Source organism: Danio aesculapii, chromosome 14 (assembly GCF_903798145.1).
Source record: "Danio aesculapii chromosome 14, fDanAes4.1, whole genome shotgun sequence".
In the NCBI taxonomy this organism is placed as follows: domain Eukaryota; kingdom Metazoa; phylum Chordata; class Actinopteri; order Cypriniformes; family Danionidae; genus Danio; species Danio aesculapii.
This window is the reverse complement of record NC_079448.1, coordinates 8542661-8686839: the sequence shown is the minus strand read 5'-3', so window position 1 is coordinate 8686839 and position 144179 is coordinate 8542661. Positions and strand designations below refer to the sequence as shown.

General features: G+C 35.8%; 8 protein-coding genes across 12 annotated transcripts in view; 3 read left to right on the top strand and 5 right to left on the bottom strand.

The window, feature by feature from the left end:
- Positions 1-44525: 44525 nt before the first annotated feature.
- Positions 44526-47604, bottom strand: hbegfa (heparin-binding EGF-like growth factor a). Of its 2 annotated transcripts, none has more exons than XM_056472073.1 (6): positions 47390-47604; positions 46611-46823; positions 46322-46526; positions 46050-46205; positions 45787-45887; positions 44526-45702 (listed from the first exon to the last, which is right to left on the bottom strand). In XM_056472073.1, the coding sequence occupies exons 1-5, from the start codon at positions 47430-47432 to the stop codon at positions 45815-45817; spliced, it is 690 nt and encodes a 229-aa protein (XP_056328048.1). In that variant the 5' UTR covers positions 47433-47604; the 3' UTR covers positions 44526-45702; positions 45787-45814. The 2 variants fall into 2 exon arrangements, with proteins under 2 accessions (XP_056328048.1, XP_056328047.1); XM_056472072.1 differs by having other exon boundaries at positions 45796-45887.
- Positions 47605-51558: 3954 nt separating this feature from the next.
- rufy1 (RUN and FYVE domain containing 1) lies at positions 51559-75506 on the top strand. Its single transcript, XM_056472954.1, has 17 exons — positions 51559-51837; positions 53819-53992; positions 56095-56215; positions 56538-56639; positions 57924-58047; positions 58127-58188; positions 58653-58788; positions 60826-60927; positions 61333-61449; positions 63536-63703; positions 65004-65101; positions 67695-67814; positions 67903-68032; positions 69347-69441; positions 69520-69568; positions 72265-72342; positions 72428-75506. The coding sequence occupies exons 1-17, from the start codon at positions 51561-51563 to the stop codon at positions 72566-72568; spliced, it is 2094 nt and encodes a 697-aa protein (XP_056328929.1). The 5' UTR covers positions 51559-51560; the 3' UTR covers positions 72569-75506.
- On the bottom strand, positions 75471-97251 carry hnrnph1 (heterogeneous nuclear ribonucleoprotein H1). Of its 3 annotated transcripts, none has more exons than XM_056472956.1 (11): positions 97070-97251; positions 96592-96689; positions 96350-96505; positions 92107-92250; positions 90206-90344; positions 88850-89028; positions 84913-85016; positions 84681-84816; positions 82959-83042; positions 82776-82874; positions 75471-76041 (listed from the first exon to the last, which is right to left on the bottom strand). In XM_056472956.1, the coding sequence occupies exons 2-11, from the start codon at positions 96674-96676 to the stop codon at positions 75959-75961; spliced, it is 1209 nt and encodes a 402-aa protein (XP_056328931.1). In that variant the 5' UTR covers positions 96677-96689; positions 97070-97251; the 3' UTR covers positions 75471-75958. The 3 variants fall into 3 exon arrangements, with proteins under 3 accessions (XP_056328931.1, XP_056328930.1, XP_056328933.1); XM_056472955.1 differs by having other exon boundaries at positions 75953-76041; positions 82644-82874; XM_056472958.1 differs by having other exon boundaries at positions 75953-76041; positions 82644-82874; positions 82965-83042.
- Positions 97252-100812: 3561 nt separating this feature from the next.
- eif4ebp3l (eukaryotic translation initiation factor 4E binding protein 3, like) lies at positions 100813-113557 on the top strand. Its single transcript, XM_056472791.1, has 3 exons — positions 100813-101187; positions 110548-110721; positions 112979-113557. The coding sequence occupies exons 1-3, from the start codon at positions 101055-101057 to the stop codon at positions 113008-113010; spliced, it is 339 nt and encodes a 112-aa protein (XP_056328766.1). The 5' UTR covers positions 100813-101054; the 3' UTR covers positions 113011-113557.
- A 3797-nt stretch (positions 113558-117354) lies between these two features.
- Positions 117355-121108, bottom strand: hnrnpaba (heterogeneous nuclear ribonucleoprotein A/Ba). 2 transcript variants are annotated; one of them, XM_056472639.1, is made up of 9 exons: positions 121003-121107; positions 120526-120766; positions 120023-120191; positions 119786-119944; positions 119525-119680; positions 119282-119378; positions 118544-118711; positions 118356-118441; positions 117355-118089 (listed from the first exon to the last, which is right to left on the bottom strand). In XM_056472639.1, the coding sequence occupies exons 2-8, from the start codon at positions 120735-120737 to the stop codon at positions 118371-118373; spliced, it is 1032 nt and encodes a 343-aa protein (XP_056328614.1). In that variant the 5' UTR covers positions 120738-120766; positions 121003-121107; the 3' UTR covers positions 117355-118089; positions 118356-118370. The 2 variants fall into 2 exon arrangements, with proteins under 2 accessions (XP_056328614.1, XP_056328615.1); XM_056472640.1 differs by lacking the exon at positions 118356-118441 and having other exon boundaries at positions 121003-121108.
- A 572-nt stretch (positions 121109-121680) lies between these two features.
- nme5 (NME/NM23 family member 5) lies at positions 121681-129019 on the bottom strand. Its single transcript, XM_056472642.1, has 5 exons — positions 127829-129019; positions 127158-127363; positions 124659-124759; positions 124454-124572; positions 121681-121855 (listed from the first exon to the last, which is right to left on the bottom strand). The coding sequence occupies exons 1-5, from the start codon at positions 127970-127972 to the stop codon at positions 121772-121774; spliced, it is 654 nt and encodes a 217-aa protein (XP_056328617.1). The 5' UTR covers positions 127973-129019; the 3' UTR covers positions 121681-121771.
- Positions 129020-129085: 66 nt separating this feature from the next.
- rack1 (receptor for activated C kinase 1) lies at positions 129086-136610 on the bottom strand. Its single transcript, XM_056472641.1, has 8 exons — positions 136395-136610; positions 135839-136010; positions 133071-133218; positions 132130-132225; positions 131808-131918; positions 130857-130997; positions 129401-129511; positions 129086-129192 (listed from the first exon to the last, which is right to left on the bottom strand). Exons 1-8 carry the CDS (start codon positions 136501-136503, stop codon positions 129127-129129), a joined length of 954 nt encoding a protein of 317 aa, XP_056328616.1. The 5' UTR covers positions 136504-136610; the 3' UTR covers positions 129086-129126.
- A 5565-nt stretch (positions 136611-142175) lies between these two features.
- Positions 142176-144179, top strand: part of clk4a (CDC-like kinase 4a) — a 10902-nt gene continuing 8898 nt past the window's right edge. Inside the window, exons 1-2 of the mRNA XM_056471947.1 lie at positions 142176-142305; positions 142722-142879. Of these exons, the coding sequence (XP_056327922.1) occupies positions 142722-142879 (158 nt within the window). The 5' untranslated portion in view covers positions 142176-142305. The remainder of the gene's footprint in view (positions 142306-142721; positions 142880-144179) is intronic.

Here is a 144179-nt window from a genome sequence, read left to right as displayed (position 1 = left end):
CATAAAGTCTGGAGCGGGAGAGTATAGTCTAGTTGTTCTGGGAACTAAGAACAACACGGCGAAACAAAAGCATCTGTTTTCATATCTGTCATTATTACGTCACAATAAAACAAAGGGAAACCTCTTTTATGGGACAAACCTGATGATGACGACAAGTTTATCAGACAGATGTTGGAACAGCTGGATGACATGAGGGGTTCTCACAAAGTCATGTTTGAGTGTATTTCATGTCAGAATCAAAAGGAAGTGTGCATTTGGTGATACAAAAAATAGGATATTTATTAAAATATAAATATTAATTAATATTAGCAATTTATTAACAACAGTGATACGGTAATATATTATTCAAATGATATATTCATTTAAAAAATGACTGATAATTCATTCATTCATTCATTTACTTTTCGGCTTAATCTGGGGTCGCCACAGCGGAATGAACCACCAACTTATCCACCATATGTTTTACGCAGCGGATGCCCTTCCAGCCGCAACCCATCACTGGGAAACATCCATTCATCCATCCACACACTCAGTCACACACATACACTACAGACAATTTAGCTTACCCAATTCACCTATAGACCAACTGACCCAGCCGAGGCTTAAACCAGCGACCTTCTTGCTGTGAGGCGATTGTGCTACCCACTGTGCCACCATGTCGCTAGGATAATTAAAATAATTATATTAATGATAATTATTAATCTATATACATCACTGTATATGTATATATATATATATATATATATATATATATATATATATATATATATATATATATATATAGTGGGTAGGGAAAGTATTCATACCCCTTTCTTGAATGGCTCAGCCAGAGCTCTGACTTAAACCCAATTAAGCATCTCTGGAGAGACCTAAAAATGACTATTCACCAATGTTTACCATTCAACCTGACAGAACTGGAGAGGATCAGCAAGGAGGAATGGAAGAGGGTCCCCAAAAGTTTGAAAAACTTGCATCTTTCCCAGAAAGATTCATGGCTGTATCCGATCAAAAGGGCGCTTTACTAAAATACTGAGCAAATACTTTGGACCATGTGATTTTCAGTTTTTCTTTTCAATAAATCTGCAAAAATGTCAACAGTTCTGTGTTTTTTTTCTGTCAATATGGGGTGCTGTGTGTACATTAATGAAGAAAAAAATGAACTTAAATGATTTTAGCAAATGGCTGCAATTTAAAAAAAGAGTGAAAAATTTAAGGGGTCTAAATACGTTCCGTATTAATACAACAGTTCTGTCTGGTTCTTGAAGCTGATTGGTTGATAGCCGTGTGATATTCTGCCAGCAAGAGCACTCGTACCGCCTCTTCACCCTTCACCCTTGTGTATTACTCAGCCCATATACAGCAACAAGCAGAGGACACTCTACAGTTTGACAAGTATTGCTGCTGTTGGACAACATAATGTATTTTTGAGGCTTTTTTAGTAGAGAATGTAGTTGTTTAGATTGCAACTATGCAGTTTATTTATAAGGATAGTGCCTATTTTAAAATATTTATTATTTCAGAGAGAATGCATCGGCGGCCATTAGTCTGTCAGACTGAGCAAAGACGGTTGACATCCATCCATAAGATGGCGACGGAGACCACATAATAAGCCCTTAGAGGAGAATAAATACAGCATAATTTTAAACTACAGCTGATCAAATCATTATTAAACAAGTAAGTGATATTCTATGTCGATCTCTCTCTTTTGTATGTTGTAGTGCTGTATTTATACCATATAATTGTAGTGTATTGAGTGTGAGATGGGATTCGCATATCAGGAATGTTTGTTGTGTTGGCAGAAAGAAAGAAGAAATGTCCGCATGTGTTTAGCGTTTTTCCTTATCGCAAACACAACAGTATTCTGGTACACTGTAAAACCCAGTAAGTTAAGTTAACTCAAACCATTTGAGGAAACCGTTTGCTGCAAACTGTTTGAATTTTGAAACCAAATGGTACTGTAAACTTATATATATATTGAATCATATACACTTATACACTTTGAGTTCATATCACCAAACATTTAAACTATTAGTAACTTTAACATTTTATCTTCAGTTATTAAATCTGTTTGAGTTTAGTTAACGTAAATGAATAGAGTCCAAACAACTATATAGCTACTCAAACGGTGTGAGGAAACCAATTGCCGCAAATTGTTTAGGTTAGCTGAACTCAAATGAATAAAGTTAGTCAACTTAAATCGTTTGCAGCAATCGGTTTCCTCAAATTTGAGTAGCTATACACTGTAAAACCCAACAGTGAACTTCATGATGAACATCAAATGAAATGACTGTAGGTCACTCAAAATTGACTGAAAGTTAATTCTACTCATTTGAAAAGAGTTTTGAACTCAGTGTTGAAGGTAATGAGTTAATTAAATAGCTCATTCAACTTAAATGTAGTAAGTTCACAGTACTCATGTAGATTAGTTTTTTAACTCAAATAGTTTGTAGCAATCGGTTTCCTCAAACGGTTTGAGTTGCATTAACTTATTGGGTTTTAAAGTACTCAGTTGGTTTGAGGTCTCTTCATTTATTGGGTTTTACTGTGCTCAAATTGCTTCGTTTACTCAAATGGATTAAGTTCACAGTACTCATTAGGATTAGTTTTTGAACTTACATGGTTTGTTGCAATTGGTTTCCTCAAATAGATTGAGGTATCTTAACTTTTTGGGTTTTACAGTGTAGTGATTGCACTGCTTTTGTAGGGGGTTATTTATTGTGATATCACGATTGCAACAGAGAAACTGTAGACTCTAATGCTGTAGAGAGATATCTCTGTAGACTGCCGTTCAGCCTTATAATCTTAAAATGTCAGCAAAATATCACCTGTTTTGTCATCACTTTAGACATTACACTAGAGAATCTTTTAAATACTAGCTCTAAAGTGACGTTGGTAAATTAGTAACGGTTTCTGCTGTTCTGACATGAGCTGCAGATGTGAATGAATGGCAGAAGAAAGTAGTTCCTCATACAAAGGGATTTTTAAACTCTCCGTGTTTGATTTTCTTTTTTATATACACAATTTCGTCATCGAACTGTTGTATAAGCGCAATATCACACTCGTAGCAGTTTGATACAGCTGTATATCATCACTGATGGGACACTAAGGCACGAGGCCTCGCACGCCTCCCACCAGTGCCAATATAAATCGCACTGCTACTCATGTGATATTGCTCATATATATAATTTTTATATAAATACTTAATATAATAATTATACTCATGATCTATCAAGTGTCACTAATAGTAATAATAATAATAATTATTATTATTATTATTATTATTAAATAATTGGTATATTATATAATGTAATATTCATTCATCCATTAATTTTCTTTTCGGCTTAGTCCCTTTATTATTCTGGTGTCCCCATGGTGGAATGAACCGCCAACTTATCCAGCATATGTTTTACGCAGCGGATGCCCTTCCCGTAGTGTATGTGTATTTCCCAGTGTTGGGTTACGTAAAACATGTGCTGGATAAGTTGGCGGTTCATTCCGTTGTGGCGACCCCTGATTAATAAAGGGACGAAGCTGAAAAGAAAATGAAAGAATAATAATTATGCACTTAATCAAAGCTACATTTTATAGTAACATTTTTATAGCACAATTTTATATATTAATAATAATAATAACAGCAACAACAAAGTATTGTATATATTATAATTATTATTATTAATATATATTATTATTATTATTATCTCTATTGCTATAAACAGGGATCGTTGTGCTTATTTTTAAAGAATTTTATTTTAAAATAAGCATTTTTTTTTTTTTTTTTGGACAGGTGTTGTAAGATTCACCCCTGCAGATGGACACACAAACACTCCCAGACTTCCTCATGAAAGATTAACTACCCACATGAAAGCTCACACTGACTCTCAGCTTCACCTTTGTACACAGATCCTCTCAGTCATTAACAAACCCTCCAGAACGACCTTCATTCTTCAAGCGTTGTAAATATTTGCCGCCTAGTTAAAGAAGAGGCTCTGGATTATATGACGATTGGGTAAAGAACAATTCGCTCCCTCATGACAAGTTTCCGGTGGGGCCTCCGTCAACAAAGGAAGTGTGATAAGCGTGTTGTGGGCGTTCAGGGTGTTCCTGGGCTTCTTTTACTGAACGCCGCTCATGCAAAATCCCTCCATTGACGCGACTCGCATTGAAAGTCACAGCATTACTCACAGCTCGGTTTGTGTAGTAATAATAGCTCACAGCGTCTGATAGAGATCTGATACAGAACGTAGCCTTTGGCAAGAGAAACGCTGCTGTTTTAGCTTGTAAGTTGCATTCCTGAACACTTTTCAGGTAGGGCCTGCAGGTAATGCGTCATTTCAGAAACAGCTGCTCGCACATGATATTTTACTGTGGTTCAAATACTATGGTAAAAGTCAAGCCTGTGTTTCTTTAAAGTACAAATTAAATCAAAACTAGCCATATTGATTTTGTTAGCTGACATTGCTAGTTTTGTGGTGAACAATTCATCTGCGCATGTCGTTAAGAAAATAATGAATAAAATTGTTTGCCTTTGTGATCCAAAATTGAAACGAGGAACTACTTTCTTCCACCATTCATTCACATCTGCAGCTGACAGTCAGAACAGCAGAAACCGTTGCTACTTCACAAACCTCACTTTAGAGCTAGTATTTGAATGATTCACTAGCGTAATGTCTAAAGTGATGACAAAACAGATGATTTTGCTCACATTTTAAGATTATAAGGCTGAACAGCATGAAATGCTATCAGTCTACAGAGATTTCCTCTCTCTGTTGCAATCAGGAGATCACAATAATTATCCCCGAAAAAGCCAAAGCAAAGCAAACACTACCAGACTACTATGGTATGAATACAGCAGTACAGCATAAAAAAGAGAGAGATCGACTCAGAATGTCACTTACCTGATTTATAATGATTTGTTCAGCTGTAGTTTGAAAGTTACGCTGACAAAATGCTATTTTTTGTCTCTGTCGCCATCTTGTGACAGACCGCCAACCATCACTTTTTTAGGTCTGCTCAGACAGGCTAATGGCGGCTACTGAATCCAATGCTCCGACATTATAAATATTTTAAAGTAGGCCCTGTCCTTATAAATAATCTGCACAGTTGCAATCTAAACAACTACATTCTCTACTAAAAAAGCCTCAAAAGTACATGATGTTGTTCAACAGCAGCAATATTTGTCAAACTGTAGAGTGTCCTCTGCTTGTTGCTGTATGTGGGCGGAGTAATACACAAGAGTGAAGGGTTAAAAGGTACCGAGTGCTGTTATTTGCAAAATATTGCACTGCTATCAACCAATCAGATTCAAGAACCATAAATCTGAAGATGCACTTGTTTATTTTCAGTTAAATTCTCAGATTACGTCTGTCTGAGGTATTGGGCGTGGCTAACATACCTAAACTGAAATGGTGAGGAGGAAGAGACTGATAGGTGGTAATGACTCTCTCGAAAGCCTTTTCCAGATCTTTCTGAACGAAATGCTTACTTTACTACATTCAATCAGCTCGTAGTAGAAAATAAGCCACGCCCACTGTTTTCTCACTAATTATACAGTTTCTATAGGAACGACGTCACAATACGAAAGAAAAAAAAAATGACAGAGCTTCCGGTTCATGCAGACTTTAAGACTATAATCTCTTCCCATTTCTGATGCTCTCAAATGTGAATAGAAAGAGTATAGGTTGTTTTCACATGATGTCATTGATGACTCGCGAGATGTAGGGCAGGAAGTGATTTTTCTACATAGGAACTGCTATCAGAACCTCAAAATGTTTCTGTTTTATATCGTTTATAATTGTTTAAATCAGCCAAAATGAGAAATGCCAAACAGCTTTTATAGAAGTTTTTGCTCATGAAGCCATGTGTCCATATATCCATGTGTACAAACTTTTCTTTGAACACAATAGATCGTTTGACAGCACCAATAATGATTATATACAGATTATATATATATAAATATGTTAATGTGTTACAGTATATAGAAATAAGATATACACACGAGCACACTTATACAAAATCCAGGAGAATATAAATAACGTAACCAGCCATGTAATCTCTGCAATGAAATCTCCATCTTGTTTTACAATAATCCAAGTCTTTACTGGCGTTTCGGCAGAATAAACAACCGTAACGTGAACATCTGTTTGCGCAGCAGCCGTGAATGTTTGTTGATGGTAACTTTATTGACTGAAAACAAAAGAAATGCACCCATTGCGACAAAACGGTTATTATTGTGGAGCACTTTCCAACTTCTATAATAATAATAATAAAAATAATAATGATGATGATGTAGACTATGTGTCCAGGCTTTTGTATGCTTTCATCTGTTATTTGGTGATGTCTGGAAGATATCCGCATGGGGAAAAACTATAGTAATTTTTTTTGAACCACATAGTAAAGTGTATGATATGCACAACTCTTTGTTTATGAATGCTACAGAATAAATACTGTAAAGATAGTAGTGTAAACTGTGGTGTATTATGATGGTGTATCGTTATAGAAACTAAAACCTATTAAATAATATGTTCATACTACAGTTGTGTAGTACCACAGCAACAATATAATTACTACGACAGTTTAATTCAAGTAATTATTTATAGTTTGCTTCCTAACACTATTTTCATTTATCGTGGCTTATACAGTATGTACCGCCTCGATAACAGGCAAAAATATTTTAGTTCAGTAGAAACCTCAGCCCTCATCACATTCTAAGGATCATGCCCAACATATGTGGTTATTTTCTGTTCATATCTCCTTTAAAATATAGTTTAATCACAAAAATACTGACTTTCCACTATGTCCCATTCAGTTTTTTGCTTCCTGCCCTCCATCTGAATTTCACAAGTCACCAGAACCACATAGAAAACAACCTATAGAATAAAAACAACCTATATTTCTGGTCCTTAAATCTGATTGGTTGAGTCACATCCAAAGCTGTTGTAAATACTCTATAAACACTCTACTCTATCTGTTACTGTTGCTTGGCAGACATCAGTGGTAAAGAAACATTTTATTTTGTGAAACCATGCTATTTTTAAAAATAATAATTTTATAAAAGCAATAAGCCCAGTGAAGCGGGAGTTCACAGTAAATTTACAACAGCTAAGATGTGTTGTTAGGTACGAACACATTTCATATTTTTTTCATTTGTTAATGGTTAATTAATGGTTAATTTACAGTATAAATGAAGCCGTTTCACAAAAAAAAAAACATAACAAAAAAAAAAAGAAGGGGGTTTTAGTCACAATGTGGCAACACAACTTCCAAGTTGTGATACTTTGATGATGAAATACACAGTTTCAATTTACCATGATCTTTTATGTTAAGCTGCTTTGACACAATCTACATTGTAAAAGCGCTATACAAATAAAGGTGAATTGAATTGAATAAATTCACTGTAAACCACAGCATCACAGTCTTAATCTAAATCAACTGACAGTGATAATAATAATAATAATATTTCCTAACATTTATATAACGCTTTTCTGGACACTCAAATGGCTTTACACATTTTTGGGGGGGATCTCCTCATACACCACCTGTGTGCAGCATCCAACTGGATGACACAACGACAGCCATTTTGCGCGGTGTCAGTGTTAGCCTGACAAGACAGTTGCAGACACAATTACTCTTGTGTTTAGAGACAGGCTTTGACCTTTTTAATATGGTTGCAATATGGCAAACTTAGTTTTCAAAGAGCTCACTTTACCCAATCTCATATTAATCTGGAGTACCAATAGAGTAGTACTGCATCCATCTTTTAATTTATTCATTCATTTTCTTTTCGGCTTAGTCCCTTTATTAATCTGAGGTCGCCACAGCAGAATGAACCGCCAACTTATCCAGCACATGTTTTATGCAGCGGATGCCCTTCCGGCTGCAACCCATCACTGGGAAACATCCATACACACTCATTCACACTACTCACTACTCAGACAATTTTATTTTACCCAATTCACCTACAGCGCATGTCTTTGAACTTGTGGGGGAAACCGAAGCACCCGGAGGAAACCAACGTGAACATGGGGAGATCATGCACACTAGACACAGAAATGCCAACTAACCCAGCCGAGCTCGAACCAGCTACCTTCTTGCTGTGAGGCGATCATGCTACCCACTGCCCCACCGTGCAGCCCTGCATCCATCTTTTCTTTTCGTTTGATTAATTTTAAGACAAAGTTTCGGCTTTGAGATTAAGAAAAAAAAACAAGCACCTGGTGGAATCAACATTATGGGCTTACTCTGAAAACGTAGCCCTATACACGTTTTTGGAGATCTCAAATTATGTAGCCAGAGGAACACATGAGTGCATTTTATCTTCAAAACGAATGCTACGGGGTGGTATGACGCCATTTCTTTTCGTGCTTACCAGCTGGCTGCTTACCTCCATGTGGACGGCTCTTCCTAATGGAATCTTGGGTTTAACATTGAGATGTCGATATACAGATCTTTACTGTATTCACCTTATTCTCCGCGTACGAGCGGGCGCAGCCATTTAAATCATTTTGGCTCGAGACTTCCGGTCTCATTCACTTCCATTCATTTTTAAACGTTAAAAACAGCTCGTTTTGCTGCTTGGTGTTGCAAACTGATATTTTCTTATTATATTATTCTACTTTGTCTGTATTGTCATGCAAATACTTGTTTGTAGAGTAAGTAGTTTAACCGTTTTCTGCCGTTTATTATTCCTAGTCATTTCTCCCATAGGCAGCTGAATCTGAAGTTCTAAAACAATCGCAAAAACGAGCGCACTTCCGCATTGAAGAATAAGGTCAATACCAGAGCGTTGCTAGACATAAAGCTCTACTGGGGCACCCCCCTCCTCAAAAAATAAATAAATAAATATAAAATAAATAAATAAATTAATTTTTAATAAATATTTATTATAAATCAAAGTATTCTTGTTATTATACAATTATTATTCTAAATAATCTTCAATGTAACTGGAAAACAATGTTTAGACACAACTGGAGTGATGCTAAGATCATTTAAGAAATCTTTTGCATAAATATTCATTTTATTTGACTGAAATTCTATAGACAATTCAATAAAATACAAAAAGAAAATGTTTTATAGAATTATCTGTTGTCTTAGACTTGACACATGGCAGAGAATTAGGTTTATTAAGTCTTTACCTCCCTGACTCCTCATCCCGACTTTTAGCTTCATACTAAAAAATCTATCAGGAGGCATGCTTAGTAAGATCACCGTCATATTGTGTAAACTTTAGTTTTGTCGACTTGCAAAACAAAAAAGGCTGTTACGCCGGTTTTACAACGCATGAGCGGCGCGTGACAAGAAAGTAGCCTGCTTTTTTAGCGCGCATGTTAACTACCGGGACTAGCACTGGCAGAAGAGTAGTGCGTGCGAGAGGCGCGCAGGTTCTCTGCGCACATGCGGTGCTGCATCAGTTTGCTTCTTGATTAAACACATTGCTTTCACCAACGTTGGTTCGGTTGCACATAGAGAATAACGTCTTTATTTTGGAACTACCTAATAAATACACTTGCATATGAAGTAAATCATGTCTCAATGCATTTACTGGGGCACTGGAGATTTTTACTGGGGCACGTGCCCCAGTAAATTGGATCTAGCGACACCCCTGGTCAATACTGTGTCTTTATGAAAGTATATATCTTTATATATACATCCCCAAGATTATCCCATTTTTAGTAGATTTTTAGACTCATAGACTCTGTGTTGTTTTTACTGTGAGTGATTACACTTTGACTGTTCCAAGATGGCGGGTATGTTAACATGTCTTTTATGTGTATATGTGTTGCAGATATTCATACTTGATGAAACAGAGCTTTTTTTCAAGGTTTTGGTTTTGCTTTCAAATAGTATTTCTAAACTAACTAGCTAAATCAATGATTTAATGACTCTTGTTTTGTTTTTGAAATTATCAATTGCACAACAGAGCCGTTGAATCACTCATAAAGCAGTAACTTATCACACAATTCAAAATTAAGTCAGTGATCATTAATTCATTGATTCCTTTTCCTTTGGCTTAGTCCCTTTATTCTTCAGGGGTCGCCACAGCGGAATGAACCACCAATTATTCCAGCATACTGTATGTTTTACACAGCAGATGCCCTTCCAGCTGCAACCCATCACTGGAAGACACCAATACACACTCATTCACCTATAGCGCATTGGACTGTGGGGGAAACCGGAGCACCTGGAGGAAACCCACGCGAACACAGAGAGAACATGCAAACTCTACACAGAAATGACAACTGGCCCAGCTGGGACTCGAACCACTGTGCCACCGTGTCACCCAAGTCACTGCTCTAAAGAGTAAAAATCGTAAGTGCCAAGAATAGCTCGAATAGCTTTAAATGCTCTTACACTGTTCATCAATTCTCCTTTTTTTTCTAAAGTTATATATAGAAATCCAGAAGTGGAAGAACCCTGCCTCTAAAGAAAACAGCCCAAAATAGATCTCTAGAATAGGAGAAGAAAGATAGCACAAGCTGCTGCTGAATGGAAATAAGAAACAATTGCTCTCGTTCCTAAAAAAAAAAGCTGATTTAATGTGAAGGCTGAACTCTGTCAGGGCTACTTGTCGACAGTGTTCGCAGAATGGTGAAAGGAGATGTCAACATTGTGTATTTTTCTTTCTGAGTTAAATGTGTAATGTTAGTACGTTTAGAATAGTGTAGTTTATTATAACAGTTCTTTTTATCCTCTCTATTCCAAACTTGTTTCAGTTCCTTTTATATTGTATGTTGAACAAAAAAAAGATGTCTGCTGTTTGTTCAAATTACATGTTCAAAATGAGCTGAAACAACACAATTCCTGATGTTTTTTGAGACAACTTAACTGTTTTATCTTTCACTTAAATTTGTAAAAACTAATAAGTTAACTTAATTCCTTCATGTTGACCCAACACAAATCTATTGTGTGGAACCCAGCATTTTTTTATAGTGAAGATGTTTTAGAGAATGCTGGATACCAGTAGTCATAAAAGGGATAATTCACCCAAAAATTAATATTCTGTTGTCATGTACTCACCTTTCACTTGTTCCAAACCTGTCTGAGTTTCTTTCCACTAAGAGAAAAGATATTTAAAGAATGCTTGAAACTCTAACTATTGACTTTCATAGTATCTGTTTTTTCTACTTTGGAAGTCAATGGTTACAGGTTTTTAGCTTTCTTCAAAATATATAATTTTGTGTTTAATGGAAGAAAGAAACTCATAAAGGTTTATAACCACTCAAGGATGTACAAGGTGTAAATTGTGAGAAAATGTGCACCTTTTGATTAAACTATCCCTTTAAATTGGATTTTTATTTATTTTTTTGATGTCTATGAAAGTCGATGGTTACAAATTCTTAAAATTATCTTCACTTGTGTACAATCACAACTTTTTTTTTGACACAAAAAAATCTTATAGAATTTTGGAACCGCTTGAGGATGGAAAAAACAACCGCTGAAAAATCGAGCAGTGCAAATAATTAAATGAAATGAGTTCCTTTGACTTAAATTTTTAAATAACAGTTCATTTAACTAAATATAAACAAGTTACGTGAACTGAAACTGAATGAGTTAACCTAACCTTGCAGATTTCTAGCTCAATAAATGTAAATAAATATTTAATAAAAGTGGATAAATAAATAAAAACATGTTATGTTGAGATTTACAGAGGTTTCTGTAAAAATACAATTATAAAACTTTATTAAATCAGATTACAGATCCAGTTAAGTTAACAAAACTTAAATGGCCAAAGTAAATTTCACTAAATATGAGTAAGGAATATATATATATATATATATATATATATATATTTTTTTTTTTTTTTTTTTTTTTTTTTTTTTTTTTGATTTTTTTTTTTTTTTTTTTTTTTTTAGTCGTTGGTTATTTTGATACATCAGCATACAAATACAGTCTCGGTCATACAGTGGAAGTAAAAAATAATAAAGGGGGAAACATACAAACAGGTTAACATGGTAATACAGTCAAGCTAGGAGCAAAAAATATATACCATAGAATAGAAAATGAGTTTGCACCATTCAGTTAAGTAAACTTAACAAATAGATTTTTACAGTGCATCTGCACAGAAATGTTCTGCACAAACGATTAAAATCATGCTGATATGATCTGTAATCCTGTCAGAGATATTGCTGGAGGTGTGGCACCAACCCCCACGGCTAAACCAAACCGTCATTGAGGGATGAGCAAATCAAATTGTACGAATGAGATCGTAAAAATTCAAAATTAGCCACTAAATCAAAAAGTTACAAATTACCGCGAGATTGTGTTGGCATTTCAGGATAATAGTATGTAGTGATTTTTGTTATTTCATCACAACTGACTATAGGCGGATTAAGTTTAGGTGTTATACAGTTGAAGTCAGAATTATTAACCCCCCTGTTTATTTTTTCCCCCAATTTCTGTTTAACGGAGAGAAGAATTGTTTAACACATTTCTAAACATAATAGTTTTAATAACTCATCTCTAATAGCTGATTTATTTTATCTTTGCCATGATGACAGTAAATAATATTTTACCAGATATTTTTCAAGACACTTCTACACAGCTTAAAGTGACATTTAAATGCTTAACTAGGTTTATTAGGTTAACTAGGCAGGTTAGGGTAATTAGGCAAGTTATTGTATAATGATGGTTTGTTCTGTAGACTATCGAAAAAAAAATTAGCTTAAAGGGGCTAATAATATTGACCTTAAAATGGTTTTTAAAACATTAAAAACTGCTTTTATTCTAGCTGAAATAAAACAAATAAGAAAAAATATTATTAGACATACTGTGAAGATTACCTTGCTCTGTTAAACATCATTTAAGAAATATTTAAAAAAGAAAAAAAAAATTAAAGGGGGGCTAATAATTCTGACTTCAACTGTATGTGTAAATATTAATATTAGGCCTATTATAATATTACATCATATATATTTAAACAGAAACATAATATAATTTTTCCATGCTTAATTTAGGAATTTTAAAGGAAATTTTGAGTTATTAAAGTTATTACAGTTCATTATACATCTGTATTTCCAATGCTATCCACGGCAATTTGTACGTTTTTTTATCTCATTTGTACAATTTAGTATGATTTGCTCATTCCACAATGACAGTTAAGTTTAGGGGTGGGGTTTGATGCCACGCCTTCTTTTAAAAAGTGGTCATTTTCATAAGACTGAACTTATGAATTTGTACTAATTAAGTTAAAATAGGTTTGTTTCCTAATGAGATTAGGCTGGTAATTCTGAACACTATATTTTTTACTTGTGACAAATGTCCAATTTAAAGTTTAACAGTCAGTACACAAAAATACACTATTGTTTAAAAACTTATATTAAAAGATTAATGGTTCTCAGGAGCGGAAATGCACATATGCCACTTTACAAAAGTTGACGGAAGAACGTGCGCAGCTAAACTCTAAATAATCATATTTAATTTCAATATCGACTTAATTGAGCCACTTTAAATATGTCATAATCATCCCCATAATCATTCATAAATAAATAAAAATTGATTCTAGTGTACATATTTTTCACTTTTAAGGTTACTTAAACCTTCAGACCCATTGTTTTTAAGTCACTTGTACTCACTAAAGTTGCATTTATATGATGATAAATACTGTAAAACCAGTAATTATGTAGAGAAAATACTGCAAGTCCAAATAACTATTTTCTGTTTTGATTATTTTAGAATATAATTTGTTTCTGTGACGCAATGCTGATTTTTTTTAGCATCATTATTACCGACTGTAGTGTCACATGATTCTTCAGAAATCACTTGATACTCAGTAATTATATATGTATAATCTCTTTGTGAAAAAAACCCTAAATGTTACAGCAGAATGCATTAGTTTACCCATCAAAATTAAGTATTACAATATCAATTAAGGGCATGGAACCACCTTGTGTTCTTGTAAGCAACCAGTTGGCATGAGAACCAGAATAAAACAAAAACCTCCTCTTAGTTTCTGTCACCATCCCATAATATCAGTCCAGCCTCTGGAAGGAATGCAGTGGAATGACCGTAGCGTTAGCAGGGAACACACTCATCGCTTTAATCGCCACTGGGTTTCTTTATGAGCCGAGACTCAACATGAACCTCAGCAGATGTGTGATTTCTGCCCACAGATCCACCTGCGCACTGTTTAATCACCAGCTATAATGACTAGCTATAAAAGTCTGCCTTTGTTTTCTCTTCCGTCTTCTCGTTCCTGTTTTCAGTACAGCGTTATTAGTAGGGGAATATTGGTTTCACGGCAAGCTCCTCCTGTAGCAGGTGGTCTGAAAACTACTAATGTTTCACAGTCTAAAAGTCAACTGACCCTACTGTACTTATTTCATTAAAGGCACAACATGTAATATGTTTTCAATCAAATATCCACCAGAATAGTTTTATATATTTTGCTGATTTATGTATTTACATTATCCCAAATGCTTCAAAGAATGTCTAAATGATAGGCTTAAACTTAGTGTCCTGTGGAGTGTTAGGTGTAATTATTCATTAATTAATTTATCATCGACTTTTAATTAATTTATCAACTGCAACCCAGTTGAACCCAGTACTGGGAAACACCCAAACGCAAATCATTCACACACACACATACACACTCATACACTATGGCCAATTTAGCTTACCCAATTCAACTATAGCACATGTCTTTGGACAGTGGGGGAAACCGGAGCACTCCACACAGAAATGCCATCTGGTCTAGCTGGGACTCGAACCAACGACCTTCTTGCTGTTAGGTGACAGGTGCTAACCACTGAGCCCTTGAGGATGTAATTAGCAACAAACTGTGCATTCAAATCTCCCTCCAATTTGTTAGCAACACCCATATTCCAATGATTTAATTGCTTCTCAAAGGACCAAATTATACACTGTTCTATATTTTTTCACATTTCAGAAACATTTCAATCGGATGTACACCACAAGTAAAGATTATTTATAAGCTTATTTCGAGTGGATCACATGCTTATGATTGCTTGCGGCCGGTCCCACATTATTCAATTCATGATTCACCAATCAGACGATTCCTAAGCCACTATAAATACCCTAAGTTCCATATAACAGCCATCTTCATGTTGAAGAATCCCCCCTTCCACCCCTACTCCACCTCCTTTCCTAGATGGGTGGCACGGTGGCCCAGTGGTTAGCACTGTTGCCTCACAGCAAGGCAGTCACTGGTTCTAGTCCTTACCAAGCCAGCCAACGTTTCTGTGCAGAGTTTACACATTCTCCCCGTGCTCACGTGGGTTTCCCCCGGGTTCCCCAGTTTCCTCCCACCGTCCAAAAACATGCAACTTATGTTAATTGACTAATCCAAATCAGCACCATAGACATGCTCCTAGTAAGTAGTTATCTCTTAAGAGCAATTACTATCTGTTTATTAGCTACTACAGCAGGGGAGTTCTCGAGATCTACCTGAACTCAAACTCCCCTCTCGCCTTGCAAACAGGAGGGAGCCCCGGGCTCAAGGATCTTACGAGCTCACGGCTCTCTCCCGGGACAGCTTGCCAAACAAGCTTTATAATCAATCATCAGCTAAGTGTGAACTCTTGAAGAGGGGGACTAAGTACAAACTTAAATTCCGTTTCAAGTTTTCATTTCATTCTCCAGTGTCCTATCGATTAAAGGTGACAAAGCCCTAAAAATACTACTTAGAACAGTAAATAAACAGAAAACACCTGTGAATCACAAAGTAAAGAAGCTGTTAATTAACAGATATTTTGCTCCCACATATAAGGTGGCCTTAACTACTATGTACTTGCATTAAAATATAAGTACAATGTACTTGCTGTCTTCATAATGTATTGTGTGGGATTTAGGTTTAGGGACAGCATTGGTGGTGTGTATAAGTTTAAGGGTGGGTTAAGGTGTATTGTAATTACAAATGTGATTAAAGAAACGAATTACAGATATAATTACATGCAGCTATTTAATCAATCATACGTACAATGCAATAATATGTATTTACAAAATAAGTACATTAAACAAATAATTAAAATCAGTGTTAGTACATATTAGTTAAGGCCACCTGATATAAAATGCGCTCTCAGAAATAAAGGTACAAAATCTATCACTGAAGGTGATACCTTTTCAAAAGATCATTGTTTTTTACCTAACAGTACTTAAAGGTACATACTAATACCTAAAAAGTACAAATCTGTACCTCAAAGTAACTTAAAGGTATAAAAGTGAACCTTAAAGTGTATCCTAAAGGTACTAATGTGCAGATGTAGCACAAAAGTGGCAAATTTTGTACATTATTTCTGAGAGTGTGGGACTGATATTTTTAACAGTCCAGTAATGGAGTCAGTATTACAACTGTAATTGTTTCTAGTTTTTGCAAAGCCTTATACTGCAGCTTAATTGCTTATAGTCATGATTCAGATTTGTAGTTCAGCGATTTCATCAACTGACTCACAGCAGAACGCAGATCATCAGCTGAACATTTGCCTTAATTGCATATATTGTGGTAAGTGTTTGATCTGAGTCCATTGATGAAGGGCCAGATGTGTAGAAACCTCCATCATCTCATTGTCCCCGGGGCCCATTCATCTGCTCTTCAGCCCCAAAAAACACAACAGGGGAGAGAAAGGTTTCAGATGGAGACACAAAGGCTGGGTGCTCTGACTCACGCTTAGACATTCGGGGCATACGGCTGAGTAATCAACCCTCACCGCATACATTTTTAACGGTTTAACAGGTCTAAGTGACTCTTTGCAATAAAGCAATTTTTTCAGATTTCTATCCAGTCAGCTTTTGAAAGAGTTTAGAAGTGCGGAGCACACAGAAATGACTTTTACGTGTTATGAGCCATGCCTGGAAGAAGCGCCAAAACTCTGCTCCAAGAGAGTCGATGACTCTGGGATCTGGGTTTGTGGTCTAATTCTGGCTTCCGCTTATTGCAAAGGTCAAAAGTTGATCGTTCTGGGACTTGAGGAAACGTGTTGCTGATTCGAGAAGTTTAAGGATTGTAAATTGTAATTTAAAAACAATAAAACTGATAAAGCAAATGATCCCATGTGAAAAAATATGCTGTACACTGTAAATAATGCCAGGTTTCACACAATTCGTTGTTGTTCCTTGATGTTGTTCCAATACAAGTCCATTAAGCTAACTAAACTCTTTTACATATTTAAAGTATTAGAGAATCTACTAAAAGTAGATTGAACATAAAACAATTAAGTTGTCCTGCCAAAAATTAAGAAATATGTTGTTTCAACTAATTTTGCGTAAGTAATTTGAACAAGCAGCAAAAGTCATTTTATTTGAGTGTAGTAATTTACAGAAAGTACTAGTTTTTAAACCAAACTATAATGGAGTGTATTTTACTCTAAATGTTATAGTATTTACAATTCTTTGTCAGTGAATGCTATGAATGAATGCTCCAATGAATTCTGTAGATTGCCTATTATGTAGCCAGAAGTTCGTATGGTTGCATTTCGTCTTTAAAATGAATGCTATGAGGCGGTATGATGATGTTCCTTACCAGTTGACTTCTTACCTCCGTATGGATGGCTTATCTGCTGTTAACAGTTTGCCCAGTAGCTCACCATATACGTCGGCAGACTTGAGACGCAGAGAGTAGTTGACTATGACGACAGGGTTGCTTTTGAAAACACTATAGGTTGGGTTTAGGGAAAGAGGAGGGTGGGTCAGTCGGTCAGTCAGTCAGTCAGTCAGTCGACAGCGGCCTCTAGTGGATTTACGCAAGAAGAGAAGGCGGGAATGGCACTTGCGTGAGAAATTAGAGATCTCAAAAAACGTACACAGCAGCCTCTGGTGGATTTGCGAAAACAAAAAAAAAAACGTAGCTCCTGGGACGTATTTGGCGCTCTTCAGAAATGTATATAGGGGTACGTTTTCAGAATGAGTCTGGGTTGGATAAACTGTAATAAAATAATGTAGTTTACTGGGGTTTTTTTGGTGCTTGTACAAACTACTTATTTAAATTGAGCTGAATCAATACAATTATTGAATTTTTGTCGAACAACTTAATTGTTTTAGGTTTAATTCGCTTATATTTGTAAAACAATTAAGTTAACTTAATCGATTTGTATTGGGCCAACATGAAGGAATTGTTTGGAACCCAGCATTTTTTACAGTGTACTGTGTAATAAATTGTCATGTGGTGTATTGAAGTTTAATATACCCTATAGGCGAATAAAAAACTGCAGTAGGTCTATATATAATACACCTTGTAGTTGCACTGGCAGTTCATTCCGCTGTGGCGACCTTTGAAATAGAGACTAAGCCGAAAATGAATGAATGAATGCAGTTGCGCTAATCTATAGTATTGGGTAAAAGTTGTTGTTGTGTTACCATAGTAACTATACAATTACAACAACAGATTAATTCAAGCAGTTCGATATAGTATGTCTGCATCCAAAATCGCATTGGCCTACTTTCATAGGTTGTTTTTACATGACGTCATTGATGACCTGCGAAATTCAGATGGAGGGCAGGAAGTGATTACTCTACATAGGAATTGCTATCAAACATCAAAATGTTTCTGTTTTATGTTGTTTATAATTGTTTAAATCAGCCAAAATGAGAAATGCCAAACAGCTTTTATAGCCTTCCAAAAAATTTTGCTCATTAAGGGGGGAAAGTTCAAGAAACTGGCTGAAAAACGGCATGTAATAAACATTTATTCAATACATCCATGTGTATCAGCTTTTTTTGAATGCGATAATTAGTTTGACAGCACCAATAAAGATTATATACAGGTCTAGCTATGTGTATAATATGTTAATGTGTTATATAAAAATAAGATATAAACGCAACCACACTTCAACCACACTTCAACACAAAATCCAGCAGAATATAAATAACGTACCCTGCCATGTAATCGCTGCAACGAAATCTCCGTCTTGTTTTGCAATCCAAGTCTTTACTGGCATTTCGGCAGAACTACTGTAACATTAACGTCTGTTCGCACAGCAGCAGTGAATGTTTGTTAATTCATTGACAAAACAAAAAAAGAAATGCAACTCTTACAACAAAACTAGACGGTTATTATTGTGGAGCACTTACAATTTATAATAAACATGTTTTTGAAGCACATAGTAAAGTGTGCAATGTGTACAACTCTTTGTTAATGAATGCTACAGAATACTGTAGTAGGCTATAGTATACTGATAAACTGTAATAAATACTGTAACATTAGTGTAAACTGTGGTACATTGTGATGGTTTATAATTATAAAAATGGAAGCCTATTGAATGATTTGTTTATTACTATAGTTTTGTCGTTCCACAGCGAATACAATATAATTACTACAACAGTTTAACTCAAGTAAATATCTGTAGTATGCTTCCAAACACTATAGTATTTACTATAGTATTTTTTCATGTAACATAATATCTTTTACAGTATCTACCGCCTCGATGGCAGGCAAATTAGAATTCAGTTGAAAACTCGGCCCTCTTCATGATATCATGCCCAACGTATGTGGTCATTCTCTACTTATTTCTCTGAAATATGATATAAATCACAAAAATACGGACTTTCCTCTTTGACTTTCATTCAGTTTTTACCTTCTGCCCTCCATCTGAATTCCGCACATCACTTAGAACCACATGATTGCAAACAATCTACAGTACACTAAAAACAGTATGTGAGCCAAGTAGTACTTCCAAATTCATAGAATTAGTAAAATAGTATGTGAGAAGTACCCGGACGACCTACTACTTCTGGTGAGATTCTGAAGTGTACATCCGATGGATGCTATACTATCCCATGATGCACCACAAGATAATTCATGAATGGGAGTGAAGGGAAGCAACTGACGATTGTTGCTAGATTGGATATGGTTGCGGCCAAAGTTAGCGAGAATAATTCATATTATTTATTAAATTTCCCATTTATTGTATTTTATTAACGTCTACCCTCACCCCAACCCTAAACCCAACCGTCACAGCAAAATAAAAACAGTAGTTGTACCGAGTATTATTTAATGCTATCTATTAAATTACCCAATAAATTGTATTTTTTAACGGCTACCCCCAACCCAACCCTAAACCCAACTGTCACAGTACTGTAAAAATATTAATTTTTGTTATACAGTGTCTTAAAAAAATGCTGATATATTAATGTGCATATCGCACTTTCAGCCGGCCGCATATCTGATCTAGACTTTACCGCAACCAACCGGACGCAGGTAGGTTATGTGATCATGACAAAATGGCCGATGTAGTACATAGTATGTGGTTCCATTCATACTGCTCACATTCATGCTGTATAGAACAGGGGTGCCCAAATATTTTCCTATAAAGGGCCAAAAACCAAACACGTTTGAGGGGTGTGGACCGAATATATACCAAATCGTATTACAATAAATTCACCTAATTTATTCGGTAATAAAAAAAAAACTAGAATATGTTGCTTTAAATTCTATTAACTATTTAGACTATTAAATTAATTATTAAATTACTATTAAATTACTATTAACTATTAAATCCTATTAACTAACGCAGTATCATTTTTAATATTTTATAATGAACTCATTCATCATTCATATTAATTTTCAGCTTAGTCCTTTTATTAATCTGGGGTCGCCACAGCGGAATGAACCGCCAACTTATCCAACATATGTTTTACGCAGCGGATGGCCTTCCAGCTGCAACCCATGGCTAGGAAACATCCATACACTCTCATTCACGCACATACACTACGGACGATTTAGCATACCCAATTCACCTATACCACATGTTTTTGGACTGTGGAGGAAACCCACGCCAACATAGGGAGAACATGCAAACTCCACACCAAGCCGGGGCTCGAACCAGCGACCTTCTTGCTGTGAGGCGATTATGCTACCCACTGCGCCACTGTGCTGCCCTATTATGAACTTATTACAGTAAAAAGACAGACAATTCCATTCATAACACAATGAAATTCAATGCTGAACACACTAGATGAGCTGCTTGCAGATGACTTGTGCATTGTCCTCTATCTATCTCCTCTTAAATGTCTTCATTTACAACATTTAATTGAGTCATTTGATTTCAGTTGGCTTTTTTTTGTAGCTCGGCAATAAAGCAAAGAAACAAAAGGTTATGTTAAATTTGAAATGACGATCTCTGTCAAAGACATTCACCCCAACCACATCCCTATCACTCTCCCTTTCTTTACAGATGGGACTGGGCCAAATCAAAGGTTACCATGGGCCTACTTTGGGCATCTCTGGTATAGAACTTACCTTTCAAACAGTCTCTTTAAACAGTCTATGTTTCAAAAACACTAGTATTTACTAAAATGTACTATTCTGAATAAATGACGAATGTTATTACCTCATTTAAAATGGTTCTTGAGATTTTTTGGGGGACATCTTAATTGTTTTATCTTCAAGTTAAGTTCATCGATTTGTGTTGGGACAACATGAAGCAATTGTGTGGAACCCAGCATTATTTATAGTGTATTTTCATTTACGTAGGATGCATTGGCATAAAAAGCACAAAACTTTTAAATGAAACAGGATTGGGTGCAGATGATGTGCATATTATTCGGATTCTAGAGAATTGGATCACGTACAACTCCTCATAAAGAATGTTGATGATTCTTTCCATCTCTGTGTCTGTCTTTGTTGTAAAGCAGAGCTTGTGCATGAGAGCTGTGATCTCACCATGTGAAAAATCCCCTCCTAGCATTCCTTTAGCCCTGACAACAACTCCCACTTCTCTGCTGCTCGCTGTTCAGAAACCAACAACATGTAACTGAAAGCGTGAGACTCTGAAGCTCGGTTCTTGTAGCACCTGATTCAGTATTGTTACAAATGGGTGTAATCATGACTGTTGTCTATTTTAAATGTAGGGTTTAAAAGCTAACACTATGTTTCCATCCACCTATTTTTGGAATATTGCATTAAAACTGTTTAATACTGTGTTACAGCTTGTGTGATCAGGATTTTAGTTTGGTGTGTAAACAATTGTTCTTGTTGTTTTATGTATATTTGTTTTATTTAATTTTTCATTCATTCGTTCATTTTCTTTTGGCTTATAGTCCCTTATTTATCAGGGGTCATCACAGCGGAATGAACCGCCAACTATTCTGGCTTATGTTTTACGCAGCGAATGCCCTACCAGCTGCAACCAATCACAGGAAAACACCCATACACTCTCATTCTCACACACACACACTCATACACTACAGCCAATTTTGTTTCATCCAATTCACCCATAGCAGATGTCTTTGGACTGTGGGGGAAACCGGAGCACCCGGAGGAAACCCACGCCAACACAGGGAGAACATGCAAACTCCACACAGAAATGCCAACTGGCCCAGCCAGAACTTAAACCAGCGACCTTCCTGCTGTTAGGCGACAGTTCTTACCACTAGTAGTTAAGAATGAGTTAATGATAACGTGCCCCTCCAAGTAAAGTCATGACATAAAGATACATTAACAGGTCACGATTTCTTGTTGGTTACATTTAGCTTAAACTAAAGTGTTTATTCATTCATTCAGTCCCTTTATTAATCTGGGGTCGCCACCGCGGAATGAACCGCCAACTTATACATGTTTTACGCAACGGATCCCCTTCCAGCTGCAACCCATCTCTGGGAAACATCTACACACACTCATTCACACACATATACTACAGACAATTTAGCCTACCCAATTCACCTGTACCTCATGTCTAGGGCTAGATGGAATCTGCGGACGTTTTTTGCTATTTCTGTGGAGAATTTTGGTTAAAATCTGCGGATTTCTGAGGAATTATTTTGGGAGTGTCATAACTAAAACCTTAATATGTGAAATATGTGAACTTTTATTTAATGTTTATAATGCAAATCCAATTAGATTAACTTTTTTTGGTAAACAAAGCAAGTCTCTCAAATAATATATCTACTAAAAGACAGAAAATATTACTGTACAAATTGCATTGTACATAAATCAGATGAACATTTTCATATTAGTCAATAATATTCCTGTAATTAATAAAAAACTAAATCACTATAGATTTACACACATTTACTTAAAGAAATAAACAGAATTAATGATGGGCTAAAAATCTGCGGAAAATTGGCGGAATTCAGTTTGGGCCTACTCATATCTTTGGACTGTGGGGGAAACCGGAGCACCCGGAGAAAACCCACGCAAACGCGGGGAGAACATGCAAACTCCACACAAATGCCAACTGACCCAGTCAAGGCTCGAACCAGCGACCTTCTTCCTGTGAGGCAACAGCACTACCTACTGCGCCACCGCGTCGCCTAAAGAGTTTATTAATACATTAATAACAAATATGTACTAACAAGTAGTTAAGGTGGCCACTATTCACACATAAACTCATGTTAAAGTTAGTTCTTGATTAGCGCATGCCTTAACTCATCATTAGTTCATAACAAAGTGACATGTAATTTAAAGTACATCATTATTCATGTGCTGTTATTTTAAAGGCCTAATCCCAATTCTACCCCTTAGTCCTACCCCTCGTTTTGTGCGTTCACGTGAAGGGGTAGGGGTGTCCCAATTCTCTTTAGCTTGAAGGCGTAGGGCTAAGAGGAAGGGCCAAATACCCCTCGAAAGAGAGATTTTTCAGGACCACACTCGAAACGAAGGGGTATGAAAATTTCCCAGAATACACCAGCTACAACGGAAGTAAAGAGATCCACAAATTAGTATTTTTTCTCATTAATACGAATTTTTACGACAAACAAGCACATTCATAACCGCATTCATAACTGCGTTCGTGTTTTACCGTCATGTTTAAAAAAAAAAACGTTAAAATAAAAATCGTTATATTTCGCTATCTATAATCTATAATAATAATGCCTGTATAGCAGTCCCACATCATTATGACACTCGATGACACTCGAATACCCTGTCAGAAAAGTCTAGTGGCTGGGAATGAGCTTTTTACAGTGTCTGCTATAATGTTAATGTTGTTTTTGGTGTGTTTACATTGATAAATATGGCTACGGTGTAAATGCACAGTACAGTACTATCTTATTGCCACATTAGATCGTCATGATCACATAATATATGCCTTCAATGATTTCCTGAAGATAAATACCAAAAAATAACATGACTGGAATAACTAAATATGATATGTGGTGATATATGATGATGAGTGAAGGTGATGTAGTGCTGTCCCATTTCTTAGGGGTAAATTTTGATGCCCTTCCCCTTCACACTCAGTTTGAAGGGCCATGGGGAAGGGGAAGGGATGGGGTTACAAAAATAGAATTGGGATTGGGCCAAAGTGTTACCTGTAATTCGTTTGGTCATTGTGAGATTCCTTAGCCAAAGTCTGTCATTAAAGTGATTTAATATCATTACCTGATGAGTCTTGAGCATCCCAAAGACTTGAAAAAAGCTTGAATCTTGGCGCGTATATTGTGTTTCATCTTTGTCTTCATGGTGAAAGTCATATTTCATATAAAAAAGGCCTACATTGGCTTCCTCTAATGCAGAAAATTCCACTTTTCTTTTTGATATGTACTGCCAGTTTATCAGGAAGTGTTGATTTTGTTTTGTTTGACGATGCTTTATTCTCAAATGTTTTATGCAGCGTTCCAGTTTTGCACATACATTTAAGTCCCATCTTTAAATGGAACCAAATAATGATTTGCCTGTAGTAAATGCAATGCTACTTCACATAATGTGTAAAAGCTGTTTTACTTGCTCTATCTATAGCATGTGGGCCAAACATGGCCTGGGTTTGGCAGAGGTGGCACCGTCTTATAGGTGGCACTCAAGCCTTGGGTTAGATATCAAATGAAGCATTTAGCCCAGATGTTAAAAATTTATATGTGGGCCACTAAGATTGGCCTATCTTGACCCACTTTTCTTTACTTGACAGTAAAGAAAAAAAATGGAACCAAATAATGATTTGTATGTAGTAAATGCAATGCTACTTAATACATAATGTGTAAAAGCTGTTTTATTTGCTCTATCCAGAGTTGAAACGCTGATCGAGTGAATACATGAGAAGTGAGACGTTCATTCATGTTTATTTTATACTATAACTGGAAGAAAAGGGGAAACATTACATTTACATTACATTTATGATTACATTTACTCACATTCCACTTCCCTTTTTATGCAATACCTTGATCTGACAGTTTTAAAAACATCATTTATTATTTGGATTTCCTGATGTATTGACTGAATTCGAGAAATACATATAGACATATTGTATTTTAAACTAATCCAAAAATATAAAACATCTAAGCTTTTTATTGTCATTTGGGAGACTGACAGATCATAGAAGAACTTATTGAGCGAAAGTGACTGCAAACATTTACACTGATACAACAGATTCCTGTCTTTAAACTTGATCCTGTATCTTATATATTGTATATTCACGTATATTCTTGTATATTCATCAATAGTCAATTAAAAATTATTATGATTTCCATATAAACATTAAACAGTAATATTTTCTCAATGCTGATACTAGTACACTTCTTTTTTTCTCAATATCATATGGTGTCTCATATGACACTAAAGACTGAATTGAAAGCCTCAATATGTTTCAAGCTAAATAAAAAAAAATGGTAATATTGTAATTTTTTTTTTCACAGTATTGAGGCAAAAATATTGTGGCTAAAAGTGTACACTGCAAGTTAAGAAAACGCATGCAAAAAACACAAAAAAATTGAGAAAAGTCTTTATCAATGTGACAACTCCCACAACACATGCAAATACAGAAACGACGTGTAGTGCAAGCTCTGTGATTGGTCGGCTTGGTAGCAGAGACGAGTGTGGGTGGGGCCGAGAGCCGCTAGCTCAAGTGTTTACAAGTGTCGAGTCCCGTGAAGGAGCGCCAGATGGAAAGTTTTATTTGGTGTTTACCTTATGATTAAAATGGTTGCACATCCGCTAGTTCCCCCTCTAAATGAGTGAGTTTTAGCTACTTATACCTTAAGGTGGCATTCAGAAAAAACAAAACACCCGCAAAGAAACTCGAGACAGAGGAATATAAAAAACTAATATTGCAGAGCAACACGAACATTGCGCAGAAGTATAAATGCACGACATGCATGCGCATGCGCCATGGGTCACAGCGATCACATGATGCAGACTCATTAAATGATTTTAGTGTTTGTCATTAAAAATGACATTTACATCAAAATCTTATCAGTGTAACTTTCTTAATAAATTACTATTTAATTGTTCAATTAAAGTTTGTATACATGACAGATGTATACATCAAAATTCTATATTTTCATTACAGCTCGTTAAATGTTAAATTAATATCACGAGTCTGACCAAGAAGAAGAAAATATCTGAGGAATTTATCAACCAGCAAAGCACAAACAAAACAGCATTCCTTCCGGTGCACTCGGTGCTCCAATTTACACACTATGTATGTTTAAATGGACACCAATATTCTAATTGTAATATTATTAAGACAATAGCTTGATTTAGAGTCAAGCATGTAAACAGTGATTATGACTAAAGTCATAATCAAACTATTAATGTGAAATACAGACATGTAACCAACTTACTCTTACTTCTTTTAGCTACATTTTGCAACTGGAAGCACACTCGGCATTTGACGACAAACAAATGAGAATGGTTTCAAGCAAGGGCACATTTTTTGTGAGCAGGAAACGATGACTATGCTGAGAATTCTGGAAGAAATGATATTATGAAGTACCATGACTTTGCAGTGAGTTTTTGCAGGGGCATGAATAAAAAGGCAGTGAATTAAATGTCAGAGGTGCTCTGTTGCTGGAGAATTTGTATCCTGTCATCGTCTGTTTGCACACTTAGGGCTCTGTTTTAACAATCTAGGTACAAAGTCTAAAGCTCATGGTGCAAAAACATTAACTTTAATCGACTTTTGCTATTTTAAGGACGGAAAAATACGCTCTGCGCCGTGACGCATGGTCTAACAGGGTTGTGTTTATTCTCTTAATGAGTTCTGGGTGTATTTTGAGAATAAACCAATCAGAGTCTCATATCACATTCTCTTTAAGGCTTACATGGCGGACTTTGTAAGTGTAAAAACTAGTGAGAAAACAGTTAAACATCATCTGCAGCGCGAGGATAAAGAATGAGCCTCCTTCAATCGGTTACTTTTACTTACACTTTCTCTTTTTCGTTGATAAGGAAACGGTGTTGTATGTACAGACATCCATTAGCCTATATATTTAATTTAGTTTATTAAGTGCAAAGATTTTATTCAAAACTTCATTTTTAAATTTAGTTCCAGCAAACAAATAAATGAACAATAATAACGAAGTGTGCAAAAAAATATCCAAACACACATGCTGTGCCCCATATGGTCTAAAACCATATGGTCTATGGTGGACAAATCTAAGCTTGTTTTTAAAACAAATATAAATGTGCATATAATTAATACTACTAATAATAATAATAACATTATATAAAAGTAAATTGTCATGAATAAACTGAAAAAATCTGGAAGAAGGCGTGGAGGCAGTGGTTTTTAAATTTATGTAGAAAATAATAATTTTTGTAATATTTTATTGCTTTAATTTTTTTTCATTTGTGAAGATATTTGCGTATTGTGTAAGTGAGGCGCACAACTGACGCAATTTGCACTGGACTTTAAACCTGCTTTCAGCTGGTCTATTGCATAGTTTATTTTAGTGCCGCAAAATATCAATGCGCTAACAAAATCTAGACCGGAACACCCACGAGTCCACAAAGTGGTGCAAATGAATTTACTATTTAAACAACGTGGCAGAAAACGTGAAAATTAAGGTTGTGCTGGTCTGAAAACGTCAGGGCAAATCGGGGCAAACACATCTTGCGCCTTATTGCGTCGCGTGTATGATAGGGCCCATAGTGTGAGAAATTAACTATAGATAAACTTTTAAGCAAAAATTTTAAACAAAATGCTTAAAATCACATATGGTGCCATGACGAACACAAACTGTTGTTGTATGAAACTCCAGAGGAAACTAGCATTGAATGGTGACGTAATGCGTTAATCGAACTATGTACTATAACATGTAAAACAGGAGTATTCAAAAAGCAGCTTATGTAAACACCTTAATCATATTATAGTCTCATTCAGATTTAGGCAAACAATTAGATTATTGATGTCCATGTAAACGTAGTCACTCCTTTAAGTGGACTATATTAGTGGACCGGGATAGTGAATTTTGGGTGGTTTCACACACAGCCCTAGTTAAGAGTCTGAAATCAGCCTGCTCTGCAGAAGCCTGGATTGTGACAGAGTCATTCTGGCAGAAAGGCATGCACGCTTTGGACTAATCCTGCCCAACCGCATTTGCCGGAAATGGAAGGCTATGAGGGGGTGGAGGCTCTTGTTTGAATAAGTGAGTCAAGTGCAAGACATCCCTCCCTTCTGACCGAATTCTGCAATGTGGTAAAAAAAAAAAGCCATAAACCCTGGACGCCATCAGACGTTTATTGATAGCTTCCACTGAAAAAGCAATTGAATTTGTTTGTGCAGGAGCTATGATGGCGCTATGAGTTCCCTCTCTGCTCCACTCCTCTCAGAGTTCTCAAATCCTCTCCTCACATCTGACATACAATCCTGCCCTGGACCCTCCAGGGGATCTAAATAGATGGGTGAGAATTTAATAACGTGATAAAGATACACAAGTGTCCGTCCAGCAGCATGAGGTCACGCCGAAAGAATGCGATGGCAGCTCATGTGGGCCATCATGAGAGGAGATGAACTGAACTATCTGCTCTCCAGGAGAGAGACAGATGGCGCATCAGAGAGTTCATGTTTATGTACAGTTATACTCCGAGACAGTGGAAGTGTGGCCACTGTAAACATTTAAAGCCTATCTGTAATCTCTAACCATGTATCCTTTACGTCATTATGCTGTGGATTTTATGATTGTAGAATCTGCATAGAAACACCCTAACCTAGCCCTAACCCTAATCCATAAATACCCTACGTTGTAATCAATTCATCTTTAGTTCTAGTGCTTTTTACATATAAACACCCTAACCCTAACCTAGCCCTAACCCCTACCCTAACCTAACCCTAAATACACTACACTGTAATCAATAAAACTTTATTTCTAGTGCTTAGAAATAGAAATTTTACATAGAAATGCCCTAACGTCCCAGGTAGCAAAGACTTCTGGGCCAGATTTGGCATAAAGCTGGCATTTCAGGCAATCGTCCGGCACTGGCACCGAGCATGTGGGCCAAACATGGCCTGGGTTTGGCAGAGGGGGCACCGTCTTATAGGTGGCACTTAAGACTTGGGTTAGATATCAAATGAAGCATTTGGCCCAGATGTTAAAAATTTATATGTGGGCCACGTAAGTCTGGCCTATCTTGACCCACTTTTCTTTACTTGACAGTAAAGAAAAAAATCTACCAATCAGGTCGCTTCGAGAAAAAGTGGCCATAAAGTGAACTACTTCATGGGTTTATCAGATTCATGGCAGTCGTGACACACCAAAAAATCTGGCCCAGTTCAGGCCCATTTATTGGTTATTAACTTGGCTGAAACTTAGCCCAATTATGGTCCATGTTTGGCCCTTTTATAAAAGCCAGACTTGGTTCATCTATGTACCGTAATTCACTGTGGCATGTGGGGCAAGCAAAAGCTGATTGTGTGGGCCAGATCTGGGCCAGTGAAATTTTGCTATGTGGGATTAACCTATCCCTAATCCTAACCCCTAAACACAATACACTGTAATCAATTCATCTTTAGTTCTAGTGCTTTTTGAATAGAAACACCCTAACCTTAACCTAGCCCTAACCTAACTCTAAACCCTAAATACACTACACTGTAATCAATTAATATTTATTTCTAGTGTTTTTACATAGAAACACCCTAACCCTAATCTAGCCCTAACCCTTACCCTAACCCTAACCCTTAAATACATTACACTGTAATCAGTTCATCTTTATTTCTAGTGCTTTTCACATAGAAATGCCCTAACATCCCAGGTAGCAAAGAATTTTGGCCCAGATTTGGCATAAAGCTGGCATATCGGGCATTCGTCCGGTATTGGCATACAGCATGTGGGTCAAACATGGCCTGGGTTTGGCAGAGGTGGCACCGTCTTTTAGGTTGCACGCAAGACTTTTGCTAGATATCAAATGAAGCATTTGGCCCAGATGTAAAAAAAAATTATATGTGGGCCACGTAAGTTTGGCCTATCTTGACCCACTTTTCTTTAATTGACAGTAAAGAAAAAATTCTACCAATCAGGTCGCTTCGAGAAAAAGTGGCCACAAAGCGAACTACTTCATGGGTTTATCAGATTCATGGCAGTCGTGACACACCAAAAAATCTGGCCCAGTTCAGGCCCATTTATGGGTTATTAATTGGCTGAAACTTGGCCCAGATATGGTCCATGTTTGGCCCTTGTATAGAAGCCAAACTTGGTTCATCTTTGTACCGTAATTCACTGCAGCATGTGGGGCAAGCAAAAGCTGATTGTATGGGCCAGATCTGGGCCAGAGAAATTTTGCTATGTGGGATTAACCTAGCCCTAATCCTAACCCCTAAATACAATACACTGTATCAATTCATCTCTGGTTCTAGTGCTTTTTACATAGAAACACCCTAACCTTAATCTAGCCCTAGCCCTAACCTAACCCTAAACACTAAATACACTACAATGTAATCAATTAATATTTATTTCTAGTGTTTTTACATAGAAACACCCTAACCCTAATCTAGCCCTAACCCTTACCCTAACCCTAACCCTTAAATACATTACACTGTAATCAGTTCATCTTTATTTCTAGTGCTTTTCACATAGAAATGCCCTAACATCCCAGCTAGCAAAGAATTTTGGCCCAGATTTGGCATAAAGCTGGCATATCGGGCATTCGTCCGGTATTGGCATACAGCATGTGGGTCAAACATGGCCTGGGTTTGGCAGAGGTGGCACCGTCTTTTAGGTTGCACGCAAGACTTTTGCTAGATATCAAATGAAGCATTTGGCCCAGATGTAAAAAAAATTATATGTGGGCCACGTAAGTTTGGCCTATCTTGACCCACTTTTCTTTAATTGACAGTATAGAAAAAATTCTACCAATCAGGTCGCTTCGAGAAAAAGTGGCCATAAAGTGAACTACTTCATGGGTTTATCAGATTCATGGCAGTCGTGACACACCAAAAAATCTGGCCCAGTTCAGGCCCATTTATTGGTTATTAACTTGGCTGAAACTTAGCCCAATTATGGTCCATGTTTGGCCCTTTTATAAAAGCCAGACTTGGTTCATCTATGTACCGTAATTCACTGTGGCATGTGGGGCAAGCAAAAGCTGATTGTGTGGGCCAGATCTGGGCCAGTGAAATTTTGCTATGTGGGATTAACCTATCCCTAATCCTAACCCCTAAACACAATACACTGTAATCAATTCATCTTTAGTTCTAGTGCTTTTTGAATAGAAACACCCTAACCTTAACCTAGCCCTAACCTAACTCTAAACCCTAAATACACTACACTGTAATCAATTAATATTTATTTCTAGTGTTTTTACATAGAAACACCCTAACCCTAATCTAGCCCTAACCCTTACCCTAACCCTAACCCTTAAATACATTACACTGTAATCAGTTCATCTTTATTTCTAGTGCTTTTCACATAGAAATGCCCTAACATCCCAGGTAGCAAAGAATTTTGGCCCAGATTTGGCATAAAGCTGGCATATCGGGCATTCGTCCGGTATTGGCATACAGCATGTGGGTCAAACATGGCCTGGGTTTGGCAGAGGTGGCACCGTCTTTTAGGTTGCACGCAAGACTTTTGCTAGATATCAAATGAAGCATTTGGCCCAGATGTAAAAAAAAATTATATGTGGGCCACGTAAGTTTGGCCTATCTTGACCCACTTTTCTTTAATTGACAGTAAAGAAAAAATTCTACCAATCAGGTCGCTTCGAGAAAAAGTGGCCACAAAGCGAACTACTTCATGGGTTTATCAGATTCATGGCAGTCGTGACACACCAAAAAATCTGGCCCAGTTCAGGCCCATTTATGGGTTATTAACTTGGCTGAAACTTGGCCCAGATATGGTCCATGTTTGGCCCTTGTATAGAAGCCAAACTTGGTTCATCTTTGTACCGTAATTCACTGCAGCATGTGGGGCAAGCAAAAGCTGATTGTATGGGCCAGATCTGGGCCAGAGAAATTTTGCTATGTGGGATTAACCTAGCCCTAATCCTAACCCCTAAATACAATACACTGTATCAATTCATCTCTGGTTCTAGTGCTTTTTACATAGAAACACCCTAACCTTAATCTAGCCCTAGCCCTAACCTAACCCTAAACACTAAATACACTACAATGTAATCAATTAATATTTATTTCTAGTGTTTTTACATAGAAACACCCTAACCCTAATCTAGCCCTAACCCTTACCCTAACCCTAACCCTTAAATACATTACACTGTAATCAGTTCATCTTTATTTCTAGTGCTTTTCACATAGAAATGCCCTAACATCCCAGCTAGCAAAGAATTTTGGCCCAGATTTGGCATAAAGCTGGCATATCGGGCATTCGTCCGGTATTGGCATACAGCATGTGGGTCAAACATGGCCTGGGTTTGGCAGAGGTGGCACCGTCTTTTAGGTTGCACGCAAGACTTTTGCTAGATATCAAATGAAGCATTTGGCCCAGATGTAAAAAAAATTATATGTGGGCCACGTAAGTTTGGCCTATCTTGACCCACTTTTCTTTAATTGACAGTATAGAAAAAATTCTACCAATCAGGTCGCTTCGAGAAAAAGTGGCCACAAAGCGAACTACTTCATGGGTTTATCAGATTCATGGCAGTCGTGACACACCAAAAAATCTGGCCCAGTTCAGGCCCATTTATGGGTTATTAACTTGGCTGAAACTTGGCCCAGATATGGTCCATGTTTGGCCCTTGTATAGAAGCCAAACTTGGTTCATCTTTGTACCATAATTCACTGCAGCATGTGGGGCAAGCAAAAGCTGATTGTATGGGCCAGATCTGGGCCAGAGAAATTTTGCTATGTGGGATTAACCTAGCCCTAATCCTAACCCCTAAATACAATACACTGTATCAATTCATCTCTGGTTCTAGTGCTTTTTACATAGAAACACCCTAACCTTAATCTAGCCCTAGCCCTAACCTAACCCTAAACACTAAATACACTACAATGTAATCAATTAATATTTATTTCTAGTGTTTTTACATAGAAACACCCTAACCCTAATCTAGCCCTAACCCTTACCCTAACCCTAACCCTTAAATACATTACACTGTAATCAGTTCATCTTTATTTCTAGTGCTTTTCACATAGAAATGCCCTAACATCCCAGCTAGCAAAGAATTTTGGCCCAGATTTGGCATAAAGCTGGCATATCGGGCATTCGTCCGGTATTGGCATACAGCATGTGGGTCAAACATGGCCTGGGTTTGGCAGAGGTGGCACCGTCTTATGGGTGGCACTTAAGACTTGTGCTAGATATCAAATGAAGCATTTGGCCCAGATGTAAAAAAATTATATGTGGGCCACGTAAGTTTGGCCTATCTTGACCCACTTTTCTTTACTTGACAGTAAAGAAAAAATTCTACCAATCAGGTCGCTTCGAGAAAAAGTGTAGCCAAATAGCAAAATGCTTCATGGGTTTATCAAATTCATTGCAGTTGTGACACACCGAAAAATCTGGCCCAGTTCAGGCCTATTTATGGGTTATTAACTTGGCTGAGACTTGGCCCAGATATGGTCCATGTTTGGCCCTTGTATAGAAGCCAGACTTGGTTCATCTTTGTACCGTAATTCACTGCGGCATGTGGGCCAAGCAAAAGCTGATTGTGTGGGCCAGATCTGGGCCAGAGAAATTTTGCCATGTGGGATTAACCTAGCCCTAATCCTAACCCCTAAATATAATACACTGTAATCAATTCATCTTTAGTTCTAGTGCTTTTTACCATTTGGATTGTGTTAAATCAGCTTAACATAGATAAAGAAATAAGAGAATAAAAAGCCATAACAACATTTCAGATTGTGGAACATTCCAGCAAATCAGGCAGGTGGGAGATTAGTGTAGAATATACTTCTAGGTATAGTCAATCTGATTGGGTTCAATGTATGTACAAATGTCACTGTTGAAGTTCAGTTCAGTTTAATTCAGTTCTGTTTAATACAAATGTCACTGATGAAGAGCAGCTCAAAGCCAGCGGCGACAGGGGCAAGGAACCAAAACTCCACCAACTGACGGAAATGAAGAAAAAACCTTGGGAGAAACCAGGCTCAGCCAGAGCAACCAGTTCTCCTCTGGCCAAATGTCTAGAGAAAGGTTAATGTTTGTTGAAGAGAAGGTGCAGGTCCAAATAGGTCATCGGGCCTGATGATAAAATCAGATTACTCAAAACATTTGAGTAAAGTAACTCATTTTTTAGGTTAGTAGAACTTTTTATTTTTTGTACTACAAGAACAGGTTTGTGATGAGTGATGCAGCACACTCTTTCATTAATATTCAGTAGTTTGCAAAAGCTTGAATTAATACACTATCAAAAACATTATTGGGTAAATTTAGTTTACCCAATTCTTCTATAGTGCATGTCTTAGGACTATGGGGGACACCGAAGCACCTGGAGGGAAATCTATGTGAACACGGGGAGAACACGTAAACTTAAAGAAATGCCAACTGGATCAGCTGGGACTCGAATCAGTGACCTTGCTGTGCTAACCACTGAGCCACCATGCCACCCATTATATGAATAATACTCTGTATAATTATTGTTTTTACATTACCTTGATGGTTGGGTTTCGGGTTGGGGTATGGGTAGACATTAATAAAAACAATTAATGGGTATTTTAATATATTATATAAATAATTCTCATTAACTTCCATCAGCAGCTGTATCCCTTCAAGCAACAACCATCCTACACCTAGCAACATGCTAAAACCACTCTGAACACCTTTGCAGCTGCATAGTAAATCCCTTGGCAACTACCCTCGGCTCTCTAACATTTTGGCTTTAGTTGATTGTCTTTAAAAACATAGGAAAATTTCTTGCCAAAATTGTGTGAATGTTCAGACAGGCTTTCTAGATTCCCCTGGAGCTGTAAATAGTGAAGGAGTTTTTGCTCCGTGCTCTATCAGGCACCTTCAGTGTTGAATCACAATGGCTCTGTCAACACCTCATCCATCACAGCTCATATTTCACTGGTGGAGTGACAGAGTGTCCGAGTTTAAAGCAGCTGGTCTTCGACGCTGCCAGAGATAGTCATTAATACGCCACACACACGCGCACACACACACTCTGCTAAACACAGGTGAGTGAGCGAAATCAAACTCCTTGGTCAAGCTTGGTCACGCTACACTTTGAGTACACTAAATTTCTGTGAACACTGCCGCAGCTGTAATATGACATCACACATCATATCAAACATTCATTTCCTTTTCGGCTTAGTCCATTTATTAATCTGGGGTCACCACAGCAGAATGAACTGCCAATTATCCAGCAAATGTTTTACGCAGCGGATGCTCTTCCAGCTTCCATGACTTTGGATTTGTGGGGGAAACCAGAGCACCCGAAGCAAACAAACACGGGGAAAACATGCAAACTCCACACAGAAATGCTAACTGACCAAACCGATGCTCAAACCAGCGACCTTCTTGCTGTGAGGCGATAGTACCCACTGCACCACCATGCCACTCATAAATTAAACATTTAAAAAATAAAAATAAGTAATAATCTACTCTACCCTCGCACAACATTGCAGTTGTGCCGTTTTCAGTGTGCAGTTATTTAGTTAAAGGGTATCTATCATGCAAAATCAATTTTTGGAAGCTGTTCGGACATAAATGTGTGTAGGTATAATGTGTCCACAGTCATCTCTTTTGTGTTAACTATGATCCAAATCCCCAAATTTTAAAACCCACTGCACCGTGATGTAGCAGTGTGGTTTTCCTGCTCACCAGTATTGATTGACAGGCACATATTAGCAAAGTCCACTAAAGGAGGTCGAGCCTTCTCATATATGGCTCCTAAACTCTGGAATATCCTTCCTGATAATGTCCAAGGCTCAGACACACTCTCTCAGTTCAAAACATGATCAGAGACCTATCTTTTAAGTAAGGCATACACACAACTGTATGCATCACATAACTTTAGGAAGTGTAAGTGTGTTCCATGCTGGTGAGTAGGCTTGACAAACCACCTGTAGGACTTACTCTTCCTGTATTAATGCACCAGGCACTTATAGAAATACTTCTATGTTCTATATATTTGTTTTTTATGTTTGTTTATATAACTCCTATTTTCATTTGACATTTAATACCTCTGGCGATGCAGTGGCGCAGTAGGTAGTGCTGTCGCCTCACAGCAAGAAGGTCGCTTGTTTGAGCCTCGGCTGGGTCAGTTGGCGTTTCTGTGGAGTTTGCATGTTCTTCCCACGCTCATGTGGGTTTCCTCCGGGTGCTCCGGTTTCCCCCACAGTCCAAAGGCATGCAGTATTGGGTAGGCTAAATTGTATGTAGTGTATGTGTATGAATGAGTGTGTATGGATGTTTCCCAGAGATGGGTTGCAGCTGGAAGGGCATCCGCTGCGTAAAACATATGCTGGATAAGTTGGCGGTTCATTCCACTGTGGCGACCCCTGATTAATAAAGGGACCAATATATATTATATATATTATATTTGTATAATAACTTTAACTAATTAACTAGTTACTAAAAGCTTTTAACAGTTAAAGTTATTAGTAACTAATAAAGTTATGGTAGCTAATGAGCTTAATGCTTCCGAATTTGATTGTAATGCAATAATGTGCATCTTTTGAAAAGGTTATAAATAAAACTTGTTTCAGAGTTGCAGCAATGTTTTGTCAGCTTGTCATCCTCTTAGAAAATGGTTGATGGTTGCCTGCATCCATTTGGCTAGTTCAGGTTGGTAGGCTTTTATGGCCATTTTCATTGTCTAAAGGTACCAAAAAGCAAACCGTACTGCACCACTTTTTGGTACCCTTTCGAAAGAGTACCTTGCACAATAAAAAGGTACCAAATTCTGAGTGAGATGCGCAGCTGAACACTGTTGGTTCACAGAGAAGTGTCACTAGCGCAAACACAAGCCAGGAGAATGAAAACAACGGAAGCACCATTTTTAAATACACAGCCGAGACATTACACCGTAATAATATATACCTATAATTACGAGCCATGGTCGTTGTCTTGATGTACAGCCACAAAGCCAAGAAGAACAAAATCTGCCGTGTCCTGTTGTTGTTTACGAGGCTGTCTATCACTTTCACTTTCTCCAGAGAGCTCGGGTGTGCTTATCGTGCGTCTATATTTGAAATAACTAACTTTTTGAGCTGATGATAACAACATGTGTGTGATTATTGAAGTGCTTCTGACATCCGACCCTCTCAGAAAAGGACGAACGCGAGAGTGACGTGCGAAAAAGCAAAGGAGAAGCCAGAAAAAACAGCAGCAAATGATTCTTTCAGCAACCTAGACCATGAACAAACTTCTATGTTTCACTATTATCATCACCTTTTGGACTATTATGAACTCGGAATGACGGAATTACTTTCCAACAAGAGGTTACATGTGCTGGTGAAGATTAAAATACAGATGAGATATTTGGCAGTGGAAACAAAAGCCTGATAAAGGTGACCCATACTGTATCGTACTGTACCACTCAGTGGAAACAAACACCTCTACATACACCCACCCCAGGGCCATGGTAAAATTAACAAGCATTGACCAGTCCGCAGTGACAAAAAGGTGACACAACCAGGGCTTGACATTAACACCCGTCAATCACCAAATGCGGGTAGATTTCAGCTCTGGCGGGTTAGACAGTCACCTCCACTAGCCAAATTGGCTGTTTGAAAAAAATTTTAGGTTGTAGTTTTCTTAAAAGCAGGGTTCGACAATAACAACGGCCAATATGCATGCAAATGCAATCTTGGAATCGAGAAGCAGCACGACTGACAAAACTAATAGTGTTCGCGCGAGCAAAAGAAAGCAGGTGAATGCTGAATGAGAGGATGATCACTTGCGCTAACAGCTGATGTGATGTGCGCGACTGTGTAAAAAGCGTGCGCGCCCTGTTTCCTTGCGTGAAGCAACCGCCCCAGAAACGCAACTGGTGGGATCAGTTCTCCTTCAAATAAACTAGACAAAAAGTGATGCTCATGCACCCACAGTCTTGCTGCTTTCAAGAGCTCCAGATTTGTCTTTTTGTAAGCAACAACAGTTGCTTTTGCTTTGACCATTCCTTGAACAGATTATTAACGGGTCTAGCGTTAACAGTGTGGGTGTGATCATCCTTTCGTTATCACAAATTGTAAGTTTTTCACCTGCTTTTTTTTTGCTTACAGTTATTTTTTTGATGCTTTAATTAACATTTTTTACAATGACATTCCTTTAATTGGAGATTAACTCCCCATTTATGTGTAGTTAACTGGTGATCTGGAACCTTTAGCCAGGACCAATTACTCTGCATATTTTAGAAACATGATAAAAAAAATTAAAGGTCAATTTATTTATTTAATAATTTTTTTTTAAAGAAATTTTTTGGTAAAATAAATAATATAGTGTGCAGCTATATTTTGCTTGTTTTGACATATAAATTTTGGGGCTAAGAAATAATTATTTATTTATGTTTGGAGAGATAAATATGGTAAATCCTTCATTTTGAGGATTTTAACTTCTGAATAGTCTTGTGAAATAAAAACTAATTGTAAAACGACACTATGAAACCATGACCCATTTGCTCATGCAGAGTAAGCAAGCTCATACACAACACACACAAAAAGTGAAATGAATAAGGAGGCATGTGGACATAACCCAAAATCTAAATCAAGTCATTTTAGCTTGTCAAAGTCAAACTTATGCATATTAAATATATTTTCCCAACAACTAAATTGTGGCTAGTGAAAATGCCGAGTGGCTAGCAATGTTGAAAAACTGCTAGCCACAGTGGCTGGTGATCAAAAATGTTAATGTCAAGCCCTGTACACAACTATAAACGAAGATGCTTCAATCACATAACAGGAGTACTTGTTTGTATGTACCTTACTGAAAAAAAAACTCTTTTTCTATGCAGACTAAACCAAGACTATCTAGACTGAGCTGACATTTTGGAAATGGCTCCAATTGTAACATTTGTTGGCTCAGCTTGCCTTCCTGTCTCCTGTATTTGCATACGCATGAAAGAAGGCCAATCAAGCCAAAATGGTCATGTAAATAAGACACAACCCCGTCACATTCAAGTGGCCTAATGAGATTTCCAACTGTCACTTCCATTGTGCGGTGGAAATGAGCCATTGTTACAGCAGGAAGCACCTTGCTCAAGTTTTGAGAAAAGGCAAGTTTTTACCGGCACGCAATTTATGTTACTCAACAGAGTCTTCTTGCACAAGCCATGGAATTGTCTCAAAAGCAGATCAGCTACAAGAAATGTCATCACAGCCTTCCTGAATTACCAACTGTAAAGCTCATCATCTTTACCAGGGTGTGACCCAAAGCCCATATGTACAGTATTCCAACCAGATGTGGTGGAGTTAGATTGGACACAGCATGAGAGTGATGTCATCCCTAAATAGGAGGCTGTCGGCCACCCAGCGTGTGACGATGAGCTACCCGTATCCCCTGCCAGGTCGCTCGGATGATCACGCCATATCCAGTTACCCAAAGCTGAGGGAACTTGTGCAAGTATAAAACAATAAACTGTTTGGTAGTATCAGTAACAAATAGTGATGAAGTTTGGACTCGGTAGACAGATCTTTTGGTGCCAATTTTATGAATGATGTCACCTCAACGGGAGCTTTACAAACAAACAGCATGAGTCATTCCTTAAAGCAGACATGGATCACGCTCAGCTTGTCGATGGGGAGGTGGCCTGCCACATTTGTGTTTAAAAGTGTTGGTTTGAAGCAGCGAGGGTCAAAGGTTAGAAAACCAACAAAAGATCTGAAGCCCACTTCAAACATTCAGAAGGAAATGAGCATGCGGTGTGGTTTCCACTCAAGAGTCTTTAATGTCTATGATGGATCCAGTTTTTATACGTTAGGAGGGGGAATTATAATTGTTAAATTATAGTTTTGATGTTGATGGTTGCCAAGTTTGTGGTTTTCCAGTGGGATTGAACTACTTTTAACCACTTGCCATGAGTTGTTTTTAATTTAGCAGGTTAAAGGTTTGACATATCACATCATTAATATTAATATGTTGAAATATTATACTCCATTACAGTTATAGCTATCCAATCAACCAAAGTTTGCCTGAAATTACTGCTTGGAACTGTACAGCACACAACAGACACCACAGGAAGTTGCTGAGACTTTTATTTTAGTATGTTGATGTACTTCCAACTGGAACTGAATATTGAGTAGGGGCGGGGCTTTCTTTTTGCGCATCAATAGGCTCGTTTGAGGTGCGGCAGGCGGCTGCAGCAAGAGGAGGGCTCAAAAAATACATCAGAAGTCGGACACTTCCAGAATCTCACTGTTTTGCCACCTGGAAACGTCACCAGTGGCGGAGATCACGTTCTGTTATTTTATCGCGGACGAATGACCTCATGAAAAAATACTATGCTAACTCATAGTACTTTTTTTTTTTTAAGAATTATTTTTTGGCCATTTTGCCTTTATTAGATAGGAAGCGAAGTTGGAGAGAGAGGGGGGTGGGGGGGGACGTCCTCGAGCCGGGATTCGAACTCGTGACACGCTACTGCACCATATATCGACGCGGTAACCACTAGGCTATTGCGCCGACAACTTATAGTAAATTTTATAGTGTTTTTGAACATCTTTTTTTCAGTATTGGGTTATGTTTATAGTTGTTGTGATACCATAGCAACTATAGAATTTATATAGGCTATTTTTATAACATGGTTCAAAAACACTATAGTATTGCTATAAATTACTATAGTATTTTTAATGTGGGAGTGGGTGCAATTAAAATATCACTGTTTTTACAAAAAGATGGTCACAATCACAGAAGATGAACAGTTAATTATTGAAAAGGGTGTATTTAAAATATAAATCTGTATTCAACAGTGGAAATGTTAAAAGAATTACAAAATAAACAGCTTATACAGCAAGTAGCTACATAGCAAGATGCTTTTGAGTGTCAGGTCATGACAATTGTTTGTTTGTTTGTTTGTTTGTTTGCTTGCTTGTTTGTTTTGCTAGGAATGTCCCTAGAATTTGGCATTTTATTGAACACGTGGTCCATTTCTATAGTAATTTTTCAACTTTCTATAGAGGGCATTAGAAGGTATAAAGGGAAATACAACTGAAGCTAAAATTATTAGCCCTCTTGTTAAGTTTTAAAAAATGGTATTGCATCAAATATGTAAAAGTGTTGTTTAACAGATTTAGTTTTTCACAGTTTAATAAACTAATTTAACTACTTTCTAGTCGTTGCCATGATGACAATATTATATTATATATTTTACATAATATTTTACCATTTCTTTTTGCAAGATTCTAGTATTCAGCCTAAAGTGCAATTTAAAGAGTTAACTATAGGTTAAACATGTTAAAGAAAAATGAGGCAAGCCATTGGACAACAGTGGTTTGTTCTGCAGACATAAAAAATTCTTAAGGGGGGCTAATTATATTGACATGCTTATTTGGCCTTAAACTGCATTTACTCCAGCCAGACTAAAAAAAATAGCCTAAGATTTGTCCAGAATAAAAAATGTTGCGGTGATCACCGGTGATCGATTCCCTCATAGCAAACTAACGGTATAGGAGGGGTGTGGTTAAGAATATTGTGGCTGAAACCGCAAACCGTCATCAGAAGAGAAGGGCCGCAACTCTAAACGCGAAACAAGTAGTCAGACTTTAATTAATTATTTAATTAAATTAAATTTAAATTTAATTATTTAATTAAATTAAATTAATATTTTACCAAAACAATTTTTTTTTTTCTTCTTCGTTGGATTAACTTGCAATAATTAATTGTTTACCTAAAGAATAACAATGCGTTTTGATTTCACATGGATTTTTAATGAACAGCTTCAAACTGAAACTGAATATTGAGTAGGGGGCGGGTCTTTCTTTTTGCGCATCATTCCCTCATAGCACACCAACAGTAAGAGGGGCGTGGTTAAGAATATTGTGGCTAAAGCGTCAAACTGACATCAACAGAGAAGGACAGTAACTCTAAACGCAGAAGCAAATGGTCAGACTTTAAAGATTGAAGATTACTAAAACAAACTTTTTTTCTTCTTCAGTGGATTAACTTGCAATATTTAATTGTTTATCTAAAGAATAACAGCGTGTGCGAGCAAAATAAACGTACATTTTGATTTCACATGCATTTTTAATTATTTCTTGATGCTGTAGGCGTGGCGGGTTGCCAAGTCTGTGGTTTTTCCAGTGGGGTCGAAATACTTTTAACCACTTCCTGTGGGTTGTTTTTAATTTAGAGGGTTAAATGTTTTACATATGACATCATTAATATTAATGTGTTCAAATGTAATACTCTATTATATTTATAGCTATTCAAGCAAAGATATACAGTATATACAAAAAAAAACAATGTTTGTCCGAAATAACCAGAGGAAGTTGCTGAGACTTTTATTTTGTTATGTTGATGCACTTCAACTGAAACTGAATATTGAGTAGGAGGCGGGGCTTTCTTTTTGCGCATCATTCCCACATAGCAAACTAATGGTAAATAGGGGCATGGTTAATATTGTGGCTAATATCGTCAAACTGACATCAATAAAGGAGCACCAGTATAAAACGCTGAAGCAAATGATCAGACTTTGATTAAAGATTACCAAAACAAACATTTTTTTCTTTTTCGGTGGATTAATAATAATTAATTGTTTATCAATTAATTATTAAAGAATAACAATGTGTTTAAGCAAAATAAATGTACTTTTTGATTTCACATGAATTTTTAATGAATTCGCCAAGGTGTGGCGGGTTGCCAAGTTTTCCAGTGAAATTTAATTACTTTTACCCACTTTCCGTGGGTTGTCTTTATTTAGCGGGTTAAAGGTTTGATATATCACATTAATATTAATATGTTGAAATATTATACTCTATTATATTTATAGCAGCTCAATCAAAGATATAAAAAAACAACGTTTGCCCGAAATAAGGAAGTTGCTGAGACATATCACTTTATTAATATTAATAAGGTTAAACTTAAATATTATATTCTACCAAATTTATATTTAATAAATAATTGAAAGAAAAAATTGTAGGTACAGCGCTGCAAAAAAGGCGGGATTAAAAAAAGGATTAGACATTTTAATAAGCGAGCGATTCTTCCATATTTTACATTTCTCATGCAGTCACGTGATGTGATTTCGCAGGTCAGAATTCAGCAAGCTTGAACTTTCCATTGCAGCGATCTGCTAAGTCTAGATTATATACGCGGCCGGCTGGAAGTGCGATATAGCCATCAATATAGCAGCATTTCTTATGACACTGTATAACAATAATTAATATTTTTACAGTACTTTGATGGTTAGGTTTAGGTTTGGGGAGGGGGTAGGCCTTTAAAAAAACGCACAATTTATTGGGTTTTTACGTTACTGGGACGGTTGGGTTTAGGGTTGGGATGGGGTAGACGTTAAAAAATACAATTAATTGGGTAATTTAATAGATAGCATGAATAATACTTGGTACAACTACTGTTTTTATGTTACTGTGACAGTTGGGTTTAGGGTTGGGATGGGGGTAGACATTAAAAAATACAATTTATTGGGTTATTTAATAGATAGCATGAATAATGCTTGGTACAACTACTGTTTTCACGTTACTGTGACGGTTGGGTTTAGGGTTGGGGTGGGGGTAGAAGTTAATAAAATACAATAAATGGGATATTTAATAAATAATATAAATAATTCTCGTTAACTTCCAGCCGCAACCGTATCAGATCTAGCAACAATGCTGCTAACTTGTCGCAAGAGCCTGCATTTCCGGTCAGCCACATTCTCGTGCGTATGAATGGAAGTCTATGGGACGAAAAATGCAGCATGACCGCAGCTTAAGTTTGCATCTAATCATTAGGTTTTTAGACATTCAGACAATCACACTATGAGACACCATGCCAGCTGTGCTGTTGATTTACTTTTAAGACAGAATCTTTATAATTACTAATAAACATTTATTTCTAAAGAAGAAACCATTTATAATGCATACAGTGATGTAAAATATGCATCTTACAAACGGATGGTGGCATATTTACAGTCTTGATGTTATCAGGCTAGTTTATTGAGATGAAGTTGGCTTTATATTCGCACATTCGTTCATTGACAACTTGTGACACTGTCCCTATATCGTTTGCCATGGTTCTTTATATATTCAGTCAGAAATCACATGTAAATATGACTTCAAAACAACATTAGCACTATTTATTTGACTGAACAATGTTATACGTTGATTGTCATTGGCTGCTAATATGATTTCCCTATTTAAAATGGAAAAATTTGCACACACACAAAAAAAAATCTTAAATTATATTAAGAAAAAAGTTAGAATATGTGAATATAAAACCAATTTTACCCCAATTTCTAGTTTTTCTGTAAAATCCTGCCAACTTTGGTGTGGCCAACACACAAGCACACCAACTTTCAGTAAAGGAAGTGCAATTTCATGATGATGCAAGTAAGTTATGCAGGCAATGCAAAGGTGAGACATTGCATGCAGTGGGTGTGTGTGTGAAAGTGTGTTTATTGTCAATGAAAACGGCTCACAATGCAGATCACATGTTCAGGACACAGGTGGGCATGTCACATGAGAGAAATCTGTGGAATTGAAAGCAGGAGGCAGACTAGTCTAGACCAGTGCTTTTGCTCTTACATCAAAACATTACAGTATTTGTCACTAGTCCAGCTTTCAAAAATATCCCCAAAATGGGAAACCGGTCCCAACTGCTCTCATGAGGAAATGAGTCATTGTATCACACTGCAGTCTTCCTCCTTGTGAATTCACAGCGCAGACATGAAAATACAAGAAGGTGGGGGTTTTATTATAAAAAGAAGTTTTATTATCTTTTTTGGGAGAATAAAAAATACTCCATTCATAAAATGAGAGAAACAATTGATATCTTATGGAGCAGAATGCTTGCTTAAAATAATTCACATTTCATAAATTGAATATCTGCTAACATTTTACTGGCCAAAGACTTTCAATTTCATAAAAAAGAAAGCTTGAAATATGACTTTGTGACATTTGCAGCAACAGTACAAATAATAACTTACGTTCTCTTCAAAACTGCATATTCTATATTACTAGATACACAATTTCGATTTTCAGTCTACCACGGTTCAGTACTCACTGATTCGACACCAATTACTATTGCTTGTTTTAATAAATAAAATATTACACAGAAATACAACAACACAGACTTTCAAAAACGTTGCCAGTGCATTAGGGCAGGACGAAGTTGGTCTAAATCCAAATAAATATTAATATATATACATAAATAAATAACTTAAAGCATAGCCAGCAACGTTTGAATACACAGTGCACAAGACAAACGAACAAATGCTTATTTTTAAGAATACTTAATTCAGACAAGGCTTCATCAATACTAAAAAACTCAGTCACCTCTACAACTCAAATCTACATTCCCAACCCTGAAGAGTTCCTTCTCATTGTGTATCGAACAGCTCGGCGTCCAGTTCGGGGCAGGTTTTGAGCTCTCCTGCGAACTTCTTTTTTTATTTTTTAGCGAGTCTTTCATGAGTCAGGCCCTTTGCCGAGGCGTCTTGACTCCTGCCAATCAAACACGGTGACCCTTCAGCTTGCTGTGCCTGCTGCTCCTCACAACATTCAACTTCGCCACTTCATTTTTTTTTTTTTGAGGTAGAATTTCCACACGGTCGCCCTGAAATAAAACAAGGACGCAGATGTCAGCAGGGCCGAGCCAAAAAAAAATAAATTCTTTATACAGTTTATACAAATGGATGACCTCACTGACCGTTCTTCTCCAGTCTGGTTTAGTGGTGTGGAGCGGCTCCCAGTTTAATCTTCTCCTCATTTTCCACATTATATGCACCTTGCTTGTGAAACCTAAACGTTAGATAGGTTGACGTTAGAATGGAGCGCTTATAAATTGACAAACTCAAAATTGTGTTGATTCAGCTCATTTAACATAAGTAGTTTTAAAAAAAAAAAGCATAAAAAATATATATTTTTTGCTTGTGACATCTAAAAAGTGGCTTAAAAACAAACCTGAGTGCCAGGAGGAGGCCAATGATGGTCAGACATAATGAAGAGAGAACCACAGCTACCACAGCGAGGGCTGTAGTGCGGTCATACCCTCCGTCAATCGTCTTCACAGGCAGAGAGAAGTCGTGACATCGCTCTCCTGAGTAGCCCTGGTCACATCTGAGGAAAAAAATGGAAAGTATTTCAGTAAAATACATTTGGAATTTATAATCTGACATTTATATCATGTAAACATTTATAATCAAACACAAATGGGAGAAATGGAAAGTGCTTACATGCATGAGGGCCCCTTTAAATCCCTAAAGTACTGGCAGGTTCCGTGGATGCAAAAGTCCTTGTACTTTTTTAGGCAGGGGTTTCTTTTCTTGCCTTTTCCCTTTCCTTTTCCTTTCTTCCTCCCGAGCCCCTTCCTCTTTGAGCCTTCAAGTTTCTCCGCGTTCAAAACCGCACTTGGGTCTTTGGGTTGACTTGAAAATGCAACTGTTTAGGTGGAGAAAAAGTAATTATTCATACTGAAATCAGTACAACAGCATATAGAAAGGAAATCAAACATCAATTATTTACCTATCGGCAACCCATAATCCCCAGAGAACTCATCTTCCTCGTCTTCTTCAACATCATCATCATAGTAATACTCTTCTTCCTCCTCGTATTCTACAAGCTTGTTGTCCACGGTAGATCTTTTCTCATTCAGCGCCTCCAATAAATCAATCACAGCTGTCTGTGCAGGCCTCTCGCTCTCAAATACATGCGGTATAGATGCACCTCTCACAGCCACTGAATAGAAAACACAGTAAACAAATATTAAACATCATTATTCTGATTTATTAGCGTGTTTTATGCAGTGAAAACCATGCAGATGTGTGATAAATGTGTTAAAATATTCATACTTCATTCATTCAGAAATCACTTTGCTAGAATGAATATGTAAATACAGTGGCTGACACACAAATAAGCAGGTTTTAAAACTAATAATAGATTGTATGCATCACCTAACACCCAAAGAGGGTGCTGAGGGGCTTCATTTACAAAAATCTTGCATGCACAGACACTGAGCTAACGAATGAACGCATGAGACCGAAATAAATACACCCCAGAATATTCTTAAAACAGAATGACTGAATGACATTGTTGACCCATTAATAGATTCACCGGAAAATCCGGTTTTTAAAGGTGGCAAAGTCTGTTAAGGTACAACACAGATCTTGATATGAACTTTCACATAATCTAACAGTAAACACAAAAGCTATTTTGATAATAGCAGTACATTTTATCATTACATAACAGGCACAGAAACTCCAAGCTCCGAGTCACTGTGTCTGATATAAGCAAACGTTACTCACCGATGGTAAAGACAAAAAGACGCAAAACTGTTAAAAAGTTCATGTTTTTTCTTCAAGGCAAAAACAACGATAGGTTCAGCTTGAAAAATAAAATTAATCCTTCCGAGACTCTTAATTCCTTTGGAAGTTACAGTAGGTTGTTAGTTTGTGTCTCCGAGTGTGTCTGCTACTGTGAACTTCTCTTGTGCGTCAAGGTTAAACACTCTGCCGTCCTCTCAGTGACTGCACTTAAAAACTGAACATGGCCACGCCCATTTTCTGTTTTTTTGGTTTACACCTTTTATCCTGCAGTCCAACCATTGTACTGCCCTAAAATATGCATCTACCTGTGATCATTTGACCTACATTGAAAACTTTTAAAAAAACTAGCATAACATAAGGGGTGAGTTTATTGGTTATTGTATTTTATTTTGAGTAGTAATAGAGTAATTTTTGTGTTTGTCATTAAAAAAAGCTGTATTTTGTGAATGGAGGAGTCAATAGCCCACTTTGAACATTAATATAAATAAACAACATTTGCTGTAACTTTATTATGATCATAAAGAGTTTATGTGAAATTTATCATGTGAATTATTGACTGAAATGATCAATAATAATAACAACAGAAATAATAAACCTAGAAATGACAAAGTAAAGGTTAAGTCTTTAAATGTCACTTTAAGCTGTATAGAAGTGTCTTGAAAAATATCTCGTAAAATAATATGTACTGTCATTATGGCAAAGATAAAATAAATCAGTTATTAGAAATGGGTTATTAAAACTATTATGTTTAGAAAGTGTTGAAAAAAACATCTCTCCGATAAACAGAAATTGAGGAAAAAATAAACAGGGGGGCTAATAATTTTTACAAAAATTAAAAACTGTTTTTATTCTAGCCGAAATAAAACAGATAAGACGCTCTCCAGAAGAAAAAATATTATCAGACATACTGTGAAAATTTCCTTGCTCTGTTAAACATAATTTGGGAAATATTTAAAAAAGAAAAAATTTCAAAGGGGGGCAAATAATTCTGACTTCAACTGTATATTGGTGCATTTGAACAAAACAGATTTAGTAAACAGATTTATTTATTAAAATATTATAGTCACAGAACATTTTCAGAAATGGAAAGAAAATACATTTAAATTCATGCAAAAATTGCAAAATAAAAATTACAAACTACAAAATTTCTAAAAAATTGTCTATATTTTTTGTTTCTCTGGATTTTTGCTATTTTTAAAAGTTTTATTTAATATTTTCCCCTAACATATACATTTGAATGTACTCATTTTTTAACCATTATTGTAAGTTATTTTGTTAGATTAGCTCCAGATTTGGCTTCAGTTCTGACTAAACTAATGTATTTGCACAAATATAATATTGTATAGCGTCCTATAATAAATATTAATTTATATGAGAGGTTTGTGAGGGGGTGTACTATATATATATATTGCTGTTAACTTTCTAGGGCAGAGATACCCAAACTAGGGCCTGGGGGCCAAAGTTGGTCCATGATAACCTTCGATTTGGCCCACCATCCCATCTTATAATGGTTTAGAGATTGTAATTTCAAATTGAATGTATTTTTTATTTTTGTTTATTTTACTTTTAGTCAATCTGAAATTCAATATTTTAAATTAAATGGTGTAAATTAATCAGATTTTGTTTAAAATGTTCATGGAACAGATGCAAAGACTTTAGTGAGTGAATCAAGGCAGATTCTGCTTGACTAGTGTATTCAGCAGTGAACTCCATTGTGTTATAAATGTGATTATGTTTTATAGTTTAGTTTGGTAGGTGTATCTTCGGCCCACGACTCTCAATTATTTTTGGTTTATGGCCCTTCATACAAAATAGTTTGGGCACCCCTGTTCTAGGGTGTCATAGGTTTTTAACAGCAGAAAGAGTCCAAAGGGAGAGCTAGAAGATCAGTTCCTGACATTTAAAAAATAATAATTGACAAAAAATATTGAATTCGATTCAATTCACCTACAAATATGTATTGTAGACACATAATTGTAAATTATACAGAAGATTAATGCAATTGTATTGCGATAATCTGTTAATTAACCTATAATTATAAAGAAATAACTGATAAACAATTTAAGAGTTTGAAAATTGATAAATGAAACTTGCAATTAAAATTTATCATCAAAATGGAACAATATAAGTTAAAAAGCTATTTATGATATTAGTTAATTCTATTTCATTTACTGATGAACAAATGATTATTATTTTTTTTTTCCAGTATGAATTGGGTCTTAATTCAAATGATGACTTTTATATTTAAGGATGGAGGTCGCTCCGTGGTCGTATATTTCGTATAAATGGACAGCTATAAAATTATCTACTAGCAGATTCAACTTCTTGTCGGTTCATTCCGCTGTGGCGACCCCAGAATAATAAAGGTACTAAGCCGAAAAGAAAATAAATGAATGAATGAATGAATGATTCAACTTCTTCTTTGGTGCAAATGTCTGTGAATAAATGCATGACAACATTCATAAACAAACAAATAAACATTAAACTGTTTTACAGGTAAGATCTGCCAAAGTCATCGCGTTTAATAATTCCTAATCCTCCTCATCATCATTAACCATGACTGCATTCTTTCATTGTCACACCTATATAAGAGACTTATGGTAATCCATTACAATGATCTTACATCAAGAGAAACATTTTTATTCTATTATTGGTTTCAAAGCTCAAGTCAGACTGTCCTAAAAATCCTATGGTCTAGTCTACTTTTCAAAAGAGATATTTTTCCCTGCTGTTGGACATAAATATACCAGAGAGCATGTTTATAAGCGGTGTTTTACCAAACAAGAAATACTGCGTTCGCTACTGCCATCTATTGGATACTTTAATCTCTCACAAATATCGACAGTTTAACATTCATTCAATCATTTATTCATTTTATTCATTCAGTCAGTCAGTCAGTCATTCTGTCATTAATTAATTAATTAATTAATTCATTCATTCGTTCATTTATTTTATTCATTTATTCAGTCAATCATTCTGTCATTAATTAATTAATTAATTCATTCATTCATTCGTTCATTTATTTTTATTCATTCATTCAGTCAATCATTCTGTCATTAATTAATTAATTAATTCATTCATTCGTTCGTTCATTTATTTTATTCATTCATTCAGTCAATCATTCTGTCATTAATTAATTAATTAATTAATTCATTCATTCATTCATTCATTCGTTCATTTATTTTTATTTATTCATTCAGTCAATCATTCTGTCATTAATTAATTCATTCATTCATTCGTTCATTTATTTTATTCATTCATTCAGTCAATCATTCTGTCATTAATTAATTAAGTAATTTAGTCATTCATTCAATCGTTTATTCATTTATTCATTTTATTCAGTCAGTCATTCTGTAATTAATTAATTTATTTATTTATTCATTCGGTCAATAATTAAATAATTCATTCATTCATTCATTCATTTTTATTCTTTCAGTCAGTCATTCTGTCATTAATTAATTAATTAATTTATTTATTTATTAATTCAGTCCTTCTGTCATTAATTAATTTATTTATTCTTTTATTCAGTCATTCAGTCATTTTTATTTATTTAAAAAAATTTGGTTTACCTGACCTTACATTGCAAAGTTGGAATTTTTGATACAAATAATTTAATTTAATTTAATTTAATTTAATTTAATTTAATTTAATTTAATTTAATTTAATTTAATTTAATTTAAGGCTATTTTAGGCTAAAATGTCCGTAGTGTATGTGTGAATGAGTGTGTGTGGATATTTCCCAGGGATGGGTTGCGGCTGGAAGGGCATTCGCTGCGTAAAAACGTGCTGGATAAGTTGGCGGTTCATTCCGCTGTGGCGACTCCGGATTAATAAAGGGACTAAGCCGAAATGAAAATGAATGAATGAATGAATAATTTAATTTAATTTAATTTAATTTAATTTAATTTAATTTAAGTTTTTTTTCTGGCTCAACTCACATTCCAGAGCTGATTTTGATATAAACACTAATAACAAAATGTCTTAATTAATTTATTTATTTATTTCAGTCATGTATCTACATTTTAAATTGATGTCTAAAAATACAGGCCTGTGTTTCGGGAAGTGTATAAATCTGGTAAATCGATTCGTCTCCCCTGAGCGATCAAATGCGATTGCTCTGGTCTCGAGTCACATGTTTTGACAAGCAGATATGGCGGACGAGGATCCAAACACGAAAGTTGAAAGCGGAGACGTTCCTGCAAAAGAAGAAGAACCGGAGGTTACGGAAACCGGGCAAGAAAATGTCGCCAACAACACCGACGAGCTCCAGAAGGACAGACCGGCAGACAGCTCCTGGTCGGCGCCGATTTTGTCGTTTGCTCGTAAAGCGACGGAGACGCTGAGCAGTGGAGTGAATCATTACAGCGCGGGGTTAAAGATACCGGACACAACACAACAACACTGCTCTGATCCAGTCAAGACAGCGGGTAAGACAGAATTGAAGTAAAGTCGGCGTTATATTCGCACATTTGTTCATTTTTGAACGGTGACAAGTTGTGACACACTCTCTCTATATTGTTTACAACGCTAATTTGAATATTTGGTTTGAAAAAGCAAGTATGACTTCAAAACAACATTAGTACTATTTGATTGACTGTAACAATGTTGTGCTTTGATAGTTATTGGCTGCTAATATGATTTCACTATTTGGAGTTAGCAAAGAATACTTTTCTGAAATTATATTATTAAGGGAAAGTGTGAATGTGCAAATATAAAACCAACTTTACCTCAATAAGTGCAACATTGGCCTGCAATAATTAGCTTTGCAATTCACAACACTTTAAAGATGTTTAAGGACTGAAGACAGCAAGTGATGAAGTGTTTCAGGTGTGCTTCAAAATGCACCACCCATTCTCAATTGGAGACAGGTCGGGACTGCAGACACGCCAGTCAAGAATCTGTATCCTCATCCTCCACAGCCAGGACTTTGTAACGTGTGCAGTGGTTTTGCGCTGTCTTGTTGAAATATGCAGGGGCGGAAACATTTTGTGTTCATATTGTCTGCAATGAAATCCAAGTCAAAGTAAATTTGGAAATCACTACTATTTTGTTTGTGTTTTTCCATACTGTCCCAAGCTTTTCTGGTTTGGGGTTGTATATAGAACACCATTGAACATTGATACAGCCTAAATTGTCATTTCAGTTGGCATCTTTTTGGAAAAAAAAAAGTGTCTTGCTAAGCTTGTAAAAACCTGTTGTCAGCTAAAGAGAAGCATTAAAAAGAGAAGTTTAACTGTGGTTTTCCACCAAAAGAAAAGATCTGCTGCTAAATGATTAAAGGGAAAAAAGGCCCAAAAATATTAGTTTATGTAAAAACCTAACAAAAGTCTTGTCGCCTATACAAGTGTTAGGAACAGCAAATAATAACTTGTCTTCTAGTTAATTATTTGGGATCAGAAGTGGCTTATATGAAAGGTAAATACCTCTAGATTACATTTATTTTACCAAAATAAAATATGATCATGCTTTGATTTTGAATTATTTAATTAGGACAGTAAGGTCTGACTTTGCTTTGACAAAAGTCTTGTCACTTAACAGAAATAATGTTCAGTATAGAATATAAATTCATGGTGCAGTGGAAAAAGAATTAATTAATATTGTGTATGACTCCCATGAGCTTGGAGGACTGCATCCATACATCTCTACAATGACTCTAATAACTTAATAAAGTCATCTGGAATGGCAAAGATTCTTTGGATTCACCTTTAGTGCCTCCTCCTTCATCTTACCCCAGACATGCTTAACAATGTTCATGTCTGGTGACTGGGCTGGCCAATTCTGGAGCACCTTAACCTTCTTTGCTTTCGGGAACTTTGATGTGGAGGCTGAAGTTTGAGAAGGAGCGCTATCCTGCTGACGAATTTGCCCTCTCCTGTGGTTTGAAATGTAATGGGCAGCACAAACGTCTTGATACCTCAGGCGGTTGATGTTGCCATCCACTTTGCAGATCTCTCACACCCCCCTATACTGAATGTAACCCCAAACCATGATTTTTTTCTTCACCAAACTTGACTGATTCTGAGTATCTTTGGTCCATGCGGGTTCCAACAGGTCTTCTGCAGTATTTGTAATGATTGGGATGCAGTTCAACAGATGATTCCTCCGAATAATCTACCTTCTGCCATTTTTTCAAATGATCAACTAGAAGTCAAGTTATTATTTGTTGGTCTTATAACTGGGGTCTATGACAAGACTTTTGTCAGGTAGTGTATGTGACATAATTGTATTGTACACCATTATAGCATACAGGAAATGAATAATGCACCTGCTTCCTTTAACAAAATGTGTTTCTCCAGCAGAGAAAACTTCCTCTTCCAATTTAGTTCTGTTAGGTTGTTTTAAGTCACTTAGCAGGACGCAACAGTAATGAGTCCTGCAGATCATCAGGATGTGTGTGTTTGTGTCCAGCTGTGAAGGATCCTGTGGTGGTGGAGAGATCGAATCTGCTAAGCATGATGAAGCTCAGCATTAAGGTGTTGATCCAGTCCTCTCTCAGTCTGGGCCGGACGCTGGACTCTGAGTATCCTCCTCTGCAGCAGTTCTTTGTTGTTCTGGAGCACTGCCTTAAACATGGCCTGAAAGGTGAGGTCAGGCTTGAAGAGGCAATGCAGAATTAAGAAATAACACCATGTTCAATTTGTAACAATACAGCCAGGTTACAGGTTTAATTTGATTTCCACAAGCTTAAGACGAAAACACACACATGAGTGTGCAAGATAAATAGATAGATGAATGGATGGATAGAAGGATAGTTAAATAGAGATGGATGGATGGATGGATAAATAGACAGAGAGAAGGATAGATAGGATAGGATTGATAAAAATGGATAGATGAATATAAGGATGGATAGACAGACGGATGGATAGATAGACAGATAGAAGGATAGACTGATAGACTGATAGGCATGGAAGGATAGATAAATAGGGATGAATAGATGGATGGATAGATGGATGAATGGACAGATGGATAGATAGATAGATGGAAGGATAGATAAATATGGATAGATGGATAGACGATGGAAGGAAGGAAGGATGGATGGATGGATAGAAGAATGGATGGATGGATAGATGGATGGATAGACATGGATGGATGGATAGATAGATGGATAGACATGGATGGATGGATAGATAAATGAAAGGAAGGATAGATAGATAGATAGATAGATAGATAGATAGATAGATAGATAGATAGATAGATAGATAGATAGATAGATAGATAGAAGGATTGATGGATGGACTGATAGAAGGATTGATGGATGGACTGATAGGCATGGATGGATAGATGGAAGGATAGATAAATAGGGATGAATAGATGGATGGATAGATAGCTGGATGGAAGAATGGATGGATGGATAGATAGCCGGATGGAGGAATGGATGGATGGATGAATGGACAGATGGATGGATAGATAGATGGAAGGATAGATAAATATGGATAGATAGATGGATAGACTGATAGAAGGATTGATGGATAGACTGATAGGCATGGATGGATAGATGGAAGGATAGATAAATAGGGATGAATAGATGCATGGATAGATAGCTGGATGGAAGAATAGATGGATGGATGGATAGATAGATGGAAGGATAGATAAATATGGATAGATAGATGGATAGACTGATAGACATGGATGGATAGATGGAAGGAAGGAAGGATAGATAAATAGGGATAGATAGATAGATAGATAGATAGATAGATAGATAGATAGATAGATAGATAGATAGATAGATAGATAGATAGATAGATAGAAGAATAGATGGATGGATGGAAGGAAGGATAGATAAATATGGATGGATGAATAGATGGATAGATAGACGGATAAATGGATAGACTCATAGACAGATGTATGGACTGATGGATAAAAGAATAGATAGGTAGAAAGACAGATAGAAGGAAGAATAGATAGACAGACAAATGGAAGTATAGATAAATAGAGATGGATGGATAGATGGATGCATGGATAGATCTACAGATAGACAAACAGACAGACAGACCTATAGATGGATAGATGGATAGATAGATATGGATGGATAGATAGACAGACAAATGGAAGGATAGATAATAAGGGATGGATAGATAGAAGGATAGATAAATAGAGAGAGAGAGATAGACAGATGAGAGTTTTAGAGAATTATTATATATTAATACTGATGATATTACTCATTATTACTTTTTAGGTGGTTTTTATTTGGTGTTATTTTATTTTAAGAAATGAAAATCATACTATGACCGTTTCAATCTTTTTACTAATTACTTACTAATTTACTAACTTAATTTACTAATTTTATACTATTTCAATCAATAAATCAATAAAATTGTTTTATGCTTGCTTAAATCCAAACACCAAATTCTTTTGGTTGATTAATTTTACTATTCAATAATAAATGAGAGCTATTCTTAAATTATCCACACAGATATAAATGCAGGTAAATGCAAACATCTTATTTTATATGTAAAAATAGCAGAATAATGACAACAAAAATAAAGAAAATGGGGAAAAGGATTAAGCTTTTGGTGTCTGATTGAGTTAGATTCAACCTAGTAGCACCTTGTTGCAGTGGCATAAAATGTAAACAAAACAAAAAAACAGCAGTAAATGGGTGACTGTTGTATGAAGCATTATAACAGACCTCTTAACCAGTTTGTATTCATTAAATTCTATATGCTTGTGTCTTTGCTTTGCAGTGAGGAAATCTTTCATCGGTCTTCAGAATAAGTCTATCTGGGCTCCTCTGGAGATGATCGAGAAACTGTGCCCTGAGTCTGCTGACATTGCCACCAGTGTGCGGGATATGCCGGGAATCAAGTGCGTGCGTTTCTTTTGGTATACAATATCACGTTTGAACACAGCGTAATAGGAGAGCGTGCATTTTTACAGACTCCAGATCATTCCTTCAAGTAGTGGAATATTTAAATAAAGCATTTATTCTTTGATTGGCAGCATTTTAACCTAAGTTAACTGTCTTTAAAATCATTTTTATAATACAATTTTTTTTTTGCTGGATTCCAGGCCATTTTAAGTTTTCAGGAAATTTCTGATGCAGCTGCCAAGGAAGCTTTAAAGGGTTATATGATATGATATTTGTGCTTTTGACCTTTTACATTCATTTGATTGTGTATTATTTCAGGACAGGACTTGGTCGAGCTCGAGCGTGGCTGCATCTGGCCCTAATGCAGAAAAAAATTGCAGATTATATGAAGGAGCTTATAAATAGAAGAGACCTGCTTGGGTAAGAGCCATTCCAGAAATATAATCTACAATGACAGTGTAGCTCCTCTACTTAAAAAAAAAAAGAAACAGCCAATAGCATTTTGTTTTATCACCACTCAGGAAGTGAGACAGTGAGTGGGGCATGTCAGATACTTTGATTGGTCTCGATCTGATGATCCGTTTCCATTTTTTTTTTTTTTTTCAATTTAACAACGTAAAAACGGTGGACCAATTGGAGCGGTTTTCAGACCAACCGCAACTTGACGTAGGAGTGCCCACCAAATTGATTGACAGCTGCGTATTAACATGTCCCGGTAGTCACATGTATAATCATATCAACAAGAGAAGAAGAGCGCAAAGCAACCAGGAATAAAAGATCAGTTCAGTTTGCTAGGATCATCAATCGTCATCAAATGTGATCAAGAGTGAGTTTCACAAGTTTAAAATGTTTTAAAACAGAGCATGTGTGTAATGAATTACAGCGATATACTTCAGATTCACTTCACCAGCACAGCCGCGTGTCAGAACAATTATAAAAGAAGACGCTTCAATCCCGGTTTGTGGATGTTAAATCAGGTTTATTTTGTACATTAACATAACAGATATCCATATAGCAGTGGAGATTAACCTGTATCCTGTCACATGCGTGCAAAAAGTGCAAAGCTAAACGCTACGTGAGATCTGCTTCCTTTAAGTCTGTCTGTTGTCTGAATCAGCCAAGGGAGGAGATTAAGGCACGCTGAAAGACACATAGAAACGGTGGGCGGGAAGGACTAGCCTTGAAGGTGCAGTACAACAAAACCGCAACCTAATGCAAAAAGGTATAAAATAGAATCTTATAAAAGGTATAATAAAAAATCTGATGGGTGTTTTGAGCTGAAACTTTACAGACACATTCTGGAGACACAAAAGACTTCTATTAAATCTGAAAAAAGGGGTAACCTAGGTGCCCTTTAAGCAAGTGTCCGACAAAAGTATTGACCTTATTTATACAGAAATGTTAAATCATCATCAGATAAGGACTGCTCTTCCAGAGCAGAAGCAAATGGTTATAGTTTGAGTAAAAAAATACTAAAATAAATAGCTTTTTTGTTTGTTTTATTCAGTGGATTCTCTTTTTGAATTACTAATAGATTTAACTGAGTTAGTGTTGTGCCGCCTTGGGAGATTGAATTAAACTCCTCAGTTCATATGGATATATTTTCTGATCTCTCTTTAAACATTGTAAATGAACACTGAATTTCTGACTCTTCAAATCCCACATTTCCAGAATTTAAGTTTGTTCTTTTTGTGTTTGTTGCAGGGAGTTTTATGAGCCCGGAGCTCTTATAATGGAGGAAGAAGGAGCTGTGATCGTTGGGATGCTGGTGGGTCTCAATGTGATCGATGCAAATCTGTGTGTGAAAGGAGAGGATCTGGATTCTCAGGTGAAATGTAAAACCATCCAAACCAGATGTGCTTTTTGACTCACTCTGTTAACACTGTGTTGTTGTTGTTTTACTCCAGGTGTGTGTCATTGACTTTTCAATGTATCTGAAGGATCCACAAGCAACTGAGAGCAAACAAGAGTGAGTCTGAGATCATTTAGCAGACCATTATTCATTTGTTTTCTAAAAATATAGTTCGAAAGTATTGGAAAATAGTTGTTTTGCTAAGTTGAACAAATAAATAGGGATAATTCACCTAAAAATTCAAATTCTGCCCTTATTTACTCACCCTTGACTTATTCCAAACATATTTGAGTTTTGTTCTTGTTCAACACAAAAGAAGGAATTCAAAAGGAACTGGTAATCATTGACATCCATACTATTTCTTTTTCCAGTATTGAAGTCAATCAAGTTTTAAACATTCTTCAAAATACCTTCTTTTGTGTTAAACAGAATACAGAAACTCAAAAAGGTTTGTAAGAGTGAGTAAATGATCAAGCGAATGTCAATTTTTGGTTGAACTATCCCTCAATTATCATCAGTTATATTTAGTGTCTGTGGGTTCAATAATATTGACTTTTTTTGGGCTCTCTAATTGCTAACAGCGATTCAAAAATGACCGCCATTCTTGACCAGAAGCACTACATAGAAGAGCTGAATCGGCATCTGAGCTGCACAGTGACAGATCTTCAGGCCAAGATGGACTCGCTGGAGAAAACCAACAGCAAACTCATCGAGGAGGTGAAAACATTCTTATTTATCATTAATTGTCCTGTGGCTTAGTTACTTATTTATCAGGGGTCGTCACGCTGGTATGAATTACTAACTATTCCAGCATATGTTTTATGTAGCTGATGCTCTTCCAGCCGCAACCCAGTGCTGGAAAACACCCTTACACACTCATTCACACACACTCATACACTACAGACATTTTAGTTTATTCACCTATAGCGCATGTCTTTGGACTGAGGGGGAAACTAGAGCACCCGGAGGAAACACACGCCAACACAGAACATGCTAACTCCACACAGAAATGCCAAATGGCCCAGTTGGGATTTGAACCAGCGACCTTCTTGCTGTGAGGTGACAGTGCTAACCACTGAGCCACCGTGTCACCCTATCCTCAATTAATGTTCTTATATCTTGCATAATTATTAATCATGCTGGTTGTTAAATGGGTCAGAGACAAAAATGCATTTCTAAGCATCAAAACATTACCAGTGCAATACAGCTTCACATTTTTCCTCCATTTCATGTAATTTATACATTTTTACCATGATTTACAGAAGACACCCAATTAAATGTCATTCAGTGTAACAATAGTTTATGTATAAGAAGGTATTTTTAGTCATATTTACAAAAAGAATCATCAGATGACTTATTAAAGGGCTTCAAGATCACAGTTCAGCCCCAAAATAAAAGTTCTTGTCATTTTCTATTGTTCTACTATAAATCTTTGTCACAGTCTCTTAGACTATTAGGTTTTATCCTTTTGCAAGCAAAATCAATTCTAATCTTTTAAGACATTGTGCAGGTTAATATGAGGTTAAAATAAGTGTTGTTTTTTTTATTTTGTACATGACTATATTAGTTATAATTAGGCCCACATGGAATCTGCGCGCGCAGAATTTCAAATTTCTGCAGATTTTTAGCCCATCATTAATTCTGTTTATTAACCTGAGTAAATGTGTGTAAATCTATATTTATTTAGTTTTTAAATTAATTTCAGTAATATTATTGACTAATATGAAAATGTTCATCTGATTTATGTACAATGCAGTTTGTCCAGTAATATGTTCTGTCTTTTGGTAGATATGTTATATGAGAGACTTGCTTTGTTTACCAAATAAAGTGAATCTAATTAGATTTGCATTTTAAAAATTAAGGTTTAAAAGCTATTATTTTTTTATTTCATGTATTAAGGTTTTAGTTGTGATACTCCCAAAATAATTCCTCAGAAATCCACAGATTTTTACCAAAATTGTCCGCAGAAATATCAAAAGACGTCTGCGGATTCCGTCTGGCCCTAGTTATAATGAATGAAACTGGAACATTATTTCACTCATATTTTGAACCATTATATTCACACAAAATAAGAATAAAAGTAGACATCGTGCATATAATATGCTTTCTATGTACAGTTAAAGTCAGAATTATTAGCCCCCCTTTTAATTTTTTTTCTTTTTTAAATATTTTCCAAATTATGCCTAACAGAGCAAGGAAATTTTCACAGTATGTCTGTTGATATTTTTTCTTCTGGAGAAAGTCTTATTTGTTTTATTTCGGCTAGAATAAAAGCAGTTTTACATTTTTTTAGACACCATTTCAAGGTCATTATTATTAGCCTCTTTAAGCTATATTTTTCCCCAATAGTCTACAGAACAAACCATCGTTATAAAATAACTTGCCTAATTACCCTAACATGCCTAGTTAACCTAATTAACCTAGTTAAGCCTTTAAATGTCACTTTAAGCTGTATAGAAGTGTCTTAAAAATATCTAGTGAAATATTATTTACTGTCATAATGCCAAAGATAAAATAAATCAGTCATTAGAGATGAGTTATTAAACCTATTATGTTTAGAAATGAGTTGAAAAAATCTGCTCTCCGTTTAACAGAAATTGGGTGAAAAAATAAACAGGGGGGCTAATAATTCAGGGGGTTTAATAATTCTGACTTCAGCTGTATATAAAATCACGTTTGTAACTTTAATTTGATCTGGATGCTAAAATGTACAAAAAAAAGGTAAAATATTTTGTTAATTGATGACTTTTACAGCTTACAGCAGCGACGGACAGAATCAACTCTCTGCGTGAGGAGCAAGAACAGCTTAAAGAAGAAAATGCAAATATTCTCCAAAGTAGTCAAAGAAAAGAGGAGGTGAGATTTTGATTTTGCAGCTGTATGTATTGCTGATTAGAACTCGTCAAACTATAACTAGTCACTGGTGTTGTCAAGTTTTATTGTCATTCTGCTACATGTGGACATAAAGTGGAACTCGAGCAAGCTCCGGATTAGTTAACGCAGCACGAATGTTCGCTAAGTTCAGATTTTCCAATTTTGCGCCACCTCATTCACGTGAATCACATGTAAATCACTAGCGCTTGACGATTTACGTGTGGTTTGTCTGTGTGAGACAAGACATTGACTGATGAGAGATATTGAGAGATCGTAAGAAAGTGTCTGGTGCGAGTGCAAATATTAGTTTATAGCTATATCATGCCATCTGGCCTTGACTATAAAAAAACCTATATTACTCTCATTTGGATTTGTTGTTTGTTTTAGGTGACTCTGCAGGACAGCCAGGTGGAGCTGGAAACGTATCGACAGACTCGTCAGGGTTTAGATGAAATGTACAGTGTGGTTTGGAAACAGTACAAGGAGGAGAAACGAATCAGGCAGGTAAGAATGCAAAGAAATCCAGCTCTGGATGTCCATAAATAGTTAATATAACCTTTCAAAGTATATTAGGGGGCTTAAGATGACTTAAAGCAGGGGTGCCCAAACATTTTCTTATGAAGGGCCAAAAACTAAACTTGATTGAGGGTGATGGGCTGGAGGTAAATATACCAAACTGAAAAGTTGTCAATGTAATTTCCTAATTTATTATTATAATTTATTATATAATTTAATTAATACTATGCTTTAGTGCATGTAAAATGTATACATGTTTGTATATTTTATAATGAAAATCTTACAATAAAAAACATGAACACTCCCATTTGCTTTGATTCGCTTGCTGATGTCTTCTGCAATGTCTCCATTCCATCAAGTGACTGCATTTATTTATTTTTAATCTGATTCACAACATTTAATTGAAACATTTAATTTCAGTTTGCTTTTTTGTAGCTCATCAGTTAAAAAACAAAAGTTACGTTAAATTAAAAATGACAATGTGTTAAACTCTGTTAAAGGCATTCCCCCCAAATTCCTCATCATTCTCCCTGTCTTCTCAGATGGGATGGAGGGCCAAATCAAAGGTTACCGTGGGCCAGCTTTGGTCCTAGTTTGGGCATCTCTGACTTAAAGGGATAGTTCACCCCGAAATTAAAATGTCATCATTTACTCATCCTACACTTGTTTTAAACCCGTTTGTGTTTCATTCTTCTGTGAAACACAAAGGAATATATACTGAAGAATCCTGGGGGGACAAAACACCATCGACTGCTTTTTTCCAACAGAATCTCTTGTTTTGTGTTCAGCAAGAGAAAGAAATTGTTTTTCTGAATTATCCCTATTAAATAGGACAAAACTACTTTTAAAATAAGCTTAAAGCCACAATATCAAACCATGAGCAAAATTTTAAATTGTTTTACAGAACTTATTTAACGCCAGTTCGTTTAAATAAGATATTCCCGAATGTTTCTCAGTGTTGTTTTAAGTGCAAATCCAATGTTGGTACTGTGATGCATGTATTCTGGGACTGTGACATGATAAAGACATACTGGAAAGAAATTCACAAATTAGTTCAGAAGATTATAGGTAAACCTTTTGCTCTTTCTCCAGCTGTTTATCTTCTGAATTGTAAAACTGCTCTACAACTTAGTCATGGACTAGAATCTGTGTTACACTTTTGTACATATCTTGCAAGAAAATGTATTCTTTTGCTGTGGTCCTCTCCTAACATTCCTTCTGTCAATATGTGGATAAATCAGGTTGCCATTTTCTTACCCTTGGAAAAACTGACTTATGACTTGCGTCAGAAATCTGATGATTTCTGGCATATCTGGAATCCTCTATGGGAGTTTTTGGAGAATGTATCTTGATTTTTATTTAATTTTTATTTTAATTTATAAATTTTTTGTTAACTTTACCCTTCACAAAAGACTTGAATTATTAGCAGATGGACAATTGTATAATAGATTGCTATATTATTGTATATGATGACATGAGACACCTATACCACAGTTCTGTCATTGTAAATCTTTAAATAAAAAAAAATAAATAAATAAATAAATAAAATAAAATAAGCTTAAAAATTGAAATAAAAACTGATATGAAATTTTGTTAGTTTTTGTTTTTTTGTTATCATTATTATTATTATTATTCTAAATTTAGTTAAATTCGTTATTTCTATTTAAAATTAAAAAGTCTAAAGTCTGGTCAAATTAAGGTTTTTCAAAATGTGTTTTCAGTCTCATCTTTCAACTTTTGTGTGTTTATCCTGAAATTCCAATAATAAATGTTGTTTATCTGCTCTTTGAATTTGTATAGCAGGGCAATGTACAGACGCCTGATAAATATTTTGATTATTATATTTTAACAAAATAAACTGTAATTACATCAATACTGAAGTTTGGACTATTTTTATTAGCTATGAAAATTCAGTAATGTGCAAGTACCAGAACTCCTTGCATATATTATATTATATTATATTATATTATATTATATTATATTATATTATATTATATTATATTATATTATATTATATTATATTACATTATAACAAGCCAATCATTAAACCTGAATGCACTCTTCATCCAATCAGGAGCTGCAGAAGGAGCTGGAGCTGCAAATCGGCCTGAAGCAGGAAATGGAAGTGGCCATGAAACTTCTAGAAAAGGACACGCATGAAAAGCAGGACACGCTGGTTGCGCTGCGACAACAACTGGACCAAGTCAAGAATCTCAACCTGCAGATGTTTAACAAAGCGCAGGTAGTGCATTTTGTTATCGTACAATACTGTATTTTTCTGCAATTTATCGTTTTCAGTCACGTGACCTCTGCGGAGACATGGCAGGCAAAAAATTATTGGGCCGTAATGGCAGCTACATTAAGATCTCCATAGAAACACAGAACCAACCAGTCATATTCCTATGTATTTCAACCTACGAATATTTGGTTCATATATTAACAGAACAAAAACCGAGATATGATTACAGACTGTAAATTGTGGGCACTTGCGATCCATATACTGCTGTTTTTCAGTCATTTAAAATTGTCAAGTCGCTGTCAGAGGTCCAATTCGGCAACATTTACATTTATCTTGTGGATATTCCTCAGTGATTTAATCATCGGTGACAGTGTAAGAGCACGTAAATATCTGCTTTTGCTTAAATAAATTTTTGCTAGTGGGGAAAATCTATTTGTTCACTTTTGCAATTTATATTTTGACTTTGCATTTCAACTTATACTTTAGTTGCGAAAACTTAACCTGCAAATTAGAATAGAAACTGCATAAAAAAGCATATGAATGTACTGACAGCTATAGGTACTAGGGCTGCACAATATATTGCAAAATGATCGTTATCACGATAAAAGTATGTGCAATATATTGCAGACGTGTGATTTAATTACATTTATTTTATGCAATTTTATACGAGAGTCAAGATGAGAGAGGAAAATCTCAACAGCCAATCAGAATTCGAATACCCGCGCAGGTTTACAACTCATTCGTAGTGTTTTAAATTAATGTTTGCAACTTGGCGCATATTTTTTGGATCTAATTTATTCTAATTCACACTAAAAACATCTTTTACCTGCTTATTTTAATATTATTAAATAAATAAATGATTTTAAAACATTATGCTAATTAAAATAGCATTTTCCAAGGGAAATTTTATATCGTAAAAAATATCGTTATCGCATATTTTTTTCCAGTATTGTGCTATCCTAATGGGTATCATAGATTGTTATGGGTCAATGATGCTATCATTCCACACAAGTCCATAAAGCTCTCCTTTCTGGCTGTTCTTTCTATGAAGGAGTTTCTGTAGAAGCACAGCCCAGGCATGTCTCTGCGTTGGTTATTAACATTATATCTTATCGTAAAACAATCATCCAGCTTTTTGGCTAAAAAGAGAGACATCACTCAGCCTGCGACTTGACGGTTAGTGGGAGATATTAATGTTTTGCTCACCAGGGGGCGTTTCATTCCCCTAATGGTGCATGTGAAAACAATCAATAGGATTGGTTGCAGTTAATTGAAATGGATATGTTGTCATTTGATGCATAAGGCGTCTGACCGAGTGGCCCAGAAGAAGGAGGAGGACATGGTACATCTGGAAAAGAAGATGATTCAGATGGAGGCAGCCATGAAGGAACTGGAGCAGAGGTGATGATGGCACACAGAAACATTTATGTTTTGTCGTTATTTACTCACCCTCATGTTTTTTCATTGATAAATGATGACTAACCATTAATAGGGCCGCGGGGTCAGGGTGGGAAAAACAATAAATCGTATGTATGAATGCTGCATCTCATTTCTCACAGGACGTGTTCTCTGTTCTCGCAGTCTCCTGAGTTTGTTTTTTCGAGATAACCTTGTAAGTCCGTTCTCTGCATTCTTGGAATTGAGAAACAGCATTCCTAAAATATCGATTTAAAAAAAAAACACACAAAAACTTGATTTGTTTTTAAAAGTGTGTAAAAAAATTCACCCTTTAGGTTTCTTGGGGTCAAACTGACCCCACATTGAAAATGAAGGGTAAAAGTGGCGCAGTGGGTATCTCTGTTGCCTCGCAGCTAGAAGGTTGCTGGTTCAAGCCTCAGCTGAGTCAGTTGGCATTTCTGTGTGGATTTCTGTGTGTATGTTCTCCCCGTGTTTACGTGTTGTCCTCCGGGTGTTCCGGATTCCCCCACAAGTCCAAAGACATGCGGTACAGGTGAACTGGTCAAGCTAAATTGTCCGTAATGAATGTGTGTGGGTGTTTTCCAGTGGTGGATTGCAGCTGGAAGGGCATCTGCTGCATAAAATATATGCTGGATAAGTTGGCGGTTCATTCCACTATGGCTACCCCTGATTAATAAAGCCGAAAAATAAAATGAATGAATGTCTTGTGGGACATTTGACAGCTTTCAATTGTGGGTCTGGCCTGGGAAATGCTTTTTTGAACATTTGGAGGTTACCAGTACTTTAGTAGGACTTTTAAAGGACAGAAACCTTGCCGATTTTATTAGAACTACCCGAATTTGTGTTTAAATAACTTTTTATTATTATTTTTTTTTTCTTTCTAACGACATGACAATAGTTATTTTGAGGTGGACTATCTTTAAGCAATAATTGACCCTAAAATCAATAACTTCTCATTTACTCCAAACCTTTTTTTTGTTTAATGTATTTGCTTCATGGTCTTTGAGAACATGAGAAAATCTGAAACGAGTCTTTCAAGTTTTAAAGCACATATTGACGGAGCTTAACTTTGAACGTGTGTGAACTCTCATCAGTCTCAGACATGATTTGCATGTACAAGTTGAAGTCAGAATTATTAGCCCTCCTGAATTATTAGTCCCCTTAAAATCTTTTCCCCAATTTCTGTTTAATGGAAAGATTTTTTTCAACACATTTCTAAACATAATAGTTTTAATAGCTCATCTCTAATAGCTGATTTATTTTATCTTTGCCATGATGACAGTAAATAATATTTGACTGGAAATTCAGTTCAATTCACCTTTATTTGTATAGCGCTTTTACAATGTAGATTGTCAAAGCAGCTTCACATAGAAGATCATAGTAAATTGGAACAGTGTAGTTCAGTTTGTAGTGTTTAAGTTCAGTTCAGTTGAGCTCAGTTCAGTGTGGTTTAATAATCACTACTGAGAGTCCAAACACTGAAGAGTAATCCATCGAAGCGCAGCTCTACAGGTCCCGAACCATGCCAGTGGCGACAGCGGAGAGGGAAAAACTTCACCAATTGGAGAAAGTGAAGAATTAAAAAAAACCTTGAGAGAAACCAGACTCAGTTGGGCACGAACATTTCTCCACTGGTCAAATGTCTTGTGCAGAGCTGCAGTCAAGGCGCCGGAGTCTGGAGAAGCTGGACATCAGCGAGACTCGTCTGTCCCTGGAGCGTCACAGGAATCAGCCTCATGCTCTCCACTCCTCCATGACCACCACAGCAGCTCCTCAAGATACGGCCTGGTCCAGGATATGGAAATCTTGGGATCATCTCGTCGCTGGTCTTGAATCGAATCGGTGGCGCTGCATAGTCTGAAGGCCTCGGGAAAAGTATCCCCAGGTGGAAATAGAGAATAAAGAGAATAATTAGCATAGCTGCTGTTCAAAGTGTATGTAAACGAGATGCAAAAACCTGCGTGGAGCACATTCATGTATCATACCGCTAAGTGATGCAATGAGTGTATGCTTTACTAAAAAGATAGGTTTTTAATCTAGTTTTAAATTGGGAGACTGTGTCTGAGCCTCGCAGATTATCGGGAAGGCTATTCCAGAGTTTAGGAACCATAAATGAGAAAGCTCGACCTCCTTTACTCGACTTTGCTATTATAGGTACTACCAGAAGCCCTGAGTTTTGAGATCTTAAAGAGCTGGTTGGATTGTAGCGAGAAAGAAGGTTGGTTGGATAAACAGGAGCTAGATTATTTAAATATATTATATATTTTTCAAGTTACTAGTGTTTAGCTTCAAGTGCCATTTAAAAGCTTAACTGGGTAAATTAGGTAAATTAGGTAAGTTAGGGTAATTTGGCAAATCGTTGAGTAATGAAGGGGCTAATAATATTGGGGGCTAATAATATTGACCTTAAAATGGTTTTAAAAAATTTAAAACTGCTTTTATTATAGCTGTAATAACAAATAAGACTTTCTCCAGATTAAAAATTATTATAGGAAATACTGTGAAAATTTCTGTTAAACCTCATTTGGGAAATATTTAAAAAAGAAAAAAAGATTCACATGTATCTGCTCCTCAGGCTTCAGAACTCAGAAGACGTGCAGAAGAACACTGATGAGCAGCAAAACGAGATCCGATCGGAAATGAAGGGGAAAGTGAACGCTCTGCAGAAGCGGCTCTCTGACCTCGACACGCTCCGGTAATGGGAATCAAGGCTTCTATAAAACCTGCTAACATTATAATTTGAGCCCCTTAAGATCTTTATTAGCTGTTGTCTGTTTCCACAGGGCAGGACTGGAGTCGGAGCTGAGTACAGAGAAAGAGCAGCGTCAGATCCTGCAGAAGGAGCTGCAGAGAGAACAGGACAACAGTGCAGAGCTGCGCACACAACTGCAGCAACTTCAGGGCCTGCAGACGGTCAGATATACTGCCATAAACACACAGACACACACACTTAATACATTACACTCTGTTATACCAAAACCAATACAAGAGTAAAGTGAAAACAATGGTGTTCTTCCAAAAAAAGAAATGTCATAAATATAATTATATTTTATATACATCAATATTTCTATAAACACGCATACACTCACTGGCCACTTTATTAGGTACACCTTACTAGTAACTGGTTGGACCCTCTTGCCTTCAGAACTGCCCTAATCCTTCATTGCATAGATTCAACAAGGTACTGGAAATATTCCTCAGAGAGTTTGGTCCATATTGACATGATCACGCAGTTGCTGCAGATTTGTCGGCTGCACATTCATCTCTTGCTCCACCACATCCCAAAGGTGTTCTATTGGATTGAGATCTGGTGTCTGTGGAAGCCATTTGAGTACAGTCAACTCATTGTCATGATCAAGAAACCAGTCTGAGAAGATTCACGCTTTGACATGGTGCGTTATCCTGCTGGAAGTAGCCATCAAAAGATGAGCACACTGTAGTCATGAAGTGATGGACATGGTCAGCAACAGTACTCGGATAGGCTGTGGCGTTGACACGATGTTCAATTGGTACTAATAGGCCTAAAGTGTGTCAAGACCAGCCTGAATCATTGATACAATGCAGGATGGATCCTTGCTTTCATGTTATTGATGCTAAATTCTGACCGTACCATTCGAATGTCCCAGCAGAAATCGAGACTCATCAGACCAGGCAACGTTTTTCCAATCTTCTATTGTCCAATTTTGGTGAGCCTGTGCGAATTGTTGCCTCAGTTTCCTGTTTTTAGCTGACCGGTGTGGTCTTCTGCTGCTGTTGTCCATCTGCCTTAAGGTTGGACGCGTTGTGCGTTTAGAGATGATTTTCAACATACCTCGCTTGTAAGAAGTGGTTATTTGACAAGCATTTGCGCCCACAGAACTGCCGCTCACTGGATATTTTCTCTTTTTCAGACCATTCTCTGTAAACCCTAGTGATGGTTGTGCGTAAAAATCCCAGTAGATCAGCAGTTTCTGAAATACTCAGACCAGCCCATCTGGCACCAACAGCCATGCCACGTACAAAGTCACTTAAATCACCTATCTTCCCCATTCTAATGCTGTTTAAACAGCAGCAGATCGTCTTGACTATGTCTACTTGCCTAAATGCATTGCATTTGCTTTAACGAGCAGTTGGACAGGTGTACCTAATAAAGTGGCCGGTGAGTGTATGTATTATTCGCACACAAAATGTATGTTTGTTTGTTTGTGTAGAGTAAAGGATGAGCTAACAGTATTTGTTTTCCCGCAGGAGCTGCTCGATCTTCGTCAGGAAAAGCAGCAGCTCCAGCAGTTATGTGAAGAGCAGGAACAGGCTCTACAGGAGATGGGCCTTCATCTCAGCCAGTAAGACTCTCTCCTCTTTCTAGATCAGCCTCTGTTTATTTGTCACACACTCTCCTAACACTCCAATCCTGCTCTCAGATCCAAACTCAAGATGGAGGACTTCAAAGAGGTTAATAAAGCCCTGAAGGTAGATTCACTTTTCTGTTCATTTTTACCGCAAAGCAAAGATCCATTCAGCTAATACTGTTAGCATCTTGCTACTGTTTGTTTTATTTAACTAGGCTGTGATGTCATAAAAATAATTATAGAAATGTAACAGCACATATCTGAAGAGCTAATTGAGCAGACATGCAAATCATAGCTGATAGTTAAACTATAACACTCAATATTCATGCTAGGAATATTTCTATGCTAGCAACATGTTAATCCTGGGTAAAAACTTGTTAGTAACATGATAATTCTTACTAATTAGAAAACTAAATCAACATACTTGTTCATAATAGAAACATGTGAAGTGGTAAAAACGATAGCAATGTGCTAACTTAAGCAATTAAGCAACATGCTAATTCTTATTAGAAACATGCTAATTCATGGTAACTTGTTAATTTATGCTTGAAACTTATTTCAATAGAAGTGTGATGGCCGCAAGTATTCATGCTAGAAACGTTTAATGTTAGAAATATGCTAATATGCTAATGACACATTTAGCCCATAAAACAATATGGATATGAAAATGGCTAAAATCTGTATTCATTCTATAAGCAACCTCATTGTTTCTAGAAACATGCTAACAATATACAATACAATAATTACTTTAACACATCTATCATAATGTTATTTAACAACACATGGGACCTTTTTGAATTCTCAGAAGCTATGGAAGTGAAAAATGTAAAACAGGAAATACTTTCGGTCTATTGTTATTGTTTACATCCCTCAAAATGCTCTATAGAAATGTAACAGCACATATCCGAAGAGCTAAACGAGCAGATATGCAATTCAAAGTTAATACTTAATATTCCAGCTAAAAATATTTGTATGCTAGCAACATGTTAATCCTTCTTAAAAACTTGTTACTAACATGTTTATTCTTGCTAATTCCATAAATTATATTAATCTTAAATATAGCAGAAACCTGTTAGCAACATACTTGTTCAAAATAGAAACATGTGAAGTGGTAGAAACATGATAGCAATGCGCTAATTGATATTAGAAATATGCTAATTTATGTTATCATGTTAATGTATGCATAAAAACTTGGATATGAAAATGGCTAACATCTTAATTCATTCCATAAGCAACCTCAATCTTTCTAGAAACATGCTAACAATATACATTTCAATCTCAATTTAACGTTAAAATAGCTAGCATAGCTTTATTTATCAACATATGTGGACCATTTTAAATTTTTTAGAAGCTATGCAAATTAAAAATGTAAAACAGGAAATATGTGAGGACCATTGTCATTGTTTACATTCCTCAAACTGCTCTATAGCAATGTAACAGCTCATAATCGAACAGCTAAATGAGCAGACTTGCAATTCATAGCTGTTAACTAAACTTAACTAAATATTAACGCTATAAATATTTAAAATTCTAGCATCATGTTCCTTGTTAAGAACTTAAATAGCTAATTCTTACTAATTACAAAACTAAAACGATACTCATTCATAATAGAAGCATGTGAAGTGGTAAAAACGATAGCAATGTGCTAATTGCTATTTGAAATATGCTAGCATCATGTCAGTTCATGTAAGAAATGCACTAGCAACATGCTAATTCATAATAAATACATAACTCATGTTAACATGTGTTTGTATGATGGCCACGTTTGTTCATGCTAGAAATGATTCATGTTAGAAATATGCTAATGGCATTAATGTATGAAACGATATATATGAAACATGCTAGCAACATCGTTCTTGCTAGAAACATGCTAACAATGTGCTAATTCATCATAGAAACGTAGTAATTAATCCTACTATTCCAACTAGCAATATGTTAATTCATAGTTTTGTCACACTAATATCAAAGTTAGTCATGAAAGATGGCTTTTTTTATATATTATAATATATTTGAAAATGTAATTAATTCCTGAATTTTTAGCATTACTCTAGACACATGATCCTTCAGAAATCATTTCATCATTTTAATATTCAGATTTTTATCTTTTTCTGCTTTAATAAAAAGTTTAGAAGAACAGCATTCTCCTAAACTCTTTACTGACATTTATATATGTCATGTATGTATATGTCATATATGTGTATATATATTGGTGTGGCTCAATGGTTAGCACTGTGGCCTCACAGCAAGAAGGTCGCTGGTTTGAGTCCCGGCTGGGTCAGTTGGCATTTCTGTATGGAGTTTGCATGTTCTCCTCGTATTTGTGTGGGTTTCCTCAGTTGTTGCTAGATCGGATATGGATGTGGCTGGAAGTTAAAGTTACAGTTTATCTGTATTATTTATTAAATTTCCCAGTTATTGTATTTTATTAACACCTACACCCACCCCAACCCTAAACCCAACCATCACAGTACAGTAAAAATATTAATTATTGTTATACGTTGTCATACAAAAAGCTCTCATAATTGATGTGCATATCGCACTTCCGGCTGGCTGCGTATCCTGGACTTTACAGGTGTCCTCCTGGTGCTCTGTTTCCCCCCACAGTCCAAAGACATGTGGTATAGGTGAATTGGATTATCTAAATTGGCTGTAGTGTAAATGTGTGTGTGTGTGTGTGTGTGTGTATGAGTGTTTCCCAGTACTGGGTTGCAGTTGGAAGGGCATCCGCTGCATAAAACATATTCTGAAATAGTTGGCGGTTCATTCCGTTGTTGCAAGTAAATAATGAAAAAATGATTTTGCTTTTCTGTTCTCCAGGGTCATGCTTGGCTAAAGGATGACGAAGCTACACAGTGCAAACAGTGCCAAAAAGAGTTCTCAATCTCTCGGAGGAAGGTGAGTGATGCTCCACGCTCGGTTATTTACACACAGTATCTCCAACATTTGGCAGCAGCTCACCTCTTTGTGTTTGTGTTTGAAGCATCATTGCAGGAACTGTGGGGACATTTACTGCAGCAACTGCTCCAGTAATGAGCTCGCTCTGCCCTCGTACCCGAAACCAGTGCGCGTGTGTGACGTCTGCCATTCCCTTCTCCTCCAGCGCAGCTCCACCGGCTCCTGACAGCACTCTGAATGATCGTGTGTGTATGTGTGTGAGAGAGAAACTACAGACCAACTGCATTAATCAACTCTCCATCTTTGTGTTTTTAACACGTATGCAATAAAGCACAGGTGTCAAACTCAGATCCTGGAGGGCCGCAGCTCTGCACAGTTTAATTCCAACCCAGCTTCAACACTTACCTGTAGATATCAAGCCTGAAGGACTCAATTAGTTTGATCAGGTTTGTTTGATTAGGGTTGGAACTAAACTGTGCAGAGCTGTGGCCCTCCGGGAACTGGCTTAGACAGCGGTGTATTATAGGAACATTCCACTTGTTGTTGTTTTTATTTAGAAATAGGCTCATGTCACAATTCCCCAGAGTTAAACAGTCGAGTTTTACAATTTTTAAACTTTGATTTAATTTTTTTTTTTTTTTTGAGTGAGATGCTAATGGTCTAATCTGATTCAATGACTTATGCTAAGCTAAGCTAAAAGTGGTCTTGCTATACTAGATATTGGCTAAATAGATTCAAAAAGAGTCAAACTCAACCGTTAAACTCTTGAATAGTTGTGAAGTGAGCCCATTTCCCCCAAAAAATGTGGAACTGGCTTTGACACCTGTGTATTATAGGAACCCTCCACTGTTGTTGTTTTTATTTGGAAGTAGGCTCATTTCACAACTCCCCTTGAGTTAAACAGTCGAGTTTTACAATTTTTGAATCTATTCAGCCAAATATTTGCATCTGGCGGGAGCATTTTAGCTTAGCTTAGCATAAATCATTACATTTTATTAGACCGTTAGCATCCCTCTCAAATGACTAAAGAGTTTATATAATTTTCCTATTTAAAGCTTGACTCTTCTGTAGTTACGTTGTGTACTAAGACTAGCAGCAAATGAAAAGTTGATATTTTCTAGGCCGATTATGGATAGGAACTATACTATCATTCTGGCGTAATAATCAAGGAACTTTACCACACAATCACACAACAAAATTACGCAGTGCTGTGGTCTAGATGCGTAACTGGAACCATTTTAGGGGCTACGTAATATTGTTACGCCTGCTGTCATGGTATGGCAATGGAGTTCCTTGATTTTTTTATTTATTTATTTATTTTTTTTTTTTTTACTATATGCCACAATGACTATAGTTCCCATCCATATCAACCTAGAAAATGGCAGCCTATCATTTTTCCATCGATCTTAGTACACAATATAACTACAGAAGCGTCACAAATTAAATGGCAAAATGATCAAAACACTTTTTTTTTTTTTTTTTGAGCGAGATGCTAATGGTCTAATCCGATTCAATGACTTATGCTAAGCTAAGCTAAAAGTAGTCTTGCCATACTAGATATTGGCTAAATAGATTCAAAAAGAGTCAAACTCAACCGTTAAACTCTTGAATAGTTGTGAAGTGAGCCCATTTCCCCCCAAAAAATGTGGAACTGGCTTTGACACCTGTGTATTATAGGAACCCTCCACTGTTGTTGTTTTTATTTGGAAATAGGCAAATTTCACAACTCCCCTTGAGTTAAACAGTCGAGTTTTACAATTTTTGAATCCATTCAGCCAAATATTTGCATCTGGCGGGAGCATTTTAGCTTAGCTTAGCATAAATCATTACATTTTATTAGACCGTTAGCATCCCTCTCAAATGACTAAAGAGTTTATATAATTTTCCTATTTAAAGCTTGACTCCTCTGTAGTTACGTTGTGTACTAAGACTAGCAGCAAATGAAAAGTTGATATTTTCTAGGCCGATATGGATGGGAACTATACTATCATTCTGGTGTTATAATCAAGGAACTTTACCACACAATCACACAACAAAATTACGCAGTGCTGTTGTCTAGATACTTGGCTGAAACCATTTTAGGGGCTACGTAATATTGTTAGGCCTGCTGTCATGGTATGGCAATGGAGTTTCTTGATTTTTTTTTTTTTTTTTTTTTTTATGCCACAATGAGTATAGTTCCTATCCATATCAACTTAGAAAATGGCAACCTATCATTTTTCCATCGATCTTAGTACACAATATAACTACAGAAGCGTCACAAATTAAATGGCAAAATGATCAAAACTTTTTTTTTTTTTTTTGAGCGAGATGCTAATGGTCTAATCCGATTCAATGACTTATGCTAAGCTAAGCTAGAAGTGGTCTTGGTATACTAGATATTGGTTAAATAGATTCCAAAAAAGTTAAACTCTTGAAGAGTTGTGAAGTGAGCCCATTTCCCCAAAAAAGTGCAGTATTCCTTTAATGTCTTTGTGGTACACCGGCTTTCTTTTGACTAAAAGCTTTGATTCAAAATCATATCAACAGGAGGATGCTTGGATGAATCAGAAATTAACATCAGTATGAATGTATTTATAACTATAGTCTCCATTTTAGGGAGAGAACTAACATGCATAGGACTTTCAGGTGTTTCATTGTTTTTATACTCTTCATCTTTTTTAGTCTGGATGTTTTTTTGAAATTGATCAGTCTTTAATTTAAGACCTGTCGTAACTGAATCATTATCAACCTCACTCGTTTGTACTGTGAAGATGGAGACTGTGCATGTCAACCAGAAATATCACTATTAGAACGCACTGCTCAAAACACCGGGGACTAAGTCTTATATGAAGATAGTCGCTATGTTTATTACTCACACTAACAATTAAATCAGTCACAAAGTCTGTAAAGGACTTCTTTAATAGTATGCAAAACTAAAGAGCAAATGGATTGTATTTTCTTCAGCATTTTTGTTTTGTTTTTGCTTATATCAGTCTAAAAAGTAAAAACAAATCTTTTTTTTTTTAAACTAAACTTTTTAAGGCTCTCTGAATACAAAAAGTGTATATTTTAGACTGTATGACAGATCCATGTGTTGTACACTCCTGTTCATAAAGCTGTAAAGAAGTTTCTGGAGATTTTATAGAATTGTGTACGGTTTAATAAACACTGCCGCTAACGTATTCATCACTCTGTGAAGACATGAGGAAATCAGACATTTGTAAACTTTTGCTTGACCACACTGAAATCACAGTAGATTGGGAAGAACAAAAAGCAACATGCACCCAAGCAAAACCCTTCCCATCATGCTTTAAAATAATACAAAAGTATTTTCATTCCCTCCTGAACATAAACAAACTATTTTATAGATATGATGTGCTACAATCACCTCCATGTGCGAAGACGTCAACTTGTAAAGGCTTTGATAACATTGGCCGGTGAGGAAACTAAAATCAATATGCTCAATTGTAAAAACACATTCACAGGCACGTCTTGTGGGAGCGTCACGTTTCAGAAAACTTCAAAATAACACGTCAACAAGGAACAGAAAACTCTTGTGCTCCGAACACAACTTGAACTGGAGCAGGGAACAAAGTACAAACCAATGAAAGAGGACACTGCTGAAATAGAGCCGCTACATCCCCCAGCCTCCATTCATTCCCATGGATCCGCGGCTTCCTCCGCCGTAGTAACTGCTGCCTAATCCACCCGAATTACCTGACAGGAGGAACAAATACACACTTTAGGACCAGGGAGTTCTCAGAGCGGGAACAAATCACTTCTGCTGTCAATCTAATCGGGTGCCATTTACACTAGTGTGCTTTTGTTTTATAACAATTGTTTTTTTTACGTTACGCCTTACACATACGGTTACACACAAGTCTCTCATTTTAAGCCCAAGAAGAAATTTGCTTAGAGCTTTAATTATTTATTTATTTTTTTTGTCTAACTAGCCTACAGAAATTGCTTTAAATAAATATCCCATTATGGTAGCCTACATCATTACTACTGAATTATACTGTCAGCTTGTCGTCTTTCATTCAGGACTGGTTTGAAGCTTTTGTTTTGTTCATATTACAGTCTTCAAAGTATCAAATTCAAAGGGAATTTCTTATACAACAACATTAAAGTCTCAGAGCAATTTGATTCAAATGTATCCCCCTACAAATACAAGGTCATATATAAACCAAAGTTATGCTGATGTCATATATTTTGTAATTATGCTAAATTATTTGACTGTACCTTCATCGGAACAGGTTTTTCAGAGAAGAGAGGCAGATTTTGATACAACACCAGAAGCAGTAGATCATCTGGGTGTTTCTTACCTATGGTTTTTGTATACTATCAATACTATTTGGGCCACATACTGTATTTATGTATTATATAATATGAAAGTACGTGATTTTCACCCCCAAAAACTTTCGTGTAGTTTAGGATTCTGGCAAAATATGCATGAATATGTGAACTGTCGAAGTTTTCACGGACACAATAACAGTGGCATTTTTAAAAACCTACACTTTTCAACTCATTTTTCAGATTTATACAGTCACGCCTGAAATTATTTATACCCCTGGGGTATGAATTGTTTTAGGCTTGACAGCGTTTTCAATCCCGTTATGTAAATGAACAGGCATATAGCATAAAGAGTTAATTTTGCCTGAAAAAAGCTGTTGTGTTTAATAGCCCAGCATCATTTTAAAATGAAAATGCACTAATGTAAAGCCAAAATGTTTGGTCACATAACAAGCTATGCAGGTTTGTCAAAGAATTGTGGTTTAAAACAAAATAGGCAAAACATTTATATATTTTCAATCGAATTTTTAAAGGGGACCTATTATGCCCCTTTTTAAAAGATGTAAAAATAAGTCTCTGATGTCCCTAGAGTGTGTATGTGACGTTTCAGCTCAAAATATTCCACAAATAGTGTTTTATAACACTTTGAAACTGACGCTTTTATGCTTTGACTCTAATTGTGCTATTTTGCAGACTGTCGCTTTAAATTCAAATGAGATTGTGCTCTTTTTTTAAAAAAGGGCGGAGCAACAAAGGCCTGTGTGTCAGCACAAAGTGGCTCAGAAGAACTGTTAATGTTTGCATTCTAAAACTCAACAATTATACCTTTTAGTCACTGACATTATCTTTGGCAGGTGTTTTGTGAAAACGCTAATGACTGCTTCTTATTCAGGGCTATGTATGCTAATGAGGGACAGATCGTCACTAATGGGCGGGGCTTTTCCCTTTCATGTCATGTACAAAGGGAAAATGTCCAATAAAGTGTTTCTGCAGACTGTTTTTATGAAGTGTGATTATAATAAATAGAATTAATTTATTTTTACCATTAGAGGCTGGCTATATTTCACACACTGTTGCCAGACAACTGTGTTTAGACCCCTTATAAAAGGGATTTTTCCTAACTAGTTACTCTTTAACACATACAGTTGAAGTCAGTATTATTAGCCCCCCTGAATTATTAGCTCCCCTGTTTATTTTTTCCCCCAATTTCTGTTTAACGGAGAGATTTTCTTCAACACGTTTCTTAACATAGTTTTAATAACTCATTTCTAATAACTGATTTATTTTATCTTTGCCATGATGACAGTAAATAATATTTGACTAGATTTTTTTTAAAGACACTTCTATACAGCTTAAAGTGACATTTAAAGGCTTAATTAGGTTAACTAGGCAGTTTAGGGTAATTAGGCAAGTTATTGTATAACGATGGTTTGTTCTGTAGACTATCGGAAAAAAATATAGCTTAAAAGGGGCTAATAATTTTATCCTTAAATTTGGTTTAAAAAATGTATAACTGCCTTTATTCTAGCCGAAATAAAACAAATAAGACTTTTTCCAGAAGAAAAAATATTATCAGACATACTGTGAAAATTTCCTTGCTCTGTTAAACATCATTTGGGAAATATTTAAAAAAGAAAAGAAAATTCAAAGGGGGGTTAATAATTCTAACTTCAACTGTATTTATAAATGTTTGTCAATTAATAAACGCAAGTTAAAAAGCCAGATGGGCTCAAAGGTAACACTGTTTGCCTTTTTGTGTACCTCAAATTATTTGACCTGAGCGCAATACAGTGCCAGAGATATCACTGTTGCTCGATGACTTCACTGGATTATGACAGAGGTCATGTGACAGAGCCACACTGATGATGCAAGCTCTAGCCAACTTGGATCCCCAAAAGATTCCATTGGAATTTGGAAGCCAATAATAAACTCCAAAATACTGATCTTAAATTACTAATACTAATACTAATAATATCAATAAAAATCTTTAACAACACATCTTGTAAACTTATATAAAATGTTTTGATTAAGCCCAACGTAAACTCCAGGTTTTAGGAATATATTCATGTACAGCTGAAGTCAGAATTATTAGCCGCCCTGTATATTTTTCCCCAATTTCTGTTTAACGGAATTTTTTTAACACCTTTCTAAACATAATAGTTTCAGTAACTTATTTCTAATAACTGATTTATTTGATCTGTGCCATGATGACAGTAAATAATATTTTACTACATATTTTCCAAGATACTAGTATTCAGCTTAAAGTGACATTTAAATGCTTAATTAGGTTCATTAGGGTAATTAGGCAACTTATTGTATAATGATGGTTTGTTCTGTAAACAATCAAAAAAATATTGCTTAAGGGGGCTAATAATATTGACATTAAAATGGCCTTAAAGAAAATTAAGAACAGCTTTTATTCTAGCCGAAATATAACAAATAAGACTTACTCTAGAAGAAAAAATATTATCGGAAATACTGTGAAAAATTCCTTGCTCTGTTAAACATCGTTTGGGAAATATTAAAAAAAGAAAAAAAAAATTCACATGAGGGCTCATCATTCTGACTTCAACTGTACCTGCGCTGTTTGCTTTTTGTGAGCGTGTGTACAATGCTTGTGCACTTTGAATTGTTTTTGCACTACTTCATTTGTCCGCACTGAACCAGGTCATTGTTTGACAGCCAGAGAATAAACAGAGAAGACGGAACAATAAAAGGCTGTGTTGACCAGCACTCTGCGCAAGGAGATTAAAAGGTTTCTACAACTGTAATTTAGGAGTACAAAGACGTTTTTTTATTGCTCGTAACTTTCCAAGAGAAAAAGTGCGGATATTAATCTTTCTCATGTGCATATGTCAAGTGTCTATATTCCGGAATGGATAAAAATTCTATTAAATAATAATATCTTAACTAAAAATATAGATTTTTTAAATTAACTCTATGCGAGTAAAATTCAGAAGTCATCTGTAATTTGGCTCTTATCCTGAAGATGTCGCCATCTTTCAAGTTTCAGTACTTAAAATGGAGGGAAAAAACAACTCAAGATCATGGCAGAGGTTCATGGAACTAATGGATGTAAGTGCACATGTTGAAGTATTTCATACTCACGTTGTGCCTGCAAGAACGAACCCTACGATAACAACACTTAGTAGTGCAACTAAATGCAGTGCTCAACAACATAATTGAGTACACCCCATTTGAGAATGAATATTTTCAAGCATTTCTCAGTGAATATAGGTCATATATTTTGGAGCATTTGAACAAATCAGATTTATTAAAGAGATATATTTATTAAAATAATATTTTAGTAAGAGAACTAATAAAACATTTAAATTCATGCAAAATATTGAAAAAAACTACAAAATTTTATATATTTTTTGTTTCTATTGAATTTTGCTCTTTTTTTCCCTAACATAAATTTGAATGTGCTCATTTTTGGACCGTTATCATAAGTTATTTTGTTAGATAAGCTCCAGATTTAGCTTCAGTACTGACTAATGTATATGCACAAATTTAATATTTTAAAGCTATTTATTTAGAAATTATTCATCTAAATGAGAGATTTGTGAGGGGTGTACTCGTATATGTTGAGTGCTGTATGTGACCCACTATAATCTACATAGAGTGCAAATCACTGATGTCAAAAGTATTCACATTCATTGCTCCTGTAGAAGTATAGATACTAAGATTTAAAAAGACTTTTGTTGTTGAAGTTGAAGTATCAACTCAGGATTTTACTCAAGTAAAAGAGTAAAACTAGTGATTTCAAAACTATTTAAAGTATAAATGTCAAGCTGCTGAAGTTCTCCTTGATTTTATACAGGAAATACATTTGTCTTCATGACAAATGCTTAAATCCTGTCAGAAAACAAGTCCTAGAGATGGTGTAAGATTCAACAACACAACACACTTAAGAAACCACCTGTGTATCTCCTAGTTTTATGGTTAGTTAGGATGTCTTGCGTACACAATGTCCAGACGCAGGATTTATGGGCCTGTTTTGAACTTTTTTATATCTTAAACGTGTCAAAGTTGTTGATTAACTGTTGCACATTTATGATGTTTTTATCATGTGCGCTTGTTTGTGCTTTCTATAAATATGCACAAAAACTTCATCATACATTATTTTGTAGTAGGGCTGCACAATATATTGTTTCAGCATTGATATCGCAGTGTGCGAATCGGGATTAACTGTGTTTAATTATACTATGAAGACTACAGAGTGTTATTTTACCTCAATACTGTTAGACCTAAAAGCATTGTTTATTTAATGTTTCATCATTGTTCTATTGTTTTCATCTGTGATTTAATTGATTATTTTGTATATACACTCACCGGCTACTTTGTTAGGTACACCTGTCCAACTGCTCGTTAACGCAAATTTCTATTCAGCCAATCGTATGGCAGCAACTCAATGCATTTAGGCATGTAGATCTGCTGCGGTTCAAACCGAGCATCAAAATGGGGAAGAAAGGTGATTTAAGTGACTTTGAACGTGGCATGGTTGGTTGGTGCCAGACGGACTGGTCTGAGTATTTCAGAAACTGCTGATCTACTAGGATTTTCACGCACAACCATCACTACAGTTTAAGAGAATGGTCCGGAAAAGAGAAAATGTTATGTAGGCGCAAATGCCTTATTGATGCCAAAGGTCAATAGCCAGACTGGTTCGAGCTGATAGAAAGGCAACAGTAACTCAAATAACCACTCGTTACAACCAAGGCATGCAGAAGCGTATCTCTAAACGCACAACACATCCAACCTTGAGGCAGATGGGCTACAGCAGCAGATAAACAAACCGGGTGCCACTCCTGTCAGCTAACAACAGGAACCTGAGGGTACAATTCGCACAGGCTCACCAAAATTGGACAAAAGAAGATTAGAAAAACGTTGCCCGGTCTGATGAGTCTCGATTTCTGCTGCGACATTCGGATGGTAGGGTCAGAATTTGGCATCAACAACATTAAAGCTTGGATCCATTCTGCCTTGTATCAACGGTTCAGGCTGGTGGTAATGGTGTAATGGTGGGAGGGATATTTTATTGGCACACTTTAGGCCCATTAGTACCAATTTAGCATCGTATTGAGTATTGTTGCCGACCATGTCCATTGCTTTATGACCACAGTGTGTGTTATGACCGCATCTTCTGAAGGCTACTTCCAGCAGGATAACGCATGTCATAAAGCGTGAATCATCTCAGACTGGTTTCTTGAACATGACAATGAGTTCACTGTACTCAAATGGCCTCCACAGTCACCAGAACTCAATCCAATAGAGCACCTTTGGTATGTGTTGGAACGGGAGACTCGCATCATGGATGTGCAGCCGACAAATCTGCAGCAACTGTGTGATGCCATCATGTCAGTATGGACCAAAATCTGAGGAATATTTTCAGTACCTTGTTGAATCTATACCACGGAGGTTTAAGGCAGTTCTGAAGGCAAAATGGGGTCCAACCTGGTACTAATAATGTGTACCTAATAAAGTGGCCAGTGAGTATATATGTTTTTGATAATTTTGTACATTTTATGCATATTTACTCCCCTAAAAAAATCAACCCAATCAATGTAAAATTATTAACTCTTTCCCAATAGATAGAAACCCAATAGTTTTTCCAATATCTTGCAGACCTACTCCATTGTTATAGTAAATGTGTATTTTATTAAAACAGCCAAATACAAGGGTTTTAATTGCCAGAATGTGATATAAATGAGCCCAAAACTAACATTTTTTTAAATGAGAAATTAATAACTAATCAATAGTGAACCTAATCGAAAACCAAGAAACAAATCACTAAACCTGTTTGCAATGTATTATTTTGAAAGGTTGTGTGTTAGACTGTGATGAAGTTTACTTTGGACTAACCAATCACCATGCTCATGTTACATGCAGCCTTCACTAAATTGTGTTCTTGGTTAGAAATAATATTAGCTATTATAATGTATTATAATTACATTCAAAACAGAAAGACAGTCAGTGTAAGAAATGTTAATATTAAAGTGCTGTTGAACTGTTCTTGTATTTACCTGATCAGCTACAACAGGACAACACGAAAGGCTTTTAAATCAGGCATTACAAACAGCTACCCTTAGGGGTCCAAGGCCGATAGGATTTGGCATGGAAGCGGCTAGCGGAGCTACGGAAGAGCTGACACTCACTGTAGTCACTGTAGCCCCCCATGCCACTCTGGTTAGCATAACCGCCGCCATAGCCTGAGCCCATCTGTTGGCTGCTGTGTCCGTATGACGACTGGTTTCCTGCAGAACGACAATAATGCATTTCTGTTAGCAGCTCATTTAGAGTTATCAAAGTCTGAAGATGAGCTGGAGAAGAGGTCTTACCCATACCGCCCATCATTTGACCACCATATCCTCCACTTCCACCTCCAGCTGTGGAGTTTAGGAACAGCTCCACATAACGGTGCTCTGCATCAAAGTATTGTCAGTCAGGCTCAAAATATCACATCATAATCCACCAGTTCGCTGTTTTCACATGTTCAATATGCATTTGTTGGATTATGGAACGTCTGATGTGATGTAATTTGACCAGGGACCTAACAGGCTTCACATACATGTCTATTTAACACTGAAAAGGATCATTTATTAAGGTGCTGTATGCAAGTTTTTGACTCTTCTAAAGGATAAAAAATACTATAATATGTTTGCAGATATTTGAGAAACATGCTAAGTGAACGTTCATGTTTATCTGTGATAAACCATGCTGAAGTCAAATATACAGATTTGAAAGTGTGTTACATGCCAGATCGTCTGTCTTTGTTTTGGTTCTTTTAACCCGCCCAAAGCCGCTTTAGCCAATTATATTTTAGCACCCTGGGTTGCCTTAGAGGAAAACAGTGTATTTTATTCATTCATTCAGTCAGAAAGGCTCTCAAAGAATGTGCCTCTGATGGAAACTACGACTTCCAGTGGACAGTAGCCTTCGAAATGAGACACAGATTCAGAGTTCCACATGACGTGGTTATTAAATAGTAAATAATATAAATATTACAAACTGTGAGCAGGTTACATGGTAACCCCATGTCCGAACTACACGCTAAGTGACAAGATTTGCAGTGATAAACAACTATTGGCTGTTTGCACCAGACAAAACATGACAGAAATTTAAATACAGCCATTCAGAAGCACAGAATAGTGCACTTACTGCACTTCAACAAAATGGGAAGGTTTACAATCTAATTAATACATATTAAACCTCTTTAACATTATTAAATGTAGATACTGAATCACTGATATGTGCTGGTTTACACTGAGTCAGTTCAAAAGTTCAATTTCAAAGGGTTTGTTTTATTTTCAAGATCTGAGGTGAACTATCTGCTGCTGCTTTCAGTAGTATAGCAATAAATGTCATGTGAAATGGCATTCAAACTCACATTATTAGCATTTAACACAGAATAAAGCATATGAGGTGTATCTGAGGTGATCATTATCAGTTTTCTGTTGATCAACTGCAAGAAATAGAAGCCGTTTCTTAAGTATAAATTTCAGGTGTTGTTAGGACAAAAACTCCTTTTAATACAGAAAATATTCCCTCTATCGCGTGCCGCTGCTTTTATTTAGAACACGATTTAAATCAGCTTTTAGGCTCGATAGTTAGACAAACTTCTGTTGTTGTTGTCGATCTGGCAACCTGCGCTTGCATGTGTTTTGAACCAGGTGTGCAATACCTAGTTCAACCACTGGGTGTCAAACTTACATACTGCACCTTTGTGTAACTCTTGTGTGCTGTTTGGGATGTTTTCAACCACTCTGGGGTGATTAGAAGTTTTAATTAGGCCGCAACGTTCTCTGTATTTCAGCAAATGGAATGATTTTTGGTGACAAATCTTATTTTGACACAAATTTTGTCAATCGAACTATGTGCTATAACATGTAAAAGGAACATTCACAAAGCATCTCATGTAAACGCCTTAATCATATTATTGTCTGATTCAGAATAAGGCAAATAATTTTGATTACTGATGTCCATGTAAATGTAGTCACTGTCTGAAAACCATGTTCTGAACAAAACTGAGTTTTGTGATCCGTTCAACCACAAACACTTACGCATATTGGCTTTGTCTTTGGACATGGCAGCCACTGCATCCTCATGCGTGGCAAACTCTACATCCGCCTCTCCTGTAACTCTCCCATCAGGACCAATCTCTAAATGAACACGCACCGGGTTCAGCGGAGAGAAGAACTAAGGATAATATAGAGACAGAGAGCTTTAGAAATTGATCAAATAAATGCTTTGCCTGAACAATCACATGATTTTTGTATATATAAAAGGACTCACGTTGTATATGTCCGTCTCTGTGGCTCTGTAAGGAAGGCCTCTCATATGCACACAGTGTCCTGTTGTGCTCTGAAAGGAGGAGCCCCCATCTCCATAACGACCATCTATGAGGCAAAAGTGTGTTTAAAGAAATCATTCAGCCTGATTATCCTTCACAGGAAGATAAGAGAAAAGTTTAAAGCTTTATCTAAACAGAGTAAAGCAAAGTCAGCTCTTTGTTCATTTTTAAACAGTCTGCTTGAAATCACATCAGCTTGGGACCAACAACCTTTAGGCTAGAAGCCCAAATATGTAACTATTATTAAATCGTTGCAAGCGACACCAATGTCTGATAAACCTTTAGAACGGATTTATATACATACATCGTTTTTTCTAAAGTAACAGATGGGAACTGCCAGGGTCGATTAAGGATGGAAACTTTAGCAGCTCTGTTCTGGTCTCCATAAAATCCCAACTGAAAGACGGTTTAGAGGAGCTTCACACAGAACACATTTTTCCTTTCCAATGCTCTACTTTTCTATTGTTTTTTAATGTAAACATGTGCTTGACAAATGTGTGTAAAATTACATTCGTGCGACACATTTTTTAGACAGCGTTAAATTAAAAGGAACCTATACAAGCAGTGCTGCTCATCACTGTCAGCCCCACAGCAGTGGAGCACTCAGAAGAACTCAGAAGTGGGACAAATTTCGCAAGCTTCTGTTTACAGGAGTTCAATGGCTGTCCTGATACCCTCATGTTTATTTTTTCAAGCCATTCAGAAGCTTTCCGTCTCGCGTTTTTAGAAGCAAAGACGCATTCAGTGTGACTGTGAATGAGCCCTAATAAGACTGCAATTTCTGCTTTACTTCCTGTCTCAAGAGGTACCTTCTTCTGATCAAATTTTGAAGGCAGTGTACATGTGTCCTTCACTGCCTTCATTAATACACAATTGTGCATATTCCATTTCTGACAGCTGAGATTTAAAAAAATGTAAAGCTGGCAGTGCTTCCCACACATAGACTGTACTTGGGTGGGCCGCCCAGGTATATTAACAGCCGCCCAAGTATATTTAATGACAGTTTTTTGTCTTAACCAATATTATCATCCTTCAACTCTTTTTCCGTATCCGCCAAAGATAACCAAACATGCACGTTCGATTAACCAGTGGAAGATCTTCTGTCACTCTACACATTTCATACTGCTCATTGTGTGTGTGAGAACGGTCAACAACACTTCATCAGACAGTCTCACATGCTCTGCAGAGATCCACAGAGATGTACCTCTTTGAGGCTTAAAAATGCATTCGGCGACTCCAGTCGGGATATTTCTAAGGCCCAATCCCAATTCTATTTTTGTACCCCTACCCCTTCCCCTTGGCCCTTAAAACAGAGTGTGAAGGGGAAGGGCTTCAAAACTTACCCCTAAGAATTGGGACAGCACTACAGCCCCTGCACACATCATCATATGTCATTGCGATCTCTTGCTTCATGTGAGATCAGATTATTTTTTTGGTATTTATCTTCAGGAAATCACTGAAGGCATATATTATGTTATCATAACGATATAATTTGGCAAGAAGATCGTAACTGTACTGTGCATTCACACCGCGGCCATTTTCATTTATGAAAACACAAAAAAACAACATTAGCGTTATAGCAGACACTGTAAACATGTCATTCCCAGCCACTAGACTTTTCTAACAGGGTATTTGAGTGTCATCGAGTGATGTAAGACTGCTATACAAGAGTTATTATTATGGATTATAGATAGCCAAATTTAACGTTTTTTATTTTAGTGGGGGGGGTTTTCAAAGCTTGACGGTAAAACATAAACGTGGTTATGGATATAATAAAATAATAAAATATGTGCTTGTTTGTTGTAAAAATTCGTAATAATGACAAAAAAATACTAATTTGTGGATATCCTTACTTCTGGGTGCAGCTATGTGGCTGGTGTATTCTGGGAAATTTTCTAACCTCTTGGTTTCGGGTGTGGTCCTGAATAATCTTCTTTCGAAGGGGTATCTACCCCTTTCCCTTAGCCCTATGCCTTCAAGCTAAAGAGAACTGGGACACCCCTACAGTAAAGTCTAGATTGGATACGCGGCGGGCCGGAAGTGCGATATGAACATCAACAAGGTGGCATTTTTTATGACACTGTATAACAATAATTCATATTTTTACTGTACTGTGACAGTTGGGTTTATGATTGGGGAGGGGGTAGACCTTAAAAAAATACAATTTATTGGGTAATTTAATAGATAGCATGAATAATACTCAGTACAACTACTGTTTTTACATTGCTGTGACGGTTGGGTTTAGGGTTGGGGTGGGGGTAGACATTAATAAAATACAATAACTGGGAAATTTAATAAATAATACAAATAATTCTCGTTAACCTCCAGCCGGATCCATATCCGATCTAGCAACAACCCACCCCCTTCACGGGAACGCGCAAAACAAGGGGTGGGGGTAAGGGGAAGAGCTAAGGGGTAGAATTGGGATTGGGCCTATATCTCCAAAAATGTCCGGGAGTCGACTTTTGCTTTCTAAAGTTGTTGAGTTTTTGCATTACTCTTTTATTAAACACTACTTTCCGCTTGGCTTCACAGCTGACAGCGCACAGCCGTGAGACCAAGAGAAAAATAAATAATAAATTATTTAATCTAAACGATTTAATAAAAAAAAAAACTTTACTAAATACTCTGACAGGACGAAATGACAACTAAACTGGCTGCAAAATACATGTACACCATTTGAAATAGTCAATCAACTCATTTGCCTTATTTAAATAATCTCCAATTTTATTGTGATTATTAATTAATTATGAATAAATATACATTTTAGACATATTGTCTGTTTTAATTAAATTTTCCTGTCATTTATTTCTCATTTGCTGTTTATGTTATTAATTTGATAATAATCATATATTACTTATTTTATACAAATCTAAAATGCTTTGGCAATACTGTACTAAATGTCATGCCAATAAAACTTTTACTCAAGCTGAGAAAGAGACCGTGAGAGTGCAGCTGTGTGCACATGGCTCCCAAATAGCAGAAGTTTTTAAAAACTTTTAAAAAACTTTACCCCATTGAAAAGAAACTGTATAGCAGTGTCATAATAAAGAAAAGTGTGGTTAAAAATCACATTATTTTTTGTGTCACATATGTGCCATGGGTAAAGGATGTGTTTCAATCCGGCTACCATTGCAAGTATATTTCAAACCTGTGGGAAGCACTGTATGGCATCTCAAAGCACCACTTTGGTGTTAATTAGTGTGTAAATGTATGTTTTTAATTAACTCTTTTTAATAATGTTTAATAAGTTAAAATGTAGCAAGTAATAGTGTTGTCATGATACTGGAGTAAGCTACCAATCAGTACTAAAATTGCTTTAAAACTCCCTGTATTTGTAGTTACACTCAGTAAACAGCGGTGAGTTTGATGAACTGACCTTCACGGCCAATCACAGTAATTTCTGTTAAGCACAAGAACACAATGGCAAATCAGCTGTGTTTAAGAACATGCTCAACCACGCTCAAATGTTACTGGGAAATGGACGTTTTTAAAATTTCAGTACTGATTGGTTATCGAATTCCAGTATCGTGACAACCCTGGTAAGCAATTATTTATTTGATTATCAACAAAGCTTTCTCTGTATTGTTGTTATGCTGTTTTAGAAGTCTGCCAAAAGTGACAAACACAGAGCTTTGAATGTTTATATTTTCTAAATGTGACTTTAGCCACTATTTTGTAGAACATTAACAGACAGATAACCTTAAGATTAACATACTGATACCAGCACTTGGTCTTTAAAATATTGGCAGCCACAACAACTGACAAATGTTTTGAGCACTCTGGAATAAATGTGTCCATATGTGGCATTACATTTCAATTAAAAATAGAAATATTCTAGTTGAAATAACAATTATCTTAATAAATGACCCCAAATACCTCCACCGTAGCCTCCACGTCTCATTCTTTCAAAGGAGACTCCTCTGCCCATGCTGTTGTATCCTCGACCACCCCCTGGCCTGTCATAGGGGCTCGGTCTCTGCATGCCCATGACCTTCCGCTGGGGTTCATAATGTGTGCGTACTTCCGCACGGCTGCTCTTGAAGATCTCTATATACCTGTGGACATAAAGCAAGAGTAATGGCACCAGGATCTACTGGCAAGAGACAAGAGCATTCCTGCGTGCAGCATAAATAAGGGCTGTCTGAAAACGGCTCTAAATAAACAAACGCCCTTTAGAATGATTTTGGGATGACACCAATTAACAATCAGGTTCTCTATTAAGTGACTTTAGTAACAGTTTTCCCAAAAATAAACATAGAGAGAGAAAGACAGGAAATACCCTTATATATTCAGTTTCATTCAACCCTTCATTACAAAGAACTTTTCTTATGGTCACCCAAAGGCAAATCTGTTACTGTGGTCTGGTTTACTGGACCATCACGCATTCGTTCTCTGCTAGCGAAGTACTTCAGACTGTTAGGGCTTACTTTGTGTTACCTGTTTAACTGGGTCCTCATGATCTGAAGTCTTCAAATGGTATAAATGACAGATTCCCATGGCATTTATGTTAGTGCTGAGTGGCTATGTGATCTATTATAGAGGGAGAGCTGAAGCCAATCTCAAAATCTCAGATATTGGTGTATTAAGCATAAGGCTGTGCGATGTTTAAAAAAAAAAAACACACAATAATAAAACAACATTTTGGTAAGTGTGTTTAGGTCAGTTGTAGATAAATTAATATAACACTAAAACCACCAGTAGCTGTCTGCAAGTCCTTTTCTTGAAGAGTTATTCACTGAATCATTCAAGTCATTTATACGGTGGCTGAGAGAGCTTAACGTGCTGCAATTGAAGAAAACACGTGCAGTTACAAAAAAACGCCAGCAAATTGAGACCATTTCCTCAGACTTTTTTAAGACCAAAACTTTTTTTTTTTAATGGGCTGCATTTTCGCACAACACAACTAAGTAACTTTGAAAAATGACTATCCACAGAAAAAAAAAAGTTAATGTCAAGCCCTGAATATATCATCAAATAAAATGACAATTAAAAGAGTGAAAACTCCACCAAACTGTCTCAAACGTGTTCAAGTTGACATATCTACCATGATTTTCCCTCTCTAAACCTTTACAGCGCAGCTCACTCAGCACTAACAATGGATAATCTTTGAGGGTACTTGTCTGCCATCAAATGGTCGGGGGTAATGTCTTGCCATTTCTGCAGTGGATGATTTAGTGAGGTGAACACCATAAGAAAAGCAACGTATCCAGGCAACCAACCAGCCATCCCCACCTGTGCCCTATTCTTTCCTTGTGTTTCTTTAGAGCCTTTTCGGCTATATCCTGTGAAGCAAACTGCACGAAGGCCTCCCCCGTACTCCTCCCCTGGAAGTCCACCGGCAATGTTATCCCATTTGGCACGATTTCCAACCCTTCAACCCAAGGACAGATAACCCCAGTGGGGGACAAATTAAGTCACAAGCCCATTTAAAAAAACGTTATATTACTCTATGGGTTTGTCTTAATTTCAAGTGAGAAATGATACTACATAAACATACCAATACACTTGAAGCTTTGCTGGAACAAATTACAGATAACAAGACAAATAAAACAGGGTTACTTAAATCAAATGGCTACTGTGAGAGTCTCAACTCACTCTTCTGTTTGTTTATCAAGTGTCAAAAATGGCTAAATTGTTGCACAACTGTTTTTTATGACATAAAAATAGCGAAAGAGCTAATGCTATAAAATTTTAGGTATTTTATTTTATTAAAAAAAGTAGGGCCCTATGATTTCTGTGACAGAAAGTGAGATTTGCAAATGTACTAAAATTGAAAAAAAAAAAAAAACATCACCGGTTTTGGCAACTCTGGAAGAATGAACAAAAGTACACCTCTATACTGAACATCTGAATACTGTGTGTTTTCTTTACCACACACAATATTCAAGCGCATTTGACAAGCATTTTACATGTTGTGTGAGAAACTCCTTATATTAAGTACACATTAAAACATAGACATCTTCACAGCTACATTTTCAAACAAAATTCTGATTTTACTGCAACAAATGGGGTATATGCACATAGACTAAATTTCAGTCAGCCAGCCTCAGTGTTTCCGGTGAACTGTCTTTTCAAAATAAAATTGCCATGTTTAAAGTCTGATTTCTTTAAAAATCAGTGGTCTTCACTGCCTGATATATGACATAAAGTGGGTCTCAGACCGGACAAGAAGCGCTGCATTAAATTCCATTTTCCCCAGTCTTTAAAATATGACGTTTATTTTACCCCAGTATTTTCCATGGAGTTTCTGTGCTCGCCTGCTGATCCTGACGGCGCTAATGTTTACACGCCTTTCATGTCTTTCATCTTGTTAAATGCTTGAACAGCTAAATGAATGCTTAAGTCTATTTAACTGATTGTATTTTAATTACGTTACAACATCGATGCTGTAAAAGGAACCTCATGAAACTGAAAAAAGTCACAGTAATCCTTTAAGTTTATCATTGGCCAAAAAACACTAGCTGTGCATATACCCCATTGTGACAGAAACTTTTTGAAGTAGTAGATAATTCTTGAAAGCAATGATACATTTTTAATTAATAATTTTTTCACTAATTAAATAATTCATAATAACTCATTAATAATATAATTATAACAAATTTCTGAGGTATCACACCAATTACCTTCTATTAATTAAAACAAAAGTAATACATTTCATAGAGCTCCTAGAAAAGTAATTAGATTGTTAAATTCTAGAAATTTAACTCTAATTGTAAACTGATAAATTTCGTAATTTCTATTAATAAGTCAAACATTTATTTTAACTATCAAAAAGAATTCCAGAGAAAATAAACGGCAAAAAAAAATCCAGAAAAATTAAAAGATAAAACAAAGAATTTATCAAAGAGGCATTTTTATAATTGACAGAGACAATTAATAATTTTTGGGATAAACAAAACAGATTTCACAGGGCCCTAATAATGTGACCCATCTTGGTCATTCTGGACGATCCAATTCAGTTGATTAACACAAATTTAAACGAATTATATATTTTTTTATTAAATGACTTAACTTTCATTTGAATGTTCAAAGCTCATTTAGTCCAAACGCTGGTTCAATTAGCTAAAATAAAATTTAGACGTTGACATACTGTTTATTTTTGATGGGAAACCTGAACTACCAATCAAGCATACCTGCAAAAAACTGGACGATTTCCTCCTTGCTGCATCCGAAGGGCAAACCGCGAAGCCTAACCAAGCCGTCCCCTCCTGTGTCTGGACAGTTTGGTCCGGTGTGCTTCAGAACCCAGTCCATCTCAACACTATTGGATTTGAATACTGAAACGACACATGAAGGAATAAGCATTTTGTCACAAATTGATAAATGGATAAATGAAAAGTCTACTCGTCCTTGTTCCAAATCTTTTCCATTCAAAGTTTCTGTTTTTCTGCTGGACGCAAAAGCTCCCATTTAGCTCTATAGCATATTATTTCCCATATATGCACGTCAGTGAGTAGTTGGGCAGCACAATATAGCATTTCAATATCGATATCAAATGTGCACATCACAGGGACTATAGTTAATTAGCACAACAGATCAAAACACAAGGGATGTCTAGAGTCACTGCAAAATTTGACCATAATGGATTAAAGGTTGATTATATGCATGTTTTTAAAGCCTGTGACTGTGTGAGCATTTCAGGAGTTTAAAGCATTTGGTCCAAAGAAATCTTACCATTTATTGATTGAATTACATATACAATGAATTGATGTTATTTTACATTTGATTATGCAATTTGTGTACCTGGATACTGTTAGACACCCCAGAAACCCATAAAGCAGATTGTTTTTCCTTTTTATCTTTGCTTTATTGTATTTAGATGTGCTTGCAATTTATTATATTTTAAACATGATTCAGTCTCATACAAAATCATCCCAACTAATCCATCTTAATAAAGTATTTTCCAAATCGAGCTATTTAAGCCATCTGGTGAAACTGAATTAATATTGCAGTATATAAATCGCAGAAAAAAAACTAAATATTGTCAGATTTTTTAAAAAATGTCAGATTTTTTCAATATTGTGCAGCCTTAATGGGTACCGGTTTCCAACATCGTTCAAAATATCTTTCTTTGTGCGTGACAGAAAATCTTTAGATCCACATAAGAGGGGTCCTAACTTAACCTCTTAAGGCCAAAGGTGTTTTTTACATGCATTTTTGTATTTATCTTTGCTATTTGGGCTTATTGGAACCTAATTAAAATAAAACCTAAGCATCTTCTTTTGATATGATGTACTTTTAGAGAAAAATGATGTCCATATATGTGGACTCGTGGTCTGAATTTACATAAAACACTATTTCCAGACTGTTTTTAATGCATATATAACATATAATTTTTTTAAACATTTTTTGACTATCAGAGAGTAAATTTAATCCCATTTTGCACAGTTAAAAATTGTGTTTAGGACATTTCATATGCTGCTTCATTATGTTGCAGGATGACACTGTACAGTTTTCCGCTAGGATTTATTCCAGCTGTGGCGGCAGGCCTTTTTTTACACAGATCTACCAACTACCTGTGGCGTTATTTCAATGACAAATGTCGTGAGCACAGTATTACAAGATTGCATTCGCATTTATGTAATAAATGGCGATTTCCTCTACTCGTGCGCAAAACTTCTTGCACGCCCCCTCAAATATACGCTGCGCAAGCGCACTAGCGCAGATCTTCTTGTGCGCTCTTAAATAAACGCCGCTGAGGTGCGATTTAGTGCGTTTATGTAACAAGTATGTCTCCCACATTTATTTGATTTCCAAGGAATATTTATGAATGTCTCCAATAGACCTACAGAGCGGTATTAATGCGTCCTGAAGTAAAGTGAAACGGCTAAACGTCATGTTTGCTGGCCTCATGCATCACGCACCTGTCAGTAAGCCAATTAATCAGTCAGCACATAACCTTAAAGGGTAAACAAATAACGCACAGCACAACTACGGTTACAGAAAAGTTTGCGCTGTTATAATTCACTTACCTTTTAATACGCTTTAGTGCGATTATCACCCGCTATTAAAAAAAAAACACGACTGAATGTGTTGAATGAGAATCTGTAATGTATCCGTGGAGGGATCAATTTTGGCGTGGCGCCCCGCCATGGAAAAATGAATGTAGCAAAAACCATGCTGTATGTCTGTAACAAAATATAAAACATTCAAAGTAATTTAAATAGCCACTTAAGAGCTAAAATGTGCTGTCCACGTATGTGGCCACTAAGCCCTAGGAGGTTAAGGTCAGGGCTTGACAATAAGGACTGCCCAATGGCCTGGGGCCAGCGAGCGACACGCTCAGGACAGTAGACAGGATTGTTACTGGCCCGATCGGGCTAGTGCTGCCTTGTCACTAAAGTTTAATTTGGCTGCAACTGTTTGTCAATTGCGTGCAAATAGGGTGCTTATCACACCTAAACGTCTCACTTGCCCAGTTAGCGTGGTTCGTTTAGCATATGTGAATCCTGCAATTGCGCTCGGTTCCACGCCGAAACAATCGGTCCAAAACTGCCTGAATGAGGTGGTCTCGGCTCGATTGAAACGAACTGTGGAGCAGTTTGATTGTAGTGAGAAAGCAAAACGATCCAACGACTAACGAACCAGGCTATATCACAGTGCATTATGGTTGTGTAATAGCCATATACGGCTGTATGAAGTGAGAAATATAAGTAGGGCGGGACGCATTCCTACCGGCAAATGTAAGTTTCATGTCGAATACGAAAGTGAAAGCATGCTGAAACATAATATTTTGTATTAGGTCTATTGTTTTGTTCATTTCTGCACTGACACCTTGAAAGAAAGATCCACATTGATCTGCTTCATGATCTGACAACAGTACCGGTTCATGTGTTATTTTCTCTATAATTTAAGCCTATAACGCTCTAGCCAACATTTTTTTTTATAGAGTAATTAATTAAATAGATAGATTTTTACAAAACTTGACAACTGAATGAGGCCATGAGAAAGTCTTACCTCTCTGATTTATATTTGGTGACAAAGTCTGTGGGTGTCAATATTTATAAAAATATATATATTTTTCAAATTTAGTTACATCACAATCATAATTTTTTTAATTGTCAGATGTATTTAAAGAAAAGCAATGCTGAAGTTATGTTTGGCTTTTGACACATTATTTAAAATATGTGACTAAAAAACAGCTATTAACTTCATTTTTGGTGGGGCCACTAAAAAAAATCTTTAGTGTTGAACCCTGAGGGTGTTTACTCAATACAGATTTCAACTAAGAATGGGAAAATGTCATGCTTTAAGGCTGTTGATTTACACTCCAGTGCCGTTTTAGAGGCCTGACATTGCAAACTGTTGTTCAAAATGCATGTTTATAAAAACTTATAAGATGAGAGGTTTGCACTGACTGTGGGCTGTATGTTGCATGTTGTTTTTGAACCCAAATAAGGGCTAAATGTATGTTGTGTGTAGTTTATCTATAACTGGTAGCATATTGAAGACTGTAAGGGTCTGTATGTGTTCATATATGTTGCATTTATTTATTTTATATAATTACAGATGTTACAGTAGGCTAATTCATTGATCTGCAGTTATAATCAAAACATGTTCATAGAAATGTTAATAATGAACATTTATACACAAGTATGTATGTGTATAAAGCATCTGTTTTGTGAGAAGTGCTTCTCATATGATGTGAACAACCCATACAGCTTTAATTTGACATTTCCTCGAGCGAAAAAATGACATCGTCTGAAACTTTCTGTCGTACACCACCCCATCAAAAGTGTACTCTTGGTACCAACCTGCACCGTACTGTACCAGTCAGTGGAAATGGGCCAAAAAATGCAGTGACCAAAGGGGGATTTAAAAAAAAAAACTCATCTAAATTCAGGATCTGGGATAATAATTTTGTTTTAGAAAATATAAGCTACAGAAAGGCTCTTATCAGTCATATTAGTTTGCTGAGTGCTCTGTAATTTTATAATTATTATATTTTGTTTGTATAATAAGCTACACTATCTGCCTGATTTGAGTTCAGCGTGTTTACAGAACGTTAAGGTCATTTTATTTGTGTTTACTGTTTGCTCTAGAGAAAAATTAGTGTTTCATTTCTGAATATTTAAACATTTTTTTAAATAAATGTTTAACTTCATATCTTTTCAGTTCCTTTTTTTAACTAACCCTCACTGCTTTTTAGCAGTAAGAAGCTACTATACAGATTATTGAGCTGAAGCTTGACTACAAATTAAATCGCAAATCAAATCGAAATCGCTGTCAAAAATAAATAAAATCGCGATTTGATATTTTTCCCAAATTACACAGTCCTAATGGTTTTCATTTTAACTTTAGATATTACTGAAAAAGAACTCATGTCAGTTTTTATTTTAAGTAAGTGTGAAGGGAAATACTTTTACATTTGCCTACCTTCTACATAACGGTGGCCCATGGTTTCACGATCTTTCTTCACTGCAATTTTGAGATCTTCCTCCGATTCAAACTCGACAAATGCCTCTCCACTTGGTCGTCCTTCCCGTGTGTATGTGAAGTGTATGCTCGTCCCATTGCTTGCAATTTTGCACTCTGAAATGCAGATAAAAAGTCATACAAGCAGAAAATAAGAGCAAAACATGGGGATTTATTTTTGTTTTTATTATTTATATTTTTACCTGAGAAAAACCTCTGAACTTCATCAACAGAGCAGGACCAGGGCAAACCTCTGACTCTCACCACAAAGCCTTCTCCATCCGCCATGCTGGAACTAACCCTATTTAAACACAAAACACACAATAAATCACCATATAATACACTACTGAACCTGCTTTTATGTTAGTTTTATTGCAGACACTTGTGTTTATATTAAAACAGAGTATCACTGCACTTGGTAAACTGTTCAATATATACACATGAACCAAAACGTCAAGTTAAAAAATATTATAAGAGAAGAAACTTCTGTTTAAAAAGCTAAACAAATCAACCATGTATGTAAACATTCTCTATTCAGTCAAAACGAAAACAAAAGATAATCTCATCATGCATGACATACATAGTTGACCGTAAATAATCACATTTACATAATAAATAGGGACTATTTTGCATAACTGGAAACGAGATTGTTAGCTTAGCGAGCTAGCTGAACCCCCTTACCTTGTATTAAACCCCCCTCTAAGACGCTTCGTCAACTCAATCAATGCCAGGCGATGTTGTAACAACGTGTTTTACTACAGAATTTCTAGTTTATGTCGGTAATGTGTAAAATTATAATAAAAACGAAAAGCTGAGCAGTGCTCACCAACGATAATCGCCGCTGTTTACAGGATTGGGGAACTCAAAGTTGCGTTTGTCGACACCTGCTGTTTGGGATGTGAAACTGCAGTGCTCTAAATCCATATGACACACACAACTAAATTTAGTGTGCTATATTATTTTAGTAGCCTACATGAAACCATGTACTCGCCACACCATCCCTTTCAGCATTTGTGCACCAAACCAATAAATAAATAAATGGAGTTACACTTTACACCAATGCAGTTTAAAACAAACCTATTACAATAGCAAACAGCTGTATTTATTTTATATCATTTTTATATTCTTTATTTTTAACATCGATATAATGCCAATAGTTTAAATAAATAGATCAATAGCTTTTCTTTTCTTATTTTTTTGAAGAGTATAAATTCAATTAGTAAAAAGAGATGAAGTCACAATTTAAACTGTATAGCCAAGTGTTCGGTAGCTTAGCAGTAAAATAAACAGAAATAAACAACAACAGCAGTAAATAGGTCATGTAAATTTAGCTTTGAGGGCAACTGACAACATTTTTCTGAAGGTTAAGCCCTTTCACAGCCATTTGAAGTATTTTGTTTTTTAAATCCAACTTTAATGGAAGCTAATTTCTTCCATTTAATGCTTTGTTACTTTCAATATTTATATATGCTTTATATAATGCTTTGAAATGTCATCATTAAAAAAGTCATAATTATGAAATGATTCTATTTATCAAAAAAAGCATTTAAAATGACAAAAAAAGAGTCAACTTTGATCACTAGCAATAAAGATGCTAAAATATGTAATATAAAGTAAATTAATGTAAATAAAAAGATGATTAAATTGAAATTATGAGGAAAAAATTTATTAAGGAATCACAGCCATTCAATATCTACTGCTACAAAATGCTTTAAAATGCATTTAAAATGACAATAAGAGTCAACTTTGATCACTAATAACATAAAAATGCTAAAAATATGTAACATAAAGTACATTTAAAAATATAAACCGATTATTAAATTGAAATTATGAGAAAATAAAGAGTCACAGAATCACAGCCTTTTGATTTTGACTGCTACAAAATGCTTTGATATTCATACAAAGACAAAAAGAGTCAATTTTGATCCCTAATAAAGAATTCTGCTTCTACGAAATGCTTTCAGATTCATAAAAATGACAAAAGGAGTCAACTTTGATCACTAATGATAAAAAAACAAACAAAAATAATGTAATATAAGTCAATTTAAAAATATTAAAATGATTTTAGGTTAAAATGATAAGAAAAAACTCATAAATGCAACTTAATAGCTCATATTATTTCATTATCGTGACATTAAATTGATGATAAGCAATTTTATGTGGCGTAAATGCAGCATGTATTGGCGCATTGATTATCTTATTAATTACATTTCCTTCGGCTTAGTCCCTTTATCCACGAGGAGTCGCCACAGTGGAATAAACCGCCAACTATTCCAGCATATGTTTTACACAGTGGATGCCCTTCCAGCTCCAACCCAGTACTGGGAAACACCCATGCACACTCATTCACACACACTCATACACTACTATTAGTTTAGTTTTTTCAAGTCACCTATACCACATGTCTTGGACTGTTGGAGAAATCGGAGCACCCTTAGGAAACCCAAGCAAACACTGGGAAAACATGCAAACTCCACACAGGAATGCCAACTGACCGAGCTGGTACTCGAACCAGTGGCAAGAGCTGTGTCGCCCCGTGATATAAATGTTTAATTTATGCTTCTACAACATGCTTTAAAATGACAAAAAATAGTCAACTTTGATCACTAATAATAAAAAATGCTAATAAAATGTAACATAAAGTACATTTAAAAATATAAAACGATTATCAAATTGAAATTACGAGAAAAAAAGAGTTACAGAATCACATCCTTTTGATTTCTACTGCTAAGAAAATGCTTTAAAATACTAAAAAATTATAGTAAAAAGATTAAAAATTATAGTAAATACTAAAAAGAGTCAACTTTTAGCACTAATAATACATTTCTACTGCTACAACATGCATTAAAGTGCATAGAAATGACTAAAGATTCAACTTTGATCACTAATAATTAAAAAATGCTAAACAATAATGTGATATAAGTCAATTTAAAAATATTTAAAAATATTGTGGGGACACAGTGGCTCACACAGCAAGTCCCGGCTGGGTCAGATGGCATTTCTGTGTGGAGTTTGCATGTTCTCTCCATGTTGGCGTGGATTTTCTCCACAGTCCAAAGACATGCGGTGTAGGTGAATTAAATAAATTAAATTGGTCGTATGTGTGTGAATGAGTGTATGTGGATGTTTCCCATTACAGAGTTGCCTCTGGAAGAGCATCCACTGCGTAAAACATGCTGGAAAAGTTGGCGGTTCATTCTGCTGTGGCGACTCCTGATGAATAAAGGGGTTAACTCCAAGAAAAATAACTGAAACAAGACTGTTCGGTTAAAATATCAGGGGAAAAAATCACAGCCTTTATTAAAACTCTTAAATGCAACTTAATAGCTCATATTATTTCATTATTATGACTTTAAATATGATCATACAGACCCGTAGCCAGCCTGTTGAAAGGGGTGGTTCTTTTTTTTTTTTCTCAAAAAGTGGAGCTTTTTTGCAGATATAGGCCTCATTTAGGTTACTATTTAATTATGAGGCTTAAATACTGCATTTTAGTAACATTTTAAGCACTATTTTAGCTGAAATAGATTGTCAGATGGCCGTGATAACCAAAAAAAAGTACATTTAAAAATACATGGATAGCAACAATAGCCAAAATAGTATTCAAATTCATTTTAATATCGGTCGATTTTGGTGCTTCACACCTTTTTATTGGTTATTTTTTGTTTTCAAGGTTCAAGATTTAGAATAAAAGTTACTTGTAAAATATTTTCTCTATTTAAAAACAACACAGTAGCGAAAGATGACTTCAAAGATGAACCAGAATGTATGTTCTCTTGCACAGCTGGATGTTGAACTCAAGAAAAATAATTGTTTGCATGGAACAAAACTGATTAACTAAACCAACGCAACAGCTAACTTTTTATTTTCACTATTCATGATGGCGTAGCAGTCAAAATAGGACAAATGAGCTCTCATGTATGAGACAAATTCTGGACCTTTGTCAATGAGGGGTGGGTCTTTCGAACCACCAGAACCCCCCTGGTTAAGGGTTTTTAATAAGCGTATGTGGCGTAAATGCAACATGTTTTGGCGCATTGATTATGTTTTCATTCATTTTTATTCTGCTTCATCCCTTTATTCATCAAGGGGCGCCACTGCGGAATGAACCACCAACTATTGCAGCATATGTTTTACACAGCGGATGCCTTTCCAGTTGATTATGCTATGTTAGTGAAACTAACAAATTAGTGACTGCATGGTTTCGATTACCATGTGTTTGGTTTTACTTGCTAAATTTTTTTCTAATTTTCAGAAGGGTGGGCTTCCCATATATTCCTGGAAAGTCATTTCATTAGAATACCTGGCAGAACAGTCATAAAATATCTAACTCAAGATCTGGCAACCCCGCGTGTTTCGCTGCCTGTTTTTGTTGTTGCCCAAGTCTCGTATATCACATGATGCGAGTCACGTAGTCTGCGTTGTTGTTAAATAGCGCTCAGCCTAGGCGGACACTCACACACACACATACACAGAGAGACAGATAGACGGACATCACACGACCAGCACGCTAAAAATACCCCTGGCATTTTTTCTTATGTTGTTAAAACTTTGTTGAGCTGAGTTTGACCTGAAGCAGGCACGCCATATACACGCGTGTTGCAGAGCGCTTATAATATAATAACATCAGTGCCTAAGAAGAGTTTAAAGCGCATTTTGACGCACGATGTCCACAAACACGCAGCAGAGCAAGAGCTGTCCCATCCCCACGCGGGTCCTGCACCTCAAAGACTGGTCTCAGCTGCCGGACTGCTACAGCCAGACCCCCGGGGGGACACTCTTCTCCACCACACCTGGCGGTAAGACTCACTCTCGCTACTGACTGAGGGAAAGTTTGTTTTATGTTCACACATTCAGACTTTCTCCTTTAATGTAATTTCAGAAAAGTATCATTTGCAAATTATAAATATGGAAATTATATTATTAGCCGAAACTATTAAAGTTTAGCATTGTTCACAGGCAACTAAACAGTGCTAATGTTGTTTTGAAGTCATACTTTCATGCAATTTCAGACCGAGGATTCAAATTAGCGTAGTAACGCTAGTTAAACGAAATACGGATCGTTAAAATGGACAAATGTGCGAAAAAAAAAAAACCCAACTTTACCTCAATCTTTCACTAAGTTTGGTTACTGTTATTATTGTGTGGTCAACACGTGCTTTGAGGATGTTGGGTGTTGGTTCTTGTTAGTGATTAAAGGGATAGTTCACCCAAAAATTAAAATTTGCTCATTTTTTAACTAATTAGCAACTTGTGTCATGTATATTTTTGACGTCACCACGCTACGTCGAATATTTTTGGGAATTAGCATATAGAAATTATTTTAAAACAACATTAGCACATCATTTAAATGGCTGTGAACAATGTTATACTTTAGATATGGCTGCTGATATAATTTCCCTATTTAAGATTTGCAAATAATACTTTTGCTCAAGTTCTATATTAAAGGAGAAAGTCTCAATGTGCGAATATAAAACCGACTTTATCTCAGCAATCACTTACTGAGGTAAAGTTGGTTTCATATTCACACGTTAAGAATTTCTTTTTAATATCATTTCAGAAAGGTATTGTTTCTGAAATCATATTAGCAGCTTATAACAGTCAAAGTATACTTTGTTCAGTCAAATAAATGGTGTTAATGTTGTTTTGAAGCTGTGATTTTTAGACTGAATATTTTAAAGTACCATGGTAAACATTATAAGGAGCGTGTCTCAAGTTTTCACCGAACGAATGTGTGAATATAAAGCCAACTTTACCTCAGTCTTTCACTGACTATGGTTGCTGTTATTATTGTCTGGTCAACACGTGCTTTGAGGAATATAAGAGGCTGGGTGTTGGTTCCTGTTGGGGATTAAAGGGTTAGTTCACTTAAAAATGAAAATTCTGTCATCATTTACTCTTTACTTGTTTTGAACTTTTGTGAGTTTCTTTATGTTAAAAACTTAAAAATGTGTATAAATATTTATATTTAATTTTAATTTTGGAAACCTGTAACCATTAACATCCATAATATTTGTTTTTCCTATAGAGGTCAATGGTTACAGGCTTTCAGCTTTCTCCAAAATTTAGTCTTTTGTGTTCAGCGGAAGAAAATAACTCGTTAATGGTTTATAACCACTGAAGGCTGAATATAATAGTGAGCTAATTTTCACCACTATCCTTTTTAAACAGCCTGACATTGTAGGTGGTGTCTCGACGTGGTATGTTTTGTTGGATTTAAGTATGTTTTGGGTTTTCATTTGGTCTGGAGATCAACTAAGATTAGGGTGAGTAAATATTGAGTACATTTTGGGTCAACTGTCCCTTGAAGCTCAGCAAACAATTTTACCCTGTATGCTTTAGGATAGTGTTTCTCAACCACGTTCTTGGAGGATCACCAACACTGCTTGTTTTGGATGTCTGCTTTGTTTGTCACACCCATTATCGCACTTTCAGTCTCTGCTAATGAGGTGTTGAGCACAATCAGGTGTGTTTGGTTAAGGAGATATGGAAAATGTGCAGAGCTGGTGGTCCTCCAGGAATGTGGTTGAGAAACACTGCTTTTGGATGAGTTTCCTTTAGATGTGTGTATAAAACATGTTTGGGAGACTGGGGAATGTTGTAGCATGGTGGATGGCATAATTGATCCCCATCAAGGTTTAATGTACATTTATTTTAAAAAAGAACTGTTGGATATCAACTGCCGAGAGAGTTTCCTTATAAAAAAAACATAAATTTCTGTCATTTAAAATATTTAAAAAATTGAGAACATTATAAAAACAGGCTTTAAAGTATTTAAAATTATTTCCTTTATTTTTTTTGCACCGAAATATTGAATATTTCTTTAACATCAGGATAATATATGATATTATATATATATATAACGGATTTGTAACAACTCGCCATGTTATAAATGTTATTTTACTTTTCAGTTGATGTTCATTAAAACTTGGCATTAAAACAATAATGTGCAATATCTGGTAATGTCCTGTAATTTTTTTTACTTTAAGGACATCTTTATTCATCATAAAATGCAATGCAATGCAGAAATAAAAAAATACAGGTGAAACAACTGTAAAAAAAAAAGTTATTAATAATAATAATAATAATATATAAAAACATTCAAACCATTTCTACAGTACATTATGCTCTACTGTAATAGTAGTAGTGGTAGTAATAATACAAAATAATAGTTTAGTGCCAGGATATTATCCAGGAATTTCCATTGATTCTAAAACCCTACACAAAAGTGCAAAAATCAGTTAAAACATCCATAAAAAGTTCCAGGGTATCCGCGGGGTCCTAAAAAGTCTTAAATGTCTTAAATTTCAAAGACCAAATTTTAGACCTTAAAGTCTCAAATTCACAGAAATATTGTGTTGTTGGTCTTAAATAATTTTAAACAGGTCTACATTTTAAAATTTGTCAAAGTAATGTTACCCAATTGTACCGAAACCCAATTTTTAAAAGTTTTTTATTACAAAGAGATGTTTATTTCGCAACTGCTGCTAGACATTTCACAGCAAATTTGTTGAATTAAAATTCCTAATCAGGAAAATAAAACTAAAAACAATTACACAATTCCTCATGATAATATCTAATTATTAAATAATAAAACAAGCAATATATCCCTTTACATAATCTTCCATTTACACAAAAACTATTTACAGAATGTGTAAGTGGATGTAATATTTATAGATAGGCATGAAATGTAAGGTTTTATAACAGAAAGGCATTAGGTTGAATAAGAGTTATACTCAATTCATTTAGACCAAAAGCAAACAAATATAATTTTTTTTTAATTTTTCGTGTAGTGTCCTTCATAATAAACATGCTTTTAACAATGTTAAACTTGTCATTAAAAAAAAAAAAAAAAAGAAACGTTGTTGAAAAAAAGTGTTTCCTGTTTTGACCTATATTTCACAGTCTATGGTTTTGACACATTGAAATATTGGTTAAGAAATAATTACATTTTTTTTTTCCCCAATTCCATTGATCCAACAGGGCCATTACCAAAAATCCTTAATGTTTAGGCCCGTATAAGTCTAAAATCTCATTCATAATGGTCTTAAAAGGGTCTTAAAATGTCTTAAATTTGACTTTATGAAACCTGCAGAAACCCTGAGTTCTTAACTTTCATAATATTTCCATAGTACACGTTTTAAGATACCAAACATCCTGGTAATTTGAATTAATTTCCATTAATTAAACACTTGGCAATCATATCCAAAATTGAAAACAAATGGTGTTTACACTCAAATATCGTATAATATGCATTAAATAAATTCATAACAACATATTTATTTACTGTGCATTAAACCAAGCAGTGGCTTGACCACGCAGAACTTCAAACAAATGTTATTAAATGTTTTTCACTCCTCCACATTCCTCTTTGTTGTGCACAACAAGTTTTTCATTGCATGCCTGCAGTAAGATAGCCCAACTGCCATGCTTCTTATGTAACAACGTGTCTGTTTATCTGATTTGCGTCTTGCATGGCCCTAAAATGATACCGGACATTCAGTTTATCTAATCGAGCGAAAAACAAATGCTTGACCCATTACTGTACAGGCCATGTCTCCTTTGTCCCCGAGTTTGGCATGTGTCTGTAACTGTAGCACATGGAGAGGAGGAGGCAATTCTTAGAAACAGGCCTCCTCCTCCTCCTTCACAGCTGCTGTGGTGGATTTCAGGAATAACAGGACTCCATGTGCTCTGCAATAGAGGTTCATTGGGGCCACTATATCATCATGAATGGCTCCCGCAGGGTAGAAAGCTGAATAACTGATCCGAGGCATGCAAATATACGTCTATATATATGCGTTTGGGTGTGTAGACCGTAAACATGTGGAGACTAAAGGCATGTGTGTGTGTGTCTGTTTATAGACCATGTATCTCTGCCAAATATGTGCCCAGATTAAGTTTCTCTCTACAAAACAAAGAAGAGAAAATACAGTTACGATACTCTACTACTCTTTCAACATAATGGAATATATTATATTAACATTTATATAAGTATTCACTCCAAAAAGTATTTTGCTTTGCTATTCTTGAGCTTGAATTAAACCATTAAATTAATGAGCTTAAACAACACAATTCTGGGCATTAAACATGTTAAGTTACCTTAATCGATTTGTGTTGGAACTACTCGAGGAATTTTCTTTATCATGTACAACACTACAAACAGTGTTAAAAATGCTGGCTTTCACAGAACTCATTCAGCGTATCCCAAAACAAATCGTTAATTTATTTTAACTTGTTTAACTTACAAATTTAAATTAACTTTATATATTTTTTTACTAATTTTAGTGGATTTAACGTAAAATAATTTAGTGTTGTCAGGATACTGGAATTCGATACCAATCGGTGCTGAAATTTTAAAAACATCAATTTCCTGCTTATATTTGAGCGCTGTTGAGCGCATTCTTATGGCTGATTTTTACTTCTTCATAGCCCATAACTTCTCAAAAAATGTAACTACACATCGCAACAACGCTTGGCGCAAGCTCTGTGATTGGTCGACTTGGTAGCTGTGCCGAATGTGGGCGGTGCTCATAGCCACGAGCCCAATGGAGTGAGTGTTTACAAGCGTCGAGTTCCGTGAAGGAGCTCCAGATGTTTTATGTTTACCTAATGATTAAAGTTGTTGCACATCCGCCGGTTTCTGCCTCTGAATGAGCGAGTTTTAGCTACTTGTACATTAAGGTAGCGTTCAGAAAAAGAAAAAAAAACACCCACGAAGACACAGAGGAACATAACCTACTGCCAGCTAGCATTTCGAAAGTGTTATTGCAGAGCAAAACAAACAGCATACAGAAGTATAAATCCACGACTAAACGCGAGGCAGACGCAGAAGTAAAAACCAGCCTTTAAACATTTAAACAGCCACTGTGTTCGTGCTGAACGCAATGGCAAATCAGCGCTGTTTAGAACGCTTAGAATTTTTTACATTTCAGTACTGATTGGTATTGAATTCCAGTATCGTGACAACACTAAAACAATTAGGCTGTCTCAAAATCTACAACACAACAATTGTGTTTCAACTTTTTTTTTAAGTAGTTTAAACAACCAGCAAAAGTAATTTTTTGAGTGTATCATATGTAGTACTGTTTGTTTAAATTTTGAAAACATCACAAAAAGTGTATGGATGTATTATAGTAGTTAGCATTTGGGGTATTGTCACATTGTCGCATATATAAAAAAAGGTTATACATTTTGTAGTATTAGTAATAGAGTGGTCCCTCGTTAATTAGGGGAGTTACGTTCTAAAAATCACCCGCAATAGGCGAAAACTAGCAAAGGTACAGTCTTAAAATATTGAAAATTTATGTAAATTTGGCAAGCTGAACGCATTCGGTACTATACAGAAAACAATCCACGAAACTGCGAGGCGAACCGCGTGACCCGCAAAGTGCCGAAAAGTGAACCACGTTATAGTGAGGAAACACTGTATTTCTTTCTACATGCAATTTTTAGTCGTTTTTTTTTTTAAGTGCATTCTTAGTTTAGATTAATAAATGAGCATATTTAGGTTTATTTATTTTTACACAAATTATAATTTCCTTTTATTTTCCTGTTGATTTTTGGGGTGAAAGGGAGTGGGAGTGAGGGGAAAACGCTTCAAGTTTAATGTAAACACTTTAGCTTATACGAATTTGATGACGTTGAAGAGCAGTCACCGAACAAAACGTGCTTGAGCAGGACTTGGCTGAGTTTGGTCTCTGCATTCCTCTGTCCAGAGCAGTTCACCGTTGTGCCTACTGTTGGTCCAACCCCAGCCAACATCTCTGTCCACACCCTGATCCTCCCCCCACCGTCTCTACCCCTTTTGTCCAGGACACATTGCACTGAAGGTTGCATAACATGTTTTTCAGCCACTAGTAACGACTGTTGGGTTCAGTAGATCTTTAAGCACAACAGATAATAAAAACACTTTAAAGGGATTGTCCACCCAGAAATTTAATATCTCTAAATTTGTTTTATTTTATGCTTGCATTGAATAAAAAAATAAGATATTTCTAAGAGTTTCTAACGTTCTTTAAAATATTATCTTGTGTACTCAACAGAAAAAGAGTGAGAGTAAAGATATTTTGGGTGAACTATCCCTTTTACAACTTTTAACTAATAGTCAAACCAGCTAATCTAGCACCATGTGGTTGTTTACAACTTGTCAAAACACGAGTTTGAACTTTGCTACATGGTGGGGTCCTTCTGGCCCAAAAATAGAAATTGTCATCATTTACTTGCCCTGCAAACCTGTTTGAATTTCTTTCTTCTGTCTTTTGTTTCTACTCCACACTCATGTTTGGAGAAGTTGTGCACGACCACATGGTGCTAAGCTAACTAGCACTGCTTTGGTTTGTTCATAAACTGAAAGCTTTTAAATTAATAGTTCTCTCACAAATTAAAATATACATTTACTCAGTGCTTTAAACCCCATTCAAGTTTCTATTTTCCTGTTAGGCACAAAATAAGATATTTTGAAGAACTTTGGTTAACCATTGACTGTCATAAAAAATCCTACCATGCATGTCAATGGCAGATTACAACATTATTCTAAATATATTTGTGTTTAAGAAAAAAATAAGGTCTGCATATAAGGCCCTTTTAAAAAACTTTAATTCATAAACTAAAGCAGCTCTAGTTAGCTTGGCACCATGTGGTTGTCACAGCTTCACGCACATTTTTAAAGGAGTAGATTTTGTAAAATAAAATGAAAGATTGTCCTACTAGAAGTTGTGAACAACCGCATGGCGCTAGCTAACAAGTACTGCTTTGGTTTGTATATGAATTTAAACTGCTTCATAACCTTTTCAACTTTCTTTTTTCCTGTTGAACACAAAGGAAGATATTTTGACACATTTTTTAAAAGGTAGATTTTGTTTAAAAAATAAATAAATAAATAAAAGATTGTCCTACTGGGCATGTCACTAGCTATGTTTCCATCCAAAAATGCTAAATAACTTTATGCGCAAAACTGGATTATCGTATAAAAGACGTGCAAATAAAGCAGCGTTTCCTTCCAACAAGTCAAAGAGAACAAAATCGCCAGTTTCTGATTTACTGACGGCAAACAGTAAAAACGTAATTTGCTACGATAGTAGAAGATGCGTGAATCTTTTCCGTTTACACAGTTAATGCGTTGTGACGTTTGAAGGCGTGAGACGCGGAGCACAGACGCTCTTGATTCTGGAGGTAATTGATACTATAATAACACTAATTCTGTAATGGTTAAGGCATTTAAAATGACCAAAACAACATTTCAGATGTTTTCCAGTGTGCTCAGCCTGCTGCTTTGTCTATTTGCACACATTTTTATCATCACATGATCTCTTATAACAAAATCACATGACTTTTTTTTTTTTACTGGACTGGAAAGTGTTTCCATCGCAGTTTATGCACAACTTTTCTTATCGAATAAAAAATTAATCCTACTTATTTATGCGCATATGGTTTTATGCACATTTTCTAAATTTATGCGCATCTTGGCGTTTCCATCAACCATTTTTCTTATGCGCATCTCCAAAATACACATAAAAATAGGTGGATGGAAACATGGCTACTGGCTTACTGCCCTGGTTGGAAAAATAAACAGCTTAAACCAGCATAAGCTGGTTTTATCTGGTCAACCAGCTTGTTTTTAGATTGGTTTTGGCCATTTCCAGGCTGGTTTCCAGCTATTTCCAGCCTGGTTTAAGCTGGACTGGTCAGTCTGGTTTTAGCTGGTCATCTCCCAGCTAAGCTGTTTTTTGCAGGATGTTTTTCCCTAATATCATTATCTGTGTTTAATAGAAAAAGAAAATAAAAATGCTTTGGAGTAGCTGATGATGAGTAAATTATTAGTATATTTTCATTTTTCGGAGATTTACTCTTAAGCTTTTAATTCATAACCACACCAAAGCTGTGCTAGTTAGCTAGCACCATGTGGTTTTTCACAGCTACTCCAAACATGAGCTTGAACTTTGCTACATCGAGGAGTCCCCAAGGCCCAAAAATAAAAATTTTGAACATGTTTGAATCTTTATCTTCTTTCTTACTTTCTACTCCACAACCTCATGTTTGTAGAAGTTGTGAATAACCACATGGCGCTAGCTAACTAGCACTGCTTTGGTTTGGTTATGAATGTATAGCTTTTTATCAACTGCTTTTTAACCTTTTCAACTTTATTTTTTCCTGTTGAACACAAATGAAGATATTTTGAAACCTTTTAAAAAGAGTTTGTTAAAAAATGATTGTCTTACTAAGCATGTGACTGGCTTACAGTTATCTTTCCTAAATATCACAATCTGTGTTTAATAATAGAAATAGAAAATCAAGAATGTTTTAGAGAGTGAGTCAATGGTCAGTATTTTTTTATTTTTTGGGGGGACAACTACCCTTAAGCTTTTAATTCAGAAACAAACCAAAGCTCTGCTAGTTAGCTTAGCTCCATGCGGCTGTTCACAGCTTCTCCAAACATGAGGTTGTGGAGTCGTGGCTCACGTGCAGACGCTCTCAGATTTCCTGGAACTAAACTGGGAGGTGCTGATCCTGCAATCCAGTTCACCCCATTTCTCATTGTAGGAGATTGTGAGTGCTGCCTTTTACATGCAAAATGACAAACGCTTCAGTCTTCGTTTACATTCTGATAGCATGGACATGTGAAGCGGCTATCGTTCCGCTATCTCGTTTTAGTTTTGTTAAATAGATTACAACTGCTGTTGGCTTGATTAAAATGACAAAAAATCCAAAGTTCAAGCTACATTTGCTAAAACATTTGGCTTGTTTTTGTGTGCGTGTGTTTTTTCCTCACACATGTAAGGCTGCACAATATAATGTATTGGTTCACTAGTTTTATATTTGGCATTTTTTCCTGTCACACAATGGAAGGCTGCAGAATTAAATGTAAAAACATATACTTGGAGAGGGAATTTGTTGTTTTACTCTATAGCTCAATTCATTTTACAAGCCCTTTTATATATATCATACCATTAAACCTCTTTTATAGTGACAATTTTTAGGACAATGTGGTATTTTTAATTAGAATTATACTGTTTGGATGATGAAATATTGCCATTTTGACATAAATGTAGCTGCTATCATTGCTAACACTGCATTAAATCTGCAGTGTTTTATGTAAATATGATTTTTTTCTAGCCATGTGATTGGCTGCTGTAATAAGCGTGCTCTCCCTCCTCCAGGAACCAGGATCATTTACGACAGAAAGTTCCTCCTGGACTGCAGGAACTCTCCGATCGCCCGGACTCCACCCTGCTGTTTGCCCCAGATTCCAGGAGTGACCATTCCTTCCCTCCACCCCGTGTCCAAACTGCAGGAGCTCAAAGAGGAGCTGGAGGAGGAGAAAGAGCTGGCAGGTAAAACCACTTTCTGCTCCAGAAAAAAAGAAAGAAAGTGAAAAACAAAAAAACCTGTTCTGCCTGCAATAACATTTCTAGGAAATGTGAAGTGCTCCAGGCTTCTCCTACACATTATTTAAAAACATATCATTTTTCAATATCAATCAGTTTGTTTCAGTCCTTAAACACTATAGAAATTGTCATTGTGGTTCTAGAATATATATTAAGTAGTATATCATATATATGACTTTTTTTTTTTTTTTTTTAATAATACTTTCTGTATGATGCTATACAATAAGATTTTTATGTATACATTAGATTAGTCAGTACCAAAGCCGAAACTGGAACTAATCTAACAATATCTTAAGATCAATTTATCTTTTAATAAAGAGGAAGAATTAAGAGGACCATAACATTTATAGAGTCGTCTGTCTATCCATCCATCAGTTCTATCCATACATCTATTGTTCTATCATCTATCTATAGCAGAGGTAGGGAACTATGGCTCGGGAGCCATATGTGGCTCTTTGACCAAAAATATGTGGCTCTCCAGCTGTCTCTCTTCAATAACATTTAAACATTTCGGAATCAGTTTCCTATTGAAAATACAATTACAATTCCCTTTATATTGTCTTTTCTACAGCAAAATGAATAAGAACTCGGTTAACAATAAAAGGACGTTTCAACCTGGTGCTGTGGTTTAACTTGAAATCATGACAACAATTAAGGGCAAATTATATTTCGTACATTTCTGTGGTACATTTCTATGGTAGTTTTATGCATCCATTAACGTTCTATCCATCTATAATTCCATTTATTATTCTATCCATCCATTGTTCTATCCATCTATCATTCTATCCATCTATCTATCTGTCTATTGTTCTATTCATTTAACTAGTTTCATCCATATATCCACCAACCTATCATTTCCTCTATCTATTGTTCTATCCATCCATCTACCATACTATCCATCTGTCTATCGTTCTATACATCCATCTATTGTTCTATTCATCTATCATTCTATCCATCCATCTATCGCTACATCTATCCATCTATCGTTCAATCCATCTGTCTATTGTTCTATCCATCTATCTATCGCTCCAACCATCTATTGTTCTATCCATCTGTCGTGTCATTTTATTCATCTAAATATCGTTCTTTCTATCATTCTATCCATCATCTACCTTTCTGTCCATCCATCTATCATTCTATCCCCTATCCATGTATCTTTCGTTTAATTCATCTACCGTTCTATCATCGATCTGTTTTTCTATCATTCTATCCATCCATCCACTGTTCTATCTATCGTTCTATCCATCTATCAATCTATCGTTCTATCCATCCATCCATGGTTCTATTCATCAATCATTCTATCGATCCATCTATCTATCACTACATCTATCCATCTGTCATCCTATCTATCATTCAATCCATCTATATGTCGTTATATCGTTCTATTAATCTATCTATCGCTACATCCATCCATCCACTGTTCTATCTATCATTCTATCCATCCATCTACCATTCTATCCACCAATCTATCCTTATATCATTCTATCTTTCTATCCACGTATCTATCGTTCTATCATCTATTTTTCTATTCATCTATCTATCGTTCTATCCATCTATTGTTCTATCCATTTATCTATCATCCATCTATCTATTGCTACATCCATCCATCCACTGTTCTATCTATCGTTCTATCCATGTATATATCATTCTATTATCCATCTATCTATCTCTATCATTTTATCCTTCTATCGTTCATTATCCACCGCTCTATCTATAGTTCTATCAATCTACTGTTCTATCTATCTATCTATCTATCTATCTATCTATCTATCTATCTATCTATCTATCTATCTATCTATCTATCTATCTATCTATCTAAATAATTGCATTACATTTTGCAATATGTGTAGATGCAATAAAATGAGAATTGTTAAATGACCTCATAAAAAGTATAATAATAATAAATTTAAATGTAAAACATAAATTCGATCAAATAAAATGTTAATTATTAAAATTAATTATAAATTTGAATAACTTTCTTATTAACAAAACACTCATTTAATTGTTCTGCAAAACCATTTTCTTGAATAAGATGTTGAAAATTAAAACACTCTAAAGTACGTGTACAAAGACCTTAAGCTTCTAAACCCTCAACAACAAAAAAAATGATCTCCTAAAACAAATCATTTCAGTCTAAGATCATATTTGCTTGTATTGTAAAGTCTGTTTGAAACCCTAATCAGTCTTTTCTTTCTTCGTTTAGCTGACGACAGCCAGTTTGAGATGGACATCTGAGTGTTTGTTGTACCTCCTGTGGAGATTTCTCTGTTTTATCAGTGGAGATGCTGCTGTTTTTCCCCACAGTCAGCGGACATCACGTATTCACCAGATTTCAAGGCTTTTCATGAGCCGAACGCTGTATTATCATTTTCTTTCAAAGTATTTGTGAGATGTTTACCAGAAGAAAAAAACATGATTCTTTATCAGCGGCGGTGTTTAAAAACCTTTATTGTACATATGGTACTTTCTACTTTCTTTTTTTTTTTAAGAAAATGTAGCGATATGTGTAAGCCGGGGAAAAAACCAAACCAAGAGGCCAAATCTCTCATTTCTGAGCAATATATCTCAGCAAACATTGATTGTTGAACGGTAAAGGCTGAATATGCAGCAAATAAATGTCTTTTTTTGCATATGTTTGGTGTTTCGCCTTAAAAAAATCCAAGAAAGCACATTAGAACGTGAAATGTTCACCACCGTGTGCCCTCAGGGGTTTCCTGGTGTTTCAGTTGCCTGGATTTCCTCAGGTTTTATTATTTTGATTGAAATAAAAAAATAAACAAAATACTTGTCGTGTTCTGTTTGGAGTTGGGTCAATATTACGATCTGTTACGTGGGTTTTAGAATTACAATAAATCTTATCTACTGCTAAAACTACATTTTTGTTTTCAAGAAGAAAAGATTTGGCTTTGTGCTAATGAAATATAATTGCTGTAATGGCACACAACGGCAAAAATAGTAAAAAATGTAAATTATGACTTGTATTTAATGATGAATAACAATAATAGTAATTAATAAGATATGTTAATCTATTTAAAAAGGTAGAATGTGATATCAAAATTTAGCTTTTGTATATGATGCATGTGTATACATTCACTGGCCATTTTATTAGGTACACCTTACTAGTACAAGGTTGGACCCCATTTTGCCTTCAGAACTGCTTTAATCCTTCGTGGCATAGATTCAACAAGGTACTGGAAATGTTTCTCCCGTTCCACCACTTCCCAAAGAAGCTCTATTGGATTGGGATCTGGTGACTGTGGAGGCCATTTGATGAATTATAGTGAATAATTTTCATGTTCAAGAATCCAGTCTGAGATGATGAAAGTAGCCATCAGAAGATGGGTACACTGTGGTCATAAAGGGATGGCCATGGTCAGCAACAATACTCAGGTATGATGTGGCGTTGACACGATGCTCAATTGGTATTAATGGGCCCAAAATGTGCCAAGAAAATATCCTCCACACCATTACACCACCACCACCAGCCTAAACCGTTGATATAAGTAAGGATGGATCCATGCTTTCATGTTGTTGATGCCAAATTCTGACCCTACCATCCGAATGTTTCATTAGAAATCAAGACTCATCAAACCAGGCAACGTTTTTCCAATCTTCTATTGTCCAATTTTGGTGAGCCTGTGCGCACTGTAGCCGCAGTTTCCTGTTCTTAGCTGACAGGAGTGACAACTGGTGTGGTCTTCTGCTGCTGTAGCCCATCCGCCTCAAGGTTGAATGTGCTTTCAGAGATGCTTATCTGCAAACCTCTGTTGTAACCAGTGCTTATTTGAGTTACTGTTGTCTATCAGCTCGAACCAGTCTAGCCATTCCCCCTCTGGCCTCTGACATGCCTAAATGCATTGAGTTGCTCCCATGTGTTTGGCTGATTAGAAATTTGTATTAACAAGCAGTTGTACCTAATAAAGTAGTCAGTGAGTGTATATATACGTGTATATATACAGGGTCATAGCGGACATTTTAAAAGTGTGTGTGGGGGAGGGGCTGTATGAGATCATATGTTCATATAATGATTAATCCCCTATATATAATAGCGAAGTACAAGAACTGATCAATTTAGTGACCCCTTACATCTCAGACATCAGTCTTGCGTAAAAATAAAATGAATAGCGATATGAATTTGCAACACTCTAGGTTAGACTAGCATTAGCCTACCTCTACTGGTAGGTGTTGTAATTACACCCTATTTGACAAAGAGGTGAAAGACACTTTAATAAAAATAAATAAATAAAAGAGTTTTCAATATATAGAGAACTATTCCGTACAATTATTTTCTAGAACGTTTAAAATGGCTGGAAAAATCACTTCCAGACATTCAGCATGTTAGCTTCATGAAAACAAATCTGGAACGCAAAAGTTGCTGCTGCTTTAAATAGAAATTCAGCGAAAGCAGAAGTGAAAGAAGCATGTGGCGGGAAAAAAAGCTTCTCTTCATCTCAGAGTTTATCTTCATCGACGTACGGCTCTTCAAAACAGGTATAAACTGATAAAGCGGTAAATTCTTCTCAAAGCTACGGCTATAACACTCCTGACTGAACTCCATGACCCCACAGCAACCTACTTTTCTCTGTTAGTCTTAGTGGTGGACGAAAAACTAATACTTTCACTTAATTGTTTAGGCTATTTTAAGTTACTATGTCTCTTTCCAGCCCAGCATTTTTGACGGCCCTCAGACATAAAAATAATTAATCAAACCTCTGCTTTTGAGAAGAAAAAACAACATTCATTCGTGTTTACGTTGTGTGTTTGTGTTTTATGAGCACATGAACGCAGATAGATATAATCAAAAATACAATATTTGACAAAAAAAAACATTCTCGTAATGTCATTTTTTAAGATTATGCTAACAATATATAGAGATGTACAAACAGTACATCGTTGTCACTGAATTGAAGATATATGTGGGGCATAATCATATGACAGCATATCCTCACCTTGGAATTTTAACTTCTATTTGACGTTTTTATATTAAAAAGAAGTTAACCATCTATTCATTTTAATCAGTATCTTATTTACTTTATTTGTACATTTTGACTTAATCAGTTCTAGATTTTCTATTTGGGAGCTAATCAGCATGGAATAAACTCAAGCTGAGTGATATTAAAGGGATAGTTCACCTAGTTTTAGTTTACTCATCCTCCACGTGTTTCAACCCTGCTGAAAAAAAAAACTGCTTAAACCAGCCTAGGCTGGTTGGTTGGTTTTAGCTGGTCAACCAGTCTGGTTTTAGAGGGATTTTGGCCATTTCCAGCCTGCTCTTAGCTGGTCAGGTTAGGAAATGACCATCTAATACCAGCTTGACCAGCCTGGTTTAAGATGGACATAGGGGTTTCAGCTGGGCTCCGAGCCTGGCTAGGTTGGTCAAGCTGGTCATCTCCCAACCTGACCAGCTAAGACCAGGCTGGAAATGACTAAAACCCCTCTAAAACCAGGCTAGGCTGGTTGAAGCTGGATTTTTAAGCAGGGAAACCTGTATTTTTCATTATATATATATATATATATATATATATATATAGAGGATATACTGAAGAAAATTGGAAAAAAGCAGCCATTGACTTCTATTAGTATTCTTTGGGATGTCAATTGCAGCTTTTCCCTCCAACATTCTTCAGAATATCTTGTTTTGTGTTCAGCAGAAAGTAAAAAAAAACTTTTTTCTCAATTTTTGTTTACATATTTAATTGTAATCTGGTGTCCTTTGAAGTGACACCCATTATTTAAAATGCACTTCATGTTTACTCGTATAGCACTTTTCACAATAATTATTCCAAAAGCAGCTTCACAAATGGTGCACATAATGAGAGCAGTAAAAATAATATTTCTTGACAAAAGTCAAAATGGCACTAAAAAAGGAAATCAGCTGTGTAAAGCGTTGGCATTATATAAACATAGTAATCCTGCAGTTATAGGGTTTTCATCCAATCAAACTGACAATTTCATATAAAAAAAATATGATAAATGTTAAACAAAGATAAATCCCTGTATTTTGTACATTATCAAGCTGTTTTTTTGCGGTCACCATACCAATACACCATTTTTAAGGTGCAGTTCAGTAAAAATGTTTAAAAAAAAAAAAAAAAGTGAAAGAATTAATAGTTAGTGACTTAATGACTACATTTCTGCCTAAAAATGGTTTACAAAACATTACCCATACTAAATTTTAAACCACAAATTAGCCTAATAATGCCTATACATCATCCCTGCAGACATATTAGAACATGCAAAACTAGCATTACAGCATTCTTAATGTGTCAAGACTTATCCTTTACATAACCACCCTATGTGGTATAATGGGTCACATTCACCATTTGCACACTAGAATTATCCAGTAGCAAATCAGTGCTCGATAGGTTGCGGTTAAAATAAACTCAATGTGAATACAGCATTATTTCTTCATAGCATTTGTCCTTTTACTACTGGTGTACTTTGCCCAGCGTTGCACTTTGTACACCAATACTGCTAAATCAGTCATTTATTTTAATCATATTTGGTTAAAAAAAAAAATATATATATATATATATATTTATTTATTAAGACGCGAAATCACTAGACATACAATAGACATCTTAAAAATCAAGTTTATTTCTTGAAATTTGTCCAAGACACTGGAGGAATGTGTATCCAGTGTTTCCAGAAAGAGTCGTGTTACAGTTACCTGTGTATGTTTTGAGGTATAGTTTAATCACTATTAAAGCCACTCTTAAATATCTAACACGATGGGAGGAAGTCTCCTTAAAAGCAGTACAGGGAGAGGGGAAAAAAATAAAATAAAAATGTCACCAATGTTGCCGCTAACAGATTAAAAATAAAAATAATGGACAAGCTTACAATCATGAAGAAATCCCTTTCCATCTCACCATGAAGCCATGCAACACAAAGCACAGGTGACACTAGGGGGAAGAAATCATCTAGGAACACTAACGAAAAGTAAAAATCAACCAAAAATGTTTATTTTGAAAGCATTTTTAGAGCTCTGAGCCTAGATGTGATAGACACAGCCATGATGTAAAATACAACCATACAATACATTAGATTCAAAAAGGTACCAAAAAGTACAGTAAAAAAATAACACTTCCATTTCTGGAAATGTAAAAAGGACACAAAACACGAAAATAAACAAAACAAAAAACAAAAGTAAAATAAAACAAATGTGAAAAGTGACATTTGCGCCCCCCCAGTTCCTTTTGTTTTCTGTACAAAATGAAGCAGAAGTCCAGATTCTGCCAACTTCCAAAAAAGTAAAAGATCCCAACGTTCACTGCGACCAGACCGCTGGTTCCTGCTCGGCAGCTTTACGACCTGAAACGAAAAACACAACAAGTTTAGTCACAAAAATCAACATGTAAAAGATTTAAAAATAAAAAGATGAAGTGAAGAGATGGGGCCTATCATGATCTACCGCTACAACCCTATCGGATCACGAAAAAACCCACCCCGTTTAAAATTTGGCCAAATTAAAAAAATAAAAATGGAGATGAATTGGGGACAAAAATGGAGCAACACAACCAAATTAACCTTACCATGAGTTGTGGGGGAAAAAAAAAAAGATAAAGGAGGAGTCATACCTGCACTACACATGATCAGTATGGCTTGTAGCTACTCTGGTGAGCCCCACGTCTTGGAGTTTTTCCATAGCTTGTATTGCCCTGGTCTAGGGGGGTAAGAGAAGAGCAGAGAAAGGAACTTGAGTCCCTCGCATTCACAAGAACCCAACGGGGACGAGGGGGAAACCGCAAGGACAATCAGTGCTTACTGTAGTCATATCCGCCGCCGTAGCCGTAGTAGCCGCCTGAGTAGTCGTAGTTCCCATAGCCGCCATATCCTCCGTAGCCTTGCTGCCCGCCGTAGCCTCCATAGCCTTGGTTCCCGTAGCCTTGATTCCAGTAGTTATTGTAGCCCTGGTTCCAGTTCTGACCCTGACCTAGAAAACAAACATGCAGAAAACAACGTTGAAATTATTTCACATCTGCTAGCGTAACCTTTATTAAGATTCTTGAATAGTAAATGGATCTATCAGATCAACAAAAGAGTTTAAAACTGACTGAATAGGAAGTCTTTGTATGTATTGTTAAGAAAAATCAAAGTATTTAGTCAAATTATGTTCAACTAGTTGAACTTGATTTATTAGGCGGCTTCAAGACAAATGAATAAATAAACTATATTGAGTAATTTCATAACTTCATATTTTTAAAGTACCAAAATTCTTAAACCCTTCAAAAATCATGAGGGAAAAAATATAAATTATTATTTGACAAACTCAAATATATTTAAGATTTCATGATTTTCAAAAGAAAGAACACTAAGAAAAATTCTTCATTATATTATCCAGTATTTGAGTGAGATTCATATTTAAAAATATTACAAATTGTGACTATGGGAGCTTGGCTATTCTGATTAATCGTTGATAAGCGGTTATCTAGTTAATTAACCATCTAAAGCTTGATTGGCATGTGAGACAGCTAAACAGGATAGAGGGAGAGATGGTACAAACCTCCACGCCCCCTTCCTCTTCCTCCTCCACCTCCAAAGCGACCTCCATACTGCTGCTGCTGGTACACTTCCTTAGGCTGTGCAATCTTAATCTCACACTGCAAGAGGAAAAGAGAGGAAAAAAACGAACTTGTTAATTCATTTTATTTGAGATTTATGCCAAAATAAAAAGTATGGATGTTACACAATTTTCAAATGGTGAATATGGGTTCAGGTCAACTCAAGATGGACGATGGAAACTCACAAGGCCTTCTTTTCCACTTGTGTCCTTGGTTCCACTGACGTTGTGATATTTTTTCTCCAGAATCTTCTTGACAGCCTCTTCTTCCTTGAAGGTAATGAAGACAAAGCCTCTCCTCTTGTTTGACTTGGGGTCCATTGGAAGCTCGATAGTCTCAATCTGTGATTGGGAAAAAAAATCGTTAGGTTAATAAGTGTACAACAGCAACAAAAAGATGAAACAATTAGAATTTTTTTGATGGAAAAATAATTAAGCTCATAATACCTCGCCAAAGGCACCGAAATACTCGCGGATCCTCTCTTCTGTGGTTTCAGGGTTCAGTCCACCAACAAAGATCTTCTTAACTGGCTCCTTTTTCATCGCCATTGCCTTCTTGGGGTCGATCTGTCGTCCATCCAGTCTGTGCTCCTTTTGTGCTAAAACCTGCCACACAAAGCAGATGATGAGTAACTACATCGAAAATTAACAAAACCTGAGGTTTTCCTAGACCCCAAAACTCACCTTATCTACACTGGCTGGCTCTTTAAAAAGAATAAACCCGAATCCCCTTGAACGTCCAGTGTTTGGGTCCATCTTGATGGTGCAGTCTGTCACTTCTCCGAATTTAGAAAAATAATCTTTAAGATCCTTTTTACTGGTGTCCCAGCTGAGCCCCCCGACGAACATTTTCCTGAGGAAATCAAGCGGAAAAAACGGGATGAGACCGGGAGGGGGCGTGGTAGAGCACATTTCACCATTTCCCCATTTCTTCAATGAAAAAAATAAAAGAATGTACATTATACTTATAAACTGAAATATCAATAAATCATAAGAAATTTTAAACCACTCAAAAATAAACACATTCACATGAGGAAACAATTTAGAGGCACATTTTAAGAGTCCTCTTCATGTTCAATTCACCAACGCGCCCATCCCCCTACAAACGACACATGGCGCCAACAAAGACGCGGAGGAACAAAGGATTTTGTGACCGAGTATTTAACACATTTATTCTTCTGACATACCCCGCATCCTCCTCTCCTTTGCTCGCATCAATTTGCCCGCCGTCCGCTCCGTTTTCGTCGTCTCCGGCCGTCCCGTCCGCACCGGCGTTTCCTTGCGCCCCGGCCTGCGCATCCCCGTTGCCCTGATCGTACTGCCCGGCTCCGTTCAAATCATCCTCACCCTCGTGGCCGTTCAGTGAGGTTTCCATATACTGCTGCTCGGCGTCTGACATGGTGGTAGTTGAATGTGAAAACCTAAAAACTAAGGAAAATGAGAGTGAAATGGTTACGAAAGGAAGCGCCTTATGTAACGAAGACACCCCACCATTTTGAACAGCGGCTCCTACATTTTCATACGCAACAAGAATGTAAACATATCACGGTCTCAATTTAGAAATACCGACCGTTTAGTTGTGTAAGATTAGACTTAAACGTTAACACGCCGAAATATGCGCACTAAAAGTGCCAAAAATCGTTATTTTCTTTTAAAAACCTTACCGTAACAGCAGCAAGTGAAAAGTCTCCGTGGAACGCTTTCCGCGGTGTGGGCCCTTCCTTATTGCGCCGACAAGCGGTTGGTTTTATATTACTGGCTGGAAGATAAAAGAGTTTCAGTAACGGCCATTTTAATTGGATAACTTCGAACGCCTATCATTCTATAAGCCAATCAAACGCGTATTGAAAACGTCACAGAAATCCTCCCCCCAAACGCGCTTCTTCTGAACCTTCGTGTCGAGTGGGGGAAGAAGCCTTTGTTCTTCTTTGGCTTATAAACGTGATATTGACCACTTGTGAATAATACAAATATGTATATATAAGCAGTCCACAATAAAGATAATACACGAAACAACCGGAATTTTGAATACGTAACGTTAGCCCATTAGCAAAACGGAGAGGTTGTGGCTACATTTGCTATAACGTTAGGCCTTTATATTATTTGCAAGCTCGATATCAATATATTATTTAGTAGTCAGCTTAGTTCTTAACATTGAATATGAGTTGAATGTATGTTTATTTGCTTCTGAACTTAAAAAATATCAATAAAATGTATCTGAGGACGTTGGATATGATAGTACTGTTAGATAATGTAGATTAGCATTTTCCTTTCATTTAAATGAGCTATATAAAGCTAACACACATGCACAGAACTGTTTAGAAACAACTCTTTAATGTTTAAAACAAAGGAATTCAAATAATATGAGGGAAAAAATACCAAAATAATTACAAATATTAACAAATTCTTGGTCAAATGCGTGAAGAAAGGAAATCAGGCTGCCTCCTCTACTGTTGCTCCATCCGATACTTTGGGCTTATTGGGGTTATTGTTCATCAGCCAGTCAGCAAGCCATGTCTGTAAGGACAAATAAATTAGTTTTTAAAATCATATAATGAAAAAAAAAATTTTTTTAAAGATGGCCTAGTTGTTCAGAAAATTAAATGCAGATCAGAATGACTTTTATTAGGAAATCCCATGTCTTGCTATCTAGGATCAGGTTATTCTTATCGAGTGCTTTTTTATTATTATTCATTTGTATCACCTATAATGGGACTACATTTACAACATAGATTCTTATCTTGGATTCAATATAGAAATAGGAGATCCCTCAAAATGATCCCTCTTAGAATTAATTTAAAATATTTGAAGACTAAAAAATACAAAAATCCCTTTCATTTTTTCTTTAAAGTCGAACAGGGATCAGTTATATATATTATACTTTCATGTCTGATTACTTCATTTGTTATTAATACACAGTGATAAATGACCGTCTTTTTTGACGTTGAGAGATTTTTAAGCAGTGAAACATTTAGCTTTAACGAAGGCTTAACAAATAACTAATAACCATTTGGTGGTGCAGTGGGTAGCACAATCGCCTCACAGCAAGAAGGTCGCTGGTTCGAGCCCCGGCTGGGTCAGTTGGCATTTCTGTGTGGAGTTTGCATGTTCTTCCCGTGTTCCCTCCAGGTGCTCCAAAGACATGCGCTATAGGTGAATTGAATAAGCTAAATTGGCCGTTGTGTATTTGTGTAAATGTGTGTGTGTATTGGTGTTTTCCAGTACTGGGTTGCAGCTGGAAGGGCATCCGCTGTGTAAAACATATGCTGGATAAGTTGGCGGTTCATTCCACTGTGGCGACCCCTGATGAATAAAAGGACTAAGTCGAAAAGAAATGAATGAATGATTATTTGACCAGTTTTAAACTTTAATATATTTCGTTTCACCCATCATATTCTGTGATCATTTAAAAAAATCCCCTTTTGAATTGAACGACTCTTTTGTTTATATATTTACAAAAAAAAGCATCAATATTGAAGATTTGATTAAGCAAGACTGGCTGACATGATCTAAAATCATGATCTAAAATCAAATAAGTAAAAAAAGAAGAAAATTGTCAAATTTTGTTGCCCTCGTGTAATTCTAAACACATTTGACTTTTCCCTTTTCAATTTAAAGCATTTTTCCTTTCCCCCTTTTTCAGAAAATGACAATTGGTCAGAATAACAAGTCTAAATCAGTGTTATTCCACCAAACATCAATTTCTTATGTCTTTTGAAGATAAAAAAACAAACATATCTGGTAACACCACACCTTTTTGTTATTTTATTCAAACATTTCTCTAAATGACAATACATTTATTTTAAATAAGTTAACAGAATACTTTTTTTTTTACCCCAACAACAAATCAAATACCGACAACAAAATTCTGAAAATATTAAAAACAGTTTTTTTTTTTTTAAGATTTATTTTTGGCCTTTATTAAACGGATAGGACAGTGTCACAGACAGGAAGCGAAGTGGGAGACACAGAGGGGGTAGGGACGGAAAATGTCCACGAGCCGGGATTCGAACTCGGGACACCTTGAAGTGCTACTGCTCCATATGTCAGCACGCTAACCACTAGGCTATTTCACTGAAAAAAATGCATTTATTCTAGTCAAAATAAAACAAGACTGTCTCCAAAAGAAAAAATATTATAGCAAATACTATGAAAAATTCCTTGCTTTTCATCATTCATTTGTTGTTGTTTTTAAGAATTTTTCGAGCAGTTTCCTAATTTGTTCTTTTGCTGTCTACATTTTTAAAGTTACATTTATTAAAACACTTGGCATATTTAAAATGTTTCAGTTGTTTGTGTTGAACTAGTCATTGCAATACCCATAAGATTAAAACTACATTCAGTCATCATTTTATAAATCATAAAATAGAGCTATCATAAAGAGACTGGGTCATTTTCGGGTCAAATTAAATCATGTTTTGGAGACACAAACGGTCTTATTTTCAGACAGGTGTTCTCATAATATTGGCCACCACATTATATGTATGCATGTACACAATGATGGCCAAAAATGTACACTACTTGACAAAAGTCTTGTCGCCTATCCAAGTTTTAGGAACAAAAATAATACCTTGACTTCTAGTTGATCATTTGGTATCAGAAGTGGCTTATATGAAAGGCAAAGGCCTCTAGATTATGCTTATTTTACCATCATAAAATATGATCATGAAATTGGGGGAAAAAAATAAACAGGGGGGCTAATAATTCAGGGGGGCTAATAACTCTGACTTCAACTATGTATATGTATGTATGTATGTATGTATGTATATATATATATATGTATATATATATATATGTATGTATATATATATATATATATATATATATATATATATATATATATATATATATATATATATATATATATATATATCATATATATAATAATTATTTTTATTATAGTTATTAAAACTTGGTGAAAAAACATTAAACAGCACAAATATTTTTAAAAGAATGTCATAAGAGGGCTAATAATAACGTGTACAAAATAGAGAGAACAGAATAGATAAACATGTTAGTACAATTATTGTTAGCGTTATTTATAATTATTTACTCCTATTTGAAAGAATCTTTTAAATTACTTTTAATTTGAAAAAAAAAAAAAAAAACACTCACATAGGGGTCTTCTGGCTTCATCTTGCACAGCTCTGTCAGTCCAACGAGAAGTGTTGGGTTGATGAACCGACTCAGGTAATCTTTGGCAGCGTCTCCCATAGGAATGGGTTCAATCACAGCTGAAACGGATAATTATACCAAATAATCATCTGAGAATTTTTACAGATTAATTGTAAAATTGATTGATCTCATTAGATTCACTCACAATGAGGAAACATGAACCTGATCTCTCTCTCAGCCGCAGAGAAGGTTTCACTGCCGTGCACAGCATTCCTCAGGTCACACGTGCCAAACCTCGCTCTCAGACTTATATTCAGTAGTACACCCAGAAATATGTTACAAAAAACAATGTTATATTAAAATAATATTAAACTTAAATAAAACAGCATTACATATACAGTTGAAGTCAAAAGGATTCGCCCTCCTGTGATTTGTTTTCTTTTTCAAATATTGACCAAAAGATGTTTAACAGAGCAAGGAATTTTTCACAGTTATTCCTATAATATTTTTTCTTCTGGAGAAAGTCTAATTTGCTTTATTTCGGCTAGAATAAAAGTTTCATTAAAAACATTTTATTTTATTATTTTTTCTAGGTTTTTACCTTTATTAGACAGGACAGTAGAGAGTATTGACCGGAAAGCATGGGGAGCAGAGAGAGGGGAAGGATCGGCATAGGACCGCGAGGTGGAATCAAACTCGGGTCGCCGTAAGCACCGGAGTGCATGTGTCGACGCACTAACCACTACACCACTACACCACTAGCGCCAACTAAAAACTATTTTAAGGTTAATATTATTACCCCCACTTAAGCTATATATTTTTCTCGATTGTCTACAGAACAAACCATTGTTATACAATGACTTGCCTAATTAATCTAGTTAAGCCTTTAAATGTTTCTTTAGGCTGAATACTACTATCTTAAAAATATCTAGTAAAATACTATGTACTGTCATTATGGCAAAGAAATCAGTTATTAGAAATGAGTTACTGAAACCACTATGTTTAAAAATATGTAGAAAAAAATCTCTCTTGTTAAACAGAAACTGGGGAAAAAACATATACATTTATATACAATATACATTATTCAAAATCTACTCATTTACTCCCTCAAGTGGTTATAAACCATTATGAGTGTGTGTCTTCTGTTGAACACAACATAAGATAGTATGAAGTAGGGATGCAAAATATTTGTAAAAATTATCATCATGATAATATTATGTGCAGTATTTATTTTACAGAAAAGTGCTATTACTTTTTTTTAGGGATGCACCGAAATGAAAATCCGAGAAATCTTTATACCTGCCTACTCAGCAGGTACTGTTCCACAACTGGCTAGACAAGGTGATCCTAGAGCTGAAAATAAATACTAACAATGACAGGAGTAGGAATGCAACAGCCAATAAGAGTCAGAATATCTGCCCAGATTCTCATTGTCTAAATGTTTGTACCTTGACAACTTTTTAGGTCAGAAAAGTTTATTAGACCAGAAAAATACCCATTATCATATTTGTTTATTTCAGTATGATTATCTCACACACACACACACACACACACACACACACACACACACACACACACACACACACACACACACACACACACACACACACACATATATATATATATATACACACACAGTTGAAGTCAGAATTATTAGCCCCCCTTTTATTTTTATTTTTTAAATATTTCCCAAATTATGTTTAACAGAGCAAGGAAATTTTCACAGTATTTCTGAAAATATTTTTTCTTCTGGAGAAAGTCTTATTTGTTTTATTTAGGCTAGAATAAAAGCAGTTTTTAATTTTTTAAAAACCATTTTAAAGTCAAAGTTATTAGCCCCTTTAAGCTATATTGATGGAACAAACCATCATTTTACAATAACTTTGCTAATTACCCTAACCTGCCTAATTAACCTAGTTAAGCCTTTAAATGTCACTTTACCTGTATAGAAGTGTCTTCAAAAATATCTAGTCAAATATTATTTACTGTAATCATGGCAAAGATAAAATAAATTATTTATTAGAAATGAGTTATTAAAACTATTATGTTTAGAAATGTGTTGAAAAAAAACTTCTCTCCATTTAACAGAAATTGGGGGAAAAAATAAATAGGGGGCTAATAATTCAGGGGATGCCCTGATTAATAAAGGGACTAAACTGAAGGAAAATGGATCATTGAATGAATAAACATAGCTTTTCTCTAGGGAAATATTATATCTCAAGAAATATCACTATCACAACACTCAACAGCAATATCACTTCTTTCTATTTTGAATAAAGCTGAAAACCTTTAACTGTTGACTTCCATAGTAGAAAAAACAAATACTATGGAGGGGATTAGTTTTCAGCTTTCTTCAAATCATCTTTTTTGTGTGTTCAACACAAAGTCAAAGAGGTTTGGAACAAGTCAAGGGAGATTAAACAATGACAGAATTTTCAGTTTGTGTGGACTAACCCTTTTAAGATTTGCAATAACTATCTGTTTTTAAAGTGCTTTAGAATCCAAACAATATATATATATATATATATATATATATATATATATATATTTTTTTTTTTTTTTTTTTTAACCAGCAGTTTGAAAGGAACAGCAAATAGTACACTATGATAACTGTCAATACAGTAAATTTGAATTTATAGGTCCGTCTGTTTGTTAATAAAGCACCTGCACAGACAGAGAAGATTCATTCAGTGATGTTCATTACCAGTCAGGATGCATCTCTCTGGCCTTTATGCTGCTGACTGGTCCCATTATGGCTTTCCAGGTGGCAATGGCCTGGTCTCTGGCCAGCGCTAGAGCCACCACCGGCCCCGAGCTCATGAAGGCAGTCAGATGGGGGAAATGCAGCTTCCCATAATGCTCGGCGTAGAAATCACTGCATTGCTCTGGACTCAGCTGAAGCCGTCTTTTCTGTTAAATGAAAAACACAAAGTGAATGTAATATTTTGGCTGAAGCATCTGCAATATGCAACTGATATAAACAGCATAATGTTATTTTATATTTATGTGCTTTTAACATTACAAAGGTACATTTTGTAAGCCTTGTTTTTACTTAATATACAGTAGCAGCTTAAAAAATGATTTAAATCATTGATTATATCATTAGGGGAACATCTAGACTTAAAAAAATTACACTAGCGGTGATTTTAAAGTCTAAATAGGTCTCATACTGTACATTTCTGGTTGCCTTTAAACTTAAGTTGAACCAAATTATCATTAGGAATCATTTGAACTTGTATTAGATTAAAGTGACATAAGTCAGCTTGTTTCACTTAAAACTAAGTCAGAAACAATAAGTTAGTTTAATAAGCTATAATTAACAAAAACATGACGTCATAACTAATTTATTTTAAAATGAGGTTCGATTATACATACCTGCAAAATCGTAAAACCAGACTGAAGAATAATATCCTCAATTTCGTCGGTTTTGTGGATAGCATCAGGTTTGATTAAAGCCAAAGTTCTTTCCACGAAGATGCGAGGCTCGGGCATCAGTTTCTGGGGATCGTCGATCTCCATTAACGTATCTTTCAGTCAATTTACACGCTTTCACAACTCTTTCAAGGTAGTTAACGTGTTATAAACCATTAAGTGAAAAATTGTATAAATCACCACAGTGCAACAACAATTAACACTTTTATTAGCTATAATAACAAACACACAGGCGTCTCCATGTCGCGTCTTCTGCCAGTCTGGTTTGTTAGCGTCGTTACTAGGTTACAGTGTACGGTCACCCCATACAATTGCGCCATCTAGTTGCTTCACAAAAATACATGGAGTACTTTAAAAAAAAAAAAAAATTTGTGGCTTGAATCTACTATAAGTAGGTGATTTCAGCATTGACCTAAACATTAAAAAGGTGACTGGCACTTTGAGTGCAGAAAGCAACGAGGTGACACTTTAAGAGTGTTAAAAAAAAATGTCACCTGGTTTTTGTACTCCGTCCCTGCAGAAAAATCCAGCTTAAACCAGCCTAGGCTGGTTGACCAGCCTGGTTTTAGAGGGGTTTTGGCCATTTCCAGCCTGGTCTTAGCTGTTCAGGCTGGAAAAATGACCAGCTAAATCCAGCATGACCTGCCTGGTTTAAGCTGGACATAGGTGGTTTTGACTGGGCTCCCAGCCTGGCTAGGCTGGTCAAGCTGGTTTTAGCTTGTCATCTCCCAGCCTGACCAGCTCACACCAGGCTGGAAATCAGCCTGGAAATGGCCAAAACCCCTCTAAAACCAACCTGGTCAACTAGCTAAAACCAGCCAACCAGCCTAGGCTATTTTAAGCTGTTTTTTTTCAGTATGGGTGCCAGCCAGGCATCTATTTTATTTATTTTGACAACTTTACCATAGATTGCAGCATCCAGGAAAAACAGCTGTTTGAACAGCTCACTTGCAACTTTGAACCCACAAATACGTTTTGTATTACTTCAATATACCATCAGGAACCATGAATTTTATTTTGCCTGTCCATAGAGCTTTAAGTCCCAGTAACTGTTAACTTGCATCATATCACCAAAGATGAGGTTTTGGCCAAACACCTTTAATATTTTATCATTTAAAGAAAAACAAAAGCTGAGTAAATTAGCAGCAAATTCTCAGACATCTTTAAGTTGAAAAGCAGAGAAATAAACAAACTCGACTATCACTTTTTAAAAGGATTTTATTCAGACATTAGAAAAGGCTTTATCTGGTTCCGATGGTCACCTGCCACACTCTGATCAGGTTGTCAGTGTAGCCAGCAAACAGAGTCTGTGATGAGGAAATAAAATAAAAATAGATATAAATAATCAGGTATTGCTTTAAAAGCACCTTACTGCTGATTTAAGCACATCACTGTCCCCCTCATCATTGCAGGAGTGTCACCATAAGGATTCAGATGTTTATGTGATTGAGAATAATCAATGGGGGAAGAGAGTAAATCAACAGAATAAAGAATAAAGTTTGCAGTGAAACGCACCTGTCCATCAGCAGACCAGGCCAGAGATGTGCACTGAGGAGGCTCAGCTTTGCTGTTGGTGGTAATGATGTCCTGCCTCAGCTCATCAACAATGATCTTGCCCTCCAGATCCTGTTGAGAAACACACTCAAGTCAGCTTTGCAATAAGAGCATTAAGAGATTACCCACTTGAGCCAGTAGTTCTCAGAAACAGCCTCTTTTATCATCACAGAGTTACAGAAGGCATTAAGTTCCATCACTGAACACTCGTGTATCAATTTAAACCATTAAAGGGATAGTTCACCCAAAAACTGTCATTTCAAACAGTCTGTCTGCTACTCAGCATAATTAAGTTGAAAACCTGTAACCATTGACTTCAATAGTATGTTTATCCTACCTACTATGAAAGTCATGTACAAACGAAAAAAAAAACTGAGGTTAATAAAATTGGTTTATTCAACTTTTCGAAAAAAGCTAAAAACCTGTAACCAATGACTTCCATAGTATTTGCTTTGCCTATAGAAGTCAATGGTTACAGGTTTTCAGCTCTCTTCAAAACATTTGTTAAAGAGAAGGAAAATAAGGTTAAAGATTTTGGTTTATTCAGCATATTTTGGTGCTAGAAACCTGTAACCATTGACTTCCATAGTATCCGTTTTGCCTACTATGGAAGTCAATGGTTACAGGTTGGGCTCTCTTCAAATTATCAGTTTTAGTCAAGTGAAAGAAAATTGAGGTTAAAAAATTGGTTTATTCAGCTTTTTGAAAAAGCTAAAAACCTGTAACCATTCACTTCCATAGTATTTGTTTTGCCTGTTATGGAAGTCAATGGTTACAGGTTTTCCACCTTTCTTCAAAATATCGGTTTTGTTCAAGTGAAAGAAAACTGAGGGGAAAATTATGTTTATTTAGCTTATTGAACGAAGCTTAAAACCTGTAACCATTCACTTCCATAGTATTTGTTTTGCCTGTTATAGCAGTCAATGGTTACAGGTTAAGCTCTTGAAAAAAATATTTTTCTTCAAAAGAAAAAAGGAAATTAAGTTTAAAAAGATTTTTATTCAGCTGATTTTGACGCTAGAAACCGGTAACCATTGACTTCTATAGTATTTGTTTGGCCTGTTATGGAAGTCAATGGTTACAGGTTTTCAGTTCTTCAAAATATCTTTTCTGTTTAAGTAAAAAAAAAAAAAAAAAATCTGAAAACTTTTTTTTTTTTTTTTTTTTTTTTAAAGCCAAAAACCTGTAACCATTCACTTCCATATTGTGCGTTTGGCCTACTATTGAAGTCAATGGTTACAGGTTTTCAGCTTTCAAAATATATTTTTTTTGCACAAGAGAAAAGACTGAGGTTTTGACCCTTTTAGTTTGGGGTTAACTATCCCTATAAAACAAACGCAAAAGGCAACCTTCACATTGGGAGTTTTTTGTATTAACATTCACCATATAACAAAAAAGAAATTATACAGACACTCACCCAGATCTTAATGCTGGGTCCAGTGGCAGCGCACAGCCAGTAACGGTTGGGGCTGAAGCACAGGGCATTGATGGTGTCACCACCGTCCAGGGTGTAAAGGTGCTTGCCCTCGTTCAGGTCCCACAGCATGGCCTGTCCATCCTGAAATATAAGGACAGGAGTAATTGGTACATTTCTGAAAAACAGTCATCTTGCTAATGATTTCAGGAGCAGTGCGTTCAGAAACAGCCTCTGTTATAATCACATGAATTCAGACAGCATTACGTTTTCCATCATTTTTGTTCGCATCTTGTTCATCTACTAAAGGAACTCCACTTTTTGGGCTCATTTTACAACACCCCTAGAGTTACACAGACTAGTTCCACCATTTTGAATTTATTCATCTAATCTTTATTCACCTTTAGCTTAGCATAAATAATTGAATCGGATTAGACCATTAGCATCTTGCTCATATACACAAGTTTCAATAATTTTCACGTTTAAAGTTTGACTATTCTGTGTTTCCATCCTGTACGAACAATGACAGAATTAAAGTGATATTGCGCAGCACTGTTACCTAGCTGGCGACTATTTTCAGGTGCCACATAATATCATTGCATCTGCTGCAGCCATGGTACTGCAGCAAAGTTCCTCAATTATTAGGATGGAATAAGATTAGTTCCTGGCCATATCAGTCTAGAAAACAACTTAATTTTAAAGTTGGTTTTAGTACATGTAACAACAGAAAAGAAAAGTAATAAACTTTTTTTTTTTTTTTAAATGAGATGCTAATGGTCTAATCAGATTCAATGTATTATGCTAAGCTAAAAGTGCTTTCGCCAGAACAGGAGATCACCTGAATAGACTGAATAATGGTAAAACTGAACTCCAGGGAAGCTTTTGGGACTATTTCCAAAAAAAGTGGAGTGATCCTTTAACTTCACTACTGAAAACTACATTTGAAGAGATTACCTTTCCACCAGAGGCACACAGAGATCCATCAGGAGACACGGTAACTGTGTTCAAGTACCCAGTGTGGCCAATGTGGTTGGTCTTCAGCTTGCAGTTTGCCAAATTCCATACCTAAAACAAACACATGCATTAGCAAAAATCACCTGACGCATGAAGCTGTACAGAGTAAACTATTCAACTTGGTTCCAATCTGATACCCATCATAATTGCAGGACTTGTCAACAGAGCTCAAGAGCTCAGAGGAAATTTGTCATCTTTAAAATCACAGGGTAAAATTACAAAAGGAGCAAAGCAAAAATTCGAGATTACAGTTTAGTCTCACCTTGACCATTTTATCCCACCCGCAGGACACAATGATGGGGTTGCTGCTGTTGGGAGAGAAGCGCACGCAGGACACCCACTCGGTGTGGCTGTCATCCTGTGAACAAACAAAAAAAAGCCTATCAGAACAGCACAAACTATACAATATTGTGAATATCTGTAGAAGTTTTAAATAAAGCCATGCAGGAAATACAACCTAGACCAGTGATCACCAAACTTGTTCCTGAAGGGCCGGTGTCCTGCAGATTTTGGCTCCAACCCTAATCAGACACACCTGAACAAGCTAATCAAGGTCTTCCTAGGTATACTAGAAACATCCAGGCAGGTGTGTTGAGGCAAGTTGGAGCAAAATCCTGGAGGGACACCGGCCCTCCAGGACCAAGATTGGTGACCCCTGACCTAGACAATCATATGCTAAATATAATTAAAGTTTACATTAGAAACCTTCATGCATTAAAATAAACTCTTAAGTTTGACACCAGGTCTAATTATAACTCTTGTGATGGATCTTAAGATTATAACACTTCTAAAATTCTATTTAAGACTCAAATACCTCAAATGAGAACTAAATTTAGTTTTGTTTTTTTATACCTAAAGGAACCTTTCTGGTAAAACTTATGGATAGATCACCCAAAACTGAAAAGTGCAGCATTTGTTCTCTGTGTGGTTAAACCTTCATGAGTTTCATAAAAAAAATGATATTATGAAGAATGCTGGCACCAATCAGCTTCTATAGTAGAGGAATAAAAATGCCATACAAGTCATTGAGTGGCAGCGATCAGCATTCTTCTAAATATCATCTTGTGTTTTTCAGTTAATCGGTTTTACAAAAGTGGAGTAAATGGCAGAATTTCTTATTTTGGGATGTCCTATTCCTTTATCTTCAAAATGTTAAAGTCTAGTTCTGCTAACTCCCTCTAAGAGAGCATTATGGGAGTCTACCTGGATGGTGTACTTGCAGACTCCCAGAGTGTTCCACAGCTTGATGGTCTTGTCTCTGGATCCAGACACGATCTGACGGTTGTCAGCAGAGAAAGCCACGCTCAGAACATCCTTGGTGTGTCCAACAAAGCGACGGGTGGTAGTGCCACTGCGTCAAACAAATGCATCAAATCAGACCAATATAATATTGACAATTATTTTTCTTTGACACAGAAAATACAGTAGTGCAGCGTTTCCTAAATCTGTTACAAAAATGTGTTGTTACTCTAGGATGTCTGCCCAATCAAACCCACTCATTTCAGGTTTTGGAGTCGCTTCTAATGTTCTGATAAAGTAGATTTAGATGCGTTTTCCTCAAACACTCCTGAATTAACTTAAAACTTAAAGCAGTCAGATATCCAAATTAGGTACTGTTGGTGTGCCTCCAGGAACAGGATTGGGAAACCCTGCAGTAAATCAACATTTGAAGAGAATTTAATAAAAATGGTTTAGACAAGAACAGGCATTTTATTTCAGGACAACTGATGAAAATGTTGACTACTGCATGATGGATGGGACAACTCTGGCCTTTAGGTGAATACAGTAAACAAGAAAAACCCTAGAAGTGTCAGTTAACCTAGTTCTTTCTGTATATAACAAAGAATCAGCTACAGTGTATCAGCTATATAGTCTTTCCTTAGCAAAAAATGACCACCATAATACACTTAACTTGCATTTAATGCTCTTTTCCTGAGCAATCCTAATTTAGATTTATTGCAAAAACCAGAACTGGACATCTCATTTGAATTATATATAAAGACATGTATTTAAGACATTTGTGTGGTTCTTTAGCATTCAATATATAATTTATGACCTTTACCCCTTATACATTACATTTGTCACTACATTCACTGTTTTCCCTCTCTAACGTCAAACCTATTTTGACTTGTTCCAGACCCATTTAGGTTTCTTTTTTTGAACGAATTAAATATTTATTTTCTAAATATTGAATAAACCATCGACTTCCATAGTATTCAGTTTTTCCAATTTGGAAGACAATGACTCCAGATTTTCAGCTTTCTTCAAAATATCTTGTGTGTTCAACTGAACCAAAAAAACGTTTATTGAAAATGTTTGGACCTGCTCAATGGCCAGTAAATAGGCATGGGCCGGTGTGATTGACAGTATGAGAACCTTGGATTTAAAAAAAACAAAAACAAAACATGGTTTCATGGTGTTGTAATTATTGCTCTAAAATATGTTCTTTTTAAATGTTTTGGTAAAAAGACAACTATTTTCCGTTGAACACATTTTATTTTTTTAAAAATATTTGAGCAGTAAACATGTCAGGCTAAATAATTAAAATAAATCATTGTCTTCTCCTGTCTTTAATTAGTTTCTAAAACAGATTTTGTACAACTTAAAAAGGGCTATCTTGGATATCTCTTTTCTTTGGATATAAAAGCCAATCGCACTGTTGAGGTCTATAGCATGCTTGCATGTTGGTGTGCAAGTGATTTTTATTTTTTACAATTTTAACTTGTTCAGAGATTAAATTTTACATTATGAATATTCAAGGAACTATAAATTACCATCAACGTTATACTGCATCCATCTATTATAGATTTATTTGTCCACTGACAGAAAAAAAAAAAATAATAATTTATAAAAGAAGAATCTCATTTTCAAACATTCATTTTTGCATGAACTACACCTTTAAGACAGAGGTCTCAAACTCAATTCCTGGAGGGCCGCAGCTCTGCAGATTTGCACCAACCCTGATCAAACACAGCTGATCTAACTAATGGTGTTCAAGACTCTTTAACACCACGATAATTTGGATCAGCTATGTTTGATAGGGTTGGAGCTAAACTGTGCAGAGCTGCGGCCCTCCAGGAATTGAGTTTGAGACCATTGAAGACGTCTTAATTGTGAATATGAAATGCACATTTTAAGTGATACAATAAACACTGTTACCCAATTAATTATTTCTTTTTCAAGTGTAAATACCACAGGAACAGTTTAATACCATTTCTGTAGTTTTAAAACCTTGAAACCGGTTATCGTCCCACGCCTACTAGTAAATTTTCATCTTTGGGTGAACTATCCCTTTAAATGTTAACTCAAAGATGCACTAATCTCTACATCAAGTTAAGCTGTCTTTCTGCTACATGTGGACATATAGTGGTCAACAGTGTTACTATGGACCCTTTTCACAAGACTTATGACACGTTTAACAGTCATCAGCATATGAAATCCTTTAAAGTTATTTTTAAGCTAATATTTTTCATCTTTTTTTAATTTAAAACATGAACATTTATGCATTGTATCATCTCTGCTTCAAACTGCAGAACACGAATTACCGCTTGTGAGGTGTTTCTGATGCAGCGTCTATGGGACAGGACAGTAAATTTGACGTTATTCTCTTCCCTGGCTGCAGTCATCAGTCTCACACAATTTTTTTCGTTTTCCTTTAAGTCTTTAAAACATCATCGTGGAGTTTCTTTTATTAAGGAAGGTAGTAAACAAAAACAAAAAAAAAGTTGTATTCTCTCATTTACTGCACTCCAAGTATTCCCAACTATGACGACTTCCACTTCTGAGAAACCCAGAAAAGTGAAGAGTCTATAGTCAAACATGAGCAACAATACAGTTATATTGTCAACCCGAATAGAGTTTAAGTTCAGAAACAGCCTCTTTATCATCACAGTGACACAGATGGCATTGAGTTTCATCACTACTTCAAAATCTACATCTTTTACACACTCATATCTCCTTCCAATACTCACGTTGTGAGATCCCACAGGCGCAGGGTCCCGTCCCAGGATCCAGACAGGGCGAACTGACCATCAGAGGAGATCACAACATCACTCACAAAGTGGGAATGGCCCCTCAGAGCACGCTGGGGGATGCCATAGTTGGTCTCGTCACGGGTCAGCTTCCACATGATGATGGTCTTGTCTGCAAGGTGGACAACAGGACATCATATCTGCCATTTTATCAACTATTCTGCTACATGTTTGATATATTAAATTTCACAGTTCTTTCATTGGTCTGCTTATATAAAGCAACACTGACAATCTACACTGTATAAAGCACTATTTAAATTAATGATGACTGAAGAGCTTTAGTTAGAGTATACCTGACAGCTGCGGCGTTTGATATATTGTAGGCACGTTAAATGGGAACTAACTACCAGTTTTTGATCAATATAAATCATTTACTAATGTAAAATATCCATTTTAGACTAAATCAGAGTTGAATGGATATACTATTCGGTGTAATTATAAAAACTCGTGTTCGCGGACTGTCGCCGGGCTCCGGCGCGGCTCATAGAGCACTTACCCCGGGACGCGGACAGAATCATGTCGGGAAACTGGGGTGTGGTGGCGATTTGGGTGACCCATCCGCTGTGACCCTTCAGGGTACCCCTTACTGTCATCTGCTCGGTCATTTTGGCGAGGATAGAAGCACCTAAGAAGGTGGATGGAGTTGGATTTTATCGGAGGGCCGAGTCCTCCCTATATCTCTCACACTGTGGCAAGAGGAAAAGGAAGTAGATCACCGGAAACAAAACTCTTGAGGGTGAAACGACTTCTTCAGTTCGCGTTCTGCTACATGATTGACGAGGCGAACAGTTTACTGCCATCTAGTGTTTAGATAACTTTTAGCAATGCTGTAGGATTTTAGTTAAGTGCTTACAATTATATATTGCAAAAAAACAAACATCCATCCGGTAGGGTACAGTTATGGAAGCCCGTTCCCGCCACTGAATAAAAAAAAATTAAGTGAAAAAAAAGTAAAAAAAAAAACTTAAAAAAAAAATTTAAGTCAGAATTCTGAGTTATAAAGTCGCAATTCTGAGTTATAAAGTCACAATTCTGAGTTATAAAGTCAGAATTCTGAGTTAGTCAGAATTGCGAGTTATTAAGTCAGAATTCTGAGTTATAAAGTCAGAATTGCGAGTTATTAAGTCAGAATTCTGAGTTATAAAGTCAGAATTGCGAGTTTTAAAGGAGTTTCCTGTTATGGCGACTGGCCGTAAATGAAGTGTTAAAGACTCTTTAGGTTCTCTGCTTGTGATGTGGTATGGATTCGCAGCTCAGTTTACCAATAAAGGCCAGGAATACACAGTATTTGGTTGACACTTTTACTGAACTGAAATATAAACGAATACAACCCTTTTAGATTTAGCCCTTTATAATGTCTTTGTACGATATGTCTGCAGCTCAAGTACACCACACGAGGGCACTCTTGCAATATGAAACAAATAACAGCTGCGATAAATCATATAATTGTTACACATATAATAGATAAATGATAATGAAATCCTAATTTTAGACTTTTGGAGGAATCACACAACCTATAGCTAGTTTCAGGCACTCTGTTTAATTCTTTATAATAAATAATTTAGACCAAATGGTAATAATTAAAAAAGAACAAATCCATACGAATAAATAGACAGCCTAGTTCAGCTAATATATTTCCTTCTTGAAAGCGTGATAAACATTAAATGTCAGATATTGGCTTTATGTTGTGATTATGAGCTAATGTGCATGCGTCTTTAAAACTCCATTTATGGCCAGTCGGCATAACCGGAAACTCATTTGTAACTCAGAATTCTGACTTAATTTTTTTTCTTTTTACTTATTTATTTATTATTATTATTTTTTTATTATTATTTTTTATTCAGTGCGGGAACGGGCTTAAGTAGGTAAAGTCTATAGGTTAGATCGGATACGCGGTATCGGATAGTGCGATATGTACATCAGTTATAGTAGCATTTTTATGACACTGTATAACAATAATTAATATTTTTACAGTACTGTGACGGTTGGGTTTAGGGTTGATGTGGGGGTAGGTGCTAAAAATACAATTTATTGGGTAATTTAATAGATTAGTTAATAGTTTTTAATTTTTTATGAACCATTTTAAGGTCAAAATTATTAGGCCCTTTAAGCTGTTTTTTGACTGTCTACAGAACAAACTATTGTTATACAATAACTTGCCTAATTACCCTAACCTGCCTAGTTAACCTAATTAACCCAGTTAAGCCTTTAAACGTCACTTTAAGCTGTATAGAAGTGTCTTGAAAAATATCTAGTAAAATATTATGTTCTGTCATCATGGCAAAGATAAAATAAATCAGTTATTAGAAATGAGTTATTAAAACTATTATGATTAGAAATGTGTTGAAAAAATCTTCTCTCCGTTAAACAGAAATTAAGGGAAAAAATAAACAGGGGGCTAATAATTCAGGGGGACTAAAAATTCTGACTTCAGCTGTATGTTTTTTGATTTTCCAATATACAAGCATGTTTGGTCACTCCTAAGTTCTCATATATTTGCTTCTGCCAATGCTGCAAATTGCTTTAGTCAAAAAGACATTATTTTTTATTATGATAACCCAAAAGCTAAATCCATGGAACACATCATTTTTTTTTTCTTATATGGTCAATTTTATATTCACAAACAGAAATTCATAAATAATTATCCATCCTTTGCTCATTTTAAAATAGAATTTAATTCCCTGCTAAAATCCCTTCATCTTATTAAGAATAAAAAAACCTAAGATTCCTGAAATATTATGCAGAGGTATAAAAAGAAGATCCTCGATTTTAGTTGCTTTACTTATTATTTGTTTAATTAGTTTAATTGTTATTGACCTTTTTTAAGATCTGTCTGTGATCCCATGGACTTTGTTCTGATGTTCTTGTCAGTTCAAGCAATAAAAAAATAAATAAAATAATAAAAAACTGTTTTTAAACCTTTTATGATCATTCACATGCAAAAGCATAAATAAATATCATAAAATGTTACAAACAACTACTTAAGTCTATGTAGACCCAATTTATTCAGTAAAATTTACATTTATTGTGTTAAATATTTTATAATTATGGCTAAAATATAATTTTGTTCCTGAGCTAAATGTATTTTTTTCTAGTCAGTATAGTGCTGTTCTTATTAATCTATTTACACTTATTTATTTTCTTTGTTTTATTTATTGTAATCTAATTACACTGTAAGAAAAAGTTTATGATTAATTAGTCATGACAACAAATGTTTTTATCACATAGTAACTTATTAAACTAAGTTAATCATGTTCTAACTTAATTTTATAAGTTACACAAGCTGGTTTGGCGTTTGAAAAGCCAGTTTAACATAATATATGTTTAATGGACTTAATTTGATTCAGCTTAAAAATTTAAGGCAACAAGGATTTTTTTTTTACAGTGTATTTATTTTCATTTATTTTTTTTCGGCTTAGTCCGTTTATTTATCAGGGGTCGCCACAGCGGAATGAACCACTAATTTCTCCAGCATATGTTTTACACAGCAAATGCCCTTCCAGTTGCAACCCAGTACTGGGAAATGTATTCATTTTATTCATGCATTCATTTTCTTTTCGGCTTAGTCTCTTTATTAATCTGGGGTCGCCACAGCGGAATAAACCACCAACATATCCAGCATATGTTTTACGAAGCGGATGCCCTTCCAACTACAACCCTTCACTGGGAAACACACACTCATTCACATTACGAACAATTTAGCCTACCAAATTCACCTATACCACATGTTTTTGGACTTGTAGGGGAAAGCCAGCCCCAGGGCTTCCGGTTAATTGTCATCCCATACAAAATCGCAGCATTTAAGATCAGATTTTTTTTTTAAAACAGCAATCTTCACTGCCTGGCTGAGATAAAATATCAAGTGTGTTTCAGACCAAACAAGAAGCATTACACTTAAATTATATTTTTCCGTGCCATGTCTTTAAAACATGGAAATTAAATACCCCATATGTTTCAATAGAGTTTCTGTGCTAGCCTGCTGCTAATGACGGCACCTGCGTTTAAATCAGGGGTCACCAATTTCGGTCCTGGAGGGCCTGTGTCCCTGCAGGGTTTAGCTCCAACTTGCCTCAACACACCTGCCTGGATGTTTCAAATATACCTAGTAAGACCTTGATTAGGTTGTTCAGGTGTGTTTGATTAGGGTTGGAGCTAAAATCTGCAGGACACCGGCCCTGCAGGAACAAGTTTGGTGACCCCTTGTTTAAATGGTCTTTCATCTCTATTTACGCTTTAACAACTCGATGGATGCTTAAGTATATTTAACTGATTGAATTACATTACAACACTGATGCTGTAAAAGTAACCATATGAAATTGAAAATCGTCACATAAAGATTTCACCGGAAGTTCATCATTGGCTGAAAAACACTAGCTGTGCATTGGTTCCCAAACGATGAAATCATAGTGCCCTACATATTTTTCTCATTTCAGGACTGTTCTGTGTACATGATGTATGTCACAATATAGGAGTCTAAACTTTCGCTTCTTGCCGATTTTAAAGATGCATGAACTGGACGTTTCTGAGACTTTTATTTCAGTATGTTGATGTATTTCCAAATGAAGCTAAATATTTAGTTGGATGGAGCTTTCTTTTGCATGTCATTTACTTGTACCAAACAAGGAATATAATATATTGTGCGAATATTGATATATAGTTGCTATGGAAGCCCTCAAGTTGAATCAACAGAAGTCTGCCTCTCCAAACATGGATACAATTGGTCGAGAGGGGTCTGGATGCAGACTTGGTGCAGTGCAATCTGAGCTCCATCCAATGCTTTTTTATAGGCTCACGTAACCCCACCCCCAACCCTACCCCTCACAGTGATGTCACACGCTCCATTTGAGTGTATTGTGTCTGACATTGCATCGCTGAGTGATGCAATCTCAGCTTGCATCATAAAGGCTGCATCCAGATACTATTGGATTGATCAGGCTTTGATTGAATTTTTTTTTCAGTGGATTAACTTTCATGGATTAATTATTCACCTTAAGAATAACAAGGTGAGCTAGCAAAATAAACATAGCTAATTTTGACTTCACACAGACTTTAAATAAGCATAGTTTTTGTATAAAGACACAATTTATTCAGTAAAAATATCATAAATTGGTCTTATTTGGAAATAATTTACTTTCTATTGTTATGTTGTTTTATTTTTATGGTCATTATAGGGCTGTTTTCATGTGTTTAAATAAGTATTGTTTTTATGCATACTTGAGAAGTAAGGGGACTTGACCTACAAGTGGGTTTATGTTAAAAATGATTGAATGTATTGAATAAACATTATTTATACATTCTTTTTTGCTTCCATTATTTAGATATTTTACTGGAAAACTTAGGTGAAACCTATTTAATTTTAAAGTAGGCTAGTTATTTTACAGCATGTTGCATGCTGGTTGCCCAAAAGTCAAGTCACACACAAAGTAAATCTTAGTAATAAAAAAAACAGTTTACAGATTCTTGAATTCACATGAAATAATGAATAAATAAATATTTTAAGGGTGTCACGGTGGTGCAGAGGGTAGCACAATTTCCTCACAGCAAGAAGATCACTGGTTCAAGCCCCAGCTGACTCAGTTGGCATTTCTGTGTGGAGTTTGCATGTTCTCCCCGTGTTCGCGTGGGTTTCCTCTGGGTGCTCCGGTTTCCCCAACAGTTCAAACACATGCGCTATAGGTGAATTGAATAAGCTAAATTGGCTGTAGTGTGTGTGTGAATGCAAGAGTGTATGGGTGTTTCCCATTACTGGGTTGCGGCTGGAAGGGCATCCGCTTTGTAAAACATATGCTGGATAAGTTGGTGGTTCATTCCACTGTGGTGACCCCTGATTAATAAAGGAACTAAGCCAAAAAAGAAAATGAATGAATAATTATTTTTATTTAACCTGTTATCTTAATTTTTAGACTTTTGTTTGATCATGTTTAAATTAGTACTAAAATAAAAACTTAAAAAAAATCTTATAATCTTATAAAAATCTTAAAAATAAATAAATAAGTGGTCTGTAGCTTGGAATAACAATTAGGCTGTACTTTGTGTGTGTTTGGTGAATTTTCATTACTAGTAAGCCACAAGATTACAAGTATGTTCTCTTGTTTACAATAAATAAAAGAATACGGTCAATGTACATTAGCAAATACCACAGAATGACTTTGACAGTAGTTACTGTACAAACATAGACTGTAAAAAAACAACCCACAGATACACCCTCGCACTAGTTTCTCTCGCGCCCCTGCAAGTGCGCTTCAGATCCGGTGACGTGAACCACCACCAGCTCTCGAACATTCCAGCAAAGCGGACGCCATTTTAAACCGCACCAACTGCATCAAAGAAGAAGACGGAAATAAATTCGCCGTTTAACGTTACAGAAACAGACATAGAAATACTTAAAAGAGACTTTCATCAAACGGGTAAGGAAATAGTTCAGTTATTACCTTATCTTTCACCCAAACGATGTAGACATGTATATATATTAACTTATATAATTGCTTTATCGCATAACGTTAGAGGCGTTAACGACGTTGCGGACAGTGTTGTTGCCGTCGACTTTTTGTTGTTGTTAAGCGTGTAAAAGTGTCACAAATTGCATTTTGGTGTTTATAAACGTGTTTATATCTGTTTTAAAGCAATTTAAGACTGTCTAAATAAAATAATTTGCATTTGACATACTTTGCTAACACGAGGTGTGTAGAACAAAGAACGCGACGTTAACGTTAAAGAATCGGCGTTTTGGTAGATGGTACATTAAAATATACACATTTCAACTCATTATGTTATTTATAGTGGATGTTAAGACGTTTTAGTTGTGTTTTGTTTGTTCTATCAGATGAGACAGACGCAGAGAGAGCGCTCTCCCTGGCTGAGGGAGTCGAGTCTGGAAGAGAGAATAATGGCGACCAGAAAGAGACACCGACGAGACTCGCACAGCAGCGAGAGAGAGAACAAATACAGAAAACATCACCATCATTACAAGAACAGCGACGGGTGAGAATCACAAACACCCACAGATCATCTATAATGTCACGTAGATTAACGTAAATCATTTTAAACTACCAAACAGTTACGAAACAAATAACGTTACGCAACTGCACATTCATACACAAGCGCATTGTTATATCATCATGAGCATTATATATTATCAGTAACTAAATCTTTAAAATATTAAACTGAAACCTGTTAGAAAAGCAAAAACTGCAGTATTTTCGAAAAAACTATTTTTGGGAACGTGTTATTTACATTTCCAGTCATCTGTGTGCAGGACTGTGAAGAGATGGAAAAAGAGATAATCTATATCATAAAGCCGCATATTTAAAATAATTAATCCATGTATATTAGCTAAACCCTTTATTGTATCCTGTTATTATTAAAGAAGGGCATTCCTCTCATCTAGTTATGCCACCTAACTGATAGATCATAACATCACATGCCTGCATGTTGACATGTTTTTCTTTCCGAATATTGGAGGTAAAGTTGGTTTATATTCGCACATTCAAACTTTTTCCCTAATATAATTTTAGATAAGTATTCTTTACAAATTCTAAATGATAAAGTAATATTAGTAACCATTGACTATCAAAGTACAATCTTGTTCACAGTTAATTAATTAGAGCTAATGTCGTTTTAAAGGCATATTTACATGTGATTTCAGACTGAAATACTCAAAGTAGAGCCATAAAAATATAGAGACGTGTCAAGTTGTTACTGTTCAAACACGAACAAACGTGTGAATATTTAACCAACTTTACCTCAAACAAGTAAGGGGAAGAGGGAACGAGTTGGGATGTTTGAATCTACAGAGCTTTTGGCTTTGTTAGTCAAGAGCAAACAGTACCAGTCAATGAATTGGAGAAAATAATAATATAATAAATATAATAATAATATTATAATAATAAAATAAACTTGTAGAAACCAAGTTGCTGCTTTTTTTTTTCAAAAGAATGTGTTTTTTTATTTATTCATTTATTTTTTCTATAAGCTGAAAGGTATTTATTAAAAGTGGACATGGCAACTCTGTCAGCAAATGGTATGAGGACATCTTATAGTAACATTAGATCTTAGCCAGTAAGTTACTAATTTAAGGCACATATGAGCTTAAGCCAGCTGGCCTTATGTGGAATCTCTTGACAGTGTGTTGTGTGATACTGGTTTGACAAGTTCGCTGCTTTCATGGAAGCTTCCTGGAAAATATTTCATAACATGACCTTAAAGTGTCTGCAAGAGCTGAACCGAAATAATGATAAACATCACTTTGGTAAACTAGTGCTGAACATAGAGCACATGACAA

Excerpts from the sequence above, each read along its gene's own strand:
- hnrnph1 (XM_056472955.1), bottom strand. The coding sequence starts at position 96,676 with ATGGCGGATGGAGAAGGCTTTGTGGTGAGAGTCAGAGGTTTGCCCTGG. Across the intron at positions 92,251-96,349 it reads GGGCCACCGTTATGTAGAAG|TATTCAAATCCAATAGTGTT; the intron begins GTAGGCAAATGT and ends GTGTCGTTTCAG. Across the intron at positions 90,345-92,106 it reads AATCGTCCAGTTTTTTGCAG|GGTTGGAAATCGTGCCAAAT; the intron begins GTATGCTTGATT and ends CTTGGGTTGAAG.
- nme5 (XM_056472642.1), bottom strand. The coding sequence starts at position 127,972 with ATGGAGATCGACGATCCCCAGAAACTGATGCCCGAGCCTCGCATCTTC. Across the intron at positions 124,760-127,157 it reads AGAGAGATGCATCCTGACTG|TCTGAGAGCGAGGTTTGGCA; the intron begins GTAATGAACATC and ends ACTGAATATAAG. Across the intron at positions 124,573-124,658 it reads CAGGTTCATGTTTCCTCATT|CTGTGATTGAACCCATTCCT; the intron begins GTGAGTGAATCT and ends TATCCGTTTCAG.
- eif4ebp3l (XM_056472791.1), top strand. The coding sequence starts at position 101,055 with ATGTCCACAAACACGCAGCAGAGCAAGAGCTGTCCCATCCCCACGCGG. Across the intron at positions 101,188-110,547 it reads CTTCTCCACCACACCTGGCG|GAACCAGGATCATTTACGAC; the intron begins GTAAGACTCACT and ends TCCCTCCTCCAG. Across the intron at positions 110,722-112,978 it reads GGAGGAGAAAGAGCTGGCAG|CTGACGACAGCCAGTTTGAG; the intron begins GTAAAACCACTT and ends TTCTTCGTTTAG.
- rack1 (XM_056472641.1), bottom strand. The coding sequence starts at position 136,503 with ATGACCGAGCAGATGACAGTAAGGGGTACCCTGAAGGGTCACAGCGGA. Across the intron at positions 131,919-132,129 it reads GGTGGGATAAAATGGTCAAG|GTATGGAATTTGGCAAACTG; the intron begins GTGAGACTAAAC and ends TGTTTGTTTTAG. Across the intron at positions 130,998-131,807 it reads TGTGTGCCTCTGGTGGAAAG|GATGGACAGGCCATGCTGTG; the intron begins GTAATCTCTTCA and ends CTTATATTTCAG.
- hbegfa (XM_056472073.1), bottom strand. The coding sequence starts at position 47,432 with ATGAACTTTTTAACAGTTTTGCGTCTTTTTGTCTTTACCATCG. Across the intron at positions 46,527-46,610 it reads GGATTATGGGTTGCCGATAG|TTGCATTTTCAAGTCAACCC; the intron begins GTAAATAATTGA and ends CCACCTAAACAG. Across the intron at positions 45,888-46,049 it reads GGCCTCCTCCTGGCACTCAG|GTTTCACAAGCAAGGTGCAT; the intron begins GTTTGTTTTTAA and ends TCTAACGTTTAG.
- hnrnpaba (XM_056472639.1), bottom strand. The coding sequence starts at position 120,737 with ATGTCAGACGCCGAGCAGCAGTATATGGAAACCTCACTGAACGGCCAC. Across the intron at positions 119,945-120,022 it reads AGCCAGCCAGTGTAGATAAG|GTTTTAGCACAAAAGGAGCA; the intron begins GTGAGTTTTGGG and ends TTTGTGTGGCAG. Across the intron at positions 119,681-119,785 it reads ATTTCGGTGCCTTTGGCGAG|ATTGAGACTATCGAGCTTCC; the intron begins GTATTATGAGCT and ends TCCCAATCACAG.
- rufy1 (XM_056472954.1), top strand. The coding sequence starts at position 51,561 with ATGGCGGACGAGGATCCAAACACGAAAGTTGAAAGCGGAGACGTTCCT. Across the intron at positions 51,838-53,818 it reads TGATCCAGTCAAGACAGCGG|CTGTGAAGGATCCTGTGGTG; the intron begins GTAAGACAGAAT and ends GTTTGTGTCCAG. Across the intron at positions 56,640-57,923 it reads AATAGAAGAGACCTGCTTGG|GGAGTTTTATGAGCCCGGAG; the intron begins GTAAGAGCCATT and ends TGTTTGTTGCAG.